This window comes from Ailuropoda melanoleuca, chromosome 7 (assembly GCF_002007445.2).
Source record: "Ailuropoda melanoleuca isolate Jingjing chromosome 7, ASM200744v2, whole genome shotgun sequence".
NCBI classification, from domain to species: Eukaryota; Metazoa; Chordata; class Mammalia; order Carnivora; family Ursidae; genus Ailuropoda; species Ailuropoda melanoleuca.
Genome location: NC_048224.1, coordinates 47497545 through 47641723, shown reverse-complemented (window position 1 = coordinate 47641723; position 144179 = coordinate 47497545). Strand labels below are relative to the sequence as shown.

Here is a 144179-nt window from a genome sequence, read left to right as displayed (position 1 = left end):
GATTTTCACCTTAAACATCTTCATCTTGTGGCGTTGGTGCAAACTTCAAGGAGAAGACTTCAGCACACAATGGGATGTCTGGGTCTTAAATTCCTGGGAGAAGTCTAGCTGCACATACAAATCTGAAGCCACAGGAAAAGGCCTGCATGCATGTCAACTGATCAAATAGAAAGCCTAGGAGAAACCAAGGATCCTGAGCAGATAGGATATTTAAGGCCAGGAAGTCAGGTTGTATTTCCATTGCAATAAAAGGGGGGGGGGAAATCAGTGCTCAAGGTAAATTTGGAGGCAAGGTGGCAGAAGATTGAGGGAGCTTTCATGTGATAATGGCTATTTCTCTATCAATGAGAAGAAGGAGAATGCACACTGTGGAAACACATAAAGGTTTCTGGGCAACCCAGAGACTCAAGTTGAGGTAAGAAATCATGATATTCCATGCCACTCCCATCAAAGTTCATCATTGCTTTTTTTACTGTTTCACGCTTATCTTGCATTTTATATCATATTATAACATAGCCCATGATTTGGCAGACACTCAATTACCTCAAACTGAAATAGATACAGTGTGATTCTTTGCATTATTCCTCCTGATAGGTCTATGGATATTCAATCAAAAGAATTAAAGCTATCAGACTGGTTTTCTCCCAGGTAAGACGTACAAATCAAACACATGCGAGATTGACCCATAGACTGCTCAGTAGAAGTTAACAGGTGGTAACAACACTACAAATGGCATTCCAACTGTTGAATGGCAGATGGATCTTTGATTACATTTTTAAAAAAAAGCAGTGGCCAAGACAAATTGGGAATGGACATTAGGGCCCACATCCTCCACAAATGACACTGAAGAATGACAGAAACCCAAAGGCCCTAAAATTATGGCAGGTCAGCCTGTGAAGGGTGTATCTAAGATCTTTTGGTTGATTCTCCTCATTCCACCAATGAGGGAACCAAAGCCCAAATGGGATAGGTGGGCCATCTGTGCACTTCTCACTTTAATACGGTGGCTTTCCTTTGGCCTCTCTGCCCCCTCTTCTTACTATACCCACCTATCTTTCTCCCTGGTGCTGCAGAGTTTCAAGCCTTGTTCTAATCTAAACTTTCTAAGGAGATGTCCAATTAAGATCATGATTGGATAACAGCCTGTGACTCATCCTCCCATGATAGCATAACTTTTATCAGACCTAATCAGGACACAGAAAGCACAGTGGATTATTTTAACACAGAATTTAATACAAAGAATTGTTAATTAGTGTAAAGTTGTTAACTAGGTAACTTGAGCTTAAACTCTGATGCACTCCACTGGTGCTGGTATCTCTGAGCTCTTGAAAGGCTTCTTGGGACAGGGAACCAGCCCTCTAGGGAAGGGCACCATGAGGCTGGGTTTGCAAGTGTTGGAAAAGCTGAAATCTGGATTCAACTGCTGGTCCAGGAAGGAACTGCTAATATGGTGATGTGGGATTTGCAGGAACAAGAGGCAGGCGAGGAGCCCACTGGAAATAGGAAAGAGCAAGGCCCTTCTTCCTCCAGGCTTGTAATTTTGCTCCAGTGCCCTCTATTAGCAAAGCCTCAAAGGGTGCCCACTAGCAAAGGGGAAATGTGGCTTGCCGAGTCCCTGTTCAGCACAATAAAGCCGAATATAGTGTGGTGGGTTTAGTTGTGAAAGACACTAGCTTAATTACTGGCACACGATCTCACTAACAAGACAAGTGAGGCATATCCTTGTAACTCAGGGTGATCATCCTGACAACTGAACAAAGGAGAAAACCATGTAATCATTGACACAGATTCCAAATAAGCTACCGATAAAATTCAACTCCCACTGCATTTCTTTTTTCTTGTACTGGGCTCCTTGCTTAGTGGGGAGCCTGCTTCTCCCTCTACCTGCTTCTCCCTCTGTCTGCCACGCCCCCTGCTTGTGTGCTCTCTCTCTCTGACAAATAAATAAAATCTTAAAAAAAAGATTTGTCAATTTTGTTGATATCTTCAAAGAACCAACTTTTGGCTTCATTAATTCTATCATTGTTTTCTCTTTCTCTATGTCAGTTGTCTCTGCTCCAGTCTTTATTATTTCTTCCTTCTGCTTGCTTTGGGTTTAGTTTGCTATTTTTTTCTAGTTCCTTAAGGAGGAAGGTTAGGTTATTATATGATATCTTTCTTCTTTTTTAATATAGATGTTTACAGCTATACGTTTCCTTCTGACTATTGCTTTTCACTGCATCCCATAAGTTTTGGTACGTTGTATTTTCATTTTTATTCATCTCAATGTATTTTCTAACTCCCTTTGTGATTTTTTTCTTTGACCCACTGGTTGTTTAAGAGTGTGTTGTTCAGGGGCGCCTGGGTGGCACAGCGGTTGAGCGTCTGCCTTCGGCTCAGGGCGTGATCCCGGCGTTATGGGATCGAGCCCCCACATCAGGCTCTTGGACTATGAGCCTGCTTCTTCCTCTCCCACTCCCCCTGCTTGTGTTCCCTTTCTCGCTGGCTGTCTCTATCTCTGTCGAATAAATAAATAAATCCTTTAAAAAAAAAAAAAGAGTGTGTTGTTCAATTTCCACATATTTGTGAACTTTCCAAGTTTTCTTGTTATTGATTTTATACCACTGTCAATGAAAAAGATAGTTTGCATGTTTCCAGCCATCTTAAGTTTGAGATTTGCTTTATGGCTTAACATATGATCATCCTGGAAAGTGTCCCATGTGTATTTGAGAAGAATATGTATTCTGTTGTTGGTTAAAATGTTCTATGTGTATCTTATTCTTTCTTCTGCCTGTCAAATATGCTGTTGAAATCCTATGGCAAGGTGGGTTTTTTTGTTTGGTTTGGTTTGGTTTTAATTTCAGCTATTATACTTCTCAGCTCCAGAATATCTATTTGGCTCCTTTTTATAATTTCTATCTCTTTAATCACATTCTCTATTTGTTAAGCTGTTGTTCTCCTGGTTTCCTTTAGTTCTTTGTCCTTAGTTTACTTTGGCTCTTTCAGCACATTTAAAATAGTTGGTTTAAAGTCTTGTTCTAGTAAGCCCAATGTCTGGGCTTCCCTAGGGACAGTTTTTGTTCATTTTTTCCCCTATGAATGCACCATACATTCTTGTTTCTTTGCATACCTCATAATTTTTAGTTTAAAAGTAGGCATTTTGTATATTATAATGTGATCACTTTGGAAGTCTGATTCTTTTACCTCCTAGAGTTGTTCTTGCTTGCTGTGGACTATAGTTGTTTGTCCGTTTAGTGACTTTTCCAAACTATTTTTAAAGAGTGTATTCTTTGTCTTGTTTGGTCTGCAAGGTCTCTGTCCCTTTAGCTTGTGGTCAGCTAGTGGTTTGACAGAGATATCCTTAAATGACTAGAGCCAGAGTGGTGGTGATGGTGGTGGTTGGAGGGTTATTATAGAAGAAGAAGATGAAGAGAAGGAGGAGGAGGAGAAGGGGGAAGAAGAGGGAAAGGAAAGGAAAGGAAAGGAGAGGAGAGGAGAGGAGAGGAGAGGAGAGGAGAGGAGAGGAGAGGAGAGGAAAGGAAAGGAAAGGAAAGGAAAGGAAAGGAAAGGAAAGGAAAGGAAAGGAAAGGAAAGGAAAAGGAAGAAAAGAGGGAAGAAAAGAGGAAAGAAAAGGAAAGAAAAAGAAGAAGAAAAAGGAAAGAACCCTTTTACAGTCTTTGAAGATTAGCTGTGTATTTGGACCCTCCTTCAACACAGCCCAGCTATTTACAACTCTCCCTAGCCTTCACTTCCTGCTTGCACGGAGTCTAAATATCATCCAGAGGTGAAAGCTTAGGATCTTCAGGGATCTTTTCTGAACATGTAACCTGCCCTGAACATGTGCATGGATTTCCTAATTCCTCGTTATACATGGGATCTTGCCAAAGGTTTTACTTTCCAAAGAACTCTCTTCCAAACTTTTCTTCCCAGGCTTTCAGCACATCTAGTGTTTATTCCAACTGTAATTTCTTGCCTCAGGTGGCAGGGGCTTGTTCCTTTTTAAAATGTTTTCAAGGATTGCCCTTCATGTACCCACTTTTCCATTTTGAGAGTTCTGAGTTAAGTGAAACAAAGGAAAGCACTAGGAGTCCAGTCCTTTGGGGAGTCCTCAGGTCAAAATGGACAAACACAATTCCTTCGGAATTAGATCCACTCTTCTCCTCCAGAACCATGAGAACATGGTTTGCTATTTTCCATATCACTGCCATACTGGCAGGGAGTTGGTGTAAGGCTAAGTTAAAATACCACAAAGCTTTCCTTCTCCTATTGTGTTGTCATCCTTTTCTTGATTTAACTTTTGCGTGATTGCTCCAAAACTCTGGAAGGTAGTCCAACTTTGGCTTTGGCTTGACTACCCTCCAGAGTTTTGACAAAGTTGTTTCTGACAATATGCAGTAATATTATCCTGAAAGCATTTTAGAATATGAAACTGGAAGGTCATTTTTCAAAATATGGCCTCTGAAAAGAATTAATGTCAAAAAGCCTAAGACCAGGAGATTTTTGCCCAAATACAGGAGACATTGTTACTTTAGACTTTGGGTGACATTTTAAGTGTGTCCTCAAAGATCGTGGAATTACAGTACAATGAATCTGTAATGTACTTTTGTAATGATCTGGCCATTACTGAGAAGCTGTTTCTCCAGTTTATCATAATCACCAAGGCTTTGGATTAGGAGTAAGGAAATGCTGCAACCAGACACAGGCTTTATATATTAGTAACGTCTACTGCAGTTTTATTAAAAGGTATCTTGTTCATAATTCTTATGTCTGTCCTACAGTGAATCCATGAACCTGACTACCACCAGCTGGTCAGCTCCGGTTGTGTGGGATGGCACTTTTGATGAAAAAGTATTGGAAAAGTATTATGAAAAAAATAAAATTACTGTGGGATTGACTGTGTTTGCTGTAGGAAGGTAGGTAATGCCAAATGTCCTTTATAGTCAATCTTTTTATTGTAGAAAACGGTAGATTATCAATAATCCCACCTCAAGAATCTAGGAAAAGTGGGACAAAATAAAGCCAAAATAAACAGAAGTGAGGAAATAGTAAAGATGAGAACAGAAATCCATGAAACTGAAATCAGAGAAGCAATAGAAAAAAATCAAAGAATTAAAAAGTCTTTTCTTTGAAAAAAAATCAATAAAATTCACAATCATCCAGGAAGTCTGGCAAAGAAAAAATTTGACACAAATTACCAATATTAGGAAAGAAACAGGGTATATCACCTCAGACCTGACAGACATCAAAAGGATAATCACAGACTACTACACTACACATACATACTTTTGAAAACTGAGGTGAAATGGACCTTGAAAACACTATCACAACCCACTCAACATGAAGTCGACCATCTCAACAGCCCTATATCTGTTGAGGAAATAGAATCGATAATTTTCAAAACTCCCAAAGTCTCCAGGCCCAGGTGGTTTCATTGGAAAATTCTAACAAATAGTTAAAGAATTAACATTAGTTCTTCCTCTCCCACTCCTCCTGCTTGTGTTCCCTCTCTCGCTGGCTGTCTCTAGCTCTGTCAAATAAATAAATAAAATCTTTAAAAAAAAAAAAAGAAAAAAAAAAAGAACATTAGTTCTACCTAATATCCTTTGAAAAATCAAAGAGAAAGGAACACTTTCCAATTCATTTTATGAACCCAGTGCTGCCCTAATATCAAAATCATACCTAAAAAAGTACAAAAAAGTATTAAGTTGAACAATGTACATATTACCCAATAAAATTATAAATTTTTATAAATAACTTCTCGAACTCAACACCCACAAAACAAATAATCCAGTCAAGAAATGGGCAGAAGACATGAACAGACACTTCTCCAAAAAGACATACAAATGGCTAACAGACACATGAAAAAACATCACTAGCCATTAGGCTAGTCAAAACCACAGTGGGATAACACACCAGTTAGAATGGCAAAAATTAACAAGACAGGAAACAACAAATGTTGGTGAGGATGTGGAGAAAAGGGAACCCTCTTACACTGTTGGTGGGAATGCAAGCTGGTACAGCCACTCTGAAAAACAGTATGGAGCTTCCACAAGATGTTAAAAATAGAGCTATCCTATGACCCAGCAATTGCGCTACTAGGTATTTACCCCAAAGATACAGATATACTGAAAAGAAGGGGCACAAGAACCCCAATATTCATAGCAGCAATGGCGACAATAGCCAAACTATGGAAGGAGCCAAGATGTCCTTCAATAAATGAATGGATAAAGAAGATGTGGTCCATATATACAATGGAATATTACTCAGCCATAAGAAAGTATGAATACCTACCATTTGCATCCACATGGATGGAACTGGAGGGGATTATGCTAAGTGAAATAAGTCAAGCAGAGAAAGAAAATTATCATGTGGTTTCACTCATATGTGGAATATAAGGAACAGCACAGAAGACCATAGGGGAAGGGAGGGAAAACTGAATGGGAAGAAATCAGAGAGGGAGACAAACCATGAGAGACTATGGACTCTGGGAAACAAACAGGGTTACAGAAGGGAGAGGGGTGGGGGGATGGGGTAACCAGGTGATGGGTATTAAGGAGGGCATGTGTTGTGATAAGCACTGGGTATTATAAACTATTAATGAATCGTTGAACACTACATCAAAAACTAATGATGTACTATATGTTGGCTAATTGAACATAATAATAAAAAATAAATAAAAATAAATAAAAAAATAAAATTATAAATTTTATCAACTTTATAGTAACTCATTATTAAATATTGATAGTAATTTACTCTTTTTTTAAATAGACCTTTTTAAAAAGTTTTACTTATTTTTTTAGTAATCTTTACACCCAATGCGGGGCTTGAACTCACAACCCCAAGATCAAAAGTCCCATGCTCTTCTGACTAAGCCAGCCGGGCACCCCCGATAGTAATTTATATTTAAAAAGAAAATGACACAGGGGTGTCCGGGTGGCTCAGTCAGTTAAGTGTCTGCCTTTGGCTCAGGTCATGATCCTGGTCCCAAGATTGAGCCCTGCATCAGCTCCCTGCTCAGTGAGGAGTCTGCTTCTCCCTCTCCCTCTGCTCATCCCCCGACTCATGCTCTCTCTCTCACTCACTCTCTCTCTCTCAAACAAATAAATAAAATCTTTTAAAAAAAGAAAAGAAAAAAACACAGAAGGAAAGAGGGAGGGAGGGAAAGGGAAAGGAGGGGAGAGGACAGGAGGGGAAGGAAGGGGAGAGGAGGGGAGGGAAGGGGAGGGAGAGAGGATGGGAGGGAGGTAGGAATCCTTCCAGAAGAAGCTCCTGGATTCCCAGATCCATTCTGATCCCTCTCTGTCGCTGCCCCAGGATCTGTAAGAAGGCATGGTGAGGGACCCTGTGCCCGGTCAATGCCCCTACTTTCAGGCACAGAGCTCTGCTTCCTTCCCACCCTCCTTCAGTAGAACTCAGAGTCTTAGAAGAATACTATGTAAGTGAAGGGGCACTGAAACCAAAGCCTCATTAACTTTATCATAACCCCCCCTTCATGTGCCCCTGAAAATCAATCTAATTAATGGCATCAAGTGCCTCTGCAATTAGGAGTGTAGGTGGGACTGAAAACAGAAAGATAGATTGAAGGTATCTATATGGAGCATTTAGACATGAATATTTGCTGCAGGGATGAACAAGTAAGCCCATATAATAAAACAAATGCCTACGCAAATGTGAAAGACTATGGCTGTGGCTATGACACTGTGGATCTGTAGGGAAAGACTTCCATAAATGATGCTGGAGAAAGGTGATGTCAGCATGGGAACACCGCAATTGTTCCTCTATGGCACATATGTATGGCAAGCATATACAAACATAATTCCCAGGGAGCTTGAAGACCAAAATTTAAAGGGAAAACCATAGTGTATCTTCATGAAATCAAGACAAGAAAGGAGTTCTTAATCAAGATACAGAAAATACTAATCATAAAGGAAAAGGTTGATAAATGTGACTGCATTAAAATTAACTTTACCTAAGAAAACATCAGAAAAACCCAAACTGGAGAGAAACTGAGACAGACTGGAGGAGCCTAAGGAGACATCAAGACAAAATGCAATGTGTGTTCTGGATTGGAGCTTGGAAACTAAAAAGGCCATTAGGGGAAAAACTGGTGAAATCAAAATAAAATCTGTGGTTTAGTTATAGTATTTAATCACTGATAATTTCCTAGTTTTGACAAATGTACCGTGGTTATATAAGATAGTAACATTCGGTAAAGGTGGGTAGAGCATGTATGGGAACTCTCTATAATATGTTTGCACCTGTTCTGTAAATCTAATATCATCCCAAAATAGAAAGTTTTTTTAAAAATTAAAAAAAGAAGTTTGTCGTTATAGTGAGAATGCCTGACGATAACCTTGTTTTCCTTGTAAATGCCTGCCATTAAGCTTTTGATCACTGAGGCTTCCTCATCAAGGCATCCAACTCAAATAAACACATTGCCAGTCTTGACATGGTCACTAGCTAAACAAGTAGGTAAAGAGCCAGGCCACCCCTCCTATGAAATTTCCCTTTTAGAAAGTCCTGGGTAACCAACATAACCAACCACTTGAGTGACCCTGCATTTTCCTTCCTGTGCTTTCATTCTTGCTTTTAGGTTTTAAATTGTGAAACCCTAGGTACCCCTACCCCCTACCCCAGTAAGGACCCCCAAGGTCCCCCCTTCTTTCTCCCTACCTAGGACCTCGTTCTGTGACCCTGGGCTTACCTTGTACCCTCTAGGACTTGTGAGTAATAAATCTTACTTTTTCAAAGTTCTCTGGTGGTTGTGCTGAGATGCAGCTTGCAAATGTAATGAGAACCACCAGAGCTGGTCCAGCCAACATTGGCTCTGGTAGGGGAAATGTCTTTGGGGGTCTCACCACAAGTAGCAGGGCTCAGGTGAGTCCCAGGTATTCCCGGCCAACAGGATTACCATCAAAGGCTGAGAACAACAAAAACAGCCCTATATTATACCATATGCAAAAATTAATTCAAATGGATAACCAACTTAATGTGAAAGTTAAAACAATAAAGCAACTAGAAGAAAACATAGGAGCATATTTTCCCTACTTTGAGGAGGCAACGATTTCTGAAACATTAATACAAAAGCACGAACCATAAAAAATGTGCATAAATTATATTTCTTCAGATTTGAGTTGCTAGTTTCCAACTCGGTAGAACATTTTAAGTGATATTTTTCAAAATTAATCTTGCTTTAATTATTAAATTACCATAATTTTAGATATTCCAAACTAGAAAGTTTTCTCCTGACTCCATCTGCTATGTTTCTTAAAACTTAGGTCAACATTCAGAACTTATTTTTAATGATTCTATAAACATTAATTGAAACGGGAAGCATGTATGATTACCCTCCCTTTTTTGAATTTACCCAAGGCCATTTATTATTCTGAGAATTTTCACTGGTTGGAGAGGCCAGAAGTGAGAGTTTTGTTTTCTAATCCCACCATCTTAGCACTATCCTGAAGGCCATGAGGCAAAATAAGAGAAACACTGCAGATAGTGGTAGTTGACCATGCTACCTCTAACTTTTTTCTGCATAACTGACCCCTTACAAAGCAAGCCACAGACATCAATCACTGCTCTTGCAATGACCCAAGACCTTCTTGCCTACAACCTGCAAAGCAAATTCCCTCTTCTCTGATAACTCTGAAGACTCTAGCTCTTATCTTGCACTGGGCCCCATGTTGTATCCCCCTCGTGAGGAAGTCCTCTTCTCTCCTGTAATTCACAGAGTCCCGTCAGGGAGAGGAAAGGCAGATGATTTCACTTGCTTCTATACAGCTTAAATACAACTCAAGAAGTATATCTAATACTTGGTCTGCTTACCAGCATGTTTGGACAAACTACAGCCAGGATAATTAAAGTAGCATGTGTTCCACGACAATGTAAGACAATGAACTTAGTCATTTCTTATTTGCTTCACAGATACATTGACCACTATTTGAAGAAATTTATATCCTCTGCAGATAGGTTTTTTATGGTTGGCCATAAAGTCATAATTTATGTCCTGATAGATGACTTCTCCAGGATGCCCTGGATACAGCTGAGTCCCCTCTGTTTGATCAAAGTGTTCGAAATCAAGCGAGAGAAGAGATGGCAAGATATCAGCACGATGTGCATGAAGGCTATTAGTGACCATGTTGTGGCTCATATCCAGTACGAAGTTGACTTTCTCTTCTGCATGGACGTGGATCAAATCTTCGTAAGGAAATACGGATTGGAGACTCTGGGGGAGTCAGTAGCTCAGTTACATGCTTACTGGTACATGGAAGATCCTATAGGGTTGCCATATGAAAGAAGTGAGTTATCAGAAGCATATATACCTTTTGGTATGGGAGATTTTTATTACCATGCTGCTGTATTTGGTGGCACTCCCATTCAAGTTCTCGATATTGCCAGGGAGTGCTTCAAAGGAATCATGAATGACAAGAAAAACAGCATCGAAGCAGTGTGGCATGATGAAAGTCATTTAAACAAGTATTTCTTTCTCCATAAGCCCACTAAACTCTTATCACCGGAATATTGCTGGGCTTTTCCTAAAATGGATGTTCCTTTTATTCACAGTATCAAACTCTGTTGGGCTAAAAAGGATTATGAAAATCTTAGGGTGACAATGTAATTAGATAGCACTTCCTTCACGTTGCTGAAGTTAAGAGCATCATTTTGTCTTATTCCTTAGGAAATTAGCACTTGATACATTTTAGCACTAAAAAAAAAATCAGTAACAAAATGGTAAGGCCACCAACATGGCATACTCATACTTTTCCTCATATTCATTTTGAATTGTATAAGATGGGATATAGCAGTTGCAGAATGAATGCATTAACATCAGATGGAGATACAGTGATTTCATATCCTAGGTGAGTGTTGAGGAAATATTATTTGTTGGATCACATTGAACAAAATAGACTCTCTCACAAGAAAATGAGACCTGAAATATTTTTATTTATCCATGCGGATACACATTTCTCATATTGCTTAAGAAAGGGAATTGAAGGGAGGTGTGGATAAGAAGTCACTGCAAGTATAGTAATATTTTCTCTATGTAAAACGTTAAAGATATTAAAGTTGCCACAAGATGGACAGATAATTACTTAAGAAACTTTGAGTCATTCAAAACTTTTTTTGAATTTGTAGTTTTAAAACTACAAAGTTGTTTGTTGTAAAAACTAATTGAAAAGAAAATAAACAAGATAGAAAATTGAAAGCCGCCACTTACTCTCCCTTTAAAAACCTATCCTTCAATACTCCTTTTATATGCATTTACATACCCACCACATGAATACACACACACACACACACACACACACACACACACTTATTTAATATTTTATACAAACTGATTTATGCCACACACATGCACACACACAGATTTTATCACTAGTCAGGGTCCAGTTAGGAAAACAAATACTACTATTCTCAGTATTTTAAACAGTGGGGATTTAACTCAAGGAACTGGACGTATAAAAGAGGTAACAACAGAGCTGAGGAGTTCACAAGAGACAGTGGAGCAATCCACAATTTTTTTTAAATGAAGGCAATAACAGTCCTAAGTCTGAAGGAAAAATTGCAGAATGTCCAGAAAGAGCTAGAACCTAGTATGAGTTGCCAGGCACGAGTGGAGACAACAAAGAGAGGAGTCCCAGTCACTGCTAAAGATGTCACCCAAAGGAGACAAAGACAGAGACAAGAGAGAAACATACAGACTTTCTCCTTCTCCTATCCTGTCTGCCTGTTTTCCACTGTCTAGTGCTATCCACGAGTCAGATGCAAGGGAGTCTGGGAGACATAGGTCCCTGTCATATGGAGCAGAGCGCGGGAAAAATGAGAGAGGAATCTGACAGTGAACAGACAAATGGCTATCACAGTTCACCAATTTTGCCACAAAGCACCCATACTCCTCCTTCCACCCATGCCTAACTCCCATAAAATTATTTCATGTTTCCACCTTGCAGAATTCAACCAACTTTTGTATAAACAATCACTTTCTTCCCCAAAGGGTGAAACACAAAGTTCCCCTCATCATGTCCAAGAACCCAAGATGATATGAGGTCCTCTCCCTCAGGACTGTATGTGACTTTTCAGTTTGGCCAACTCTGATCTAAATTGTTAAGGAAAAGAATAACTAACACTTCTCCTTAAAAAAAAAAAAAGTAGGAAGAGAAGGAAAAAGGGAAAATAATTGGTTAACATATAAAAAGGTACATATATATATATAAATATATATATTATGTTTGTAATATAAATATACATGCCTGCTATAGTCCTCATTTCTTATAGCCGGTTCTAAGGTCAAGTTCATATTGATCACTCCTTTCTTCCACCACCAATTTTATTCCTTATCCTCTGCTAGAAGCTCAGCTGAATAGGGTTCTTTACTAGTGAGATGACATAAACATTTTCCCTGTGGGATCTGAGTCTTTAGTGGGTGCTTATTCATTGGATTGTCACGGTTTTCCCCTAACATGGATTGTTGGATAAAGTAGTTTAAGAGGCTCCCGGGGAACACCCTGAATTCTAAAATACAGCCCTCATTCCACTATTGTGTAATAGCAACCTCCTTTCATCTTGATAATTGTGATCAGTTCCCTGATCCAGTATACAGACCCCTTCTCTGGCTATTGATTCAGCATGAAGAGAAGGCAAAAAATGGCCAGGAGAAGTCTCAGATCCCAGTTCAACAGGACCATCACTGTTTCATTGTGCACTAGGATCTCCAAACTCACTGAGCCCAAGGTTGCAGAGAAGGAAGTGAAAATTTCTCCAGTAGATTATTTGGTGTAATTGCAAAAGAAAGCCTCACATCTCTACTTCCCAGTTCCAGATCCATGCATTCTGGCTTTGAGGAAGACAATATGATATAGTGACCACTATTTTAAGATATATCCCATACCTTTAGGATGGCACCCCAACCTCACCAAACGTTGTCTTATATCTGATACTGTAACTGAGTCTTCTTTAGGCCATTTCATAAAGTTAGCTGCTTCTGGGTCATGAGCAACATGGTAAGACCAGTGACTTGCATGGATAGGAGCCTATTGTTGCACTTACTTGACAATAAAATCTATCTCCTTGTAAGGGGCAATGAATAAAACATTCTGTAAGTCCACAAGTGGTGGTGCTGGGAAAAGAAGGTATATCTGTACCCAGAATATATTTGTTTGGGGACAAATTTCTTCTCCTTCCCTGATGGAAAAGATCCAAGGTAACCAATATGCCACCAGTGGCCAGACAGTCCCTCAGAAGAAAGGAGTCACATGATGTACTCAGGGTGGCCTCTGCTGTTGGGTGGTTGCAAGTTTAGCAGCAGAGAAAGCCAGATCATCATTGATGAGAGGAAAGACTATCTTACTGAGCCACTGGACAGCCTCCATCTCTGCCACCAAGGCCACTCGGTACATGTCATCAAGAAAGCACTGTGGTGGCTGCAAAAGGAGGCTGAGTGACATCATGGAAGTTTTTCTCTGCTCAGTTACTGAGAGCCTCCTCTACTAAGATGGCTCTTTGGTGAGTATTTTCATGGGACACTCACATCCTTACACTCTGTACCTATTTCAGAAGCCCATAAAGGACCTCAGACTTTCTTGTCACCAGTGTTTCAATCTGCCTGAGTCCAATTTCATAGAAATGACTTTCACAGATAGTAGATTATAGCTGCATGTATCCAAGCTTTTAGTTTGTTGGATCAGAAAGCATTAAGTTCATGGTGGGTAGGAGAGGTCATAGTTCAAGTAAATTTAGAATCCCATGTGTCCAGTATTCATTCTCTGCCTGGCTATGCAAAATGCTCTGTTTAGTATCTGTATCTGCCACTTTAACCTGCTAAGGGGCACAGATCCTTGTTCTGCAGACTGTCTTACATAGAGCCTTCTCTTGCCCTGGGTCTCTCTCAAAATGGGCAGGGTATTGGTTTCTCAGTACATAGGTCAGAGTGGCACTGAAGTACAATATACGTTGCCTCCTATATCCAAAAATCCCTCTGAGCTTTATGCATACTCTGATTTGCTAGTGACTTGTGCAAGGGCAGGAACTTGCCTAGAGCCAATAACCCTACATGCTCTGCAGAAATATCACCGATGTGTCAGGCCCCTGAATGTTTCTTCCAGTTCCTGCCATACATTTGTATTAGCATGACATCTGGGATTCTTGCTCCTTTCTGCGCAAAATGCTCAGCATGGTGTTAACAAAGGTAGCCTGTAAGATGTCCAGATGGTCAAGGACTCTGGATTATATTACGACAACACAGGAGAGTTTGTGTAACTCTGAGGTTTACTGATGTCTCTGCCAGGTAAAAGCAAACTGCTTTGGATGATCCATACTAACTGGAATAAGGAAAAACATCTGTTACCTGCAGACCAAATATCAGGGACTGTGTTAATTTGCTCTAGCAAAGATACAATGCCAAGAGAAGTAGCTGTAGTTGGAGTCACCTCTTGATGAACTTTATGATTGCCGGCCATTCTGCAAATGTCGCTGTCTTTTATGCTGGCCAAACAAGCAAGGATATTAACAAATCTCAGGAAAGTGTACCTGTTTCAATAACTTCAGAACCTCAGCTCAATCCAATATTATATTCCATTCATCTTAATCTAATATCGTTAGATATTAAACAAAGGTGTGATAGGAATCGACAACCTGCCGTGTTCAAGTTTTTAATGGTAGCACTAATCTTTACAATTGCCATGGGGAGATGTTATTATTATATAACTTTTGATTTGGTAGGAGAGCCTTTTCTTTTGGCTTCAATTTGACCCTTCTTACCACGTTAGCCCCTACACCATGAGTCAAAGACTAATGTAAATACTCTACTAGTTGCTGACTATATATATTTCAACCATGAATTCAGGAATTCAGAAACCACACAGTGGCTCTTTTACATGATGGGACCACTGTGAGATAAACTCAGGGTAGAATTTAATTTATCTGCCATTCTCCACAAGCCTCTGTTTAGTAGATCATGATGCTATTTCTAGCCTCTAGAAATTGCCAACACAGAGCTAGTGTCCATTCTGCGTTTTCCTCCAAGGACACAGTCATCCTACTAAATAACCACAGGTCTTCCCTTGAGGTGACATAGACTCCTCTTGTCAAGAGACTCCAGGTCTATAAACTGGCTTAGGTACAGAAACACGATGAGATACCATAACTTGTTACCGGGACAATTCAAGTCGGGTTTCTGCTCACCAGGGCTGGGGTTTCCCCAGTAATGTAAATCCCATAATTCTCATTGAAATCTGAGAGTCCATTTCAATATCAGTATCTCCCCACACTGATTCATTTCTCAATGACTTAGTGAAAGAGAGAGTCCTCTGAGTCCCCCCCCACCCCCTGGAACACAGCTGGGGGGAAGGCGAATGGTGTGAACGTGATAAATTCACTTCAGCGTTTCTGCCTCCCTAAACATTTGGGTTTTTTCTACATCATGCCAGAAAAGCTATAACATCTTAACCTCTTTGACTGTAGGCTACCACTGAATTCCAATTTTAGATAGCATCCAAGAAAACTCTTAGAACCACTTACAGCTGACTAGGACAACATATTAAATCCAGAATGTCAGGTAAATGTACCTGTTTCAACAACTTCAGAACTTCAGCACAATCCAATATTATATTCCATTCATCTCAATCTAATATCATTAGAATCCATTCTCACATGTGTTTCCCTGCTAATACAAATTTGCCTTGAAATTTGCAAGAGCTTGAAATTCTTTTAATGGACCTATCTCTTACTGGAGCAGACCTTGATTTCCCTCTCTGAGGCATGCTGTTTCTGACTCTAGGTATTAGGTCTTCAGGCAATGAGAACAGACATCACCTTATAAATCAACTATCTTGGGTGAGATCTTTATGGAATCTTTTAGCAAGAAAAGACTTGTTTCCTCAGAGAGATGAAGAGGAGGAGTTGCTTCCACTGACAAGGGAAGCTCAGAAGGATTAGAACACAAGTTCTCAGATTCATCTGAATCCACCCAAATGTTCTCATTCCAAGTATAGCGGTGCCAGTCTTTCCAAATTCTCTAATTTTAACATGAGACTTTTTCCCCAAGGTTTTATTTAAATTCCAGTTAGTTAACACACAGTGTAACATTAGTTTTAGTTGTAGAACCGAGTGATTCATCACTTACATATAACACCCAGTGTTCATCACAAGTGCCCTCCTTAATCCCCATCACCCATTTAACCCATCCGCCCACCCACCTCCCTCCAGTCACCCTGTTTGTTCCCTGTTGTCAGGAGTCTGTTTTCTGGTGCACCTCTCTCTCTCTCTCTCTCTCTCCTCTCTTTTTATCCCCTATGTTCATCTGTTTTGTTTCTTAAATTTCACATATGAGTGAAATCGTATGGTATTTGTCTTTCTCTGACTGACTTATTTTGTTTAGCATTATACTCTGTAGCTCCATCCGCATCATGGCAAGATTTCATTCTTTCCAATGGCTGAATAATATCCCATTGTATACATAGACCACATCTTCCTTATCCATTCTTTAGTTGATGGACATTTGGGCCCTTTCCATAATTTGGCTGTTGTTAGTAATGCTGCTATCAACATGCGGGTGCCTGTATCCCTTTGAATCAGTATTGTTGTATCCTTTGGGTAAATACCTAGTAGTGCAATTGCTGGGTCATAGGGTAGCTCTATTTTTAACTTTTTGAGGAACCTCCATACTGTTTTCCAGAGAGGCTGTATCAGTTTGCATTCCCACCAATACAAGAGACTTTTAGAAGTTATATATAAAATTACATTCTAATTATGTATATCACACAATTCGATTTGGGGCCTTATCCTCAGGCATGTGTGTCTGTGACTACAAGTACACATGCACATGCATGCACACACACGTACCCACACACACATACCCATGCACAGATACACACACACGCTCCAAAGGAACCATCTTGGTCTGTGTCTGTGTCTTGAGCTGATATTTCCAATTTTTAGACTTAGCATTTTATTTCTGAAAGCTCTCTAGAACAGTCAGAAGCAGCAATTCCATCTCAAAGACCTTGTACTTGTTATGGCCACAATGGCGAGTATCGCACCTGTGTAGTGTCCTGAAGTCTTCCCTTCAATGTACTCTTCCTATCAAGCAATAATAGTGATAAAGTAATTTAAATAATTGTGATGTCACTACATGCCACAGATTTCTAGTAATCCACAGTAGGATAGGATTCCACATGGTAGTCAAATAGGTGAACAACCCAAAACCAGAATCCCACTTTGACAGACTGCTTCTTAGGGCCTTTGGTGGATAGTTGGCAAAAGTGAATATTAGTATACCCTCTCTGTATCCATGCCCATTTTACATTGCCCCAGTTGATGTTCTCCAACAGCCAGATATGTGAATAGACCAGGGTTATGCATATTTAAGAATTTTATATAAACAGAATCACACAGTGTGTGCCCTTTTTTTGCAGTATCTTTCTTTCACAGTCTCATTATTTTAAGGTTCATTTATGTTGTGGCACATATCAGTGCTAAGTACTATTCCATTGCAAGGACACACCACAGTTTGTGGGTGAATATCAGAGATCATGACCTGAGCCGAAGGTAGACGCTTAACCACCGACTGACCCACCCAGGTGCCCCGAGACCCATTTTTTTAAAGATTATCCTTTCACTAACGAATTGCCTTCTCTTATTTGTTAAAAATGAATTGTCCATAGAGGTATAGATCTATTTCTGGACTCCCGATTCTGTCCCAATGATCTGTTTGTCTATCTTAAAACCATATGGTCTTAATAACCGTACCTTTAAATCTAAAATTATGCCAAAAATAAAAAGCTTATTAAAAAATGCAAAAAGATAGAGACCTAATAGAAAATGAACAAAAGCTATGGACAGTTTGCAGAGAAGGAATGACAATGGCTCTTAAACATTCAAGAACAAGCTCAACATAAGCCATAATGAAACAAATGTAAATTAAAGCCACACTAAGACACAATTCAGACACTCAGATTTTCAACTACCAAACATTTTAACAACACACTTTATATTGATAAGTATGTAAGAAAATGGGTACTTTTACCCATTGATGGTACGAGTTAAACTGGAATAACCTGCATGGAAAACAATTTGGCAACATTTACTTAAACATGAAAGGGGTATAACCTTTGACCCAACAATTCTGTTTCTAGAAATTTACCCAGCACTTAAGTTCAACATATGCTCATAGAGCACGATCACACGTCCAAGTAGAAATGGAAGTGGAAACACTGTGGCATTTCTTATAATGGCAAAGACAATAAACAACCAAAATGTCTAGCAATAGAGAACTGGTTACACAAATTATGATACATGTAATATAATAAACTAAGGTTCACTAGCAAAAGAATGAGTTAGGTCTCTTTTGGAATCTCAGAACCGAATGATCTTCAAAATATACTGATAAATGTGAGATATTCAAAGTACTGAAGAATGTTTTTAGTATGCTGCCATGTGTGTGAAAAGAAGACCTATAGATACACTTAAAAATAGATAAATGCCCTTATAGGTGCAAGATAGTTATGGAATAAAACCCAAGAAACTGTGACAGTGGCTGTCGCTGGGGATAAAATAATGGAAAAGAGTTGGTGCTGAGGGGGAAGATAAGCATTATACAACCTTTCCTCTGTTCTAATTTTTTACTCTGTGTGTGTCTTACTTTTTCAATAAGAAAAACTATTTTAAAAGAAGGATATAATAAAGGTACATGCTATCTTAAATTGAGAGTGATTATCTCAGGAGAGGGTAATTACATTTGATTATCATTTTCTTGTTTGTGCTTTTTTGCACTTGACAAATTTTATAACATGAAAATGTGTTACTTCTATAATCAGAAAAATAAGTACTTGTAAAACATTCTTAAAAACGGTGAGAAGGGATTAGCTTTACCTGGGATAACTGGACAATGCCTGAAAGAGGTTAAAGAAAAAGATGGTGCACGTTTTGTGTCATTCATCTACACATATGTACACACACAGCACACCTCTCAAAATATACCTCGGTAAGAAAAAATCAGTCATCAAGAAAGGTAAGGAAGTACAACAAAGGAAACGAAAAGCAAACCATTTTTTAAAATCCTTTTCCAAATGGGACAAAGTTCCACCATCTGGTAGCAAGGAGATCTTAGGACCACATGTATCATTATGACAGTATCATTATGACTTTTGAATTCTTTCATCATCAAAAGAGTCTGGTGACATCACCACAAGCAAAAGATTCAAATACCAGGGGCGCCTGGGTGGCACAGCGGTTAAGCGTCTGCCTTCGGCTCAGGGCGTGATCCCGGCATTATGGGATCGAGCCCCACATCAGGCTCCTCCGCTATGAGCCTGCTTCTTCCTCTCCCACTCCTCCTGCTTGTGTTCCCTCTCTCGCTGGCTGTCTCTATATCTGTCGAATAAAAAAAAAATCTTTAATAAAAAAAAAAGATTCAAACACCAGCAGAATATTTTACAATATCTGATTTTTTAAAGTACAGACCCAAAAATATAATGATTGGGAAACATCCTAGGACTTCTTTTTACATCACCAAAACTAAAGGTAAGGCTCTAGGAAGAAACCGTATGAAAGGTTGGATGATCTGGCTCATCCCCAAACCTTGGCCTTAAAAGTATATTGTACAAAATAGATGGCACTTCAACATATTACTGGCCTTTAAGAATAATGTCATTGAAGGCACACTGTCAGAAAATCATCTGATTAGATGAACTCTTACCTCATACATAGGGTATTTCTAATGTTTTTTTTTTTTTAAGATTTATTTATTTATTTAAGAGAATGAGAGCGAGAGACAGCATGCACGTGTGCGGAGGGAGGGGCAGAAGAAGAGGAAGAGAGAGAATTCCCCGAGGAGACTTCCCATGGAGCACAGAGCCCTGACACCAGGCTCCATCCCAGGAACCTGAGACCATGACCTGAGCCGAAATCAAAAGTCAGAGGCTTAACTGACTGAGCCACCCAGGAGCCTCTCTAATGTTTTTGAATTTAAAAGGTGGTCATTCCACATTGCTGGAACACTAAAATTGTGTCAAATTCAAGCCTTCCCAGGCTGGTAGTATCTATAGAAAAACGGTCCAATAGAAATACAATGCAAACCACATTGTAACTTTAAATATTCTAGGAGCCATACTGGAAAAGGTTAAAAAGAAACAGATAACATTCATCTCAATGATATATTTTATCTAACCCACCATATCCAAAATTTCATTTCAACGTCTCAAAAATATATGCAATCATTAATGAGATATCTTCCATTGTTTTTTCCATAATGAGTCCTCAAACTCCACTGTTTGGACTAGCAACATTTCAAGTACTCACTAGTCACTTGTTGCTAATGGCCACCACACCGGAAGGTACAGATCTAAACATCTTGCTCATTAAATAAATGTTCAAAAAGTAAGTATCGGGGGAAAAAAAGTTAGTATCGGAAACCTCCATTTTACTCAACACATAACCCAAAAGCAGGACCTGTTCTTGGATAATGCCCTGAAAACCAATTTAATGCTGGTCAATAGAAATCATTTTTCCCCCACATTTGAGCCAATGTGGGGCTCAAACTGATGACCCCAAGATCAAGAGTCACATGCTGCACTGACTGAGCCAGCCAGGCACCCCATGGGTAAACAGAAATACTATCTAACACTTTCAACACAAGCTCAGTGCATTGGCTGGAGCCAAATATTCCATTTTAGAGTGTAATGACTTTAATTTAGAGTTTTATTTATTTTTTTAAAGATTTTTTTAATTTTTATTTATTTGAAGAGATAGAGACAGTCAGCGAGAGAGGGAACACAAGCAGGGGGAGTGGGAGAGGAAGAAGCAGGCTCATAGCGGAGGAGCCTGATGTGGGGCTCGATCCTATAACGCCGAATCACGCCCTGAGCCGAAGGCAGACGCTTAACGACTGTGCCACCCAGGCGCCCCTAATTTAGATTTTTAATCACTGTTTACAAGACTATATCTTTGAGAGAGCACATATGATTCAAGGTTACTAGACCTATAGTGTTTGAATAAATTATTAGTCTTAATACCTTCGTGAGAAAAAAATATATAAAAATCAACTTTGGGGGAAGAATATATTCCAGTGCATAAAAACATCGTCATAAGGACCATATTTTCTTTTCTCAGAAGCACAAGTGAAAAAGAATGAGAGTTTTACTGAATTTCCTTTAGGCATTCAGGGTGCACTTTGATAAAGGAATACAAAAGGAATCTCACAGACACTCTGCACCTGATCTAAAGAGTATCAGTTGGTATCCCAAGATTTTTGCAGGCACTTCAAACAAAATAGGTGGTTTCCCTAAGTCTGCCTTCTTCCTAAGGCCAAGCATTCTAGAATCAGAAATCAGACACTTTGGTAGCCAAATTTCCAGAAATCGATTCCATAATTAATTAGTTATTAGAAGATGGCAAGGAAGTTGTTTCTTACTTTTCTGCTTTTCTCCCTCCCCGCCCTTTTTTTTCTAGAGAAGAATGAATTCTAAATGGAAAATGCTGTTATTAACTTCATTTGCTTTATTGCTGATGTTGATTAAGCATCATTCCCGGTCAATGTAAAAGACTGATGAATCACCATCTTTAATGATTGGCAGAGTAGATCTAAAATGCTGAGTTCTGTCCAAAAAACGTTAATAAACACCCCCTAAGTTAATCAGAGATTATCTCCTCTTTGAAGGACTAATTAAATTATAAATACATTCTTTTACTTTCACCATTCAACAAATATTTACTGAGCACTTTTTTGGTGCCAGGTCCTGTTCTAGGAGCTGGGAAAACAGTAATAACCCAAACAAAGTGACTGCTGTCATGCAGTGGAGAAGATGGACGATAAGCAAGGAAATATATAATATAATGCCAGGAGCTTTGTATTTTATATAATAGTGCTATGAAGAAAGAAGTAAGGCAAGATAAGAGAATAGAGAATGCTGGGGGCTATTTTAGGTACATTTTAGCTTAAAACTACATCAATGTTCCACCTGATAGGAACAAGACTCAAAGTAACGTGCTATAGAAACATAGCTGTACTGGGAATCTGTTAACCCGCTAGTATTCTCTCATAGAAAAATTCGAACTCTTCCCTCATCCCTGCCTTCCTCTTTATGGTCTCTCTCTTTTTTTTTATGATTTTTTATTATATTATGTTAGTCACCATACAGTACATCCCCGGATTCCGATGTAAAGTTCGATGCTCCATTAGTTGCGTATCTTTATGGTCTCTTTAAATAAGCAATGCAATGTTACTGAATGCTATTGGAAAATCCGCTATATTGTGGGAGCTAATGTCTTTTTAAATTAACCCTATTGCTTTGGTATCATGTTCTACATGTTACTTGCCCTCTTAGGGGGTTGTACCTTAATAGAAAGGCCTCATTGTCACTTGTAATAGTATTATTATAATCTTTTTGAAGATAATGGGCTTAGTCAAAAGGGAAATAATAGACCATAAGCTCATTGCAGGCCTGCATCCCAGAACTGGATGCCATGTATTCCAGAACTGTAGCATTATGCCTGGCATATAGCAGGTATTTAGGAATTGTTTGGCTAACAATTCAAATGAATGGATTTGAACTTGAGATTTTTTGTTATTCCAATTGCGTCTGTTCAAATTTAACATGAAATATCTTTTTTCATTTATATAAAGAATAAAGAACCACTTACAGAAGATAAATCTCTGCTGGTAAGAATCTTTGTTCTATAAATATTCTGAATTGTATTGAGGGTGAACTGGTTAGAGTCAAGTGAGTTCTAATGGTGATGACAGAAAGAAGGATCAGAAAACTGGACTGAATTCTCTAGAGACAATCACTGACAAATTTCTTGGGTATCAGTTCAGAAATACTTGATGCACACGCATATGTACCCATCTATGAGTCTGTACGGACACGTGTATGTGAGCATCTCCAAATTTTGCTCCCTCGCCACACTCACTTGCTTACACCAAATTTTTCATATTTGCTATAGTTTAAGTATCTCTGTCTAGGATGCTATTTTTCTGTAGATTGATAGCCTTCTGTAGCCTACCATGTTTTCTATGAATGACCATGTGTAGGACCTGAGAAATTAGTGAAACCAACCCTCAAAAAAATCAACTTTTTAAAAAAGTTCTCCATTTGTCACTATACATTTTTAACGAAGTTAGGCATGGACAAATTGGATTTTGAAAAAGCACAAGTCTTGAGCAGTCCTATATTAAATATTTTTGGCTAAAAACACCTCTGAAATGTCAAAACGGGATGCACTTTCAAAGTTATTATTTGATATTTGATTTTGAAATAATGACAGATTCATAGGAAGTTGCAAAAATAGTAAAGAGGTCACATGTACCCTTCACTCAATTTCCCCCAGTGTTACAGCTTACATAATTGTCATGCGATATCAAAATAGGAAATTGATGCTGGGACAAGGTATGTATATAATTACATAACATTTTCTCACACGTGTAAATTTGTAGACGGCCAAGGCAATCAATATACAAAACTGTTCTATCACCTCCTCTGAGCTACCGTTTATACTCACCCCCAACCTCCTCTCCTCAACTCTTTCTAACCCCTAGTACCACGAATCTATTTTTATCTTTATTATTTTGTCACTTTGAGAATGTTTTATAAATGGAATCATACAGTATATGATTTATTGAAATGAGCTTTTTTTCACTCAGGATAATGCTCTTGAGATCCAGCCACCTTGTTGTGTATCTCAATAGATCACTCCTTTTTTTGTTGCTGTGTAGTATTCCATGAAGGGATGTACTGAAGTTTTTTAACCGTTTACCTACTGGGGGACTTAAAAAAAAGATTTATTCATTTGAGAGAGAGAGAGCATGAGTGGGAGCAGTGGAGGGAGAGGGGGAGAGATTTCCAAGCAGACTATTCCCCGCTGAGTGCAGAGCCTGATGTGGGGCTCAATCTCACAACCCTGAGAACACCACCCAAGACTAAACCAAGAGTTGGGTGCTTAACCAACTGCTCCATCCAGGTGCCCCTACTGGGGGACATTTTGGATGACAGTTCTTTTCTTACAGCACCTGAAAAATACTGTTCTACTTCCTTTTGTATCCATAGTTTCTAATAAAAAATCCGTTTTCATTCAAATTATTTTTCCCCTATAGGTGAATCATTTCCTTCTGTCTGTTTTCAAGATTCTTTTCACATTTAGCTTTCTTTTCACCTTTAGCTTTCAGAAATTTGGCTATCATGTGCCTTAGCATGGATTCTTTTTTCCTTAGGATTATCCTCTTTAGGTGTCACTCAGCTTCTTGAATTTGTATGTTTATCTTTTGCCAAATTTTGGGGGCATGTTCAGTCATATTTTTAATACTTTTCAGCCCCATCATTTTTATTTCCTTTTGGGATTCCAGCTACATGAATGTTAGATCTTTTGTTTTGGTCCCACATGTCTCTGAAGCTTTTCCTTTTTCTTCCCCCCCCCCCCAGTTTTTTCTCTCTGTTGTTCAGGTTAAGTGATTTGTTATTGTCTTCAAGTTCACTGATTCTTTCTTCCATCATCTCCATTTTGCTGTTAAGCCTATTTCTTGCGTTTTTATTTCAGTTTTATATTTTTAAGTTTTAAAATTTCCATTTGGTTCTTCTTTATATCTTCCATATCCTTAACAAGACTTTTTATTTCTTTGCTGTGACTTCCTATTTTTTCATGTTTCAATGGTTTGTAATTGCTCATTGAAGCACTTTTACAACGGCTGCTTTAAAGTCCTTGTCAGATAGTTCTAATATCTTGTTATCATGGCATCTACAGAGTATCCTTTCTCATTCAAGTTGAGATCTTCCTGATTCTTGGTATGATGAGTGATTTTTTTTATTGAAACTCGAACAACTTGGGGTATTATGAGACTCTGGATCTTATTTAAATCTTATGCTTGCATTGGCATCCCACTGTTCCAGCTAGGAAATAGGGTGGCACCACCTCATTACTGTCAGTTGAGGGGTGAAATTTTGGGTTCTTGACTCTGCCTCCCTTAAAACCCAGTGGGAAGGGGCTCCTTATTACTCATCAGCAAGGGTGGGAGTTTGGGGTACCCATGTGGTCTCCACTGACACAACCACAGGAGGGTTGCCACAATTGCTGAGCAGTGGTGACAGTTTTAACCCCCATTAACCTCCTCTAGCTCCACACAAGTGAGGGAGGGAGGAGATCCTCATTATGGTCTGGTAAGGGTAGAAGTCTAGGCTCTCTACTTAGTTATTGGTGGAGGGATGGATATGGGGCTATGGTTTTTCTGTGGTATTGGGCTGCAGAACGGTGAGTAGTGTCTACAAGTTCTCTGATTTGTGGCCTTTTCCTGGCCCTTTAACTATCAAGAGCAGCGTTTTTTCAGGCCTCTTTTTTTTTCTCTGTCTGTGCCCATTGGCATCTCTGGGTTGCTGGCTTCTCTGGCACCCAATCTGGGCTATACATGGCAGAAAACCCAGGGAACTCACGGCCACATCGATCCTTGAGTCCCAGTGCACCTACTGATCAGCCTTCTTCTCTTCACCTTTCAGAGCCTTCTTTTGTTTGTTTTAAATACTATGTCCTGGGTTTTTAGCTATACTTAGGGTTAGGAATAGGGAAAATTAGTACTTATTACATCTTTCTGGAAGTACTAGTCACTTAAGGTTATTCTTATTTTACAAAATATCCCCAGTTTATGAAAGAGAAGTTCCTTCAAGCCTTGTTAATTAAATAATTAACTTAAAAGTAAAACAAAACTTTGGGTGGATCCTATCTTTAAATGAAAATCAAAAACAAACATCTAGATCCCTGCTGTAACCCCTTTATTTTAACATGTCATTAGCTATCACAGAGTAAGCTACTAATACTTGATAAGTGAATTAAATAAATCTGTATTTTTGTCTGAAGATGCATTATTTTTTCTGCTCTGTTAATTTAAAAAATATATCCCCCATTCAAGAACCATACTGTTCCTTGCCTTCTCACCTCTGGTCATGACCTCTTCACCCTACACTTCTTTCCTGAACTAGCCTTTATCCTTCCAGACCCAGTTTACATATTTCATCTCCAAATAGTTTCCCTTAACCCCACATTTAGGTTGGATGCCCCATTTATATGCTCCCATGGAGATCTGTTTTTCCCTATTAGTAGTTAACACTCTGTACTGTAATTGTTTATTTACTGTTGTCTTTCCAGCTAGTCTATTGGCTTCTGGAGAGGAGGAGCTGATCTAAATGTTCATAGTTATAGAACCAGCACCAAACAGTGTCTGCCACATTACAGGGACACAATAATTACTTGCTGAATAAGTGGATTACTCTTAACTTGACTTTTTCTTTCTATCAGGGATCAAGAAGCAGAAGAACCTCAGCTCTCAGACTGGTTTAATCCTAAGTAAGAAAAAATATTCTGCACACAGATAATAATAATAATAATAATAATAATAATAATAATAAACTACTCAATTTAAATGGGGGAGATTTTTCCCCCTATCATCAAATTGTACCTATCCTGGCAGGTTTCTAGGCCTTGGAGTTTTTATTTTCTTTTAATTTTTTAAAAAATATATTTTTTATTTATTTGAGAGAGAAAGCATGAGCGGGGAGGAGAGGAAGCAGGGAGTCTGACATGGGGCTCTATCCCAGGACCTGGGATCATGACCTGAGCTGAAGGCAGATGCTTAACTAACTGAGCCACCCAGGTGTCCCCTTGGAGTTTTTATTTTTAAGGCTTTTATATATACCTAGTGTCTCTTTATCAAGAATCGGGCAATTAAGGGTCATAATGAGAAAACTGTTATCTAGTTTAACATTCCTGGTTTTATTAGGGGAAAGAAAAAAAAAATCTTTTTAGTAGCAGCCCAAAAATGCCATTAAGGACTTCTCTTGATTTTGGCATTAACACTCGGGGGAGAATCTCATTCTTTATAATGGCAACCGAGTATTCTATTTTATGGCTGTATACCATAATTTATATAACCAGTTCCCTCTTGGTTTTGAATCGTTTGCAATTTGAGGGCTGTTGTAACTCATGCTTTGATGAACATCCTTGTATATATATTTTTGTACCCTCTTGTGTGAATTTATCCATATGACAAATGCCTATTGTAGCATCATTAGTTTAAGAGATGTAAATATTTTACATTTTCATTCAGGTTGCTAAATTGCCTTTTAATAATTATTCCACTTGTTTTCTAATCCACAGTGGATAAATGTGAATAATATTTTGTTTTATAAATTTACATTTTATTCTAGTAGTATCAAACATTTTATTACTGGCAAAAACTGCTAGTTAAAATATCTCAATTCAGTTCGCACTTCTGTATTTATTATTGAATTTGGGCATCTTTTATATGTGTGTTTTTTATTTGTATTTCCTGTTCTGTGAATTCTTTTTTCATATTTACGTTTTTAAAATAACCTCAAGTGCACAGAATTAGATAATAATCTTTGCTTCATGACTCACTCTGATCATTAGGTTATGCAAGATCCACTCATATTATTTGCGTGTTTTCTTGCTCGCTTATTTTTAATGAAACAAGAACTTCAACATTCAATAAAATTCAACATCCAGCTCTGCCTTTCCCAGTACCCGCATTCTGTCTCTTCACCCTCTGCCTTGAAACAACCTCCATCCTGAATCATGCTTCATCATCCCCTTGCTTTCTCTTTTTAAAATATAAGTTAGATCTTCCCTATGTGTTCTGGGAAAAGTGTATTTTTTAAATTTAAGTTTTGGTAATTTTATAAAGAGGATATAATGCTATGTATGTAATCTCCAGGGACTTATTTCGGCCCTTAATATTAGAATGCAAAGATTCATCCAAATTGCATATTACTACCATTCATTTTGATGGCTGTGTTAATAGTTGACTATAGAAATATACCACAGTTTGTCCATCCATTGCCTTAGTAATGGGCACTTGAACTGTTTCTAGGTTTTTGTTATTTTGAACATTAAGAAGTAACACTCTTGTAAGGGGCCTTTCCAAAGACTTCAAAGTGTTTATAATACATATATATTAGAAAAATTATAGATAAAACAGCTGCCCAACATCTATCTCTGACCTCCTCTTCAACTGTTGTTTCCCTCACTCCACTCCAATCATGTTAGGTCCCTTTTGTTCTCTGGATCCACCCAGCATGCTCTCACCTGGGGATCTTTGCACCTGCTGTTCTTTCTCCATAGACCATTCATCCTTCAAACAGCCAAATGCCTCATTCTTTCACTTCCCTCAGGACTCCACTCAAATGTTATCAGTGAAGCCTGCTCTAATCACTCCATATAAACCAGCACACCCATGCCCTTTCTCCCTTATCCAGATTTATTTTTTCCATTGCTCTCCTTAACATTTAACACACTGTATATTTGCTTGCTTATTCATTTATTATCTGCCTCTCCCACAAGAATGTGCCTAGAAAAAAAAAGCCTAGATATAGTACAGATTCAATATTTGTAGAATAAACAAATACATGAGACCTTTTGTCTAAGTGAAACGATAGCACCTTCATAAAAATATAATAGTAACGGTAGAAGGCATTGTGCTTTATTATGAAGCATCATATTGGCTTTTAGTTTAGAATGAAATGACCCCTTCAATATTGTGATATCAGGCAGGAAGTTCATTTTGGGTTCTTATTAAGTAGAAAAAACTATAAGCTTAAAGCAAATATAAAAGAATAAATGTCTCAGAACATCCAAGGAAAGTGTGAAAAATAAGAAAGTTAAGAGGATTTTGCCTTAAATATCCAAACATATTCTAATATCATTATGATCAAATCAACATGGAATGGGTCAGAGGAGTAGTAAATCCAGAATTAGATCACAGTATGTATCAAAGTTGATATATAACAAAAGCAGTATTTTAAAAATCAGTGAGGAAAGGACTGATTATTTCATAAATTATACTGACACTACTCACATTCTAAGTACGGGGAAAAATGGGGTCTTACCCCTATGGCATAAAGATAAATTCCTGACAGATTACAGACTTGGCTGTAAAAAATAAAGCAGTAAAACATTTTGTTAGAACATCAGTATGATAACATGCAAAGCCTAGGTAAGAAGGAAATCTTAATTCATGCTGGAAACCTACTAGCTATGTAAAAAGACATATTTCACTATATAAAAAATTAGCTTTTTATTTGGTTTAAAACCAAAAATTTGGGGCACCTGGGTGGCTCAGCCATTAAGGGTCTGCCTTTGGCTCAGGTCATGATCCCAGGGTCCTGGGATCGAGCCCCGCATCAGGCTCCCTGCTCCGTGGGAAGCCTGCTTCTCCCTCTCACACTCCCCTTGCTTGTGTTCCCTCTCTCATTGTGTCTCTCTGTCAAAAAAATAAATAAAATCTTTTAAAAAAATTTTTTTGGTAGACAAAAAATCTGGGAAAAAATTATCTGTAATACAGATAATAATTATCGAACTATAAGGAACATTCATAAACTGCTGAGAATAAATTAACAATTCAATAGAAAAATATGAAACTCGGGGCGTCTGGGTGGCTTAGTCAATTAAGCATCCAACTCTTAATTTCGGCTCAGGTCATGATCTCAGGGTCATGAGATTGAGCCCCACTTTGGGCTCTGTGCTGGGAGACTGCTTGAGATTCTTTGTCTTCCTCTCCCTCTGCACTTCCCCCACTGCACACACTAATATATATATATATATATACATATATATATATAAAATATATTTTATATATAATTTGCTCACATTAGAACAAGTTGAGATAGCCAGTAAGTATATGAAAAGATACTCGAATTCACTAGAAATCAGAGAAATGTAAAATAATGTAATAATGAGCTATTATTTATACCCATCAAACTGGGATCTTTTTAAAGCTACAATCTAATAGTATAGGAGAAATTCTGGTGGGAAGGTGAAATATTGCAGCCGTTTAAAAAGTAATTGGGTAAGAACCCAAATTTTCTTTAAAATTATTTATTTATTTATTTATTTATTTATTTATTTATTTATTTATTTATTTACTTGAGAGAGAGTGTGAGCAAGTGGGGGAAAGGGCAGAGGGAGAGAATCTTTAAGCAGACTCCCCACAGAGCACAGAGCCCCATGCAGGGCTCTCTCTCATGATCCATGAGATCACGACCTGAGCTGAAACCAAGAGTCAGCTCCTTAACCAACTGTGCCACCCAGGTGCCCCAGGTCACAACTATTAAAAATGAACACAGGTATACAGCAAACGTACTCCTGGGATTAGCCAGTAAAAAAAAAAAAAGCAATAAAACCTAAGGACATAAGATTAAGGTTTGTTATATCACTTTTTATAACGACAGACGTCCCAGAAATAAAATGAAAACCCATTCATAAGGAAATGGCTAAACAAACTGTCCACACCTTGGAATATTATGCAGCCATTACAGAGAGTGAACGAGAACTAGTCCAGAAAACACGAAATGATTTCCACAAAGTTGTATTGAGTAGAAAGGCGAGCTGCAGAGAAGGATGCATTATCTCATTATTATAAAATAAACAAGATTTTAAAAGCCTGGATATATACGTGTATTTAATGTATATGTGCATATTGTACACACATTTTCTATAGAATTCTATGAATATGGTGGGGGGAAGAAAAGGGTACCAACTAGGCTGCTAATATGGCAGTTTGGCTAGGAAGAAGGGAGGTGGAATATTGTATACTGTGGAGCTGGAGTAGATGTGGGAAACATACACCCTGGCAATTCTCTAGTACTATCATGATTCTGTTTGCTCATGGTATATTTATTTCTGTGACATCGCATCTGCTTCCTACACTTTTTAGACTCCTGTTCAGTTTCCTGTATCTAGACATACATCAATATAGCCTGGACTTACAGGAAGAGTCCCCGCCCTCTCTCTCCAGAACTACTTTTTGAACAAATTATACCCTCCCATATTATTGTCATGATCACATCTCATCAAATCTTAGTAATACCTTCTAGCATTGAAATCATTTGTAATTCATTTTAGCACCTATTCTCTCTTCATTAGGAATGTGGGTATCTTAGGTCATATATATGATGTCCCCCCTTCATTATCGTGCTTCTTTCTATGTCCCACCTATGACAGTCTATAGCACTATGACACTGTAGCATTCTCCCCTGTGTACCTCCTTCTGCAAATGTTCATTGTTAGCAATATACTTCGTGAGTAGGTCACTTTGTATCCTGCTGAATACCATCTGCTCAGGCCTCCTGAGGTATTTTCTAAGCTCCTCAGATACTGAATCTATCAGGGTGTAAGAGAAAGAATGCAACTGAGATGAAGTAACTCTGGTGAAGGGATGGTTGGCAGAGATGTGAACAAGGTGAAGAGACCCCGCAAAGGATATGGAGGCATCGAGAGGCTTGCAACAGCAAAAAGTTGTGACCACCCTCCGCCTAAAGGGACAAGGGAAGGGATGGTGTTCCTGGAGACCAGGGATTTCTGGAACCAGAAAAGGGCTACCCAACAGAAGCTGTAGTTGTATATGGACACAGCCACTGTTAAGATCTCAACAAAGCTGGGAGAGAGGGGAAGAAAATAGACAACCTCCTTTCCTGTCCTCTGCTCTCATGCTGGTGCCTCCCACTAGCAGAACTCGCTGCAAGCCATAGGGCAGGGAACTTTGGGTGATCAGTCTGCTCCCAAGGCAGGCCAAGGAGAGAAGGGCTGAGGAAGGACAGTGGAACAGTAAATGGAGAATAACTAACGCCATGCACCCTTTTGTCACTAAGCCTCATTTCTCGAGTTTGACTTAGATGGAGAAGCTCATGTTCTCCAAACAGGAGAAACAAAAAGTCATATCAGCTAGGGGGTATCATCAAGATGATGGCAATCCAGCCCCATTCCCAACCTAAACTGTAACCTAAATTGTAACATTTGCCATCTCTAGCACTCTTCATATAAGGTGGTGAAGGGGAGAGAATAATTAACAGCAAATCATGGCTACAATCCCACTTCTGTAGCTGTACAGGTGGTTGGGAATAAAAGGAGGCAGCTAACAATCACTACCCCATGGTCTCTTTACCCTCTGCTAACCCCTTTGATGGCCAGAGTTTCTATCTGATAGGGTGACTCAAACCTCCATTCCTGAAGAGTCTGATTCTCTTGGTGGTCTCACCTTACGGAGTTGCCACAATTTCCCATTGACCATTATTGCTGGAAATGGGAGTAGCAGGGGCAACCCCCAAGAATCTTGCATTCTATGTGAAGCCCTCCTTGCCGTCATTGTATAACCTCATCTCAGTATCTTCCTGGTGAGGAAGATCAGTCATGCCGGCCAGTATAGTAATGCCATTTTCTGCCTGTTAGCTCAGCAACATGAGGAACCACAAGTGATCAGCTATCAGGTTCATAGAACCATGACTTATTTCCTAGAGGAAAGACTCCTCCCTTGGGAACTGAGAACACTACACACACTGAACACAAGGTCACAGCAATGGTGACTAAACATTCTATAAGTGAATTATTAGATGTGATTGTAAGCAGGAATAGCCCCACATCCACCTTGTTTTATGAACGGTGCATGTTAGCTTGGGAAGAAACAGTATTTCACAGTGCTCGCTGATTCAAAGCATGAATGGCGTAATACTACAGAACAGTTCCTCAACCTTTTCAGGGACTTAATCTCGGAACTAGCTCTGAAACTGAGACTTTCCCTGGCTCTTCCACTTTCTATCAGGCCAGCTGCCTCTAGATGGTGAGGCACATAGTCAGACCAGAGAACTTTATGGAAATGGGCCAGCTGTTACACTACTTTCACCATGGAACGAGTACCCTGGATGGGGGCAATGTTAGGTGTGATACAATGGCAACTAATAAGATATTCTGCAAGTCAACAAAGCTGACAAATTTGTAGGCAGGAAAAGCAAATCCCTCCCCAGAACATAAAACATTCCCCTGAAGGAAAAGTGTTGCTCCTTTCTTCATGGAGTCTAACATAATCAACCAGCCATCATCTGGCTGGCCGGTCACCCTGGGAAGTGGCTTCATACTGTGGGCTCCCATTGTCCCTTGTTGTTGACAAGTTGGGTGCTCAGCACTGGAGATAGCTCAGTCTTAGCAAGGGGATGTCCATGTCATTGAGCCTGTGCATAAACTCCACTGGACTCCAAGTAGCTAGGGCCATGTTATACAGAGACACTAAGCCAGCCACACAGGAGACTGGGCAAGGTGTCTAGCTGCCACCCAGAGGGTCGATCATCTTGTCTGCCTAATGCTGAGCACCTCTTTGGCAGAGAATGCCCTCTGGCCAGCACTTACCTTCCAGGTAAGGAGCTTCATACCTGTAATAGAAATCTAATGACTCTAAGTCTCTCCTACTCCTTCCTCTTCTGTTTTATCAATTTCCAAACACCAGTTTTTACCTGCCTTCTTCTTTCAGAGACTGCTTTTGTTCTGTCACCAAATCTTTAATCTGATCTAATGAAGAAAGAGGGATAATCTTCAAACCCTTTCATCTTCTCAAATAGATACTGATTTGCATCTGGGATGTGCCTAGGTGATAAGCATCATCACCCCGATAAGGGTACAGGTGGCCAATATCAAGGCGGAGTTTGAGACTTGTGAGTCAAATAGAAGTGCCTGACTATAAACTCTAAGAAGTGTTTAAAAATAAATGCATAATAAATAAATAAATGTGTAAGGTCAGAAAATCCCTAAAATAGTAAGAGTAAGGGTGCTTTTGAAGAATTTTTTTTTTATTATTAATGTACTATTAAGGGTTGCCAAATCTTACTCTTTTCTGGGTCTGGATTTGTAAACAAAACCTGTAAATCACCAAAAGCAAAATGGCTTCTCACTTTGTATTCGATTCCTTCCAAAGCGAAGGTGTTAATTTGTTTTAATAGTTTAATGCCCTGCCTCCAGCCGAACTGCTATTACTTTTTGTCTGCTTGTTTGCTTTGTTTTTTGTTTGTTTATTAGTACTAATGCTGCTTCTGCTGTTATTTTGTTACTATTAGAAGAAAACCTAATATTAATCTTCTCCTTCGGACTAATCTTATTTTCTTCTGGTTTGCACTGGTGGGCCTAGAACAGTAGGAAGCGTGGGAAGAAGGTGCTCTAGAGCTCCTAGAAAAGAGGGAAGAAGAGAAAGACACAAAGGGGGTAAAGAGAAAGGAAGACAAATGCACACGGTGGTGCTGTCTGCTTTAGGCAATAAGCAGAGAAGTGTTCAGACACTGGGCAGCTAGTTTAAGCTGCAGTCAGAGCTCAAGGGAAGGGGCGCCCGGGCAGCTCAGTCGTTAAGCATCTGCCTTTGGCCCAGGTCACCATCTCAGGGTCCCCGTATTGGGTTCCGTGCTCAGCGGGGAGTCTGCTTCTCCCTCTGCCTCTGCCGCACCCTCCTCACTCCTGTTGTCTTTCACTCACTCACTCTCTCTCAAGTAAATAAATAAAATCTTTTAAAAAAAGGTTTTTTAAAAAAGGGAAAAAAATCTCTGGGCTCAAAAGGCAGTTTGGAATACTGACTGAAGCACAGATTAGGAAAGCCAACTGGTTAATCTTGAATCCTGACTCTGCCATTTGTTAACTGTAGGATACTAAGTAATTGACTCAACCAATCTCTGCTCACGTTTCCTCATATGAAAAATAGAGATAATGATGGTAGGACAATGTAGGACATTGCAAGGATTAAATGAATACTGTAAAGCACTTAATCATGGTGCCTGGCACATAGTAAGTACTTTGTAATCATTAACTATTATCACTTGGACCACAACTTACGTTGTCATGATAAGGTGGTAGCTTAATTTGTTTTGTTTGTTCAACAGAAAGCGTCCTGATGTAAAAACAACAACCGATTGGTTTGCACCAATTATATGGGAAGGAACTTACAACAGACAAGTCCTGGAAAAGTATTACAAAAGGCGGAACATTACCATAGGCTTGGCTGTGTTTGCTACTGGAAAGTAGGTGCTACTAACATTCATCCTTTTTTATTTTGGAAAAAGGTGGATAGGTACCCATGAACTCTCTACATCCAAAGAGTTACTCATACTTAACCCTAATCATGATTTCTCGCTGACCTGCATAATTACAGTGGTTATTTTCTGCAGCCATGGCTGAATTCTTTACACGACTTGGGAATCTTCTTATTAATATCCACTTAGCTCTCTTTTCCTTTTTTCTCAATCAACTTTATGGCTCTTCTCCGGCCTCCAAGCTCACTACCTCCTCTTTTATTAATCAACACAGGTAAGCTCTATACCCAACTTCTCTGCCCCTACCCATTGGCAATTCTGTAGCAACAATGACACATGGTGTTCAACAGCATGCCTAAGTGACATGTTTTCTCCTGATGAGTTTTCAAAATAAGTGTTTTGTTTTTTGTGTCTCACGGTTTGTAGATCAGTGCCTGAACAGCTCATCCAGTCTGCTAATAAACACTTCATGAGTGGTTACAATGTTATCTTTTATATCTTGATGGATGACTTCTCCAAACTACGTCCCATAGAGTTAGGTGCCCTTCGAACATTTAAACTATGTGTTGTATTCAGACAACATGTGTGGAAAGACCTGAATTACATATACGTGAGGAACTTGCATATGTACATCCTAGAACACATCCAGCACGAAGTTGACTTTCTCTTCAGTATGACCCTAAACCAGATCTTCAGGAATGAAGTCTGTAGCTCAACTCCATGGATGGTGGTATTTTGGACATGCTAAAAATTTCCCTTATGAGAGAAGCCCTAAATCAGCAGCTTTCTTCCCTTTTGGAGAGGGAGATTTCTATTACCATGGTGCAATTTTTGGTGGCACACCCTATGAGGTTTTAGCCTTCATTGAAAAATATAAAAAAGGAGTTCAAAATGATGCCCGAAGAGGATTTAAGAATACATATGAACATTACCTAAACAAATATTTATTTATCAATAAACCCACTAAGTTGTTATCACCAGAATACAATTGGGATCCAAATTTTAGACGCCCCCCCAAATTATATGTGTGAAGATAGAATGCCAGTCAAAAAGTATTTGAGGTTATATCATTAGATTTATGAATTAATAAGTGAATCATCACAATAATTCCTCAAATATAAAACTTATTAAAAGTTTCAGTGTTTTAGAAATTTGCAAAAATGTGCAATCTTCCAAAATAAATTGTTTTTCTCCTTGCAAATTTGAACCATCTAAATCTGCCTAAACTGGATTAAGAATAAATGGATGTTAATTTAATGTTAATACATAGTGATGTTATTATCTACATATAATAAATAATGTAGAAATACTTTTGGAGGCATAAAATGAAGAAACACACCCAGACTCTAGTTCAGAAAATAAAGATGGTAGAGAGATGATGGATAGATAGATAGATAGATAGATAGATAGATAGATAGATAGATAGATACACATACACATATACACAATGTCAAAGGGATATATGTAAGGGAAAAAATAAATATTCACCAACTCACTCATCAAATACTCTTTTTTAGTGTTGGGAGATATATACTGCCTGTAATTAATCTCAGTTAGTATTTAATCTATTATCTGATTGAACCTAGGTGAACCAGAGACATTCTACCAAAAACATATCTTACCTCTATTGTTACAAAGATGTTGGATTCATTCTTTTTTCTTTTTGGGGGGGTTGGGCAGAGGGAGAGGGAAATCTTGGAAATAATTACAGACAACCATAAGAGGACTCTGAAAGATAGAACGAGGAAAGCAGATGGGCTAGGGACCTTAGGACTTGAGGAACAATATGGCAGGGAGTTCCCTGGGATTTCTTTTGTCTCCTGTATATCCCAGACCGGGCACTGGAGAGGCACACAGCTCAGAACTACCAAAAGGCAAAGCCAAAAAAACCCTAAACCAACCAACCAACCAAACAAACAAACAAAAGAAAATCTCTAGGACCAGCTAGGAAAAGGCCCAGGAAAGAGGCAGCTCATCAGAGACCTAACGGGGAACCCCATCTCCATGCAATACCTGGCTGACCTGCTCTGCCTACACCAGCAGCACCTGCAAAGAGGAGGCAGAGAATTCCACCCAGAAGCTCAGTGTCTCCTGGCCACAACCCCCCCACTCAGCAGTAGAGGGAGACTCATTCTAGCATCTCCTGGGCTCTACACAGCGGTAAAGACAACGGCCACCACTACCACCAGAGGCAGAAGGAGGCCCAGGTGCATGCTTCTTTCCCTCAAGGGCACTGGCAGAGATGGAGGAAGAAGCGCCAGCACCAGATGACCTAGAAAGATGGCCCCCGAAAACCCTCCAATCCACATGCCCGTCATCCTCCACCCACCACCTAGGGGCACTGGCGAGCCCAGGAAGCACCTTCCACTCCCTCAGACAATACCAGCAGTGATTAGATAGGCACAGGGTGGCCCAGACAACAGGCTCAGGGAAGCACTCACTGTCCCATAGCTTGGCATCTCCCATACTCCCCCTAGGAGCACCTGCCTGGGAAAGTGTACACCACCCCTGCGGGCAGCATCAGCACAGGCAAGCAGGAGCCCTGATGGTGCCAGGTGAGTGCAATGGACCAGAATGACACTATGCAGGCTCCGAATCCTATACTATTATTGGAACCACAGCCCAGAAAAGAAAGCCAGGGACGATGTAATAAACATAAACAGGGTGACTGTCTGCTGAAATAAAAAACTTAAATAGGATCCAAGGTCTCAACACTTAGTATTCAAAATTTACAGGATACAATAAAAAAAATCATTCATACCAAGGACAAGAAAAGTCACAACCCAAATAAGAAAAGGCAATCAACGGATGCCAATATAGAGATAAATCAGGTGCTAGAATTATCTGACAAAGATTAGAACAGCCATCATAAAAAATGCTTCAGTGGGCACCTGGTTGGCTCAGTTGGTGGAGCATCGTCTCGATCACAGGATTGTGAGTTTGAGCCTCACAATGGCACAGAGGTGGCTTAAACAAAACAAAACAAAACAAACAAAACAAAAAAAAGCTTCAACAAGCAATTCCAAATTATCTCAAAACAAAAATAGAAAACGTCAGGGGAAAATGTTTATTAAATGAACGAATAATGTTTAGTAAAAACTGTGGAAGAACACATACCATGTATTACTATTTATATTTTACTTTACAGAATGCAAAGCAACAGCACATACTGCTTAGGAATGTAAACGTACAGGTAAAAATACAAAGATATAAATTGCGGGGATAATCACCAAATTTGTGATTGTGGTTACCTCTGTGATAGAAAGGAAATGCGATCAGAAAGGGATACACAATGTATTTCATCTGTATGTGAAATGTTTTATTTCCTAACCTTGGTTACTGTTACTAAGGTGTTCATTATAACAGTCTTTACACTTTGATGTCTGAAATATAACAAAAAATGACTTTATTGAACAACTGTACTGGGTGATCTCTGTCTCTTATAGTTCAAAAATTTTCACTCAATACCATAAACAAAGCTTTTGAGCTTAACTTGCTAATTTTTGCTTTAACCTTTAAGTTTTTAGGTTACAAAGACTATTGCCCCTACCAAAGACTACAAAATGCATATATTTCAAAGGAGAACAAAATATATATATGTGAAATAACTTTATCTACGATAAATCTAGACTATCACCATACCTAAGAGGAAAGATTGTCAATGTTCTAGTTCTTAAATGAGGTAGCAGTTTCTAAGTAAAAAGAGTAATAAAATTGACAAACTACTCACAGAATCCAACAAGAAAAAAAAGAGAGAAAACACAGATAACCAATATCATAAATAAAAGGAGAGACATTATTACCAATAGCACAGATACTTCAAATATAATAAAAGGATACTTTGAAACAAAAATTTCCAATAAATTTGAATATATGGAAGAAACAAATTTTTAAAGAAAAATATAAAATCGCAAATGACACAGGTAGAAATAAAAAAATAAAATATCTTAAAGAAACTGACTCGGGGGGGGCGGAAACAAGTCTTCCCTCAAAAATAAGTAGGCCCTGGGTGAAATAGGTGAAGGGGATTAAGAGCACACTTACCATGATGAACACTGAGTAGTGTATACAATTGTTGAGTCACTATATTGTATACCTGAAACTAATACAACACTGTAGGTTAATTATGCTGGAATTAACATTTGAAAAATACGGAAAATAAAAAATAGATCCTTACCTCATACTATTAACAAAAATTAACTTAAAATGGTTCAAAAATCTAAATATAAGAGCTAAAACTATGAAATTCTTAGAAGAAAACATAGGGACAAACCATGCCCATGGATTTGGCAATGGTTTCTTAGATATGACACCAACAACATGAGCAAAAGGAAAAATAAACTGAAAGTACAAAACTTTTATTTTTATTATATTTTTTTTATTTGATAGAGAGCGCGCACACAAGTGGGAGGGAGGAGGGGCAGAGGGAGAGGGAAAAGCAGACTCCCCGTTGAGCAGGGAGCCAGACGCAGGGCTCAATCCCAGGACCCAGGGATCATGACCTGAGTTGAAGGCAGACACTCAACGGACTGAGCCACCCAGGCCCCCCAAAACTTTTATGCATCAAATGATATGATTAAGAAAGTGAAAAGACAAACACAGAATGGGGAAAAAAAACCCGCAGATCATTTATCTGATAAGTCTAGTATCTAGACTTACCTATATAAAAAGTTCTTACAACTCGACAAAAAAAGAACAAGCCACCTTAAAAATGGAATGGCCATTTTTCTGAAACTATATATGCAAATGGCCACCAAGCATATGAAAAGATGCTTAAAATCATTAGCCACTGGAGAAATGAAAATCAAAACATTGAGATACAACTTCACACCCACTAGGATGGCTATAATTTATTTTAAAGATTTTATTTATTTTTTTGACAGATTGAGAGTGGGTGCACACAAGCAGCGGGAGTGGCAGAGGGAGAGGGAGAAGCAGGCTCCAGGATGAGCAGGGAGCCTGATGGGGGGGCTCAATCCCAGGACCCTGGGATCATGACCTGAGCTGAAGGCAGACGCTTAACTGACTGAGCCACCCAGATGCCCCAGGAGGGCTATAATTTTAAAAGATGGAAAATAATAATTGTCAGAGTGTGGAGAAGTTAGAACCTGTGTACGTTGCCTTGAGAATGTAAAATAGTGTGGCGGCAGTGGAAAACATGTTAGCAATTCCTCAAAAAGTTAAATATAGAATTACCATATGACCCAGGAATTCTACTCCTAGGTACAGGTCCAAAAGAACTGAAAAGGTTTTCTTTTTTTTTTAAGATTTTTTATTATTTATTCGACAGAGATAGAGACAGCCAGCGAGAGAGGGAACACAAGCAGGGGAAGTGGGAGAGGAAGAAGCAGGCTCCCAGCAGAGGAGCCCGACGCGGGGCTCGATCCCACAATGCCGGGATCACGCCCTGAGCCGAAGGCAGACGCCTAACCGCTGTGCCACCCAGGCGCCCCTGAAAAGGTTTTCAAACAAAAACTTGAACGTGAATGTTCATAGCAGCACTATTCAGAAGAGCCAAGAAGTGAAAACAATCCAAATGTCCATCAGCGGGTAGATAAGCAGAATGTGGTTTCCACACACCTGGAGAATATTATTCAGCCATAAAGAGGAATGAAGGACTGGTACGGGCTATCACAGGATGAACTTGAAAACATTATGGTAAGTGAAAGAAGCCAGTTATGAAAGACTACCTATGATCTGGGTCCATTTACATGAGATGTCCAGAATAGGCAACTCGTAAGACAGGAAGTAGGTCAGCGGTAGCTTAGGGCTGGGGTTTTACAGAAGGGGACAGTTAACAGCTAAAGGGTACATCATCTCTCTTTGCCGTGACAAAAATGTTCTAGAGTTGGCTGTGGTGATGGTTGCATATATTCGTGACTATACTAGAAAACCACAGACCTGGATGCTTGAAATGGGTAAACTCTCTGATATGTGAACTCTATCTTAGCAAAATTAAGATAAATCATTAATTTTAAAAATAATTCCAAGCTCTGATGTATTCTCCAGTAAATCCAAAGAAGAAATAATGCCAAAATTACACGAACTCTAGGATGATAGGAAAAGAGAGATTCATCAACTCACTTTCGGGGGCTGGCAAACTCTGATACCAAAACCTGATGATAGCAAAACCTGACTGACTGTGTTCTCAGGCACCCTTTAACTAACAAAGACAAGGAAAATTATAGGCCAATCTCATTCATGGACATAAATATAAAAAATATTAAAGAATACGTTAGGAATCCAAATTGAGAAATCTATTAAAAAGGTAATCAATCCATGATCAAGGTGGATTTATCTTAGGAATGTAAGGTCAGTTTAACATTAGGAAATCAAACAGTGAGATCTACCACATTAAAAAATCAAAGCAGGGAAAAAAATCATAGCATTTCTAGACAGATGTAAATTTTTAAAAAAAAATTTTTATAACTTTCAACATCCATTCACGATTTTATTTAAAACTTTCCCAAAAAATAGCTTGGAATTTTCTTAATGCGATCAAGAATATCTACAGAAAACCAAAGTAAACTTAACCATTTGCTCAATATCAAATATTAGAAGGCTTTCCTCTGAAAAGAGCAATTAAAGGTTTGCTGATATCACTACTTTTGTTTTATGTTGTGCTAGAGATTCCAGCCAGTACGTGAAGGTCAGGAAAAATAAATAAAAAGCATAATTATCTACAGATGATATACTATGTACGTAGACTCCCCCCCAAAAGCTAAGCCATTAGAATTAATAAGAGCATTTAGCAAAATTGCTAGATGAATCAGTATACCCAAATCAACTGCATTTCCAAATACTATCTATAAACTGTTAGCAAATATATTGTTTCAAGATGTCTTTTTACAATAGCATAAAAATTAAGTATCTAGAAATAAACCTATCAAAAGATATGCAAGACCTCCTACTGAAAGTCACTAAAGACTAAAATAAATGGTGAACTGGAAGATTTAATAGGGCTAAACATGCCAATTCACTCAAAAACAATTTATCGATTCAATTCAATCCTAATTAAAATTCCCAACAGATGTAGTTTGTTGCTTTTGGTTTAGGGTTTTGGTTTTGTTTTTGTTTGAATTTGACAAATTAAAAAATATATATTTGAGAGACAGAGAGAGAGCGCATGCACGCATGAGCAAGCCAGGGGGATAGGGGCAGAGAGAGAGGGAGAGAGAGAATCCTAAGCCGGCTCCACACTCAGTGCAGAGCCCAACGCAGGGCTGATCCCACGACCCTGAGATCAATACTGAGCGGAAATCAAGAGTCCAATGCTTGGGGCGCCTGGGTGGCTCAGTTGTTAAGCGTCTGCCTTCGGCTCAGGGCGTGATCCCGGAGTTGTGGGATTGAGCCCCACATCAGGCTCTTCCGCTGGAGCCTGCTTCCTCCTCTCCCAGTTCCCCTGCTTGTGTTCCCTCTCTCACTGGCTGTCTCTATCTCTGTCGAATAAATAAATAAAATCTTAAAAAAAAAAAAAAGAGTCCAATGCTTAACCAACTGAGCCATCCACGTGCCCCTTGACAAGCTGATTTAAAACACTATTGAAATTTTAAGGACCAAGAATATCGAGAACACTCTCTAAAAAAATAAGGTGAGAGTTCTTGTTGTATCAAATATTGACTGATTATAAAGTAAAAAAAAAAAAGTAAATAATTAAAACACTAATACTGTCACAGAAATTGACAAATCAGTGGCACATAACCAAGATATGCAATGACTCACACATAAATGAACACTACATATACAACAGTAATGGTAATGCATGGTTATTAAAAAAAAGATAATCTTTTCAGTAAATGGTGCTGGGAAAACAGAATATTCCTATGGAAAAAATGAAACTGTATTCTCTCTCACCATACACAGAAACCAAATCCAGGTGAATTAAAAACCTACAAGTGGCCCCTTCCTTCCTTTTCCTTACTCTCCCAAATAATTTAGTCCCAAAGCCTTGAGGAAGGGCAGAGCAAAGTGGGCGCTAACAATTTCTCACCAGCTTACTCCTTTATTGTCACCCATCTAGCTCAAGTTGTCATCTCTCACCTGGATTATTAAAATAGCATCTTACTGCTCTCCCTGCTTCTGACCTTGCCTTTCAGTCTTCTCAACACAGCAGCCAGGGTGATCCTATTAAATGGTACACAAGACCATGTCCTTGCTCAAAACTCTGTTAGATTTCCAATCTCAAAATAAATGTAATAGTCCTAACTGTGATTCCAAAGGCACTTATCTCCTAATACTCTCTCCCCAGTTCAGCCTATTCCTCCTCACTGTTCCTTGAACTCACCAAGCATGTTTCCACGTTGGGGCTTTTGCACTATTTCCTCTGCCTAAAATGCTCTCTCGCTATCTCTTTTTTACTAGGAGGCTTCCCTGACCACCTGATTTAAAATTATAGACCCCTCCGCAGAAAACCTTAAACCTAAGTCTTCCTTCCTTGATTTATTTTTTCTCCTTCACATTTACAACTGTATAGCATAGGATATATTTTTCCTTTGCATTATCTTTATCCCCACAAGAATGTAAGCTTCCATAAAACCAGGCTTTTTGTCACAGTTTTAATTTCAATACCTAGAAAAGTGATTTGCATATAGAAAGTGTTCCATCAGTATTTGTTGAATAAGAAAAATAACAAATGACTGATGACTTTGGAAATTGTTCTCAGATTCTTAATTCACCTGCTTTCTAGTCGTAGAGCTAGAACAAAAGAAGTACATTAAAGTTAACACTAGGTGGCATAATATCATAAGTAATCATTAACAACCCATCCTTTCCTCCTGACTGATACTGCTTCCAGAAAAGCCAATGTTGCCAAGTTTCCTCTGGCCTTCCCACTTCCCAGCCTGTTGGTGTCATGTTTGCAGTAATAACTTAAATTTCACTGCTGTATGCCCCACCTGCATGAATGTTATTCTGTCCCGCCAAGCATCTCAGTTCTTCCGTAAGCACTAGTGCACAACGTGCCAGTGTATGGTACCACGTTCCTACTCCCCATCCCTTGCAATACCCCCCAACCCACCTTCAACTAAAGTCACCGCTGCACTAAAGCCCTCAAGTTTCCAGGGCGGTGGGGTGGTCTGTGGTGAGAAAGAATCTGTCTCCCCTGGGTTACACACTGCTCGATTTCCCAGATTTTACTTCCAAACTTCTCTCTCCCTAGAGCCCACACCGGAGCCATGCGGTCCATAGGTTAGGAATCGATCCAAATGGCAGCTACCATGGAGGACTAAGACTCACTACTTCCCTGCACCACTAATGATGACTGGACTCAGTGCTCCTGCCAAGGACCTGCTGTCACCAATCTGCCCCACCATTTCCCTACTAGGGCAGGGTGACCAACTTGTCCCAGGTTGCCAGGGACTTTTCCAATTTTAGCATAGGAAGTCTCAGGTTCCAGGAAATCCCTCCATCCGGGGCAAACTAGGACAGCTGATAACACTACATTAAACCCAGATCTGTCTGCACTCCACTCAAACTCAGCCCAGAACTGTCACATGGGTGCTACAAATATTACACCATTCTCTCATTCCACATGTGGTCATTACCAAGCACGTCAATTCTCTCTCCTTTGTGTCACCTATATTCATTTCCTCCACCACATGCCCACTGTAAAAGTTAGGGGAAAACGACAGTAACCAAGAAAAGACACGACCACTGAAGATGCAGAGACTTTGGGAGTGAAGCACTGGATCACATCACCTGGGGTAGGCACTGGCTCAGAGCAAAGGGAAGATGGAATGAGTAGGGGAAGAAGGAAGTTAGAAACATCAGCCACAGGCTCATACCCAGACAGAAAAAAGGACTAATATCTAGACATTATTTTCTTCTTCTCTTAATGTATGTGCACATATGTGTGTGTTTATGTATTTTTGTATATATTAAGTAATTTTCTTCTTCTCCCTTCCCATTGTAATTTTAAGAATTAATGGCAGTGGTTAACTTTACAATTTCATCTTTAGGTTACAGAATATTCAAGAAGGACTCCAACTGAACTTGAGTAATTGACATCATCCAGATATGAATGTAATGACATTTGGAACCTTTCCTTTTTGGGGAAAAGGTGAGAGTGCTTATTTCTACCAAGGGTCGTTGTATCTTATTAAAGAAATGGCTGGAATCTGGTATTGCTGCACAGGAAGTTGAAATATATGGAGAAAGTTGTGTATGGACATGGAGTAGGCAACGGGATGAGCTGTCCCTGTCATTACACCACTGCCTCTCAGTCCAAACCTACTTTCATGCTCTGCTTTGTGATGCCAGGCCTGGGACTACGGGAGCTCTATGTCTGCATTGCCAGTCGACTTCTTTTGAATTCTGCAAGGCAGAAGATGGGAGAAGGGAAGCACTCCTTTCCTGACAAGTAGTTAGCAATTATAACATTCAACTTTGGGGGGGCACTTCTAGAACTAAGCTCATCATGCCTAATCAAAGACATTGGCAATAGTTAGGCCATGGCACCCGCTCTGCAGTCTGAGGTCCCCTCCTTTGAGCTTCCTATTGTCTCCCCAGGCTAGAGTAGAGCTCCTGGAGTTCCTCTCCCTGGGTTAGCTTGGTATCCTCTTTTTTGCCTTTTCAGTTCTCCGAAACTACTTAGCCAATTCCCTATATTAAATTCTCTCTGTTGAAGTTCCAAGGTGTGTTCTATTGTTCTGAATGTATCCTGACTGATCCAGTCACCCCGCTAAGTAAAGAACCCTAACCACCTGCAATGCTGGCTAAAAACAATAGAAATACGAAGTGAGTGGTAGAAGAGGGAAGTGATCAATATGGACTATGACTTTTTACAGTGACGATGACTGTATAGCCAATGTGTATTTTTGTTATGTACATATTAACCAATGATTTATACTTTTTCCCCTTCCCTGTTACAGTTTTATATGGAGTGTGGGTGGAACTTAATTTACAATTTTGTTCATAGGTCACCAGGCCGCAAGTCACCTCTAGACCTACCGGAGAGGAATGAGGATCACCAGAAGGTCCTGAACTTGAAAAGGCTACAGTGACCAACGGGACTTTGAGTCTCTCTTCTTGTTTGGGGAGAAGGAGTGTCTTTGTATGACAGGCAGGAGTAGGAAAGTATTAAATGTGAGTAGATGAGTGAACTTAGATGCTAAGTGGTAAAAGGGGTGGGCTATATAAATGTTGAACCCATTTGTCCCCAAATTCATGTTTGCCCTTCCACTGCTGTGCAACCTATGAGAGGGCGCACTGGCTTTTCTTAACTGTGGTGCCCAGGCTCACTATCAGGTGGTTTCTGAAAGACTGGAGGACGGGGGTAGGAAGGACGAAGCCAGGATATTTCTCTCCGTCTCTCTTCTATCTCAGGCACTTCTCAGGCAATGACTGCAACTCCATAGGGCCCCAGTGCTCACCAGACAGGTCCTTAGAGGTTCGAGGCTCCAACAGATGAGCCCCAGCTTGGGGACTCAGCAACACGGCTTTCTTATCTTTGTCTCTCCAGGTTGCAGGCAGAGGTTCTCCCACTGTCACTAATCTCTGGGTTGCTTCACTTTCTCAGTAATGCAGTCAGTTCTCTCATCTGGCAGTCACTTCCCTGCATTATATTTTCTCTGTTGTAAATACTAAAGACGGTTGCTACTTTCCTCATTGTCCCTGATTATTTAAAACAGATGACAGCTGATCCCACTCTGGGTACACTATAATGCTAAGTCAATATTCTGCCACTTTCCCACTTCTGGGAATTTTTATCAAAATATATCTACACACCTACAAAATGAGATTTGTATGAGTTTATTCTATGTGCAAAGCCAACAATATATTGAGAAAAAAACACAAGTCACTTTCTGTAAGGGAACTGGTTAAATAAATATTGGGACATCAACAGAGCTGTGAAAAAGAACAAGGAAAACCCCTATGAACTAATACAAATTATTCAGTGAAGAGAGCACAGGATGGTAAAAATAGTGTGTTATCTTTTGTGTAAGAAGAAAAAGAAGACTATGTGTTTGTACATGTATAAAGAAACACCAAAAGACACACAAAAAACTAATAAAAGTGGTTACTTACAGTGGGTAGGGCAAAGGAGAACAAGGTAGACAGAGACAAGAGAGAGTATTCTCAATATATAGTCTGTGTTGTTTGGGTTTTTGAGCTGTATAGTCCCGTTACCAATAGAAAAAGTCACAAAAACTATAAAAATGCACAGGAAAAAAATGCAACAACCTAGTCACGAAACAATAAACAAAACCAATATCAAAACACTTTACATAAAATTGTAGGAAAATAAAAGAGGAAAAAAGACTACATACTGTCTGATTCCAACCCTAGGACATTCTGGAAAAGGCAAAGCGACAGAGACAACAAAAAGATCAGTGGTCATCAGGGGGTTGGAGGAAGGACGAACAGGCAGAGTGCAGAGGAGTTTTAAAGCAGTGGAAATACTCTGTATAATATTATAATGACAGACATATGTCATCATACATTTGTCCAAACCCATACAAAGTACAGCCCCAAGAGTGGACCCTGAGGTAAACTATAGACTTTGGGTGATTATGATATGTCAATATAGATCCATCCTTGGTAATTAATTATTTATTAAAATAAAAATGTACCATTTCTGGTGAGTGGAAGAGGCTATGCCTGTGTAGGGGCAGGGAGTATGGGGGAACTCTCTGTACCTTCCTCTCCATTGTCCTGTAAAGCTAACACTACTCTGGAAACATAAAGATGAGAGACAAAGGAGAGGAAAAGAAAGGCAGCAAATTTTCAGACGGCTCCAGTCCTCATTTATGCAACTGGTCCAGAAGCCAATGTGGAAATTGTAACTCCCTTCCTTGACCCATTCAAGTTTCGGTTGCCTTTGGCTAGCATAAGCCGGGTGAAGCTCTTTGCCTGGTTGACTAACCCAAACTTAGATTCCTGAGGTATCCAAGTCTGCCTTGTTTTCTGTTAGACTTAATAACTGGGCATGTAAAAAGCAGCTTCCATGCTCAGCATAAACCTGGCTTTATAGCAGTAACCCTAATTTACCTTTGATAATTAGGGCCAATCACACCAGCCAACATTAGAAGCCTTACTTCTCTAGCTGTGAACTGAGTTTCTTGACTGATCACAGTGTTTTATGAAATACAACAATGATGCCCAAAAAAAGCATTCAGAGATTCCATGCATTATATTAATGGTAGAATTATAACAAACAGAAATGGCAAATCCAAACAGATTAAACATCAATTTTGATGATTAAAAAACGTTTCCCCCAAGGCTTCCAGATAAAGATGGCAGATTGAACATAATAATTCAATTTCACTTCCTCTGAAATCCCACTAAAACTACCATAAAGGGATCTTTTAAAGCCCAGAAAACTATAAATATAAAGACAAGGGAGATAATAGAAACAAAATTTTGCTAGCTGGAATGCAGAAAAGTACTTGGGATACAGCGGGGAAAGGCAAGAACTGAACTGATGCATATCACAGAATCTTCCAAGGGCTCAGGAACTGAGTGAACTTTTAGAAGTGGGGGATAAAAAGTGATATTAAATAACCATTGATAGAATGCAGCTTTAAAATACATTCCCCACCCCTCGAGTGTGGGCTGGATTTGGCGACTCTCTTCTTTTTTTTTTTTTTTTTTTAAAGATTTTATTTATTTATTTGACAGAGATAGAGACAGCCAGCGATAGAGGGAACACAAGCAGGGGGAGTGGGAGAGGAAGAAGCAGGCTCACAGCAGAGGAGCCTGACGTGGGGCGATCCCATAACGCCAGGATCACGCCCTGAGCCGAAGGCAGACGCTTAACCGCTGTGCCACCCAGGCGCCCCTGGCGACTCTCTTCTAAAGAAGAGTGTACAGAAAGAGAAACAGTAAGGAGAGGAACCTGAGACACCACCCTAGCCAAATGCTCAAGATTATCACCACCAGTCCTAAGTCATGTTGACACCGTCCACCCCTGATAGGATGCAGCATATCCCTGTGGTATTCCTCCCCCAAATCCATATTCCCAACGTAATCACGGCAAACCAAAACATCCGGCAAACCCAAATGGAGGGACAGCCTACAAAACACCTGTCAAGGTCATGAGAGACAAGGAAAGACCAATCAACAGTCACCACTTGGAGACTAAGGAAACATGATGACTGAATGCAATCTGATATTCTGCAACAGAAAAAGGACTTCATGGAAAACCTGGTGAAATCCAAACAAAGTCTGTCGTTTAGTTAACATGATCATCCTCGTGTTGATTTCTCAGTTCTGGTACGTGCAGCTTGATCCTAAGAGATGTTACCATGAGGAGAAGCTTGGGGGAGAATATACAGCAACTGTCTTTGCAACTTTTTCTGGTAAATCTAAAATCATTTCAAGATAAAAGGATTTTTGAAATACAAAAATGGCATGGCATTGAGTAAACTACTCCTGCAGAAGACCGGAACTGGTGAATGGGGAATGACAGACAGAGCAGCTATGGGAGCAAGAACCCTATTGGAAAATAGGAGCATGACCTAAGTGCGTGCATACCGAATGCTAAGACCCCAATACCAGCCTTAGAACTGGGCACCCCGCACGGTAGAGTCCCTACAGATCAAAGAGAGAGGGAGAATACATTGATGAAAGAACCCATGGGTACCATTATCACCCAAGACCTAGCACTCAGTGCCAGGGCAGTGCAATCTAGAACCTTAGATATTTCATTCTGTGACGCTAACTTCATTTAGGCTCCAGGGAGATGCTTCTCTACTTCTCCTGCTCTTGCCCTCCTTTCTCCTCAAAGTAAAAGGCGATTGTCCCTGAATGCTGTGTGTGTGGGGGGGGGGAGGGGGTTGTGCTTCCATTGTCAGAGACAGACTTTGCTGCTGAGAGAATGTGCGCAGTAGAAACACTTTGGTAAAAGAAAATACAAATTAACTAGTGTGACAAATCCTTCCTCTCTGAGAGCATGAATGAAATAGATACTTGCATTTTAAAGTCTCAGAGTATTGAAAATTCATTTTTTAACTCATTTCAGATTCCGCTTGGAGAATTCACTGATGTTCACTAATTAGCATACTGTTCAACACTGTTACACATGGCAGCTGAGAAACATTTTGTAGTATTAAATAATTCACATTATTCTTAAATCTGTGTGTATGTCTAGAAGTAATATGCGTGCAGCAAGCTATTTGTATTTTATACTGACAGATGGATACTAATTCTAGAATCCTAATTAGATTTACTTTTATAAAACATTTGATACGATTTAATTAAATTTTCAAAATATGAAGTTAAAAATTCCAGCTTTAAATATTTTACTTTAAATTTTTATATTTGTTGACTATAATCAGTATCTTACCTTTTGGTTTTAATAGATTATCTTGAATGTTTTAAAAGAAAAATACGTAAAGTCTACAATGACTCAAGAAAGGTCTTAATGTGATATTACTGTCAATAAATCAAACTTTACGTGAAGTTTCAGGGTATTATTTTGCTGAAATTAAGAAAAACAAAATTCATAGCAAAGAATATAATCATTTATTAGTTTGGCAAGTCTTTACTAATCATCTAAACATCACTTTTGCATTTGCAATAAAAGTTAAAATTCAGTTGTCTAATAAGTCATAGGCCTTCAGTCATATAAAAACTACAGCTTGAGATAATTTTCAGTTTTGTTGTGAAGGTATACATATCAAGTCAAGAGAAGAAAAGAGAGTTTACTCAGTAGTTTGAGTTATAACTTTTAAATATTTAGACATGTGGTATGTGGGCCTCCATTAGTATTTATCCTGGGACACATAAAATTATACTGAAAAGCAACTTAATTCAGTAACTGGTATAAAGAAAAATAAGAAAAAATTTAAACAATTTTTAACCTCAGAAAAAAGCACAAAATAAGAAAAGAAATATGGTCGTAATATTTTATGATATTTGACTGTGCATAATATTGGCACAGGTATAGTGTAAATATTACACATTCACTCAACCAAAAATTATGTTGAGAGGATAGAGAAGGGGAGCAGAGAGGATGGCAGGATGAGAGATAAAGCCTCAGCTATCATAAGGGAAGTCATTACATAGGATCTAAAATTGCTACTCCCCATTCCCCACAATGGAAGAGATCCACTGTAATGTATCTGTCAACAGAGAACCGGCGAGGTGCCTACAGGTGTAATGCTAAGTCCAGAACCCAGAACTGGCTGCTGTTGGTAGCAAACTGAGCCCTCAGCAACGGCATGGACCAGGGCAGCCTTGGAGACGAGAAGTCCATGTTGTTGAAGCCCATGCATAGCCTCTACCACTGACACCATGGCCACTCCATTCAGCAAGCATCAGGCTGGCTGGAGACAAAAGAGAGCTGGCATTTATAGAGTGAGCCCCCTTGAACATCCTAGTACCAAGAAGCTCTTCTGCAGTGGAAGATTTCTGCTGAGCATTTCATGAAAGCAAGAGGGATCAGAGGAAAGAAATCTAGGGAGTGTTTGCCTTTTATCTTTTTTTTTTTTTTTAAGATTCATTTATTTATTTGTCACAGAGGGAGACAAGCAAGGGGAGCAACAGGCAGAAGGAGAAGCAAGCTCCCCACTGAGCAAGGAGCCTGATGTAAGACTTGATCACAGGACCCTGGGATCATAACCTGGGCCGAAGGCAGATGCTTAACCGGCTGAGCCACCCAGGCCTCCCATTTTTTATCTATTTTTTTAATTCTTATTTTATTTATTCTTATTTTAAAATTCATTTTATCAATTTTTTTAAATTTTTAGCAATAAGAAATAGTTACATATTACTTCCTACAATCAAAACTAAATTTTCATAAATTAACTATGGTAAAACCTCCCTGAGATTGAATCATCACATTCACCGTGTTATGTGATGACCATGCCTACTACTTGTTCGTTTCTGTCATAGGACTCTGCCACCCCCACTGAGATCAGGTCCCTCGTTCCAAGTTCCAAATGTGGCCCGCCTACCCATCAGCATTCTCAGCCTAGAAAGGGCAGCCAAAGGAAAGTGCTTTTTAAAGATTCCCATACTTCCTTCACTAATTCATTCCTTGTACCCAAACTAAACTGAAAGTCTTCTGGAATATACCAGGGGATCTAAGAGGGGCCCACGGGCAGATTACATGACAGATGGAATCCTGCATTCCTATACCCTAAAATTTTTTATCCCTTCTTTTAGACCAAATTCTTTCTGGCTTTTCAATGCTATTTGGGGTTTGCCAGCTCAGTACATCGTTAGAACTACAGTGGGCTGCCCAAGCAACCACAGAGACTGCAAGTGCAATCTTATCAGTTAACGTGGCTTAAACTAAAAACTCCACTTCCATTTTCCTGGTCAAGAACCCTCAAATACATTCCTGCAAATATTCTGCATATTTTCATGACATAAATGAACAAATTCCTATCATTCTTGTGGGTGTTAACACTCAACTATGATGTGCCACAATTGAGAACTCGGTTTCAGATAAATCTAGGAGTTCGGGGTTCTCTAAGCCTTCGTTTCTGTCATAGATCACTATCCAATTTGTCAAGACCCTTCTCTTCCCTAATCTAGCTTAACCTACCACTCATGTAAAATATTTGGCCCAGTATTTGAATTCATGTACTAATATAATTTACCAAACCACAGAATCAATCTTTTTTTTTTAAGATTTTATTTATTTATTTGACACAGAGAGAGACTGCCAGCGAGAGAGGGAACACAAGTAGGGGGAGTGGGAGAGGAAGAAGCAGGCTCCCAGCAGAGGAGCCTGATGCGGGGCTTGATCCCAGGGCTCTGGGATCACGCCCTGAGCCGAAGGCAGACGCTTAATGACTGAGCCACCCAGGCGCCCCCAAAGAATCAATCTTTGAATTGGTTTTGAGATACCTCAGCCCTACAACTATAAGCTATAAGAGATTTTTTTCAAGACCATCCCATACAGACTTGAGTGTCATTCTACTAGGGCAATATTTTTACAATTTGAACATGTCATCTGCTTGCTTTAAATCATCCCATGCCATTAAAGGCATCCATCATGGTTCAATCACTCTTCCCCTTTAAACTGGTCTAGGCAGTAGTTATCTGGTTTCCCAGAACTTCCTCTTCAGTGAGCACACAGTCCAATACGACCATACAAGATAACTTGATTAGCTATTTTGCCATTTCATAGTACGGAATGCCACCTTACCATCATGGAATACAAAAGGAAGTCTCCGCCTTTTGCCTGATCTCTATGTAATTACCGTTTCCCTGAAGCCGTGTTACCTGCAATCCACTGTCTGAAACCACTAGACGGTAAGCCCCACGGAGGGACCATGTCTGTCCTATTAGTCACAGTATCCCCAGCACCTAGACTGCACTTGACACATAGTAGGCACCTAGTTAACATTTACTGAACAAATTAATAAACCCAAATGTCAATTCCTCTAAGAAACTTTATTATAGTGCTTATTACATGTTTTTCCTTCTGGACTGGGTCTCTCGAGAGAGGAACCTATCTTGATCTTGGGACTGTAGGTTCAAGACCTGTGTTGGGTGTAGAGATTACTTTAAAAAAAGACAGAAACAGAGGCACCTGGGTGGCTCAGTCGGTTAAGTGTCCACCTCTTGATTTCAGCTCAGGTCATGATCTCAGGGTCATGGGATCAAGCCCCAAGTAGGGCTCTGAGTTAGCATGGAGCCTCCTTGGGATTCCCTGTCTATGTCTCTCTCTCCCTCTGCTGCTATCCCTTATTCTCTTTCTCTCTCTCTTTCTCAAATGAATAAATAAATCTTAAAAAAAAAAAAAAAGACAGAAACCTAACAACAAAGACACCTAGTGACCCTGCAACCAAGGTACAAGAAAGAACTCAAACAATGCATACAATAAAACCAACATCCCCACTACCATCATCAAGGGAGATATTGTGAAGTAACTGAGAGTTTAAAAACTTACAGGTTCATCTACATAGGAATGTGAAAAGGCTGGAATAGCTTAGGTTGCTAACACCTGCAGAACTGGTCTCCTAGGAGATAAACAAACTTCTTACATTCCTGCTCCCCCCCACCAAAAAAAAGCCCTTTTTGGAAACTGTCTGTATTTCTTTTTATGCCATTATAATAAAAGGAATTCCTTCCAATTTAAACTCATTAGGTGTGAATGGGTATTCTTCATAAAAATAAGTTACATCTGAAAATGTTAAGAGGCTGGCTATTAATAGTTGTTAGGGCAAATCAATTCAATGAAGTTTCTGTTTTTCTAATAGCAGAGAATTTTGGTGCAAAGAGAGCTTTGATGGGAAAAAATCATGCTTGGCTGGGTTGCGGCAATGTGATAATTAGGGTAAGTTAGCACTGCACACTAGAAGTAGAGGAAAAGCAGGCAAGAACAGGGCAAGGGGCTAAGGACAAAATACCCCAATTTACAAACTGCCACAGGTTGCTTCAAGACTTAGAACAAAGTATCTTTTCATCTTGTTTCTTTTTTTTTTTTTTAAGATTTTATTTATTTATTTGACACAGAGAGACAGCCAGCGAGAGAGGGAACACAAGCAGGGGGAGTGGGAGAGGAAGAAGCAGGCTCATAGCAGAGGAGCCTGATGCGGGGCTGGATCTCAGGACCCTGGGATCACGCCCTGAGCTGAAGGCAGACACTTAACGACTGAGCCACTCAGGCGCCCCTGGGTAGCTTCTTCTGAACACATGCACTCCACTAAATACAGCTAGTGTGCTGCTCACTTTCCTTGCAGTCAGAAAACTATGCATACCCAATGCTCCAACTGGTACTACTGAGGCAACAACGAACTTCCTGTCACTTTGGAAGGCCTAGAATTCTCAGAAAAGCCTTGAGATGATTTCAACCCCTGAATAAATTACCTGACAGAGAGCTAAGAATGATTCAGTGAGTACATATGGAACATAAAACCAATCAGCCTCGCTCAAGGGGAAAAAAATCACTGATACCACCAAACACTTCTGTTAACTATTGTATTGCCAATCTATAAAAATATGATAGCTTTTACATTAAAAAAAATGAAAGTTCCACCACACTGAATTAGAATCACTTTGTGGAATTCTAAGAATAATTTAATTTCATCACCTTTTGAGGAAATTTGTATAAAATTACCCCTTCATTTTATGACAGGCAGATTATAACACAGACTGTTTGCCATGATTTAGTGCACAGCCTGTCTTTTCATTTTCTTTTCAGTCTATGGACATTTGGTTAATAAATGATAAAAACAGAACTCAACCCAGAAATCATTCTCAACTTCTTCCCTTCCGGTAGAAAAAGTTTCCATTTCTCTGTCAAGAAAGCAATGTTTAGAGGAAATGTGGGGTAGCAAAAAAGTCACTTCGTTCTTATATTTTTAAAAAAGCTAAAAGTGAAAAGAAAACGGCAATCATTATTTCCTTAATTCCTCTATATGGTTTGACTAACTTTTAGTAACCACAACTCCTATGTTCAGCACAGATTAAAGGAAACCCTATATGTAGATCATTTTAACTTTAAAATGTGGATTTAATCTTTATTTGAGTCTCCGTGTTTACCATAAAAAAATCACCAGGCACTGCGTAGAATACTTGAGGATATGGAGAGATACACCATGTATCATATTTGTGATGAGGAAACTGGGCTCGCAACCATAGTAGTTTTCTGGGTTTCCTCAAAGAGCCAACTAGTATCTTTGAATTTCTCTAAAAACCTGAGCCACCTGCCATTATCTCTATACATCACTTTCAAACTCTAGACATCACTTTCTCTGTTGAGTTTCCTTTGCCTGAGAAAGACACTTTCTTGGCTGTTTTCTGTTCTTGTAAGATACAGCACTTTTTCTCAGATCACACCAGCTCAAGGGGAAGGTCAGATCACAAAGTCTTCCCACTCTATAGGTCTCTGACACAAAGATCCTGCCTCCACGGGCAGCCGAAGAGCTCCAGTTTCTCTGCTGAACGGCTCCGGGTGCCCCAACGGCTGCTCTGCAGAAAAATCCGCTTGGTTACCCATTGGCTGGCACCATTTTACTCCTCTGCTAATGATTTTCCCTGGTGCTGCTAATGAACAAAACAGGGGCCAGGCTGCCATGCCCACTGATGGCACTACAGCTATTGGGATGAAACTGCCAATGTCTATGCCATGGGTCCTGTCCTTTGATCATTCCAAAGTCTTGCCACTAATGCTCCTGACACTTCCGTTGTCAGTGATACAGCCGCTATAATTTCTACACCATTTTCCTCTGTAGCTACCACGTTTTATCATTCTGAGTCTGACATCTGGGCTGTAGAACTGTATGCATAAGCCTCTGCTATACTCAAACCATCTGTCTGCTACTATGCTAGCCGACCATTCTTAAATATAGGCTCCTGAAAAATCTTCTTTATTTTAAAGAATTACACATTTACTCTGCCTTTTTAGGAAAAACTTAATTCCTCTCCAGTTGATTAAAAAAAAAAAAGCCCTTCTTTATTGAAGAGTGTTAGACAATGATAATAAACATCGTAGGAATAATAAAATCAGAAAATCACTCTTTGGCAACCCCTGCCCCTCAATAAAATAATTGATTCAGGCAACAATTACCAGCAGATGTCAAAAAATTGGCAAATAAAACAAATATAGCAAAATGCTAGCAGTTATTGAATTAAGTTGTGGGTCAATTCTTTCAACGTTCCATATGACTGAAATTTTTTCAGTAAAAAGTTGGGGCAGGGGTAAAAGTCTTCCTTGATTTACAGGGAGGTGGGTCTCTTTCATGCAGATTGGTCTTCCCTTATGTACAAAACCCTGGAGTCACCTAGGCAACCCCGAGATACACTGACCTCTGCGGCAAACACAGGTTAAGCCTGAGCTAAGAACCTGCTAGGCAGACTCACAATTTTTGTTCTGATGCCTTCCTCTTTCCCACACTTTTAGTTCTGTTTCAGAGCTCTTTTCACTTCCCATCTGTTTTACAAGCAACCCCTGAAAACAAATATGAGTTTACAACTGCACAGTCACAACAGAGGGCAAGCCAGAACCATCTGGGAAGCTTTATCAAAACACACACATCCAGAGCCTGACCCTTTGATATTTCAATTCACTAGCTCTTGGGTGAGGCCTGGGCATATGGTTTTGAAAAAGTCTCCAGATAACTCTGATATGCCTCTTTGAAACAGAGAGGTGTTTCTTTGAAACTACACATAAACTTTTACCTGAAGAATCTGTATACGTAAGAAGGGACGGGGGCAGATTTAGAAATGGAAAAGATAAATACCAAATTAGGAAGCTCAAAAGTTCAAATTATTGGTATGGTAGTCATTAATGCTGCTCACCGATGTCTAATTCTCCTCTTTCCTGAACCCCCCAAAACTGCACTTTCCCCTTCTTGTTTAAAGTTGGACTCGGCCATTTACAGGCTTTGGTCAATGAAATATGAGCAGCAGTGGCATGTGTCACTTCTAAGCGGAAGTCTTCAAGACACAGTACACAAGTCACCACATCCCTTTCTTCCTGCCTCGGTGATGGTGGAAGCATGTGTTGAGATGGTGCCTCCATCTGCTGAGATCCTTGGGGGACTGTGATGAAAAACCCCCTGTCATCCCATGTAGGCCATGAAATGGGAGTAAGAAACAAACACCTTTGTGATAAATCATTAAATTATGAAAACTGTTCAGGGCACCTGGCTGGCTCAGTTGGTAGGGTGTGAGTCTCTTGATCTCAGGGTCCTGAGTTTAAGCCCAGGTTAGGCATAGAATGTATATAAAAATGAATGAATGAATGAATGAACAAATAAAATGTGGGGCTATTTAGAAAACATATGAAAGTTGTTCATTAATGCAACATAATCTACTCTATCCTGACTGATAAACTGGCAAAACTTTTTTTTCACAGAATCTAAGCAACTTACAGAGAATGAGTTCTATCTCCATCAATGACTAAACATTTATAGAGACGGTGTTAAATAAAGGGAAATGAGGGAGTTTTAGGGTCAGAGAGCCCTAAGTTTAAACCTGTGGCATCACTTGTTTGTTCTAATAAAATTAGTATATAATGTCTGTATAACATACAATTACCTTTAGTGACTGCTAATGTTTTTGACATTCTTACGATATACCAGGCACAGGGCTGAGAACACTACATGGATTATTTCACTTACTTTTCCATTTTGCAGATAAGAAAATGAAGTTTAAAGAAGTTAAATAACTTGCCCAAGATCACGGAGCTAGGAAATGGCAGAACAAGATATCTAACGTGGGCAATAGGGCCCACAAAGCCGGTGCTCTTAACCACTGCTCCTTCTGCTTCCCTATGTGACTTTGACCAAGTTACCTGACTTCTTGGAAGCTCAGTTTCCTCTATAATGCGGTTGAGAGCTACCAGGCAGGGTTTTTCTTATAAGGGCTAAAGAAGATAATTGGGTAAAGCAATTAATACGATTCCTGGCAATTAGCAGGTATTTAAGACATGGTAGTTATTATGTTTTAGTAGCTAATACATCACATCTTGGCGTCTCCTATACATGGAGACTAATCAATACGGGAAAGATAACAAGAATAAATACTTGTCGTAACCTATCTGAATTCAGTACTATAAAAAGATAGGTAACACACACACAATAATCAATCCTACATTACTCTGCTTACATTACTTAATGGGCAATGTTGACTTCTTAAAACGGGGTTTTGAAATAAAGATACAGTGTATCAGCAAATGCCACCTATAAAATTCCCAAGGATGTAATAACTGTATCCAGTAGCTCCAAGGCCATTATGTCTCAAGGTCCAAGAAAAAAAAGACTTCAAGGGTAGTGAAAGGTATTTTCTGCTCAACTATTCACAAATGATACAGTGGGATTGATAGAGTTTAATAACCTTATATTCATTGATAAACTACATAAGACAATACCATATTTAATGTGAAACTACTTGCTCTGGGTTTTCTATTTGTTTATTTAACTTCCCTTTTTCTATTGCTTCCTAATGTAATAACATAAGAGGGCAAGTACAGATTTTCTACATAGACAATATTCTGCAAACAGAGTTTTATTTTCTCCCTTCCCAAATCTGCTTGCATACACTTTACTTCCTTTTCTTATCTTACTGCATGAGCTAGGACTTCCAGTATGATGTTGAAAAGGAGGGGTCTTGCCTTGTTCCTGGTCTTAACAGGAAAGCATTATGCTTTTCTCTATTAAGCATGCTGTTCATAGGGGAAAATCCAAGGTTTTTGTGCATGTTTTTTACCATGTTGAGGAAGTTCTCCTCAGTTCCTAGTTTACTGAGAGTTTTTATGATGAATGAATATTGGGTTTTGTCAAATCCTTTTTCTGCATCTATTGATGTAATCATGTGATTTTTCTTCTTAAATCCGTTGATCTAGGACATTACATTAACTGACTTCCAAATGTTGAACCATTTTATATATAGCTGTATATAATTTTTTTTTTTTTTTGAGAGAAAGAGAGCACTAGTGGTGGGTAGTGGGCAGTTGGAGAAGGAGAGAGAATCTTAAGTAGGCTCCACATTCAGCATGGAGCCCAATGCAGAGCTCAGTCCCACACCCTGAGATCATGACCTGAGCCGAAATCAGGAGTTGGATGCTTAACTGACTAAGCCACCCAGGCACCCCGTATTTAATTCTTTTTATACCTTGTTGGGTTTGATTTTGCTAATATTTCGTTGAAAGCTTTTACACTTTAAAACTTTATGCTCATGAGAGATATTGTTCTTAGTTTTCTGATAAAGTCTTTGTCTGCTTTTGGTGTTAGGAATGGTGGCCTCATAGAATAAGTTAGGGAGTATTCCCTCTGCTTCTATCTTCTAGAAGAGATTGTAGAGAATTGGTGTGATTTCTTTCTTAAATGTTTGGTAGAATTCACCAGTGAACCCATCTAGGCCTGGGGCCTTCTCTGTTAGGTCATTAATTATCAATTCAATTTCTTTAATAGACATAGTCTATTCAGGTCGTCTATTACATGACCTCTTGATAGGAAGAGTTCATTCCATCTCTTTTGTTAAGATCTTTCAGGGGCTTCATATCTACCTTCTAAGTTTGGCATGTACCTTTTAGTCCACTGCCATTTTTTAATGCTCCAACTTCTTGCATATCTTACTACTTGGATTTTCCCCAAAATATCAAGCTCTGTCATATGCCTATGTATGCATAAGGGCTTTTTCCTGTGTTCCTAAAGTATCCTTTTCTAATTTGTATTTATCCTACTAAATTCAGCACTCCACAGAAGCCTTTCCTGATGTCTCCAGGTAATTTACCAGTCCCGTTCATCTTATACAATAGAAAAACAAAATTATTCTTTAAAATTATAAGAAAAAAAGCCAAATTTTTAAACAGTTCTTTTAAATTTTCAGTGTAATTCAAGATGTACAATGAAATAAACTATAAAATACTGACCCGGTTGTAGATAGTGTCCTTTATAAATTCAGTATCAAAGACAGACAGACAAGACACATTTTGACACAGCGTATCAACAATGATACAAACACTGAACAATAAAATATCATTTCAAAATAAAGGTTAAGTATATATCAAGACTGAAGGCAAACTTGAGTACTCATTTAGGTGTAATTAGATACTTAGAGACATCACTTTCTCAGAAGTGTTTGTATATGAAACATTTGAGTCTTTTTTTTTCTTTTTCTTTTTCTGAATGGTTAAAGGCTTAAACTCTAGAGTCATACAGACTTGGGGTAGACATTTGTTATAATCTGTGAGACCCTGGGCAAGTGATTAAACCATCTCAATTTCCTCATGGGATAAAAATAAATAGTAACTAGTTGTGATGGTAAAATGGTAATGATATTACTCGAATTATTAAAAAATGTTATTATATAGACTTCTCTTTCCCTTCATGTACAGTGTTTGAAAAAATGGGGTTCTTTGTTGTTTGTTTGTTTTTTTTTTACCATGGATCCTAGTACCCTGCAAATAATAACCTGTCGAACTCCTTCTCCAACATCATTCTTCCTTATTTTTTTTTATAACTTTGCCAAAACAGTAGACTATGGGCTGAACGGAGCAACATTTCAAGGAGAGTAATCCTTCTGAACCAGAAACTTTCCTTTTAGTAGTTATTAAAAATAAATTATGTCTAGAAAAATAATTGCTCATAATTATAGGTCTCCTAGACACACTTTGCAGGAAACATAAATGGTTTTGAGTACCTCAGAGATGTGGATATGAGAAAACAGGCAAGACAAAGATTTGGATCACCATAGTCATATGTGATATTATGGGCTACAATGTGTTCCTCTAAAATTCATATGTTGAAGTCCTAACCCCCAGGACCTCAGAATGTGACTGTATTTGGAGACAGGGTCTTTTTTTTNAAGGGGTTTTTTTTTTTTTTTTTTTTTTTTAGACAGTGTCTTTAAGGAGGTAATTAAGGTAGTGTGAGGTGGTTACGGTGGGTCCTAATTCAACATAACTGGTGCCCTTGTAAGAAGAGGAAATCTGGACACAGATGTATACAGACAGAAGACAATGTAAAAACATAGGAAGAAGATGGCACCTCCAATCAAGGAGAGAGGCCGGGACAGATTCTTCCCTGAGGCTCCTTAGAGGAAATCCCCTCTGCTGACTCTTGATCTTGGACTTCTTGCCTCCAGAACTGTAAGAAAAATAAACTTCTGTTATTTAAGCCATCCAGCCTGTGGTACCTTAGTGTGTAAGCCCTAGCAAGCTAATACATGTAGAAAGGAATACTAAGAATGTAAGCTCCACAAGGGGAGGAATTTTTGTCTTTTTTTGTTCATTGATGTATCCCAAGTACCCAGAGCAATGCCTGGCACATAATAGGTGCTCAGCAAATATTTGCTAAGTGAACTTAATAAATAAGCAGATTAATAAAATTCTTCCCACAGATGCTCTATTAAATACCATCAATGTTTCAGGAATGCTGTTTATTCTCATAAGACCTGAGAACCTGGACTCTCAGTGCTCTTACCAATTCTGTGTTTAATTGGTCTGCTGCCACAGCCCAAATATATAAAACCCTCTGGTGAAACTCCTGGTATGATTCAATTCCAGGAGTAATTTCTTAAAGACAAGAGCTAATAAGATAAAAATGCTGCCGAAATACAATAAATGTGAATTAGTCCACATAGAGAAACAGATAAACTTGTTAGTCCCATCCTGGGGAAAATACCACAAACAGATGTAACTTGTTGGTATTTGCTGTTCCCTGAAAAGTGTCTGACTAGCTGATTTCACTAAAGGCATTGAGAACAGCCTGGATTCACAATTTAAAGGAAAAAAAAAAAAAAGGATCCTCCTGTTGTTTTTTTAAAGCATGTCTTGCGTGGACACAGGAAAAAGACAGATTAAATTTCCTCTGACTTATTCAATTATATGCTTCGTGGTGCATGTATGTCTTTAAAACAAATCCATGTCTTAATATCATCACTATCACCATCAATCAATACTTAATTTAGTTCCATGAATATGCTAGGGAAATAACAGCAAAATAAAACATAAAAGGAATATGGGATCTATATTCTAATTCTAACTTATGTGCAAATAACCTTTAATAACAGCTAGAACAAAAAAATTCACCAAAATTCTAATAGTTCTTGATGTGGGGAACAAAGACAAAAGAAAAAAATTAAATTTCCTTACAACTTATAGCTCACTGACAAGTCCTCTAGAAACTCAACTGTTTTGATGTTAAAACTCTGCTAAGGGCAAAAGACAACTTTTGCTTAACATTATCCTGACCTCCAGGATCCTATAAGTCTACTTTAACATATAAAAATTCCTTTGGAAACTTCCTTTATCTTAACTCCCCCAAGATACATGTTGGCAATCATCCTCCAAACATATGGCCCACCGATATACATCTGAAGGGTCTCGTGACTAAGGTTTTACTAGATAGTAATAAATGACCTTTTCCTAACAATAGCTAGCCCCCTCAAGGTCCTAGAAACCTTGCTTCCAAAATTCCCTAGAGACTTACATATGCTAGAGAGACTTACGTTATCCCTAACCCCCTCCCAACTTGAAAGTATATAATCAGTCACCCATCATAACCCCAATGCAGTTCTTTCTGTCCACGGGTCCTGTCCCTGTCCTATAATAACACCACCTTTTTGCACCAAAGATGTCTGAAGAATTCTTTCTCCGCTGTCAACTTCAAACCCTAACATCTTTCCTATATCACATTTATACAGAATATGCATGAGAAAGCCAGAATACAGTAGTTTCATGGGCAGGCAAAATTCAGCATTTTAAAATCAAAATGTGGAAACATCCAACCTGCAGGTAATTTAAAAATCAAGTCAAAAGTTGTTCTTAGTTCTCAGTCAGCACTTGGGCCTGGAATTAGCTCTCCAACTGATGCAATCTGAAACCAGAGCCAACAAGTGTTTACCAAAGTCTTTGTCCCAAAGGGAAAGAAGCCTCTTCTCTAAATCTCCAGGAGTGATGCTGCTGGGATTGCTTTGAGACTTGAGCAAAGGGAGCAAGTAGAAGTACAAACATCAAAATCACTTTGAAACATTTTCTTTTCCAGCAAAGTGAAAGCCAAATAGTTTTTCATGATATGCAATTTGTAATCAAGCCCTCCTCTATTGAAGGATTTAATTAGCTGCTGGTGCATTTGCTCCTTTTTCCTGGGAACCACAGCATAAACAGGAAGTACATGCCTCTGGGGCTTATTCGTTGCGGAATGGAAAAAATGAAGATGTGGATTTTCTCAAGGATGATTTAGAGAGGAAGGATCATTAAATTACTGTACTCCCCTTCTTATCTTCTCCAGGAGGCTTATAAGCCAAACGACTACACAAGCTGTACTCCACAGGCAGGAAAATGCAAAGAGTTCTTTGCCCATATGTGCCTGGAAGTCAACTTTACAGCTGTCAGGCTTTTAGCACACACTCGAGTCTGCATCCCAAAGCAAAGATGATCTGTCACAGTCTTAACACCTGTTAGACCCGTGTGCGCTCCAGTTTCCATCCTGACAGTCACAAGGCTCTGGAGCTAAAATCAGAAAGCCTACCATTTCACATTAACCAAACACCACAGTGTTGGGTATTAAACAACCCAACAATGAGCCTATTAAGAAGAAGAAAAATGTACTCCCCACAAGGGAGATCTTTGTGGTGATGGAACAGCTCCGTAGCTTGATTGCAGTGGTGGTTACACCCATCTATGCATGCGATATAACGGCACAGAACTACACACACACACCTTGTGCTGCTGTCGATGTCCAGGCTTTGGTAACTTATTAGTTAAGTAAGGTGTAACTATTGGGAAAGTGGGTAGAGGGTACACATAATCTCTCTGCACCCTCTGCAACTTCTTGTGATATCTGCACTTATTTCAAAATAAAATGTTTTTTAAAAGTGGACCTTCTTGGGTACATCAACATACTTCAAACGTTTTGCATCTGGACAAGTCGTGGAGAATAAAACAGAGCCTGGTTTTCAAGGGTAAGGTTTCCCCCGCCACCCAACGGAGAGCTTGAGGCTGGGAATGCCCTTGCAGATGCTTTGCCTGGGATTCCGTTTCTGACCTCCGGCACTGCCTGTATCCCCCCCCCCCCGCCCCCGCCTCAAATTTAGGTCACACCTCAAGGCCACCTCCTTACGGAGGCCTTCTCTGCGCCCCCTAACTAAAGTAGACGCCCTCTGCGATTCTGAGTACCTCGGTCCCTTCACCTCGTTCTACGTACGTGGAAAGGTCTGGTTAGTTTGTCTCCTGTCTCCCTCATAAACTCCATGAGGGCCGGCACCGTGTCTGCCCCGCGCGCGCCATTGGGCGGGTGGCAGGTGCACGGAGAGGAGTTTGTTGAATAAACGCACCTCACTGGGATTCACTCCCTCCTGCTCGACGGCGTCGCGCCGCTTCCTCCCCCTCGCACCCACTGACCCTCTCAGGGGCGGCCCTCGGCCACACACAGGTGCCCCTCCACCTCCTCGCCTCCACTCGGACCCCACCCCCCCCAGGGAGGGCGCCATTTTCCTCTTACTCGTCTGCCCAGAAGCCTACTCTCCCTCGCGTGCATCTTTTCCTCAGGCCACCCCTTCAGCCCCCTCCCCAATATCTTCAGCCAGCGCCCCGCACTCCCCGGCGCCTACCCCTCCCTTCCGGTGCCGCTCCTGGGCCTGGACCCTGGCTTGGGGCCGCCCCGCCCCCCGGGCCACGCCCCTCAGCCCTACCGGGCCTCTCCGGAGGGGCGGGCGGACGGGCGGAGCGTGGGGGGGCGTGTCCCCCTCCGTCCTGAGCGTCGATTGGCCGGGCAGCGGGGAGGGGGCGAGACTGCAGCCTGGGTCTCGGCCCCGCGTCTCTGCAGAGCATTCTTCGCGGAAGCTGTTCCAGCATCGTTGACGAGGACGTGAGAGCGGCGCCTCCGGCTCGGGCAGCATGGCTGAGAAGCGGCAAACAGGAGACGCCGAAGCCCGGCGGCTCCCCGACTCCTTCAGGGGTGAGCTCCCCGCCGTCGCCCACCGCCCCCAACCCTCCCCTCGGGAACGAGCCACAGCCTGGGTGTCTCAGGCTCGTCTTCGTCGCGTTTAAGCCATGCGACCGCTGCTTTAAGCTTCGGTGACGCTGAGAATAGTGAACCCTGCTCTGTGGGCTGGGGGATCAGATTTAGGGATGTTAGGGTGCAGAGTGCACAGCGGCTTGCGGGGCATCCGGGGGACGCACCCACTGCAGGGCACGTTTCCAACACTGAAGCCAAGCGGGGGCTCGCGTGCTCCAGCGGTTGCCAGATGCTGGGGCCCTGGGCCAGCGCTTCGTGTTTATTATCTCGTGGCATGCATGCGGGCAAGGAGATGCTTAAGTGACTCGCGGCCAGCGAGCGGTGGAGCCGGGGCGCAAACCTGCACCCCACACCCAGGACCCTGCGTCTTCCTGTCGCGCGACCCCCCTTTCCTTCCCACCCCGTCCCCTCCAGCCAGCCTTCGCCTACTCCCAGCGTGAGCCCCCCTTCCCCGGAACTGAAAAGAACTCCTGCTCCCCCCGCCCTACCTCTGGCCGATTTCATCTTAAGAAGCAAGACTGACCTGTGAGGTTTTGCCCCCGCCCCTCACATATAATAGCCTATATTTGTGGAAGAAAAGAAGAAAGTCTCTTTCTCCTCTCTTCCCAGCTTTACTTTCTGCCCTATCCTGCCCCCTCTTTACTCCCTTTGTCCTGGGGACCTCGCCTTCGGGGCTTTTGTTTCTCACCAGGAATTCTTTAAGTACTCCCACCCTACCAGGGCCTTCTCTGTCTTGAAGGAAAAAACCTTGAGTGGCTCCATTTTGTTTCCCTGTGAAGGAACTAGTACCCTTGAGAGGGCTATCACTTTGAACCTTTATTGGCTAACTCCTTGGGGTAGGGGTGGGGTTGCAATAGAGAGGTGACAATCCTCCCCGGGGGGTGCTGGGTCCCTCCCAGGGGCTCTTAGTGATCCAAAGGAATTATTTCTAAGGATGGAATTTCAGACAGGCTGACATAGAGAGCGACATTTTAGGGGGGCTGGGTGGGCTTTTCCAGCATCCCACAAAGAACATGATATTGGACTTAACTATTCTGGATAGTTGTAAAGCAAGCTTTGTCCACCCATCTAATATAACTCCCATTTCCTTTACCCAGCCACCCTTCCCAGGAGCATCAAAAGAATTATCCCTCACTTTTCTCTGCTAAGCACATTGGAGAGTTACTTTCCCAAATCAGTAGTGTAACAGGAAGGATGTATTTGAAGAAACGAATACTGAAAGAGGTTGAATTACTTCAGAGTCACTCCGTTTATAATTAATGGAGCCATATTTTAAATCGGGTTTTGACCGACTCTCAAACTTGCAGTCCACCTCTTTCATAGTTGGTTGTCTTATCCTAGATGGGAAGGTGGGTAGGACACTTTCCTCTGTGCCCTGACCTTTTCTGGTGGGAGACAGAGGGACTGTGAGGACAGTATTAGCGGTTTGGTGAAAGCAGTGGGAAATCTGTTTGTAGACGTTCTTTGGGAATACACAAGATCTATATTTATACTTAATATCCCTTTGTTTTTTCATGGTCGCAGACCAGTTTTCACTTCTAAGTTCTTTTTCTTGGTTCTACGATTACTTTTTTTTTTTTTTTAGACAGAATGTTTTTTCAGACTCTAATGAAAACTGTGTGTTCCTCAGAAAATATACATACAAACAAAATTTTGCTTAGTCTAGCGAAGTCTAGCATCTTTTTTTTTTTTTTTAATATAAACCTTTGAGATCCAACACTGGTAGGAAAGCCATTACTAGAATTTATTAAATAGAATTTATTGAGTGCTTGCCATGGGTCAAACAGAGCCTAAGTGCTTTACAAACATGATCTAATTGCAGTCTTCTAACAGCTCCACAAGGAAAACATTATCCACCATTTTACAGCAAGGAAGCCAGGGCTCAGAGTAGAAAAATCACACGTGTGTGTTTCAGAGCTAGGTTTCAAAGCTGGGCTATGTGATTTTCCATTTTCCCTATCCTAGAGCTACCTCCAAAATGTGTACCCCAGAGAGGACCTTCTCAGACGTCAGTACTTCACTGAAGGTGAGAGACAACAAAGAAAGCCCAAAGGAACCTGGCTTCAATCCAGACCTCCTGAATAAGACATCTCCAGAAAGCTGCCTATGAGGGAGGCAGTGGAATATAAAAGCCCATACTCTGTCCTTTTATAAGATTTTGCTGACAGTCTTAGGAATATGAATATGACCTAACCTAGTAGGGCAAGAGCCAGTGCCTTCACTTTGTAATGAAATAATGCAGGTGGATTGCAAAGAAATGTATTATTATAATTAAGAGGCATGTCAACAGAATATATCCCTTTGGGAGAATGCCTGAAAATAAGCAGAATCAAGGGACTGATTTGTTTATTTCAGTTGTTACAGCTGATCAGATTGGGGAGAACTTTGTAACTTCTTTAATAATTAATCTGAGTTAAACCATCAATGGTCATAAATTAACTCAAACCAATGACCATGTCTAGTAAAGCTGGCATATGCATATGTGTGTGTGTGTGTGTGTGTGTATTAAGAAGTTTCCTTATTATATGTTCTTATTACAGATAGACTATTTGTCTGGGTTTATATTATCTTGGTAAAGGAATTACAATTGTCATGGTAATACATTGTGACATGTGGAAGGAAAAAGGTTAGATTACAGTCAGTGGGAAAAAGGAAGTATGTATCAATTCTCCTTTCTCCATTCTTTTTTTTTTTTTTTAAAGATTTTATTTATTCGACAGAGGTAGAGACAGCCAGCGAGAGAGGGAACACAAGCAGGGGGAGTGGGAGAGGAAGAAGCAGGCTCATAGCGGAGGAGCCTGATGTGGGGCTCGATCCCACAACGCCGGGATCACGCCCTGAGCCGAAGGCAGACGCTTAACCGCTGTGCCACCCAGGCGCCCCTCCATTCTTTTTGAATCTTTGTCTATACTCTGGGATTGGTAAAGAAACTTAAACCCCAGGCATTTAGCCTGACATTTCAGTAGATTAGCCTCTGATGATGTCTGTCATAAAGTATCAGACAGTAAAAATTATACCAACTTTGTCCAGTTGTGAACATACTTACGGTAAGATGGTATAGTGTAGTGAAACAAGAGTGGAATTTAGAATTCAAAGATCTGAATTGAGATCTCAATACCATCACTTACTACGTGGGTCACCTTGGGTAAGTCTCAGCCTCCCTAGCCAATTCTTTATCTCTGTCCTGGACATAATCTTACCCATAGTAACTGCCTCCCAAGGTTTCAAGAATCAAATGAGAAAATTTATGTGAATGTACTTTTGAAACATTGAAATGTCAACTATTGAGATAATTCATTAATGGGGAAAACAAAGAATGAAGTTAACAATGACTATTCAGAAAACCTAGTAATTATTGCAGGGAATTTAACTTTATGGGCAAAAAGTTGTATGAAAGACGGTGCAAGATGATTTAGAGCTTTATTGTCCTGCTCAGATGTAGTCTGTTTCTCCTTTAGAGATAAGAGTCCCCAGGCAGATTGTTAGTCCTGATATTTTCTCAGCAGTGCTTAGGTCCCAGAAGGCAATTCACTTACTGAAAAGTTTATGCCTATAAACTGTATCAATATGATCTTTAAGTTGTAATAAAAATAACAGCTGCTATTTATTGAATACTTCCTGAGTGTCGAGTACTTTTCGTTGGTTTTTATATGAGATAAGTATTGTTCTTTTCCCTCATTTTACTACTGAGAAAAGTTAGTGGTAGAATTGGAATCTGATCCCAGAACCCTGAGCTCTTAGCCACTGACTGCTCAGCTTCTTGACCTCAGTTGAAGAACTGTGCTTCTGTCTGCCCCCCCACTTTTTTTTTTTTTTAAGCAAGCTCAGTGCCCACTGTGGAGCTTGAACTCATGACCCTGAGATTGAGAGTTGCATCTTCTACCAACCGAGCCAGCCAGCGCCCCCCCCCCATTTTTATATAAAATGTTGTTGCCCTCCAAAGACTTATGAGAAAAATTTCATTGTAGACACTTTTAAGATGTGCAAATAAAGGAGCTGGGGGGAAGAAAAAAACAATGGAAGAAGGAGGAGGGCTTTTGTTCCCTTAATATATTTCAGCTCTAGTCTAAATTTAATTAACTTCATAACATTATGAAATTGTTTTTCTCCAATTTTTCTGAATATAACTGTTTCTATCTTTCCAGCTATGGGCAATATTCAGCCCATACATGTTCATTCAGACAACTGCTTTGGGACAGAGAATGATTCTGAACTGTATTCAACAATCATTTACTTGGGAGATGTTTTTTGGGTACCTGTTATGCTCTAGATGTCTACCGTGTTAGCTCGTCTATCTTCACATTTAACCCTCTCAGGAGGTACTCCTATTGGCCCTATTTTTAAATGAGTAGATTGAAGCACAGAGAATTAAGAAACTTTCACAAGATCATACAAATAATAAATGGCAGAGCCAGCTTTGAAGCCATCGTGCTATGTTGTTTTAAGATCAAAATCTATGAGGAAGATAGACCTTGAATAGGATAATGACAAGTATGATAAATGTGTTTTAGAGGGGGTAAAATGCTTTAGGCAATTTGGAGAGGGGGGCCTATTTAAGACTCAGGGGGTTCTAATTTAAAATTACTCATGACACCCTCACCTCTTTTTCCTCCTGCTTTAGGGCTAGAACAGTCGAATGGAGGAAAGCTACAGAAAACCCCCAAGATGCTTGGGAAAGAAAATATTTACACTTAATTTCCTTACTCTTTTCAAGCTATGCAAAGGACTCCTTTATTTCAACTTGTATTGGAAATCTTTCTTAAAAGGGTTTGTCCATTCCCTTTTTCTAATATCTCATGGTATTCTAATAACACATTTTATCAATCAGATCCCATAATGCTTCACCAGTATCGGATCTTTTGGTGCGGTATTGTAGCCATAGATGGTTTATAATAGGGAGGAAGAGGTACTGTCTCCCGCCATGGTTCTTAACTTGATACCGTCTGGCCTGAAGCCACTCCACCCCAGAGAATAATTTCTTCCCTAGAGGTTTAAGGATAAGGGCGTTCGAAGAACTATAAACCACGCTTAATTAAAATAATCATTTGAAAGATGGGTTATAGTGTGTGCTTGTTTGCTTTGAAAGCCTCTGCCCAAACAAATGCAAGTTGTGATCTCCAACTAAATACTGACATTTTTCAACATACATTTATTGAGTCCCTACTGTGTGCTAAGCTCTGCCCCTCTCTCGCTCCACCTGGTGTCATTTTTCTCTCTGTAGTGTGCTGCCTTGTTTTTGTTTCTCTCTTCACTTTTTTTCTCCATTTCTCTTCTTTTCCTTTTCTTCTGTTTTTTCCCTACCCTTCCTGTCTTTCTCTTTTTTTAATTTATTTTTATTTTTTAAAAAGATTTTATTTATTTGATTGAGAAAGAGAGCGAGCACGAGCAGGGCATGAAAGGGCAGAAGGAGAGGGAGGATATAATCAGAAATATTATATCCTGAATATTTCTACCTTTCAGAAAAATTCAGAAATTGCCAAGACCTTTCATTTCGACCTACTGTTGCTCCTTAAAAAATGCTGTCAGGACCATGCTGTTAGCGTGTTTGTGATACCAAATTCCTAGCCCTCTTATCTCTCCCCACCCAAACAGCACTGTTCTTGGCAATGCACGAAGCAGTGAACTGCCTCACTTGCCTTCCAGGAAAGGGGAAGGAAAAGATGGACCTTAAATGTTGCTGTGCAGGCCTTGCAACAATCCTTGGGCTCATCTTTTTCATTTTGTGTGTATTAATGCAAACGAATCCCGAGTTAGATTTTCAGATATTGTGTAAGACCTTTCTGGCCTTTCCCTGAAGAGGAAATCTAATCTTTTGAACTTTAGAACAAAATCTCAATGATAAATGGAATTTATTATTGCACATGAGTTCCAGTAGTGCCAAGTTCTGTAGACCTTTTAGAAAATCAGCTGATACCGTATCATGAACAACATGCAGCGTTCTGAAATTATGCCTGTGTTATCAACTTGAAAAGATTATTTTACTGCTTTTTTTTGGATGCTAACCCAACAAAAATTACCATACAACTTGTTTTGTTTTGTTTTCATTTGTTTCGTGGTTTCGTTTGTTTTCTTCTGTCTCAGCTCAGAAAGTCTATTGCTTTATTACCCTGGAACTCCAGGAGGAATATTTCATACCTACTTTACAGACTTTTGTGAATATTAGAAAGATGGTATATAAGGAATCCACTTGTGGGTGGCAATGTGATAGGCATTCAATAAATGGCTATTATTAGTAATAATTAAAGATACCTCCAGAATGAGAGAAATTTAAGAATTATGCAGTTTCATCTTTTCAGCAAAATTAGTTTGCGCAATAGAAACGCATGGAAATTTTACTAAGTGTATATGCGAGCAGCAGAGTTTCTGTTTGGGAAAATTGGACATAACCTAAATGTTCATTAGGCTCATGGAACAATGGGCTATTATTCAACCTTTAATAATGAAGAGTATGTGCTGACATGAAAAGGTTTCACAATATAGGGGGGAAGCAGATTCAAAATTACTATGTATACCATTATGTCATTAAAAAAAAAAAAAGCAGGGTAGGAAAGGTTTAGAGGACACATAGCAAGGCAGAAAAATCATCGCCTTCTAGAGATAATGAAAGTATAGATTCTTTTTCTTTCTTTAATTTCCTTAGCTACAATTTCAAATTTTTATAGGGACAATATTTTACTTTTAAAATAAGAGAAAAAAACAGTGTTTTTTAAAAATTTATGTCAGTTCCCTGGAGATAAGCCCAATTTGAATATTGAGTTAAACAGTGTTGATGTATCCGCTTCTATCCATTGTCAAAACCTTGCTTTGGTCAGCTAAAAATTTAATGCAGTTTTCAGAAGAGTTGGTAGTCAAAGAAAAAAATCAACCGTGGCCAAGTAGCATTTATGACCAAGTGTCATGGGATCACTAATCTTTAGGAGTGTTCCCACCCAGCAATAGCAACCAGAGTATCTCAGGAATGCTGTTTGCTCAGTACTTGTCTTTGACTTCATACAGCTGGTAGGGAGGATCCAATCTTCAAGGTAATGAATGAGAAACTTGAAGGGAATGAATTTCATGAAATCTGGGGGAGTAACTGAGAATTTCTTTTCTTTGGCCCAGAAATGGTGGAGGATGAAGGGTTCACTGATAACCTGGTAAAGTCGAAGCCTCACCCGTCCGAGGCATGTGATTTGTATACCTTTTAGGAGCTCATACCAGATGCGGACAAATTTCAAGGGTTGAGAATGGGATAGTTTAGACACTAGCATAATACGAAACAGTGCCATCCCCGGGGTATACACCGATTCTTTCTAGGGGAGCATTCGAGATGTGAAAGACCAACCCAGTTTTTAGGATACCCACTTCATTTCTTGTTCCTCTTCATTTGTAATCCCATGTATTCATGTGGGGCTTTCGAAAACACGTCACAGTGGAAATGAGCGCGTGTACACGTATGCACACACACACACACACACACGAGAAAAGACTGGGCAGGAGCAAGAGAAGAATAAGAAACATCGCTGCCCTCAGAGAGTTTATAGTCCAATATGTTCAGGACACAGAGCTATGAGCTTTGCCTGGAAACAGGAGGCTTGGGCAGTATTTTAGAAGGAACCAAATGCTGTCAGAAAAGTATTTGTGGCCAGTCTGTTCCTTGTTTGGAACCCAGTTCACTTTGGAAGCCTAGACCTGAGCCTGGCCACCAGCCTCGAGACTGTCGTGCTATAAATAGGCCCAGCTGGAATTAAGAGGCCTTCCTCCGTAGGAATATCAGATTCCATTCTCAGAACTCCTACCATGCTTTCCCAGTTGGATACTGTCTTGAGAAAGTGCTCCAAACACGAAAACTCCTTTCGTGAGGATTTTTTAATTCAGATGCAAAGGACCGAAGGAGTGAATTACTTAGAACATGAGCTCTGGGGTAGGATGACCTGTGTTTGAATCCCAGGTCCTCCTCCATCAGTGTGGTCTTGGGAAGGCTTTGTTGCTTCAGTTACCTCATTTGTAAAATGGAATTAAAAATACTTAGGGTGCCTGGGTGGCTCAGTCGGTTAAGTGTCTGCCTTTCGCTCAGGGCGTGATCCCGGGGTCCTGGGATCGAGCCCCACATCAGGCTCCCTGCTCAGCTGGGAGTCTGCTTCTCCCTCTCCCCCTGCTTGTGTTCTCTCTCTCTCCCTCTCTCAAATAAATAAAATCTTTAAAAGAAATACTTAACTTCACAGGGCTTTGTAAAGAGTAAATGAGATACACATCTCGAGTAACTGAACACAGTGCTTGTGACACATCATCTATAAGTGACAGTTGTGGTTATCGTCAGTCGTAATAATGCCTAATGGAACTTTCCGCACAAGCAGCATTGTGTCCTCGCTTGGAATATCCTCTCAGTAAATTGTCAACGACCTCACAAACTATAACTCGGAAACCTCCGGGAGACTAACTTAGGGCACTTTTATTCAGGTGTGCGTAGGACGTTTACCTCACACTGGGACACAGGACCAGAAAACCACAAAGTCATCTGTAGTATTTCTGGGCTTGCATCCTGTGTTTCAGAGCACTTGACCTGGATGCCACCTTGTGTCCCTCTTCTCCCATGTTGTCAGCCTCAACTCTGCTCATCTCTTGGCCTGCTGTGGCTTCAAAGGCCTGTCTCCCTGCCATCTTTGCCCTTCCAAGCCATAACCACTGCCCGGCCTGCCTCTTCCCCTCTTGCCAGTCTCCCTCGTTATTAAGACAGTTTCCTGGAAATATTGCAGAAGCTTTCTGTGGTTCATGAGAGAAGTGATCGTATCCCTGGGCCTTCTCTGTCCCTCCGCCCCCCACAGAAAGGAAAAAACAAACTAGGAGTGTGGAAGATGCTGGATACGGAAAGTGGAAAACACAACCCAGGAAGTGAAGGCGGTTTCCCAGGATGGGAGGGAAAGGCAGTCCCGGACCAGCTGCTCGCACCACCGAAGAGAGCAAGTCCAGACACTCCTTCAAGACACACTCTCTTAGAAGAGGAAATTGGTAGAATACCTGACCCTTGTGAGAGGAGACAGACCACTGATGAGAGCTTTGAGGTTGAATCAATACATGCATTAAAAACTAAGCAGAAAGAAAAAGCAAGACATGGAGAAAAAAACCAAAAAGTGGTATGGGACAGAAAAACGAATTAGACATCCCTACCTGGCTTAGCTTTGAATCGCATTTACATATTCATGAAATGTAAAATTTGATAAAAACCTAACCAAAATGATGATATAATTAGAAGGAGGGGTATATTTATGGGGTGGAGAGAAGCTAAATCCTCTTCCATAGTGGAAGTCATGCTCAAAGTGGAGAAAGCAACAAGTAACAAGTAACAAAATCAGCATTTTATTTAGAAACATGGAGGCATAGACCAAAATACTCAGCCAAGAGAGCAGTTGCCTTTGAGGAAAGCAAAACTGGAAGAGGTAAGCAGGGGACTGCTCTCTTTTTGTACTAATCTTGGAGAACTTTGGAACTTTTTAAACTTTATACAAGTATAACTGATAAAAAAAAATTAAAACATAAAAAGCACAGATGAAGGGCACCTGGGTGGCTCAGTCGGTTAAGCATCTGTCTTCAGCTCAGGTCATGATCTTGGGGTCCTGGGATCGAGCCCCGAGGTGGGCTTCCTACTCAGCGGGGAGTCTGCTTCTCCCTCCCTTTGGCCCTGCTTGTGTTCTCTCTCTTTCTCAAATAAATAACATATTTTTTTTTTTAAGCACAGATGCGTAGCAACAAAGGCTAAAAAAAAAGGTGAGAATAATAGAGGGGAGAAAAATAGTTCACAGATTTTAGTTTTAAAAATGTGTGTGGTTTGGAAGAATATTCATCATCTCTGGATTGAATAATTTCCCCCTTTTTATACTTTTTCTGAAATTCTTGCAGTGGAGCATGTATTACCTTCCTGGTAAGACAAGAGCTAGTTCATGTTGCAGGAAAGGAAGCAATTAGAAAAGTGAGAGGAAAGCTATGTACAAAGATGTTTATGATACATTGTTAATGATCCCAAGAAACCAGAAACAGCGTGTCTAATCATCCGGAGAAGGGTAATAAATTACGGTGCAGGTGCCCGTGAACTCCCATGCAGTTCACCTTTAGTTAAGCTGCCTGTCAGCTTAAATGCTCTTTGCCTTCCTTCCCCGCCCTTTTGGTATCTTCCTTAACTGTTATGTCCTTCAGGAAGCCCCTCTGACAACCTCCACCGTCACCTACCCACCCCACCCCACTGTCACCTCTGTCCCAGCTGTGTAAGTTACCCCTATTCTGTGGTTTCAAAATGCTCGACAGTCTATGTCTACACTTACTTCCTAATGTTATAATTATCTGTCTGTCTTGCCCCCTGAACTTGAACTTTCCTGATAGCTGGGATCGGATCTTACTCACTTTCACCACTCCAGTGCAGAGCACAAGACATAATAAATATTAGGTGCCTAATAAATGTTTTCAGGATAAAAAATAAAGTGGGAAATCCTTGTCACGTTAAGTAGATGAGAAAAAGTAGCAGCTGCACGTCAGGGTTGTTACAGGGATGAAATGGGGAAATCCATGTAAGACAGTAAATGCCAACAAGCATCCGTGTGTTCAGTGAACAGAGGAGGAAAATGGTGGGAATGTGCTAATAATAATGACAGCGTTGTATATGTTTTGTTTTCACAGATAGCCCCAGTACGGGCCTTGGACCTTGTGGCTGGATTTTGGTGGCTGTCTCGTTCTTGTTCACGGTTATAACTTTCCCCATATCGATATGGATGTGCATAAAGGTAAAGAATATGTCACTTGAGTCTGCAAAGAGGTCAACCCGTCACCACATAAGCCCACATTGTGTGTATGTGTGTGAAAAAGAGAGACCTACCAGCCTGAATTCTTTTTCCTTCATCTCTCCCTTGGAAAATTCCCTCCAGTCACCTCTTGTAATGGGATTTGGGGACTTCCTTTCAGCCATGGTCCAGGCAGTCCTTCTCATTGGTTAGAGTAAGGATCCCCATCTGAAATCTTCTGAAATCAGGAATGTGGGGTGGTCCTGTCCAGAGTCAAGACGCTGGGCTTTGCTTGCTGGCTCCATTGTTCACTGTGTGACCTTTGCCACATTTCCTCCCTGCAAAATGGGAGGAAGTAACAACACCCACTTCATAGGGCTGTTGTGAGGATTAAATGATGTATTTAAACATGCTTATCCCAATGCCTGGCATATGGTTAGGGCCGCCCCCCCATGGCTGGTTATTTTTTCCATAAAGTTACTAATACTTTGATAAATGACTATCATTTACATATTCCTAGGAAGGTAAAATATGTTCCAAGAATTTTCAGATAAGTTTATTATTATAATTTAAAGGAATCGGGAGACAAGCTATGGGAAATTCAGTTGTTTTTTGTTGTTTTTCTCTGTATTAACAATGCATGAGTAACTGAACGATGACGTTAATGGCTGAGGAGTGGAGTTACGGATTTGCTGCTATATACTACCCAAATGTCCCAAATTTTATACAATGACTATCTATTGCTTTTATAATCAGTTAAAAAAATAGTAAATACTATTTGGTATTATGCGCTTGGTAATTAAACATTGGACATGTTAGTTATAGATACTGTTTGGATTTGATTTTATTTTTTTAAGTTTTATGTGTTTAAGAAATCCCTACGCCCAGCGTGGGGCTCAAACTCATGACCCTGAGATCAAGAGTTGCATTCCCTAAAGACTGAGCCAGGCAGGCACCCTGATACTCTTTGGACTTTAGAGAAAAAACAAAATAGAGGCATCTAACCTGTTTAGAACAGAATATATATTTAAGAAGTCATCTATAAATATATAGCATATATAAATGTTTGTACTCCTCATGTTAAATTATTATTTGTGTTTTTAACCTAGATCATAAAAGAATATGAAAGAGCCATCATCTTTAGATTGGGTCGCATTTTACAAGGAGGAGCCAAAGGACCTGGTCAGTACTAGAATTCTGGGTGGTTGACCTGGAGACTGAAATTCTTCTCTTGTTGATGTGAATTCCCTCACATGGGTCCCTTCTCTGTCGACTTGGAAAACTGTAACAGACACCACATAACAATAGCAGTGGTGCTGGCCAGTCGTGCTACAATCACCTACAATCACCGTTTCCTTCCCTGGGCTTCCCTCCCCTTCCCATCCCAGCTGATAAGATTATTTTGGGCCAAGAATAGCCACAGCTGTGGAAGTTTGAGCATGAGAATTCCTACTCCTAAAGGCTTTCTAGATTTTATTCTGTATGCCTTTTTTGGGGCAAACTTCCCTTAAGCCCCTACTGTATTCCAGGCTCTAGGAATTCAAGGGAGGCTAAAATATAGTTCCTGCCCTCCAGGAGCTTGCTGTCTAGCGGGCATTAAGAGGAAGCCATTACAATCCCATGTGATAAGTCCTATGACCGAGTCATTGCAGATAGCTGTGGAAACCCAGAGACAGGTGACGGACCCCAACTAGTAGGATGAGACCAGGCTTTGGAGGTGACATCTCAGCTGAGTCTTGAGGCACGGAGAGGTGTTGGCCGGAGGGGCGGTGTTCCCAGCAGAAATGGCAACATGGCGCAGAGCGATGTAGGGGCAGTGTCGTGGGCCCAGGGGCCTGTGGGTAGCTCAGCCCAGAGGGAGCACGGAGCTTGAGGAGAGGGGAGCGGCCAAAGAGGGACCCCGTGTGGCACGTTCAGGGGTCCATAGGTCAGGAAAGATTGTTGTGCTTCGGTTGAGAAAACGGGTTAAAGGAGAGAACCTGGAAGACCTAGAAAGACATGGGAAGGATTGCGTTGGTCCAAGTGAAACCCAGATGGCCAGTGGCGGTGGAGTCAGGAGATGACGTCACGGGCCTCGGTGGCAGCAGTTGGGTGGGGGGAGAGAGCAAGAGGATACCATTCCGGGCGTCTGGCCCGTGCACTGAGACGAACCGGCTGCTTTCCGCTGGCTATGTTGGTTCTGTTAGAGGGAACGGACAAGGTGCCGGTATCGCTCAATAGTGTTCTATGTTTCTTTGTTGCAGGTTTGTTTTTTATTCTGCCCTGCACTGACAACTTCATCAAGGTGGACATGAGGACCATTTCATTTGACATTCCTCCTCAGGAGGTAAGGTGGGCTTTTGCCATCAATAACAGAGGTCATGTGTGAAAGTCACTGGCGATGAGAAAGCACAGAATATGTTGGTGGTGAGAGCATGGGCGTAGAGCCTGTCTGCTGTCACCATTTTCTAACTGTGTGGCTTTGAGCAAGTTCCTTAACCTCTCTGTGCCTTAATTTCCTCATCTGTAAAATTAGAGGTCATAATAGTAGGACCTACTCTTTTTTTTTTTTTTTTTTGAGATCGAGAGAGAGAGAGAGAGAGAGAGAGAGAGAGCGCATGAGCGAGCAGGTGGGAGGGGCAGAGGCAGGCTCTCCGCTGAGCAAGGAACCCAACGTGGGGCTTGATCCCAGGACCCTGAGATCATGACCTGAGCCGAAGGCAGACGCTTAACTGACTAAATGACTGAGCCACCCAGGCATCCCTAGGAGAACCTGCTTTAGAAGGTTCTTGTGAGGACTACCTGAGACGTGACACGTGAAGTGCCTAGAACAGTGGCTGGTAAGTAGTTCAGTGCTGCGTACGTGTGTATCATCACCAAGCGTGGCGTGATGTTAACGGAAGTGTAATGTTTGCATTACCAAGTTCGTCATCCTTCTTCCTGCCACATTTCTCTGCTATGGGTTTCTGATAGAAAATCCGGCGTAGTACAATATTCTCCTTAAAGTTCTTGATTGTATTCTAGATAAAGACTTAGGAGCTGCTCATTTGGCATTTTAGATGAAGCATATAATGCTTTATAGCAGTAACTACTCCGAGCTCTTTCAAACTCCTTCACAAGTAATATCACAGTGGAAACTCACAGCAGGATCCTGGAAAAGCGTGTAACTGCCGTGGGGCAAGGGGGTTCCACCAGACCAGAGTGGTGGAGCCGGGAGCGACGTTCAGCTCCATGCTCCATGCTAAGTGCACCCGACAATCGCTCCCTCATGGCCTGTGACGTAGTGAGGGCCATCCTGGGCCGCACGTCTGGGGAGGCATCATGACCGAGGCAGATAGAAAGCCTGGAAACAGGATGAAGGGAGGGACAGAAGAATAATGTCAAGTATTTCCTGGCCAGGGGCCAGGCGCACAGCAGGGAGGTGGAGCCTGGCCCTGTGGCCTTCTCTTATCCCCGATTCCAGGAACCAGCGTAGGAACCTCCTTGCTGGTACCCATCCAAGTAGTGGGTGAGGTCGGCCTTTATAATCCACATGCAGGTAGGGACACCAGGAATGACTGTTACCCACAAGAACAAGGCTAAGAGCTGTGCTGTCTTCTCTGCATGTGTTCCCATCTTTCAGAGAAAATTGACCCTCACAAGGAGCCCCTGGCAGGACCGCTGGGAATCCTGGCATTCTCCTCTGTAAACACTGCAGACATCTGGCAGGCTTGCTGGACGCTGCTGCCTTCCAACGGCTCTCTCCTCTCCTGCGAGCTGCTGAACGCGGAGTGGATTGGAACTTGGCAAGCAGTCCTTCTTCCGATCCCCTGGGAATTTAATATGAAGGAAGATAAAAACTCTGCCCACGATAAACAGTAGGCAGAGAGGCTGAAGCTTTAGAAAGCTCTGGCTGTGGCAGTCGCAGGGGCAAGAGACTGTTTAGAAATGGTACACATTTTCCTATCACATCATGGGAAATAATTAATTTTCACACAAAGATGGTAATATACTATTAGAAGTATTTTTAGATTATCAGAAGAAAAGATAACTGCTTTCCTGCCCGACGGGGATAAACAGCTATGGAAGACCGTTGTCTTTCCTGCCTGCCGTTTACAGAGCCCTTCCCACTTGGGAAAGAGCCTGGTTCTACCGGGTCTTCAACTTCAAAGCAATTTGCAAGCAATTTGCATAGAACTGGGCAGCCTTATTAGCGCCGTGTCACAGATGGGGACTCTCTAGGTCTAGCAGTTTCAGAGCCTCGCTAGAGATCACCAAGGGAGATACAGGAGGCACAGCTCAGGTCTCCTGACCCTCCCTCCCACGCTCTGCCTCAATCACTGTATTCCTAGGATCACGTTTCAGGTCGTTTCAGGTCATCTCTCGTTTATTCGCTACCTGCTCTGTATACAACAGTCTGCCACTGCTGGAGATAACAAAGACAAACTGCCCTCAAGAAATGCAGAGTCCCGGCGCCTGGGTAGCGCAGTTAAGCCTCTTGCCTTAGGCTCAGGGCGTGATCCCGGCATTCTGGGATGAGTCCCACATCAGGCTTCTCCGCTGGAGCCTGCTTCTTCCTCTCCCACTCCCCCTGCCTGTGTTCCCTCTCTCGCTGGCTGTCTCTATCTCCGTCAAATAAATAAATAAAATCTTTAAAAAAAAAAAAAAAAGAGGGGCGCCTGGGTGGCACAGCGGTTAAGCGTCTGCCTTCGGCTCAGGGCGTGATCCCGGCGTTATGGGATCGAGCCCCACATCAGGCTCCTCCGCTAGGACTGCTTCTTCCTCTCCCACCCCCCCTGCTTGTGTTCCCTCTCTTGCTGGCTGTCTCTATCTCTGTCAAATAAATAAATAAAATCTTTCAAAAAAAAGAAAAAAGAAAAGAAATGCATAGTCCAGTAGAGAGGCAATGAGGTCAACCAGCAACACGGTCACTGCAGTAAGGTGGTCACTGCAGTAAGGTGCAAAGGGAAAAGTATTTAACCCTGCTGAGGGAGGGGAGTTTCACAAAGGAAAAGACATTTGAGTTGTGTCTTGAATAATGAGTAATCTTGTACCCATCTGATGGTGTGAGGGAGAGGAGAGGAGAGGACATTCAAGCAGAGGGGACACCGGCACAAAGGCCTGGGATACGGAACATGGTGTTTGTGGGACCTACTGCTTGTCCTGTGTAGCGTGTGTGCAGGAGGGAGTGGGAAGGATAAGGAGCCGCCCTGAAAGGGGTAGGAAGAAGCATTGACGCATGATGTCCTGGAAAGCATTTTTATGTAGCATGCTATAAAATATATTTTTACCCTGACCTCTCCCTATAACAACAGTCCTCATTCCCTTCGGTTCGACCTCACTGTGCTGCTGTAGAGAGTTCATGAAGCCTAGGTTCTGCCACAGCACCGTGCCATCTCGTGCATTGTGCTCCCTGCCCTGCATGCTCTCACGCCACCCTCGGGAAATTATTTCTTCCTGCAAGACGTAGTCCAGGTGTCACCCCTGCCACCTACAACTGTCCCTCCTTTGTCCCATTAAGGCTTCCTCGATTCCCCACTGTCTTTGAAAGTACGAGTGGTGTCTCCAAATGTGTTGAGTGATTGAAGGAATTCATGAATAAGTGGACGTATTTTGTTAAAATTCTAAAGGCATTGTTAGCTTTTGGATGCTTTGGTGTCTTGGTCCATTCGGGCGGCTATAACCATCGGGCGGCTATAACCAGATCCCATACACTGGGTGACTCATGAATGACTGAAATTTATTGCTCCCCATTCTGGAGGCTGGAATCCAAGGTCAGGGTAGCAGCAGACACAGTGCCTATATGAGGGGCTCCTTCCTTGTTCTTAGATGACCGTGAGGGTTCAACCCTCAAGACCTAATCACATCCAAAGGCCCCACCTCCTGCCATCACATGGGGGGTTGGGTGTCAGCATCTGAATTTGGAGGGCACACAACATTCAGTTGGTAGCACTTACTAAAGAAAATCAGCCGGTGTCTTCAGATGTTCTTTAGAGTAACACTGCCTATAGTCCTGTTAAAGAAGGAGTTGGTTGGCAGGTGTAAAATGGCTTTCTTTCTGTTACAGATCCTCACCAAGGACTCGGTGACAATCAGTGTGGATGGCGTGGTCTATTACCGCGTCCAGAATGCCACCCTGGCCGTGGCAAATATCACCAACGCCGACTCGGCAACCCGTCTTCTGGCACAAACAACTCTGAGGAACGTCCTGGGCACCAAGAACCTTTCCCAGATCCTCTCCGACAGAGAAGAAATTGCACACAACATGCAGGTGAGGCTGCGAGTCGGCGGAAATTCCAAGTTGAAGCCAGAGGGTTAGCAGTTGGCTAATCCAATCGGGGGGAATCACTGACCGACCTTTCTCATCATAGGAGGGTTTTCTCAAACTCAATGGAAGGGAATATTTTTCACACAAATAGCTCATAATCAACAGCTCAGATGCATGCATTATTTTTGTTTATTCCCTTCAGCGTAGGGTTTTTTGTTCCAGAATTAGCAGTAACCTTTTTTCTTTAGCGTAAGAGTTCTGAGGCCGTTCTAGAAGACAGTGTGGGTGTCACGAAAGCTATATTCTCTGCGCGAGTCCCATGACTTCCCTTGTGACTCATATGCATTCTGAACTTCCTGGAGTTCTAGATTATGGGTTACACCTGACTTGTTCAAAAAAGATGAAGTACTAGAGTCCGAGATCTTGTCATTTGTATAAAGGTCACATGTGTCAAATCTGTGACCTTACCTGATGCCCACAGCCACCACAGGAAACAGAACGGAAGGTTTCATTCCTCCCATTGTGAAGGGACAAAGCTGAAGCACAAAGAAGTACAATGGCTTACCCGGAGTGACATTAGGTCCAGAGCTAGCCAGCCACCTGTCTTAATAGTAAAGCGCGATTGGGAGACCGTACCCACTGGTTTATGTATTATCCACGGCCGCTTTTGACCTACAACGGCACGGTTAAATAGTTGCAAGAGAGACTGAAGATAAACAATCACTATCTGGCCCTTTGAGGACAAGTTTGCCAACCCCTGCTTAGTAACAGACCCAGGATCAGCTCCCCGGGACCCGGCCCGGCAGAGAGGAACTAACGTCTCTCCCGGCTCTCCCCCAGCGCCCTGTCCACTCCCCAGCCCACCGAGCTGCCCTCGGCCTCTGGGCTGGGCTGAGCATTCTTCACTGGCCTCCTCTCTTCCGAACAGTGTACCCTGGATGACGCCACTGATGACTGGGGAATAAAGGTGGAGCGTGTGGAAATTAAGGACGTGAAGCTCCCCGTGCAGCTCCAGAGAGCGATGGCTGCAGAGGCAGAAGCTTCCCGGGAGGCCCGCGCCAAGGTAGCCTTGCCTTGCTTTGCTTTGCTTTTTTCTTTTCTTTTTTCTCTTCTCTTCTCTTCTCTTCTCTTCTCTTCTCTTCTCTTCTCTTCTCTTCTCTTCTCTTCTCCTTTCTTCTTCTCTTCTCTCTTCTCCTTTCCTTTCCTTTATTTTCTTTCTTTTCTCTAATCTCTTCTTTATTTCTTCATTTCTTTCTTTCTGTAGTTTGTTTTTCCTATTGAGTTTTCCTCTTAATTACAAAACAGTAAAACATTGATATAAAAATGGAAATAATCCTCAAGTGTTTAGTCAAGATGAAAGCCTCCCTGTCGCTTCGAGCCACATCCCCCCAGGGGCCACTGCTCGGGACAGCTTAGTGTCTATACTGGGGCTTTACCTGACGCGGATGTTAGACTGCGGGCTTGTTTGTTTTACGAAAGTAGGGTCATACCATACCTATTGTTCTCTACCTTGCTCGTTTCGCTGAACAACATCCTGTGAGCACAGCAGTGCGTGTAAAGCTACCTTCTTCTGGACTGCGTGTCCCATACTGTGTGTTCCCGGTCCCCCACTAAGCACAAATTTACAGTTCTGACTTCAGAGCAACTGGGCAGTCCTGTCAGTGTGCTTACCATTCGTTCCCTCCCTATTTTGTTTCATTCAAAGATTTTATTTTTTTCTAAGTATTCTCTACTCCCAGACATCTCTGATGTCTGCTTTCCGCCCCTCTTCCTTGTCATCCCCATCCCTGCCTACCTCTGGAGCCCGCATGGGTGTGTGCCCCCTATGAGAGGTATCGAGGAAATATCTATTCATCTAACCTAGGAAACAGGATTCTGGAGCTAATACATAAGCACACTGGGATATCTCGCCAAACCCACGGTAGGGAAGCAGACTCAAGTCTCCAGAATTGGAGCCAGACACCGCAGAATTGGAGTCAAGACTGAAGGGAGCTTATCATTCCATCTCCTGGGCCCCACCTCACTGCTGACAGCTGGAGGGCAGAGTGTCTGACTCCCCAGGTGAACACTAAAGGGGACAGACCAGCCTTGATTCTAAATTCACAGCAAGGAGATTTTCTTTGGTCAAAGTTTAGTCAAAAGGGCAAAGTCAGATATTAATAAGGTCCCACAGGCCCTTGCCTGTGTATGAATGGGAGGAGGAAGAGGGTCAGTTCTCATAGGAGGGGTTGCTATGAACTTGACTGATCTCCCAAGACACAAGGAGCAAACCAATCTGTTGTTTTTGTTGGAAAACAGTAGTAGCTGGAGATAATCGGCTAAGCACAAAACCTTCTAGTAGGAAGCCCTTTAAGCCACAAATCGGGCACTGTAATTTCTTAGCCAGCACCAGATAGAACAGTAAATCCTTTGACACTCTATGCCCAGAATTTTCTACTAACCAGAATGGTTAGGTTTTCCTAACGTGATAATTAATGCTTATGAGGACAACTTGGTAATCCCGCAGAACCCGCAGGTGCTCTCTCTCTCAAAGTCATCACATTTAGAAGACTAAGTGACATTTCTGGTAACATTAAATATGCCCTACGATAATCTAATTCGTATTTTGAAAATTAGGAATTGCTTTTACCTAGAATGTGTCATTAACCAACAGCCCCATTTCCAAGCCATTTGAATGGAACTTCTCATACACAGACGACTTAGAATATTAGAGCCCGAAAGGTCCTTAGAGATTACCCTCTGAAGGTGACAAATAACCTGGCCCAGATCCTGCCCCTCCACGCTCCTATTCCCCTGCCAGTAATTAACCACAGCACAGTTTTCCGCTGAGCTTAGACTTGACCTCAGAACCCTCCTATTGCCCTCCAGGTAACAAGCCTCAACTGCTTGAAATTGGCTCCAGAAATTCGTATTTGCCATCCCACTATTCAGATGAAAAAATTGAAGCCCAGGAAATTTATGTGATTTTCCTCAAGGTCACACTGTTATGAGTGGCCGTAGAAATTAGAATTCTCCTCTGCTCCTCACTGCTACCTCTGGACTTACCGTGATGGACAGAGCCTCTGTGCAAGTGTTTTTACCAGCCAGGAGAGAGAATTCCTGAGAACAATGGGAGGAGATGGAGGAAGCCGATTAGAATGCTGAATTATTGTGCTCCCACTTGATGAGACCGTAGGGACCATCTAGAATATTCTCGTGGACCTGGGCAGTGACTGCCTTTAAGATGAGCGTGAACACAGAGAATCACAAGGAGTCTCTCCCTTCCATAAAATACAGTACCCGTGCAACCACCATAAGGCCAAAAACTCAAAAAATCATATACTCAGGTTCTCATGGAAAAGAGGGAGTCTGTTTCTTCACTGGGTAAATTGTGAAAGAAAAGGGTAGGAGAGTCTCTAGACTAAGACATCAGAGAGAAATTCCTCAAGTTAATTAGCCATCAGGGAAATTCAGATCACACGCAGATGCCACACTGGATAGCCACCAGAATGGTTTAAAAAAAAAAAAGAAAGAAAGAAAAAGAAAAGACCCGCGTGTGGGTGAGGGAGGACCTGGTGCTCTTAATTTTGTTAGTGAGACTGTAAATTTGATGCCTCCACTTTGGAAAACCGTCTGGCAGTGTGTATCCAACAGAAGTGCCCTCGTGTGTTTACCGAATGGCACGTACGAGAGTGTCGACCGCAGCGTTTTGTGTTACCCCAAACTGCAAACTGCCCGCGTGTCCCTTGCCGTCGAATGGCTAAAGTGTGCTTTCTTCACACGGAGGAGCACCATGCAATGAAGAGAATTACCGTCCAAGTGCCCCCGAGCGCGGTTTGAGAGAAAGGAGCCAGGCACAAAAGAGGACAGATTCTCCCACAAGCCTGACAGTACGTTAGCCGAACCTCTTTCTCAAGAGTTTAGACCAGCTCTTAACGACTTGAAATGTAATACCTTTTCCGCTTGCACCCTTCCTGATTTCCTTTCTCATAACTTTCGAAAGAATGCCTGGCACGTGCTTTCAGGCTCATCTTCCCGGGTCTAGTCATCTGTTAATTGAGTGGCTGGAGGGGTAATACATTCTGATAAATTAAGGTTTTTGTCCTCTAAACTGAGTGCCTTCTCTCGGTAATACCATATCCAATTTCCCCCATCTCACCTAATGGGACCATCCAGGCATCCGAAACCTAGAAACGGGGGCTCCACCTCTGTTCCTCTCCCTCCCTGTACCCAGTCAGCCCCATACTCTGCTCTCCTGACAGCCCTTCAGCCTGTTCCTCCCTCCATCCCCACTACTGGCAAATGGCCCCGGTCTCTCTGGGGCTGTCCCACCAGCAGCTCTCCGTGTCTCCTCATCTGTCCTCAGACATCTGTCAGCATGTTTTCTCCAGTGAGATCTGATGAGGTTCCCGCTGGAAACTGTTCAGCACCTTCCCACCGGCTACAGGCTGCAGACCAAACACCACAGGCTCCCCTCTTCCTCACACCACATTCAGCCGCTTACATTTTTCTAGAACGCACCCGCTTTTTTTAACCTCGGTACCTTTCCATGCGTGCTGCCGGGAGTATTCTTCATCATCTTTGTCCAAACGGCAGAGCTTTCGTCCCGTCCTGTTCAACTTCTCTATCTCACCACCTCGCCTTCTGCAAAAACTGCTTTCCTCTGAGGGCTAGCACTGTGCCTTGTACCCGTCTCTGTCGATGCTTGTCACGCTGGGACGAAGCTGGCTGTGTTCATGCCTGTGTCCCCTCCTTGACCAGTTGCTGAAGGAGGCAAGGGGGTCTACTCTCTCTCCCTAGCTCCTGCACAGGGCTTGACCCCTAGCTCCCCAACATTTACTGTATAAGTAAGTGTAACTCCATGGGTCCTAAGACCCTTGTTTCTGATTCTGATTCTCACGGGAGTATTCTGAACCATGAGTATTTTGAAATCCATGTGAAAATAACCTAGTGGAACAGTACAGTTAAGTTTGAGGATCCTGGTATCTTCTCGCCTCTTCTCTGAGGATTTTGAAATAAAAGGAACTGCCTTGATTTGGCTTCCAAATCTTTTATGCTTCAAGGTATAGGTGGATCCAAAAATCAGGTCTTGACTTCCCACTTGCCATTCCTATACAGCAGCCTCCATTTATACGTACCACACGTAGTACAGCTTTCTGTCTTCTGCCCCGTGGCCCAAGAAGGCAGGTGCTCTCCTACTTTAAGAAGAAGAAACCGGAGCTCAGAATGTTAAAGAACCCCCTTGAGGACACTCAGCTGGTTAAGGGTTGAGATTTGAGCTCCAGCCTGTCTCACTCCAGAGCCTCCCCACCATCCCAGTGATGTTCAAACTTTTATGTTCATATAACCTCTCAAAGAATTTAGAAAAACTTATGTCCCCATCACACATTTTAGATAGACCTGTAAAAGTTTTCATTTGAATTGATATACTTGGCTGAGCATTTAATCTCTGGCATGTTTTAAATATTGACGTTTTACACTAAAACTGTGAACCTCATTCTTTTAAATGTATCCAGCGAAATTCAAATAACATAATGACTCCGTCGTCTATTTAAAATATGAAGATAAGCTCTTCATAGTCGGGCATGTTTCACTGTCCCTTTTTCTCCTTAAACTTGTATTTTCACTCTACCGCCTCCACGAGTTCTTTTCCTAATACAATATATTTTGTCATGAATTATTTTATTACTCTACCGCAACACATTTAGTATTGAAGTTAAAATTAATTTTTTAAAAAAATTCATGTGACTACAAGCAAGGCATTTAAATGTTTCAGAATTTCTCCTTAATAATTTTTTATACTAGAAATGCTTCTCTTAACAAGATGAAGAACTCATGTCTTTGTAGCTGGCTATTACGTATTGCCAAAAGATTAAACTCAATTCTGGTCTTAACTTTTCATTTTTATAGATCTAAGGACTAAGAACCTTTGTTTACATAAATAAGTGGGTGGAAACAGAAGTTTTGTTTAAAGTCACACCATGCAATTCTTGCACTGCCTCTGAATTTATGTGCTAAAAAAATTATACAGCTATCTTCATCAAAAAATATATATTTTAAAGATTTTATTGATTTATTTGAGAGAGAGAGAGAGCACAAGCAGAGGGAGTGGTAGAGGGAGAGGGAGAAGCTGACTGCCCGCTGAGCAGGGAGCCTGATGCGGGGTTCGATCCCAGGACCCTGAGATCATGACCTGAGCCAAAGGCAGACACTCAACCGACTGAGCCACACAGCCGCTCCTCAGAAAGTATTTTTAATGGTCATCAACTTTCAGTTCTGTGAGGTTCTTTTTCCTTTCTTAAAAATCAAAGAACTGGAAATCCATTTGACTTGCAAAAGGATTTGTATCCAGTCATTAGTCACTCTCCACCCCTACACAGTATTTCGAATTGTCCCTTTCTCCGGTCCCCTGAAGCGTGCACCAAAGATCACAGTAAAAGAGGGCGTCTTGATCTCAGGCACATATGCAGGCAAATCAGATATGAGAAAAAGGACATAGGGAAGCTGGGTAACTGGAAATCGCTTTCTTAAAATGTTTTGGCTCGGCCCTGGAAGGTTTAATGTACATACCCAGGTTTGAAGACTGCTGGTGGACAGCTGCCTTTTTCTCCGTTTTGACTGCTCCCTCCTCCTGTGCCATAGGTCATTGCAGCCGAGGGAGAAATGAACGCATCCAGGGCCCTGAAAGAGGCCTCCATGGTCATCACTGAGTCTCCTGCAGCCCTTCAGCTGCGGTACCTTCAGACGCTGACCACCATCGCTGCCGAGAAGAACTCCACGATCGTCTTCCCCCTGCCCATAGACATGTTGCAAGGCATTGTGGGGGCAAAACACTGAGCCGCTGAGGCCAACACAGAGATGTGCCCTTCCTTTCCAGGGTAGAGTGGGGACCAAATCAGCCCGTAACCTGTAAGGAGAGAGGAGGGTGGGACCTCGACTATCCTTCCTCTCTTTCCTTTTCCGTATGTTGACTGCAAGGTTCTTAGAATGTGTAGTGATCCTAGCAGCAGATGAAGATTTTTAGCTTGTAAATACTGAGAAAGAGAAGGGGTGCGGGGAAGGGACTGGTGGTTTATAGAAGATAATTTCTTACTCTTTACAATATTTAAAAGTTCATATATTTAGATCATTATGGAATAGGTTCAATCCCGCTTGTTTTGACTTTTCACTGGGTCATTCTGCAGGCAGGCCAAAGGCAAGAAAATAGTTATGACCTCCACTTGACACCCTGGCTGGACAAATGCTTTGCAGAAAGCAAAGACCTTAGGCAATGACCAGCTTCTCTGGGCCACACGTGCCTTACTTCCGGGGAATCTTAAGGAAACATTCCTGCCATCCGCTTAGTTTCTAATCCCAGGCCATGTTTCAAAATGATCCTCTCTCGAGAGGAGGCGTTTTCTTGCCTGTACCTGTCAACATTGGAGGAAATGGTCAAGATCAGTGAGAAAGATAATGTTAACCCTTGAAATACTTTAAAATCCACTGTCACAAAAATCCTTTAAGAGTAATATGTTTCTTTTCTTTTTTTTTTTGCTCGAAACTTCTCTGGGCCTCTCTACGACCAAATGATTCCCTTGTGGTCTTTCAAACCAGCTAAGTACTTGTCACAAAAGTGCTTTTTTCTCACTTTTGCCTATTTTCATATATCAGGTTCTCGATAGTTTGATTTTTTAAATGACACTTTCTCTAAATTCTATAAACAATTGTTTATATACCCATTTGAATAGCTTAAGGACTAATACTTTTTTTAAAAAAATGTCTTCAGAAAGCCATTCTGCTTTACTGTCTGCATGCTATTAACTACTGTACACTGTGAAATATTTTGGTTCCCAGTCCTGTTCATTGAATACTATAAGGAATTCACAATATATTGGGCACATTGTAGCCAATGAGCTTGGGGAGACACTGTCAAGCTTAGGATATATATACGAATCTAGGTCTTTTTTCTACTTGCGGAATCCTCTTTTTCTGTCACCTGTGTCAAAGCCGGAAGAGGAAGTGCTCAGCCCCTCTCAACCACAGCTGCTTATTCTGCAGTAATAGAAAGCACCTTCAGTTTTCCAAATGCCTGTGAATCTGAGCAACCTGGCATTCTTCCTGCTGGTCCAAACACCTGAATGGCGACATTCCTTCTTGAGGCTCTGAATTCACCTCGACAGGTCTTCCCTACCCAGAGCCACCCTGCGTCTCTGTCCTTAGCGAGATCACTCTTTCAGTCCCAGACTATAAGTGTCCTCTCCCCGATCCCCCATTTCCAAGCTTATTTTAGGAAACCTTGAGTCATGTATCCAGGTTTCCAGCTGAGTTTATTAGGTATATATATGGAGCATTTTGGCTTGGAACCCAAGGTACTCATTTTAAATAATGATCTTATCTCTTTGGTGAGGCGGTGACCCATGAGGACCAGGAAACAACCCCACATCCTGGCTGAAAATCTCTTCTCAGGCTTCGAGTAACCGTTCTTTCTGCTCCTGGAGTTTCCCTATTTGCAGATACCGGTCTTCGCCTCTCTGCCTCGTGGATTCATAGCCCAGTAGGTTGGGATTACATTGCTTGAGAGGGAGGAAGCATAAAAGGGGTCTAGGGTGAGTGTTGCTGCAAGAGGTTTTCCACGTGGCCTCCCTTTCCAATGCTGTACATAATAAAGTGTGCACTTTTACTCATTTTCTTTGGGTGAGAGTCTGTTTCTGCCTGCATTTAGTGTCTGTGGATTTCATTTTTCAGAAGTGGCATGTGAGATCCTCCCGTCAGTCCTGGGCTGGCTACATTGGCTTCTTCGTGTGTTCTTTGTGGGCCAAAAAAAGGAGAGCTTACAACTGTCCATCTGTCATCTTTCTTGTCTATACTCCCTCTGGTGCACCTGCCCACTTATTTTCCCTGGGGAGTTGGAGATCCTCAGACACCCTGAACCCGTCGCGAGTTTAATTTCTCTTTGCTTTAATCCAAACAGGACAGGAACTCCCTTCTGTCACCCATTGGTCTATCATATCCACAATGCCTTGCACACTGCCCGGCCCCAAGTACACGACCAGGACCTACTGACCAGCCCAAGGTCGGACACAGGATCCAAGCCCAGGCCAGCCTCTTCGGCGCCTGTCATGGCACATCACGATGACATCCACATTGTAGATGACAAAACACAAGGTCACTTTTTTGAGGGCAAAAATTGTTAGGAAGAGAAACTATGTGGTTGATGTGATACTGTTCTCAATTCACTATTTTGCCTTCGAGAGAGAAACACGAAGTCTGAGCGACTCCGTTGCCTCCACAACTTCCGTTTTCTGAGCACTGTGGAGCTCTTTCAAAGACCACAGCCACCAATAAACTGAAATTGGCCAATAAACCACCTTGAACGGCAGTAGAGGAAATGAATTCGGGGGCAGGTCTACTTGCAAATTGTCCTCCCACAAGTTTCCAGGATGTGAGCTGGCTTGCCTAGACAGGCCTCCACCTGCCTCTTAGGGAAGGTTCTCGAAGCTCCAGGTGAAAATGCTGCTTTTGTTCCAGAACTCTGCATTTGTCAAGTTGATTACTGTCACTGTGAAAGTAACCCTTTGGGGTGAGGCAGGAGTTACAAGATCGGGTCCGAACCCCTGAGCATGACAGTTGAGGTTCCCCTGGATCCCACCCACCTCTCAGATGTGAGGCCTAGCACCCTCCCCCCACCCCGCCCCGGCCTTACAGGCCTTTGTCTGTCCCTGAGCATGACATTCTCCCTCATCACTCCCTCTGTACTTTCTGCACAGTCTGCCTGAGAGGACTTGACCCTCCCCACCCCCCATGTCTCACCTGGAAATTTCCTTCTCCACTCCCCTTGTCACCTCTGAGATGAATAAGAATCTCCAGAGGTAGGGCCCCTGGGGCATCTATGCTTTTAAAAAGCTCCCTGGGCAATCTGAGTGAGCAGCAGCTCTGAAACTGAAGTGTAAACACACACACACCCCCTTCCTACCATATAAACCTTCATGCTGGCCTTGGTGCCACAGTCCCAGGAATGGGAGTCTCACTCTGTAACAGGTGGGGATTGGAAGGAGCAGGGGGCACAGAAGAAAATGGGGGAGAATGTGGGGAGAAAAGACCACAAGGAGAGAGGGAGGAAAAGGGATCTGTTCCACAGCAGTTCCGTGCCCTGGTCTGGAACATCCATGGAGAAAACGTCAGAAGAAACTCATGGAAAAGTCTGAGAAGGACTCTGTGACACCCTGAGCAGGAGCAGAGATTCAGGGCTGGAGGGACAAAGCAGGGCATGGAGGAAGTCCCTCTCCCACAGCTCGGGGAGCCTTCAGGGCACCTTCTGTGATGGTAACTTCAGTAGCAGAGATTTCTCCCAACAGCCCTGGGGCAGCAGAATGACTCACGAAGGCAGAAGGCAGCGGAAGCCAGGAAGGTGTAGGCAGATCAGTCACAGGGTAAGAAGGCTGTGGGAATGCACCTTGCCCAGACTTACAGGCAGCAAATGCAAATGGCTACGCGTCCTGCTGCTGGCTTGGAGCTCCATCCCCAAAGGTGCCCCAAAGCCACGCCTCCCGAGGGCTGAATGCAGTGGGGAGGTAAGACGCCACAGCCGCTCCTGGGGGGAGTGCAGCCACAGCCACTCCTGGGGGTAGTGCAGCTCCTTCGCTGGCTGATGGGTCCGGGGCTCAGGAACACTTTGAGTCAAATAGATATTTGCACCCCTGTGTCCACAGTGGGCTCATTCACAGTGGCCATAACATGGACATGACCGGAGTGCCCACCGACGGATGAATGGATAAACCAAATGTGGTGCATACACACAAGGGAATAGTATTCAGCCACAAAAAGGGATTAAATTGTGATATTTGCTACAAAATATATGAATCTTGGAAACATTGTGCTAAGTGAAACAAGCCAGGCACAGAGGACGAATTTTGTATAGGAAAAGGCAAATTCATGGAGACAGAAAGTCGACTAAAGGTTACCAGGAGCAGAGAGGAGAGAGGAACGGGAGTTACTGTGTAATGGGCATACCATGTATATTAGGGATATGAAAAAGGTTTGGGTATAGATCGTAGTGATGACCTCATTATACTGTAAACGTATTTAATGCCACCGAATGCCACTTAACGGATGGTCAAAATGAATATTATATGTAGTTTACCACAATAAAAAAACAGCAAAAATGGGACCATACAATTAAAAAAAGTTTTTCTTTTTTTAGGGGGGGTTGTTTTGGGTCGTTTGGTTTTTTGGTTTTGTTTTTTTCCTTTCGCTCAAGCATTCCCTGACCAGCTCTGCCAGACTTTCCTGGACCGCGTGGCCATCTGGGATGGCTCCCCTCCTGATTCCTTTCCACCCAGTCAATTCCCCCGGAGACATCTCTATGCTCCTTCCACCTCAGCCTGGCATCAGCTTCTCGAAGGTCCGGGATTCACACCCAGCATGAATGATCGCATCCACCCACCGGCAAGGCCCCTCCCTGGGACTCCCAGAAGAATCACCAAGACATATGGAGCCACGGCAGGCTCACGCACTTCCAAAAGCTTTTATTAAATTCAATTTTCCAAAAGCTCAGATACTTGAAACAATTTCGCAAGGACCCTGAATTTTCGCGTGGCTGTTTTTGGCTACGGTAAAAACACACTCACACACCAGAGTGGCCCTGCTCGCTCTAAGATCTCTGACGATGGGTGGACTGTTAGAAAAGGCACTGACCAGGGAGGGGTGGGGCCTGTCTGTCCTCAGGCCGCCAGTTCAGCCATGGCCCTGTCCAAGGGGTCCACAGACCAGTAATTGTCATCCCAGCCGAGGAACCAGCCCACGAAGGAGGGAGGCTCAAAGCCTTGCTTCACGACGGTGATGGGGGTCCGCCTGTCGCGATTAGCTGGGTCCGTCTCGATGTAACGCTTAGCTGTAGATAGACACGTTCAGGAAAAGGAAACCCCAGAAATCCTTAGTGCCTCCTTCACCAGGGAGAGGTGCTTCAGGGCAGGGACTGCCTACAATGGCTTCTGGTCTTACCGTCTCCAATGCCCAGTCCCTGCACTAGACACCCCCATCCCTTAAGGGCAATGACCCCACATGGCTCCTCCACCACCCTGCCCGAGAGCACTGGAAGGGACGGGGTCACAGTTCAACTTCCTACTTCCCGAAGTTTATATCATTTCTCATTCTTGCTCTCCCCTATTGGGAGATAGTAAAGGACCAGCTTGAGGGTTCCACCTCCCAAATCAGATCCGGTCAGCTACCAGGGATCCGGTCAGGAACCCCCAGCCCCACGCGGGAGGCTGTTTCCACCACACCACAGGACACAGACCCACAGGTACACTTGGTCCTCACCAGAGCTCAACGCTTCCGTCTTCTCCTCTTCTTGAGAATCCTTTCCAACCCAGACAAAGACCTGGAGCGAGATGTGAAACCAGATGGGTGTGAGGGTCCCGGCCACAGGGGGAGGGTCCAGGGGCTGGACGCAGGAAAAGCCCGCAGCTGACAGAACCCACAGACCAGAACTAGAAGGATGTGGAACCGTGTCTGCACACGGGTGACCTCCCAGCATGCTTTGTGGGCCTACCCACCCTTACATGTTGGTCTGCAACGTCTTTTTAGGCAAGGTGAATTACCAGCTTACATTAGCATCTGGAGTTCCCAGTTCTCTTGAGAACTTGGGCAATCTGGCAACCACAGGCCATCACCTCCGTGTGAATAAAGCTGAGAGGCAGCCCCCTCACTTCAGGCACTCGCTTGGTCCCTGTTTGCCTCACGCTGCAGCAGCCTGTGCCCCGACCCATCCCAGCCCCTCACTCACATGCACTGCTAACCAGATGCACCGGGCACTGAGTTTGAGACCCCTCCCTGAAGCACATGAATGACGCTCCGTAGGCATGGATTTGCTCGGCAAGTGAGTGGACAAACACACGCTCACAGCCAATATGCCCCACGTCTGCTACGGGCCATTTCTGTGTGTCAGGGCCGCATAGGTCTAAGGCTTGGAAAAATATAAGTTTCGGGTTTGAAGACAAGTTTTGTCATACACACATTTTTATGCTTATCTAACATCTTTTAAAGAGCGCCTGTCATTGATACGCTGCTATTAGATGATAAAACACCAGACTTGACTTCTCTCACTTATCTGCAGACGCGCTCCCTGCTAAACGGGAAGCCCCTCACGGCAGGTTTTAGGGCTACCCTGCTCATCACAGGGTTCCAGCACCGCTCCTGGAAGACAGCGGAGGGTGGGACGTGCTGGCTGAGCGAGTGAATAAGCAGAAGAATGAGCAGATCACGTAGCCAGGGCAGCAACTGCTGACGGGAGCTGGATGGCTCAAGCTCTGAACATTCTGGCACTGATCTTCCAACTGGGCATCCCGAGAAGCAGACGTAGTGGGGAGACGTACGCCTTTGGGGCTGCCATCTGTTTAACTCTGACAACTCGGACAGGCAGGGTTACGGAATGCCATCTCCCAGGAGAATGCAAGGCCCATGAGCGCGGCAGAATGCCTGCTGCAGGCACTGCTCTACCCCCCGCCTGGCACGAAGCAGGTGCTCAGTTAATGTTGGTCGACTGAACAAACGGCTCCATCCCCTGCCGGTCCTACACAAGAGTCTTCCCTAGGATGAAGCAGAGAGCTCAGGAGCCCTCTAAAACAGAAGGAGATGCACTTCGAAACTTCCAGGGGACACTCTGTGGACAGTTTACGCCTGCATGCTAGGTGCTAAGTTCAAGTTTCTTTATAAGTAGATTTAAAGTCAGAGTTCACAATCCACTCAGGCCTGGGAGAGAGTGCCGGTCACCTGATTTGCATTTATAGGGTACCATGCAGTTTGTAGATCTCGTCTACATCTCATCTTATTGAATTAAGCAAGATAGGTACTATTGCTCCCATTTTGCAGAGGAGGAAATGGAGGCCCAGAAGGGGGAAGGGACTCACTGCAGCACAGGGACCTTTCCAGTAACACCTGGCAACTGATCTTACAGCTGGAAGTCTAGCACCTCCCACTCCCTCAGCCCAGACAGCCGACACTTGCTGTCCTCTGCCCACCTGGTCCCAGATGTCCAGGAGCATGACGTCATCTGTGGCCAGGTCTTCCTGCATGAGCTCTCCAGGAACCTCTTCGATCTGGGAAGAAACAGAAGGGGTTAATGAAAGCGCTCCAGCCCCTAGTTGAGGCGTTCCCTGCCTTGGCGGGGTTCACTGGGTTTGCTCCAGCTGGCAGGGGGTCCTCCCTCCTCCATGAGGAGCCCTCAAGGGCTTCTCCCTGCCCTACTGCTGAGGCAGAGACCTCCACGGGGGCTCACCACAAAACGTCCGATCTTGTTGGAGCAGGCAAAGAGGCGAGGAGGGTGGGCGTCCATCTTCTTGTCCTTCAGCCGCGGGGACGTGCGGTAGGCGGCCTTCCCGCCCAGGGCCTCCCAGAAGCTGTCTGTGAGGGGAGGCCCCAGCAGTTGGCCACCTGACACCACCTCCCCCCAGCACCACTCATCAGACCCCATGGTAACCCTGCCCTGGAACAACCCACTGCTCTCAATCCCCCTCCACCTTAAAATCCCAGGGAATCAGAGAGGGACGGGCCTGAGGGAATCTGAAGGTGATGAAACAGAGACCAGAGAGCTGACTTGGCAGTAAACACACAGCCAGGACTACCTCTGGCTTCTGAATGACGACAGCACTGCAGGATGGGGATAATTATCCCTGCTCAACAAATGGGGTGACAGGGGCTCAGAGAGGGTAAGCAACTCACCCAACATCACACAGCTAGTAAGTGGTCAAGCCAGGGTACAAATCCTATCTGACTCCAACCCCACCCCCCTGATTCTTTCCACTACACCTGCTCTATCCACGTGCGGCTACTTAAGTTAATTAAAATTAAATACAATTAAACATTCAGTTCCTCGTTCTCATTAATTCCCAGCAGCCATATTTCAAGTGCTCAGTAGCCACATGTGACTAGTGGCTACCATATTGGACCTGGGCAGGTATGAACATGTCCAGCCTCTCAGAAAGTTCCACGGGACAGCTATAGACTGAGCTGCTCCTCCCCATTTCTACTGAGCATCAGGCAGGGAGGAATGGGCTCACAACAAGAGCAGAGAGACTGAGGGCTGGCATAAAGAAGACGTTCCCACCTATGTTCTGGAAACACAGCAGGCTTGTGACAATTCTGTCCGTGGAGCTTCTGAAGATTAGGCGGGACTGCCGCCCCCCCGTGAGGCTACCACTCCTGCCTGTCTTTCAAGGCTTCCTAGCAAGCACGAGCTCCTCCAGCAGCCTTCTCTGAATGCCCCAGTCCACACTGAGCTCTCCTTTCTCTTAGCTCTTGAAGCCCTCCCTCTCACTGACCACGGCCCTCATTTGAATCCAGCCTGCTTTTCTTGAACACACGTTTGGGGACAGGCACTAGAAGGCACGAGGACCTGGAGCCCCTCACGCAGAAAGAAGGAAGGGAACCTAAGAGCCGCAGTCCACCAAGGAGCAGCGGGCCCGTCTGCCCCCAGCGCCTACCTGGCTCGCTGCCTTCTGCCACCTGCACAGGTTGGGCCTGCAGCACCCTGAGCAGCTCCTGGGCGCCCGTCTTCTCTGCCTCGCTGGCCCCTGTGCCCACCCACAGGTAGGCAGCCGAGGGAGTTTTCAGGACAAAGGCATCATTGGAGTTCAGCGCACCAGCCTTAGGAATTATCTGGGAAAACAGCGCTCGATTAATCAGAAACCAGACAAAAAGTCCTCAGCCCCCTCCTTACCACTCAGGAGATCCTGCAGCAGGACCAGCTCTTAGGTAGAGACTTGGAAGAGCACCCCCATCACAGCTGAGGGCACAGATTTCGGACAATGAGGGGTTTCGTTGATTCCCATGATTCACTAGTGGGCTGTGGCTCAACATGGTCATTCTAGAATTCTGGGCTACATTAACAGAAGTTGAGTGCCCAAAACGAAGGAGATGATAGTCCCATTCTCCCCTAGGCTGCTCTGACCATCCTGCAGGATTATGTTCAGGTCTGCACCTTCCACCATGAAAGGGATAGTAGCCATGTGGAATATAATCAGGAAGTGTCCAGATGGTGAAGAATGGACTACCTGTTAGGTAATGAACTTCCCATCATGGAAGGTATGCAAGGGGCACCAGGCATCCTTGAGACAAGAGGAAGTCTAAGACATACAATTCTGCTTGCAGGGCCAGGGAAGTTACAAAAAGCTGCTTCGTAACTCCTGACCCAGCTGCCCCCTCCCCTAACCAGTCTGGTGCCCAGACATCCGCCCACCGAGCGTGAGAGGTTTCAAGCAGGCCAACCCCTCCTGGGGTCCGGGGCCTGGGCCTTACCTCAACGGCTCTGGTGGCCCCCGAGCTGCTAGCCCGGACCTGGAAGAGGCGGGTACTGGCAGGGGCCGTCTGCCCGCCCTCACGGGAAGTGCCGCCCTTGTAGACGATCATCGGTTTCCCGCCGAACAGGCTCATGAGGTGCGCGGGCTCCTTGCCTTGGACCACACGGCTCTGGCAAGTGACAGCAGAGCGAGTCAGGAGAGCGGGGCTGGTGGCAGCAGGCTCAGCCCCACCCCAGCCAGCACGGCCTAGGCCCGCCCTCCAAACCAGGCCAGCACGCCAGTGTCTGCACGAGCTGTGGAGCGTGACCCCACGGCACACGGGAGCTGGCGGGGAAACGGGGCGTTCCCGAAAAGCTGGAGACAGCGCCACTGCCTCACATCCCCCGGGCACTGCCTCGGCAGCTCTCCCCTCCCATGAGGACCTGCCTTGCTGACCCTGAGTCTAGTCCAAGAACCAAGAGAACCCATGTTTGCAAATATTCCCTTAAATAGAAACACACGGATTGTTTGGGGACATTCTTCCAGAACAGTGACGTCAGCCCAGGGCATGAAAGACGGCAGAGTGGCGAGAATAGGGCTTTCTAGATATGAAGAGACTCCCTCTTGCACAGCAGAGGAACCTCTTAAACCCATAAATCCCTTCACATCACATTTACCATTGAGCGGTATCCCCTTGTTCTCAGGGTTAAGGTCAACATCCTCACCAAGGCTTCTGGGTGGTCTGGCCCCTCTGAGCACCCCTTTAGACTTCTCTCTTGGCACTTGGTCCCTTGTTCTAGTGCTCAATGACCCCTCCCACCTCAGGGCCTTTGCATATACTCTTCCTTCTGCCTGAAATGTGTCTCCCCAACTCCTACTCACCCGTTAGGTCCCAGCAGAAAAGTACCTTCGTAAGGAGGTCCTTGTCTAATCCAGGCAGATCTTACCTGGGATCTATATGTCCTTACACTTAACACGTATATAAAAGGAGACTATTATGGGCCAGGCATGGCTCTAAATGCTTTACTAATATTAACTCTCCATCTACACAGCAATCCTGGGGCACAGAGGGGATAGCTGGAGAATACACAGGCACAGAGAGGCTAAGCGACTTAACCATGGTCTCCACAGGTGAGACAGGATTCAATTCCCAGCAGGCCGGCTCTGCATCTGCCCTCTCCCTGTGCCTCTCCTGCTACTCTCTCCATGTTGCAGTGTGCGATCACCCATCTATTTGCCTGAATGTCTGCTGAACATCTTTCTCTCCCTCAGACTATAAACCACATGAGCGCAGGGGTGTGACTATGTGTTCAGAGCTGCAGACGGTGTCAGGCATGTGGGAGCCCTGCCTAAATGTTTGTGGGATGGGTGGATGGACAGTCAGATAGAGGAGTGACCCAATGGACGAGGTGCAGGGTGGGGCACAGTGGGGCACTGGGCTGGCCTCACCTGGACAGGGGACCCTCCGAGCTCCTCATCCAGCTGGGCGGTCAGGATAGCAGATGCAGCGACCTCATCCTGTGTAGACTGGGCACCCTGCCTGGAAGAGGAAGCGATACTCGGCACCGAGGTTTGCACAGAACCCAGAGCGTCTCCTTGGCCCTGGTCCTTGAGAAACCCACAGGTCTCCAGATTACAGGCAATGAAACTGAGAGGGAAAGGGATTCTCTCAAGAGTAGCCAGTGCCAGGAACCAAACCCACATGCCACATCCCCGGCTCAGCACCCAGCCTTATTCTGAGATCTGAGCAAAACCAATGGTCTCCCTTATGCTAAATGTGCCCTGCGGGGGGCCAGCTGGCTCATCCCAAGCTGGGTAGCCATGAGGGAAGGTGCCCCGAGATGCCAAGATGGAGAAAGGTGGCCAGGACATTTCTCACGGGCGAGAGGCAGGTCAGAGAACAAGTGGGACACGAGCCCCTTCGCAGGAAAAGACACCAGTGCTTAGCCTCACGTGAACCTGCCCAGAGCAGTGTGGGCAGATGTCCACCGAAAGACCCACGGTGCTTGCCCTGAGAGGGGAGATTTGGCCGGGGCTTTGCTTTCCGCCCCACATCTCCCTATACTGTCCACATTTCCCATAACAAATGCATGTTATCCGTAGAAGCAAACAAAATCTGACAAATCAAGGTGCTGATGCAGCCGCTGTTTTTAAAAAATGCCACCTTCTGTGTTTTGTACCACGTGCATGCACTACCTAGTCAGAAAAAAATTCTTTGAAGCTGCTTTTCAAAGTCTGACGTTGTCACATAGAGAGGCATTCTCCCAAATAACTGACCGGCACTCTTCCAAAGTACCAAGGTCGTCAAAGAAGACTGAGGAGCTGTCACGGATTAGGACACGGTGATTCATCACTAAGGAGGCATGGTAACTAAGCGTCATGGGGGGTCCTGGGTTAGATCCTAGGCTGGAAAGAGGACATGAGTGGGGCAACTGGTGAAATCCAAGTAAGGTCTACGGGTTGGTAAATAGTATTGCATCCAATGTTAATTTCCTGGTTTTGATCATTGTACTCTGGTTACGTAAGATACGCACAGACAGGGAGATGTGTAACAGGTACATGGAAACTGTAGCATTTTTGCAACTTTCCAGGAAGCCTCAAGTTATTTCAAAACAAAAAGTTTCAAGAGGAAGACATCTAACTGTCATCAGAAAGTTTTGAGACGACATAGTAAGAGCAGTACAAGTTAAAAATATACTGAGATACTGTCTTATAAACAATAGGGCTAACAAACATCCAAAAGTTTGACAACAGAGTCCACCAGGGAAGCTATGGGGAAACAAGACACTCGCTCTTGCTGTTGGAAACACAAAATGCTACCAAGCCCATCTAGGGAAACTGGGCACCATCTGTCAAAATGACAAGTGCATTTAGTCTTTGACCCAGCAATCCCACTTCTGGGAACTTACCCTACAGACATTTCTCTACACGTTCAAAATGATATTTGCTTAAAGGTTACTAATCATAGCAATGCTTGTAATAGCAAAAGACTGGAATCAATCCAAGTATGCATTACAGGGGATTTGTTAAACAAGCAACAGTGTAGTCACACAGAATACTGTGCAGCTATAAAAGAAAAAAAACAAGGAAGTACCCCATGTACTGACACGGGGCGATCTCCAGGAAGTACTAAGTGAAAAGAGCCAAGTGCAGGACCATATGCACGGTACGCCATCCTTCGAAGGACAGGGAAGGAAGTGAACTAGGAATATGGTCATATTTGCATGAAAAATGACGGGAAGAATATATAAAAAAAAGAATGAAAGCCGTTACTCACGGAGGGGTGGGGATTGGAGAATGGGGTGAAGGGGGATGGGGCGGGAACAAGATTTCTCAACACTTTTTTATTCTGTATTGATTTTTGAATATTGTGAATGCATTACCCATTTTAAAGGAAATAAAATAATTTTTAATTAGAAAACACGTGGGAGGAGAATGCCTGTAGGTACAGTACTCGGTGTGGAATTATGGGAGGGATTTTCTGCTTGCTTCTTGTCCCTATTTACTGCCTCTCCTACAACGGACACGTCGCATTTTTGGAAGAATGGTTTAAAAGCTGTTTCGAGGGGCACCTGGGTGGCACTGCAGTTAAGCATCTGCCTGTGGCTCAGGGCGTGATCCCGGCGTTATGGGATGGAGCCCCACATCAGGCTCCTCTGCTAGGAGCCTGCTTCTTCTTCTCCCACTCCCCCTGCTTGTGTTCCCTCTCTCGCTGGCTGTCTCTATCTCTGTCAAATAAATAAATAAAATCTTTAAAAAAAATAAAAAAATAAAAAAATAAAAGCTGTTTCGAGAAATAAGACAAGTGGCGTTGCCCCGTAGATAGGAGCCCTCCCTCACAGTGTAGCTGGCCGTTCCACTGCTGGCCTCCCAGCCCCATGCCATGCTCAGGGCCCAGGCGGAGCCCCCCACATCCCTGCAGCACAGGACCCCCAGCCTCACCAGTTGTAGATGATCTGTCCCTGACGGCTGCCGTGACGGTAGTTGTACAGAATGATGTAACTGTCCCCGCCGTAGAACTGCCCGTACGTAGAGGGGTCCACGGGCACTTTGTTGGAGCCTTCGATTCTCCAGATCTGCCAGGACAAGGCCAGGTTCAGACCCCGTGCGGGGCCCCCCCACCCCCTAAATCAGGCCAGCGGGGAAACCGCGGTGCAGTGGGTTAGGGTTACACAACAGGACGAGCTTTTTATACGTGGCTTCACTTGGGCTCAGGCTGGACCTAAAGAATTTGCCCCAATCACTGAGCCACTAGGACTCAAACCCCGGATCCTTGTGTGATACCCCCAGGCCACCCCGTAGTTCGTCCTGAGTGGTCAGCACAGGCACAGGGAGCCGCACAGAGGTATTTAGAACGTGCTTCAGCGAGGGCAACACAGTGAGCGTCTACCTCCAAGTGTCCAAGTGTCGTGAGGCTCAGGTGAATTTACTCTTGAAAATCTAGCACAGTGCCTGGCACAGGGTGACCGCCGTGTACTGGCAGCCACTCTCATTATTAGAATTATGATTGAGGCGATTACTAATGATACACTTATCTGTATCGTTAGTGAGTTATCTGGATTTTACAGATCACCTCCAGAAGCAGGAGCATCCCTAGGTGACCTCAGAATGACCCTGCCGGCAGGCCTCCTTGAAGAGCTCTGGTGAGTTTCCCCCAAGCGGTCATAAGGTCCTGCAGCGCCACCTGGTGGTGCCGCGGAGACACTGCACACTCCAATACCAAGAATCTCGGACCTTGAAAATTCTAGGTGAGGGAGTGGGATTAAACCCCATTTTACAGGTGAGAAGAGTGAGGCTCAGAGAGGTCACTCAGCCAGGTTGCCAGAGCTCTTTCCACCTGCACTACCCTGGACATTTCCCCTTAATCCTTCCCTCCCACTGAAATAGTGAATGAACGAACAAGTGATAATCATACCAACGACAAAAGCAAGAATAAATAAAAATGAACACTTCTGGCTGATCCTATCCTGCAGAATGGAAACAAACAAGCAGACTCTACTTCATAAACACCTCCGAACCCCAGCCGCCACCTCTCCATCTTCACCGTGACCTTGCTGGGGGCCAGGTTGTCTCCTGTTGCCTACGCTACTACACCAATTTCCTCATGGGGTCTTAACCTTCGTTTTCCTGCCTCTAATCCATTTTCACAGCAAGTTTCAAAAGCACAGAACTGAACTTGTTGCATGTCTGCTTTTAAAGCAAGAAAAAGAAAAAACCCTCACTTGCACCCACCAGTTACAGGATCAAGGCCACAGCCTCGGACATGGCATTCAAGGTCCTTCCTTGAGGATGCGGTCAGCCCCAGGCTCTTGGGACAGTTCCCTGCCTGGAATACCCACCATTCTTCCTCCCTGGCAGCAAACTTTGACTCATCCTCTGAGGCCCAACTGAAGGGTCCCCACCTCTGTGAAGACTGCCCCAACCACTCTGTCCCTTTTGTCCTTTCTCGGTTCCCATCATCTGTGTGCTCGCCTCCAATCTTCCACTAACCGCACGGTCTCAGCAATCAGCTGTGGTGGTGTTTAGACCAGGGACTCCTTGCTGGCAGGGTGAGGTCTGAGACACCTGGCCCACGCCTGGCAAACAGTAGGTGCTTGGGGTATGTTCGCTGTAAAACTTAACTGAGGCAAAAGGATCCCATCCACCAAGACTGTGGTCAAAACCTCACAGAGGAAGGGCCTCAGGGAAGCGGGAGGCGATGCGTGAGCTAGAGGTACCCGGGGAGGAGCATGGGAAGGGCCTGACACACCCACCCAACCCCCCACGCACCTGCTTCTGGCCTGTGCCATCGTCATCCATGCTGTGCTGGGCCGCCATGGCAGTGGACGTGTGCAGGGTGGCAGCATCGAAGGGCACGCGCTCCACATTGGCGATGTGGCTGGAGAGGTAGGTCAAGCCTGGGCCATCTGTCTGGTCTGGGTCCCTCCAGTTCTTGAAGAATTGCTTGAACAGCGGGGTCTCGCCACCCTCGGGAAGGACGGAGACCTGGACAGGAGAGGGAAGAGCAGGATGGGGCTGGGCTCAGGTCCCCCTGAAGACAGGGGCCGCCCCGCAGAGGACTGGGGAGACTCAGACACCCAGTCCACACAGAGGGGGGGACACCCACCCCATCCCAACCCCGCCCCACTCCAACTGGACCCGTCCTCAGTGTGCTGCGTGACTCCAAGACTCACCTGGGTCTGCCTGGGGTAGTCCATCTTGGAGATGAAGTCGGAGGCCGTTTTGAGGGCAGCCTTCCTCTCCTCTGTGTTGGCCTGCTTGCCTGTCAGCAGATGGGGGATGAGGCACCCGGGGTCAGTGCTATGTCCTAACATCCAGTGGTCCAGGGGAAGCAGCAGCCGAGCCTCCCTCCCTTTTCTTCTGAGGCTACGGACAGCCAAGACCAGAGATGCCCGCTCCTAGAGCCCCTGCGGGTCCAGCTGGGGGTCCTAACTGACGCCGGTACCCACAGCCGCCGTTGTGGTCCACTTACTGAGCAAGTACTCTGTGCTCAGAACTGTACATAGCTGATTTCACTTAATCCACACAGTGACCCTTTGTGAGAAAGATCGTTAACTTGCATTGACATATAAGAAAACCAGGGTCTTAGAGAGGTGAAGTGACTTGACCAAGGCCATACAGCAAGGGGGAAAGCTGTGACTCAGACTCTGAAGCCCACACACCACACCCTCAGGCCCCCTTCTCGCCCCTAGGCCACCTATCTGCAGTGGGGGCCTTCTCCCACTCCCCAGTCTGAAGTTCGCCCCAACCCTGAGAGCTTCCCCATGTCTGCACAGCTCCTGGCCAGCAGCTGCCAGACTGCAGTCCCCAGCCTTCTCACTGCCGAGGCTGAGGGGCCCAGATGATAACAACAATAATGGCCACAAGTGCTCTATTTCTCTCTCCCTCTCTGTCCTTCTCTCTTCATCTACTGCCTCTCTCCCCTTTCTGCCCTCCTCCCCTGGACTAATGGTAGAACATCCAAGCAGGATGCCAATGGGCCCTCTCAGAAGCATCTGGGCCAACGTTTTCCAAGAGCCTCTCATAATCAATCCCACAGGACATTCCCCACAGATCCCAGGGACCCCTAGCACAGCGGTTCCCTAATAGAAACCAGATCACTTTCATGAAAAGCCCCAACATACATTAGCAAGTTAAAGGCTCTTAAAAGTCCTGCAGTGAACAAGCCTGTTAACAGTGTTGCCCATAAGCTTACTTGACCACAGAAGTATACACTTTCTTTTTTTTTTTTTTTTAACATGATGCCAATTAGCCTCTGAGAGAACTGGTGTTATAACACGCTTGGGAAATACTGGTTTTAGCCAAATGGGAAATCTGAGGCCCCGAGAGGGTAAGTCAAGTACCCAAGATCACCAGGCGAGTCAATTGCAAAGCCAGGGCTTCAGAACGAGACTCAATTTCTATTCAGGAGCCTGCCATGCCCCAGGCACCTGCAACACACACTCTACCCTCCCAGGGCCACAGGAGCTCCCACCAAGGGCCTGCGTCCTGGTTAGAAACCCTTCCCCTGTCCCCAGTACCTTTCCAGACAAAGATTTTCCCATCTCTGCCATGGTCCAGGATGAAGCAGTCCTCGGACCTCAAGGCCCCCTGGGCGAAGGGGTTCTCATCAGCAACGAGGGAGACCGACATGGTGCCCGCGCCATTGGAGACCTGAGGGGATGAAGGACAGGAGGCCCAGAATGTGAGTGACCTCTATCTACCACTTCGGCCTGCCCAGGCAGCACCCCCAAGGTGACACGTGGGTTGGCCCACATCCCAGCTGCCACCCAAACAACACGGGACAGTAACACCCGGACCCACATTCCCAAGCTCTGAGGCACGCTCAGGTTTTCTTTCCCCTTCTCTGTTTTGTCGAAACCACATCTGTGATCCACACACACGTGTCACGTGGAGACTGCACACAGAGAGGGAGGGGGGATGAGACGCAGGTGGCATAGGAGAAAATTGGCCAAGGAGACAGTCAATCTCAGTTAAAAAAAAAAAAAAAAGTAGAAAAATATAAATGCAGATGCAGTGTGGTACCCTGGATTGGAATCAGGAATGAGAAACTGGGGAAAGCAGAAACAAACCACTGTCAATTTCTTAGTGTGGACAAATGTCTCTGGTTATGGTAAGATAATAAGGAAAAGCTGGATGAAGGGTATTTGGGAGCTCTCTGTCCTATCTTTGCAATTTTTCTGCAAACCTTAAAATTATTCCAAAACAAAAAGCCTTCATGAAATTAAAATGAAAGTAGACCATGCTAGTTGAAATTCAAAATACTGATAATCCCCAGTGTTGACAAGGTTCGGGGTAATCTGGGAGCACTTCCAGAATGCAGTTTAATAACGTATCAGAACTTGAAGTAACAAACATTCTACGCTTACTGAGAACTTGCTACGCACCGGGCACTTTTCTGAGCAATTCTTATAACTTAATGACTTATGTCATTACAGAACCCCTTTAATCCTTGCAGCAACCCTAGGATAGTTCTACTGGTATCCCCATTTTATTCACAAGGAAACCAGGGCACAGAGAGGTTTATGTAACTGCACAGCTAGAAAGCCAGACTTGGGATTCAAAGCCAGGCAACCTGACTCCAGAACCGGTATTTTCAATCGCTGACTTCTTATTCAGGCTTTGACCCAAAAATCCACGTCTGGGAACTTGCTCTAAGGCCAGACTCAGCATAAGCGCACAGAGAGGGAGTGTTTGCAATCAGAAAAGGTGGAAACATCCTAAAGCCCATCAATGTCTGCTGAGATTCTTACATTCATAAAATAGAATACAACAGAGCTACTACAAAGGGCCTCTAGTCCTCTGTTGTAGAAGGGTATTCCTGGCCACGCTGAGAGGGAAAAAGGAGGTCACAGAAAAGCATGAATAATTTGGATCCATTTATATCAAACAGAGATGGAAAAGTGTGTAATTAGATACAGAAAGATGTAATCTGGGCCTTCTTTCACTAACATGATAGCCGTGTAGCCATGGTAACCCTTAAAAAGGATGCGGGAGAGGCTGATTTTTTACAAATTGAGTCGTTACTCTTGTAATTAAAACATTTTAAAAATAGTACTTGCTAATCTTAAACTAGTGAAATTACATTGACTCTAATTTTCTTTTTACGTTCTGGACTATTGCTTACTATTTTCTTCAATGAATATACATTTCTTTATAATCAGAATGAAAATCAATGTGGTTTTTCTTTGGAGGTGATGGAAATCTGCACCCCATTTTGTTGTAATTGTACCACAAATAGGCCAAGGGCTTGATGCGAGTATCATGGTCTAGGCCAGACTTTCACCCAGAGCTCGGCCATGAGGCCAGAGTTCCTCAGCTCAAGCTCAGCCTGAGTTTTAAAAATCACAAGACATAAATTATAAAGTAACTACACACACACACACACACACACACACACGCGTCCATTTCTGTAGTATTTCCCCAAGTATTTTCCTAAACTATTTTCCCATCAGTTTTCTCTGTGGACTCCTAGAAATCCTGCAAAGTTGGTCTCACTGTCCTACTCTCCACTTTCCAGATGAGGAAACTGAGACCTAGAGAAAGACTGTGCCACCCAAGACCGCACAGATAAGCGTGACATGCATGTGTCTACAGTTGATCGATTTCTCTTACCCCTGGTGCAGGAAGGCTAAGGAAGTAGATGGATGTCCACTGGAGACACATGGAAGCCGAGCCCCCTGCCCAAGGGTGCTCTGCTCCGGGTCCCATGGCAGTGGGAGCCCGGGAAGACCAAGCCCCCCGCTTCCCTGTCCCGACCCCACACCCCGGGAACAGAATAGCCGAGGCTCACCTTGTAGAGCTTGGCCAGCTTGCGGTTGGCCGCGTCCTCCTTGGCTGTGTCCTCCGTGCCTTCAGGCAGAGCCGGCTTAGAGCCCAGCACCTGCAGGAGACGACAGGGGGAAGAAAGCGTGGCTATGACTGCAGGGAGGGGCCTGGGCTCTTCAGAGATCTCCCACCCCAGGCAGGGAAGGACCCCCAGGGGCATCCACCACGACCCTCCACTAAGGGCAGGACCCCCTCCAGAGACGTCCTGCATCTCTTCACATGCCTCCTGCGTGTGGATCTCAACAAGAGCCGCCTGTAAGTCCTTCCCTCCCTGCTGCCCTGTCCCCGGGAGCTCTGTGACAACACCCCACTCCTTCACCTCCAGGCCAGTCCTTCAGATAGTCATGCTCCCATTTCCTTCTAGGCTTTCTCAGAATGATAAACACCTTCCACCACACGCCCTTAAGTGATCCCACTTAACGCTCACACCCACAAGGTGCCGAGGATCACTCTCATTTTACAGAGGAGGAACCTGAAGTCCAGAGAGCTCAAGTAACTTGTACACATGGCTCTGAGGTAGCTAAGTCAGAATGTGAACCCAGATCCCTGCGATTTCACAGCCGATTTTCACTCCTCCGTTCTGGGCTACTCCTGACTCAACAGCCCCAGCTACTGCCCCCTCCAAGCTATGGTTGGCATCCAGGTTCTCCCCACAATAACCTTCTGCTCTTCCTAAAAACTGGAACTCAACGTCTCCAGACAAGTAGGAGCCAAAGGGCATAGAGCAGAGCTGTCTCCTCCTTTTCCTGGTGAAATCTGCCTCTATGGATATGTCCTCAAAGCACAATGCCTGGCAGTGCCATCCTGCAGTTGCCTAAATGGGCCGTAAATCACTAGGAATGATCAGAAGAGGAAAGAAGGGACTGGGTCAGTTGTCTCTTCCTGATCTGGCTCCGGTACCAGGATTGCTCTCAGAAGATGCCACAACCCTCCTCCTCAGCTCCTTGGGGTGGATCTGGCCCTCCTGGCTGGAGGGTGTGGCTCACAACCCCAGTGGGCACCAGGCCCTGGGATTCCAACCCCACCTCCCAGGGGAGTCTGGGAATTGATCGGGAAGTTGCTCTTCCCCACTCGCTGAGGAGTTCCAGTTTAGTGGAAAAACAACTTCGCTTCACGATTGCCTAACCGATGTAGGGACAAAGTGAGCATCCCAGACCTGCGCTCGGCCCCACCCTGCACCCCCGGGACGTGGCCCTGGGTACCTGGAGCATCGCCTCAGTCTCGGCGCCCTCCTCCAACACGTGCACTCGGGCCCGGCCACTCCGCTCATTGTCGCGGATGCCCTTGGACACCTGTGTGGCCTTCAGCCTCTCAAATCGGTTGCTGTTGGAGCCACACCACTGGTAGATGTCCTGTAAGACAAGGACCCTGTGTCAGGCAGTGCCCCAGCCTTTGAATCAGCCCCACCCAATGACACAGTGAGGAGGGGACTCCGGGGCACGTGCAAGTCCACCTTGTTCTCAGCCTGCCCACATGAGGCTGACGGGGCACGCACAACGGGCTGATCCTTGTGTGCCATGGTGTGAGTGCATGGCTGGGAATGCGTCTTCTCACAGGTACCACCACACATATAATGTGCATAAAAACATCTGCTCGCTGCTGCGAGTGGAAACTGGCACAACCATTTTGGAAAACCATTTGGCTGTAGCTACTAGAGCTCCGTGTACTGCTGTCCTGTGAGCCAGCAGCACCTCTCTCAGAGGCACGCTCCACAGAAGTGCATTTGCATGTGCCCGGAAGACCTATGCGAGAACATTCAGCGGAGCGCGCCTGGAATCGCCTCGTACCAGAAACTCTTCCAAGTGCCCATAAGCAATAAAAGCATAAATAAATAGGGGCACATCAGCCTGGTTCAGTGAGACATAGCAAGGAGAATGAACAATCAATAACTAAATGCTATGTGGATAGAACCCAGAAACAGATCAAAAGTCATCAGACAGAAGAAAGAACGATTCCATGTGCCTAAAGTTCAGAAACGGGTGGAACCCTGCTATGCTGCTCAGAGTTCAGGATGATGGTTACCCAAGGGCTTGCCGTCAAGCCCTGGATGAGGGCTGGACGAGGACAGGAGAGGACTTCTGTGAGCTCATGACGTTCTGTTTCTTAATCCGGGTGTTGGTTACACCAGTGTGTTCACGCTGAGAAATCCACTGAGCTGCACACTCAGGATTCACACACTCTTTTGTGTACCTATTATACTTTAATAAAAAGCTGACGCTAAGTATATTTGTCTATGTTTGCATGGACATTATGCCATGTACCTAGATGAGGTGGCGGTGGAATGTCTGGCCATGTCCATTTGCAGGAATGAGTACACCTGGATGTCAGGAATATGTACAAAGCATTACACATCTGTAAGCTGGGCTGGGGTCAGTGCATCCCCCCCCCCACATTGCCACGTATAAGTGTGGATGTCCTTGAGCAGCACGCCCAGGTCTACGTGTGTACGCATTCATCATGCTATGCATGTCCGTGTCACGGTGTTTGCATATGCCTGCATTTGTGAGTAGGTATATGTAAAAACGTACATGAGATGTGCATACAAACACAAGATGTTGGGGAATCGATACATCAGCTGAAGTCCGAGAGCACTGTGCACAAGGTCTGGGCACCTGAGTGTGACAGGCTTGAGTTTGCACACATGGGAGTCTATGCATGCTGGGCACCTCTGTCCCCCAGTCTCTGCAGGTGTTTCCGACTCGTGCACAGAACACGTGCGGTCCCTGGGGCTTGCCTGCCCACGTCTTTGCGTGTGTTCACACAGGTGTGTCCACCTCCCCCAGAGGCAGGACCAGCCAGGCCAGAAGCATCTCAGGGACCCCTGGGAAAGGGCAGGGCAGGAACTCACGTTGCCCAGGTCCAAGATGAAGCAGTCACCATTGTTGAAGCTCTCCCAGGACACGGGCACCTCAGTGGCACGGACCACACGCCGCCCTTTGACCTGGAAGAGTCTCTGCACCACCACTTCATTGGGTACCACGTGCTTGAATCCTGATGCCACGCCTCCTTTCTGTTGGGTCAAGGAGACAGTGTGAGTCCAGGACAAAGGGTCCAGGGAAGCAGATATGGGAGGACGGGAGAGGGGCGAATTGAAGGAAATTCTGGCCTGTGGACCAGCGGCCTTCCAGCAGATCCCCTGGTCAGATTCTACCTGCTGCCACCCCTTTGAATCTCATACTCCACTAACAAAGACCCCTGGGGCCACTTGCCTGAATCGAAAAGCTAGACATTCCTTTCTCAAAACCCACTAAGCCCAGAAATGTGGCCTCCCCATCTAAGCCCCTCTCTGCCACCTGACTTTGCAGAGCAAAGCCAAGTCTGATTTGAGGCACAGACTCCATGAGGGCAAGGGGACCAAGGGAAAGAGTTTAAATTGGGCTCTTATTATGCCTACACACAGTAAGCAACACAAAATTGTTGGGGAAATGACAATGCCCACTGTGCTGGGCATTTTGCATGCATCATCTGTGAGGGAGGTATCCTTATCCCCATCTTACAGATGAGGAAAGGGGAGTCCAGAAATGAAGGGACTTACCCAAGAGCTCACAGCTAGTCAATGGTGGAGCTAGGATTCAAACCCAGGTGTGACTGAATCTATAAGGCCACATTCTTCCCCCAACATCAGGTTTTCTTAGAGCAAAGGGAACTAGGGTCACCCAGGATGAAAGGCAGAAACAAGCCACTGCTCAGAGCAAAGTCGTTCAAGTAGAATGGTTTCTCCTGTTGCGAGTGAAGCGCCCCCTGGTGTCCCTTCTTGGTACCAGCATGAGGCCCTTCAAGAGCATCCCCTTGGGCTGAGCAGGGCTGCCCAAGGTGTTCAAAGAGCATGTCCTTCCACCCTGCTTCAAGGACCCTCTCTCACTGGGGGGCAGGTGAGGAAGGGCAACTGAGGGAGAAGATGCAAAGCCCTGTGCTCACCTGGTAATGACCGCAGAAGCTGCCACTTTGTGAGCCCATGCCTGGGAGCTGGGGCACCTGGTTTACAGACATACAACTGGGTCCTCACAACAAGCCCCGAAGGGAGGGACTTTCATTACCCCACTTCACAGACTACAAAACTGAGGTACAAAGAGGTTACACCCTGATCCCAGGGTCCCAGCTAGTCGGTGGCAGTGCTAGGTTTTACTCCCAAGTTTGCCCTTCCAGGGACACAGCCTTGCCTGTCTACCAGCCCAGGAACTCCTGAGCATCCATAGACAGCCCTGACCCAAGCACTTCGTTCTAAAAAGACAGTGGATCTGAAAACTTTCTCTAAAAGGTGCTGGAACAACACACCAACCATTTCCACAGATTCCTCAGAGACGAGAAAATGGGGACATGGAGGAAGAGGAAAGCCCTTTTTTATATGTTTCTGAACAATTTCACTTATTTAAGCATGACTTTTGTTATTTAAAAATAGAAACATTTTTTTAAAAAGGAAAAGGGTTGTTTTATGCCATTAATCTCGGTTTTGATAAATTCTCCGTATGTGAATTTATAAAGTAAAAAGATGCCTGATATTTCATGACTGTGGACATGAATCTCCTGATTTATTAACTTACCAATCTAGGAAATTAGAGTTGGAAACACGGACAGAAAGATAAAAGCAAGCTCTTGGAAGACATTAGTGGATCTGCAAGTACAGGGGGTGGAAATTTTCACTGTCATCTTTAGAAGAGGTTGTTGCTTTCTATGGTCTAATCATTAGGTGGGCAGAAATTGGCATCACATTATATGAACAAAATTCAATAAGATGGTCTTAAAAGTCACTTTCCAAAATAAAGTGATGAGATATATATATATATATATATATATATATATATATATAATATAGATAGTTCCCCTATCTACACATGAATATACATAGCTATATGTTCATAGAGAAACATTATCCATTTGGGGGGGGGTGTGTGTATATATGTGTTATATATATATTGATATATATATAATTTATATATATATGTATTTGTAACGTTGAATTTGGTGTATATCTCTAGAAGTAGAACCATGGAGAACTTTTACTTTCTAAAACCTTTATTTCTATAATGTTTGACACTTTACAAAAAGCTTGTATTGTAGTCAGAGAAAGAAAAAAAAGCTATAAAGATTTACATTTTTTAAAATGTTAAACTGTTTATAAAACAAAGAAAAATGTATTGACTGGGGCTGGTCCACTCCACCCCCTGAACTCTGGGTTCTTTATCTAAGAAATGGGAGGGGGCTGGAAAGGGCTCAGTGGGGCTAGGGGCTTCTCTGACTCAGCCCAGCCCAGATTCTATTTGAACAAAGGGTTTCAAATAACCCAGCCACAAGGGGTCTCTAGGGTTCTGTCTGAGAGGTGGGGGAAGAAGGGGAAGAGGAGGAGGAGAGATTGAGATTGACAGAGTCTGGAAAGTGCAGTACTTTTCAGGATTGGGGGGTTGCAGAACAAGAGGGGCCAGGCCCTACAACAGCCCCTTTCTAGTGGCTCCTGTCCCCTCGCTGCCCCTTCTCCCACCCCGAGGACAGAATCGGTTCCGAGGAACAGGCTTTCACAGGAACCAGTCTTGCGTAACAAGCTCTGCTCCTTGGGGATCTATAATTGATGAGGGCACCAGGCCAAGAACTTTAGGCCTGCCAAGTGCGGGGGCAGCTGGAGGACTTGCAGAAGGTGGAAAACAGGACCAGCTTTGGACCTCCCATTTCCACCAGGAGGAGCCTAGGCCTTTCAAGGACTGAAGTCCCAAATCCAGTCCCAAATGCTCCCTGGAGCATTCCTCAGAGTATGGTCCAAGAACATCCCGGAAAAAGCACCAGAGACTAGAGGAGGCTTGCTGCCCATGCAGATTCCTAGGCCCCATCTGCACTAAGATCAGAGACCAGGGAGGCTTGAAACATCCACTGTGAGCCAGCTCTGTGCGAGGCCCTTCACACTGAATCCCAGCTCCATCATTTACCAGCTGTGTCAGCTGCTAACCTTGTCCAGAAATGAAGTTGCTGTGTCTACACAGCAGCAACAATCAACAGGCACTGTTGTTCCGGGGGCTCAAAAAATATGTGAGAGCACACAGCCAGAGGCACCTGACTGGTCCAAGGCCTCACAGCAGTTAGCGGGGGTAGCCTTGGGTCCTGAACCTCGATCTCCCTGACTCCTCACCATGTGCTCTTTCCACTTCCTGCTCTAAGAACTGCAAAAAGGCCCGGTCCTTCTCCAGCTCTGAGGCCTGGGTCCCAACCTTCTCACCTCTCCTCCTTAGTACACCGAGGCTTCAAAAAGGAAGAAGATGGAGCTGGACAGCTCAGCAGGAGAAGCTGTGGGCATGGATAAAGTGGCAGACGGGAGGCACTAGGTAGGCTCCAGGGCATCCAGCCCAGCTCCACCCTGCCCAGGCCTCAGTCCCCGATCCCAGAACACACCCTACCCTTTGCTATCTCAGTCTCAGAGCGCTTTCCCATGATCCAATCCCCTTTGTGTCACCTGAGCAGACCCCTGTTCAGACCCCCAAATACCACCCTGTTGGCACAGAGGACCCTAAGGCCCAGAGAGGGACAATGACTTCTCTAAGGTCACACAGCACATCAACAACACAGATGGGGGTTCTTCACCCCTATACGAGAACCCTGCTCATGAGAGGCAGGTTGGTGTAGTGGAAAGAACGCCGGGAGTCAGGAGATCTTGGTTCTAGTCCCGGCTCTGGGACTCACTTGCTGTGTGACCCTGTGCCAATTGCTTAACCTCTCTCTGCCTCAGTTTCCCTCCCTAACATCAAATTAGATTTTTGGACTCTGACATTAAGGTCCATCTGGCTATCAAAGCTTGTGATCCCCTCCCTATCCTGACCAAAAAGAACCAAAGCTTTGTAAACCTACAGCTTTCTCTGAGCCCTTCCAGGGTGCCAAGCCCTGGGCAAGGCATTTCCCAGCTACCCTTCATCAAATCCTCTCTCCAGTCCTGAAGGGCAGGTACAACAGGCTCTCATGTAACCAGAGAGGAAAGGGAGGCTCTCAGAGAGGCCAAGTGGCTGGCTTGTCCCACAGCATATTAGGGCAGAGCCTCTCAGGGCTCCTCGCTTGGCTTTGCTCAGCCCCACCTGGCTTAGGGTTGCAGGGGAAGGGCTCAGAAGGTGTTGGCTCAGATTCCTCAGAGTTCACGTTCAAGGGGGATTCTAAGGAACCTAATGAGGAATGTGGTCAAGGGTGCCCTTTCAAATACTTAACATAGGGCCTTCTGTTGGCAGGCCCTAAGCACTAACGGGTGCAGGAACAGGACTGCTGGGGAAGTGACGGGGTGGGTTCCCACCCCTCGCTGCTGGGGCTAGGAAGACAATCCTGTGAAGCCATGAATTTTCTTCTCTCCTTTTTAAGATAAGAAATCAGAAGCTCAGAGAGGGAGTGTGATTTATCCAAGGTCACACAGTTAGGAAGGGCCAGGATTCAAACCCAGGGCTAGCCAGCTCCAAAAGCCGAGCTGTGACCCATCTGCCCCATCACCCCACAAGGCTGAGAGATGGGTGGGCCTGAGCGAGCTCTGCCATTGGTGCATCTGTCCCTGACGCCTGGGACCCACCTTGTACTTGAGGCCAGACTTGAAGTAGCCCAGGAAGGTGGCCGACTCGAAGCCCTGGACCTCACGGTGCTGCACGGCCCGGCCGTTCAGGTAGTCATCCAGCTGCACGGTGAAGATGGCCGCTGCCCCGCTCTCGTCCTGGCTGCACTCATTGCCTAGGGAGCATCAGAGCAGCGTGAGCCTGGCTTCCCGAAAGTGGTCCCAGCCTCCCATGGAAGAGGAGCCCAGAACCCCCAGGGCTGCCCTGGTCTGGCTATAGAAGCTGGGCAAGCCCTGCCTTCTGTGGGCCTCAGTTGATCATCTGTATAATGGGGCAATGGGAGCTAGACTTCATGGTCTCTAAGAGTCCTCTCAGCCCTGACCCGTCCCCCCACACTCACCTCTCACTCATTGCCCCGCACTCACTCTCAGACCTCTAGACATGAAGTCAGGCCTAGGAGCAGTGGCTCAATTCACAGATTCGGAAAAGGAAGGTGCAGAGAGGGGGCAGAATTTACGAAGTCACACAGCACAGCAGGGACTCCGGGCTCCCGACTCTGAAGGGCAAGCTGGGGTGTGACTGGAACTGAGCCAGGAAGTGTGGAGGGGGCTCAGGGGCCCCATGTCAGCCCAGCTCTGAGATGGTAACCTGTCTCACCCTCAAACACTCCTGTGGGGTCATGTGGCGTCATCACGATGTCCCCTTTACAGAGGCACTGAGTGGCCTACCAGAGGGCAGAGCCGGGGTCTGAACTGGGACAGGCTGGCTCTAGAGTCTTGGGACACCATCAGCCAAGGGGCTGGCACATATCTGACACTCAACAGTCACTTAGTTCCCTGGGCGCTTCCTGGGGACCATGCCTCCAGGGGCCGTGCTTTACAGGGGAGGGGGCGGCCTCACCGAGCCAGTAGTGGAGGTCATACTGCAGGTTCCCATTCCTCAACTGCACTGTCTTCAGGATGACGTAGGCATCGCCCGTGAAGAAGTCTCCATAGAGGTTGGGGGGCACAGGCACCAGGTCAAACTTCTCCACGCGCCAGATCTGCAGGCCGGGCTCCTTCCCCGCCTTGAGGAACTCGGGGTGTTCCACCACCATACTGCTGGGCTGGAAGAGACGGGCGGAGCCTGAGTGGGGGCAGGAGCCTTGGTGAGGAGAGACCCCAGGGCATGAGGGAGGGTGGTTTCCAGCCCCAAGAGCATCTCACTTGAGCCTCTGACTCTCCCTGCCCCTGAGGCGAGTCTACCCCTGTCTCTGTGAGTGAGCAAACAGGGCAGAGTTTAGGCTCCAAACCCTGTCCTTGACCAGAGTCTGTCTCACCTACTCAGCTCAACGGTGATGAAGGGACAGAAGGTCCTACCTTCCTTCTCTCTCCCCTTCTTAGTGCCAATTGGATGGGGCAGCTGAGGCACGGAGAGGTGAAGTGATTCTGCCAAGGAGCCCCAGCTAGGAAGCGGGATAGCAGGAATTGCTCGCAAGCTCCAAGAGCAGAAGCTCTGGAGCCATAGGGAGACCCCCTCAGATGGCAAAGGTAAAAGTGGGGGTCCCCAGGGGTTCAGCATGTTCCCTCCCAGCATCCTCAGCAGCTCTTAGAACTAGAAGGGTCCTCAGAGAGCTCATTATCCAACCCCATTCTGCAGATAGGGAAATTGAGGCCCAAATAGGGGAGGAGACTGGCCTAAGGTCACACAGCCTGTTTGCTTTTGCTCTTTGGAAGATTTCCCATGTTCCATCCGTGTCCCCATCACACTCCCAAGAAGGGCCTAGATGACTGAGCCCAAGTGGCCTCCTGTGCTGTCTGCCTCCTCCCTCCTGCCCCCCCACCAACATCCACCCCCAATTCCATTTCTCGGAAAAGGTGGAGAGGACGCAGCCAGGGTCTGTAGGAGCCTGTTGGAGATGAGGTGGTCAAGGGTGGGGGAAAGGCCGTCAGACATGCACAGGGGCTGGAGATGGGGCAGAGCAGGATGGTCAGCCTGGAGCCGGAGGGAAGAAGTCAGCAGGCACAGGTCACCTCAGGCCGGAGGACGATCTAAGGGAAACCAGATGGGGAGAACTCAGGCAGAAGGGTGGAGAAACACAAAAGGAAAACAGGAGAGAGAACGAGAAACCAGACAGGGCAGACATATCAGGGAAGGGAGAATAAATAACAGTAATGAGGATAAGCAGACAGAGGTGAGATCATACAAGAAAGACGGGGAAATACTGGAAAGGTAAAAGAGAAATCAGACAAGACAGAAGAATCTGAAATGAAAGAAAAAAAATCAGAAGAGGGGTCGGAGGACAGGACACATTCCTGTAACTAAGACTCTCAGTTGACTGGAGCGGGAGAGCTCTGGTTGGCCTGAGAAGGCACGATAAGTGACCACCGAGCATGCTTCCATGGGGGAGGACCCCCGTCCGTGGGCCTGACGAATTTATAATTGTAAACTGTGCAGTGGTCCCTGACTCTGCTATTCCTAATCTCCTGCTCCCCACCTCAGCCCACCCATGACTGACCCCAGCGCTGGGCCAACGCTGAGGTGGGAATCTGAGACCCGAGGCTTTATAAATACCAAAGACCTAGCTGAGGCCCTTATCTCCGCTACTGGCCACTGCATGTAGTTTTGTCCGTTTCTATGGGAAGGCAACTCAGTACATTCTCTGCTAGTTATTCACAGAATGTCAGAGCCGGGAGGAATCTTAGAGAGAGACTCTCGTGTCCCACACTGGTGGGGAAGGGAGGCGACTCATCCGTGGTCACTCTGCCATCCGTCCGGTAGCAGAGCAGGGACCCTGGCTTCTCATTCCACACTGTATGCCGCCTCCCTCACGCAGCACCCTCAGAATCAGCAGTCACCGTCAAAGGCTCAACCCTCAGGCCCTTCAAGATCCTAAAGTGTCTTCTGAAACATCAGAGATTAAATGTTGTTCAAGACCATAAAAAAAAGAAGAAGGAGAATCAGAATCAGAAGAGGGGAAAGAAATCAGGCAGAGGGAAAAGGAGAAATCAGGAGGTGGAGATGGGTAAGAAATCAAAAGGCAGAGGCTAGGGAACAAGAAATCCGGCCAAGGTGAGGTTAGCCTCTAGGGAGGGAAACAGCCAGGCGCCCTGAGGCCCCACCCCCAATCCACGGGAGCCCCGGAAGCAGCAAGAGATACTTACAAAGCAACAGAACAGTTTTTCCATTCTAGACCTGAATTACTCCCCTTTTCCTAGCGCTGTATCTGCAAGAACTTACAATAGAGAGTTACTCCGGGAGCCCCCGGGCCCCCCGGGCACTCACCCGCGCCTGGGGCACCCGCCCCTGGGCCGCTCGTGCCCGGGCCGCCCCCCGCGAGGCGGTGGCCGCGAGAGCCGGCGGCGACAGCGCGCACAGCGCCAGGACCAGCGCGCAGCGCAGCGCGGGCGCAGAGCGGTGCGGAGCCATGGCAGCGACGGCGGCAGAAGACCCCAGTCCGCAGCCTCGATCTCCGGGTCACCGACCCTATATAGCCGCCGGCCCTTCCCACTCAAGGTGGGGACCGCCCCTAAGGGAGGGCGCGGGCCGGGGAGGGGCGGGGATCTGGCCTGGAGGTTGGAGACGTCGGGGATCCAAGCCGGACCGACCCGACTGGGCGTGGCTGCCCCTTCACCCCTGCTCCGGGGGCGAGACCGAGCAAAGGGCCTGACATAAAGCAGGCGTCAACGCAATGCACACTAGAGGGATGCGTGCAGGTAGGAAAGGCAGAAAGCCCCGCTCAGCCTCCTCGGTGCCCCACGCGAGCCCCCTCCCCTCTCTGCACCTAACAACTCCAGCAAAAACATAAAAAACAGTTTTCGAAGGCTTTCCACACATCACATGAAGCCTGGCAGCTCCTAACATCTTTTACAGAGTAGGTACCGTGGACAGGCCCATTTTACAAAGGGAAAAACTGAGTGCAGAACAGTCAAGCAACTTGCACACACCTGGGAAATGGTGCAGCCAAGATGTGAACTCAGGCAGTCTGGGTGGAAGGCCCCCTAGGCAGCGTGCAGCTGTCCCCAGCTAGGGGCAGGAGGACAGGGGGCTTGCCTTCACTGCTCCAGTGAGCAAGCAAGACTCCAGAGGGACAGGCAGACCACTCAACTCCTGAGACTAAAGATACTACTTCACTTGAGACCACCCTTCTTTCCTTCTTTTTAGGGTTTGTTTCTATTTTTTTAAGACTTTATTTATTTATTTATTTATTTATTTATTTATTTATTTGAGAAAGAGAGAGGGAGTGCACATGAGCAGGGGGAGGGGCAGAGGCACAAACTGAGCCTGGAGCCCAACGCAGGCAGGACTCCAAGATCGAGACTTCAGTCGAAGTCAGACGCTCAACCGACGGAGCCACCCAGGTGCCCCAACAGTTTTTATTCTTAAAAAGTTATTTATTTATTTATTTAGAGCGACAGCCAGCAAGAGAGGGAACACAAGCGGGGGAGTGGGAGAGGAAGAAGCAGGCTCCTAGCGGAGGAGCCTGATGTGGGGCTCGATCCCATAACGCTGGGATCACGCCCTGAGCCGAAGGCAGACGCTTAATGACTGAGCCACCCAGTCGCCCCTAAAAAGTTTATTTTTATCACAACTTGAAGTCACCTATTTGTACAAAGTTGTTCCCTTTCAACTCCACTCAGTTCTCCCCAGGAGCAACCTATTCTACCTGCCTCCTTTAGCTGATGCTTCTGGGCTTACCCTCATATCTTAAATACCAAGCCCTTGTTGGTTCTTGTAGTCGGTGGTGGGGGTTCTGCGGGTTTGTTTATGGGTTTTTTTTTTTCCAGGGGAGAGGGTCTTTTTTCAGTTCCAGATCTTATCTATTGGCTCCCCCTGGGGAAGACAAGGATTTAAGTCTCTTCCCCACTCCAAGGCTCCCTTCCCACCTCTCCACTGTCCCACTAGAGGCACCCAGTCATCGTGTTAGAACAAATACTAATCCGAGTCCAGAAGGCCTGCTTCCCATCTCCACCAACCCCTTTCACCTCCCTCCCACCACTCTGCTGGACCCACTTCTCTGTTTCCAAGTTCTCTTCCCATCCTCTCTCCCAACAGCTTAGTGCAATGAGAGAAAGAGAACAGGGGAGGTGGAAATCTGGTCTGACCCCTGCCTCTACTGTATGTAAAGTACTTTATGCCTCAGTCTCCTCATTTGCTAAATGGGTAGAGTAGTTGCTAAGGATTAAATCAGTCTGTGTGTATGAGAATGGCCTGGCCTGCAACTAGATAAATGGGAGTTCCGGGGCGCCTGGGTGGCGCAGTCCTTAAGCGTCTGCCTTCGGCTCAGGGCGTGATCCCAGCGTTCTGGGATCGAGCCCCACATCAGGCTCCTCCGCTAGGAGCCTGCTTCTTCCTCTCCCACTCCCCCTGCTTGTGTTCCCTCTCTCACTGGCTGTCTCTGTCAAATTAATAAATAAAATCTTTAAAAAAAAAAAAAGGGAGTTCCTGTCCTGATTCCCCCCAAGCTATAGTCACCTATCCCAGCCTCTCCTGGAACCCAGCCTCTATCATATCAGGCTGAAGTTTTCCCGCACCACCCACAACTTCCTCCCACTTAAAGGGTCTGTGGGTCAGATAAAGAGCTAAGGGAACACACAGAGAGAAGGCAATTCAGACCGTAGAGATTACAAGAAGGCTTTGTGATAGAACGGACTTGTGACCTAGGCCTCAAACGATAAGGAGGAGGAAGACTGAGAATAAAAGACATTCTAGGAAAGGGCACAGCATGGGCAAAGGGCAAGCAAACACAGGCCACATCTAGTGAGTGAGGGGGTCCAGCCTAAAACACAGGGAGCAAAAAGAGATGAGAGGGTGGCAGGAGTCACAGAGGCCCATGTGCCCTGCTGGAGTCTGAACTTTATCCCGGTGTCTGTGGGGAGTCCCAGGGAGGTGCCCGAGGTCTTGGGGCTGCGTGCCTAGGCATGGGTCTGTACAGCCTGCATTTGGAGCTCTGCCCTCTCCCTGGGGATTTGGAGGATTATAAAAACCCCACAGTTCCCATATGCTTTTGCTGTAAGCATAAACCGGTTTCAACTCCCTGGACAGCAATTTAGCTCTCCGAATTCGAGAAAGACACAATGCAACAAAAGTTGCACTTCCTTCAGTATTACCTAGAGAGAAACACCAAAATATATGTGCAAGGATGTTCACTGAAGCATTGTTTGACGAAAACTGGAGAGGACCCAAATGTCCCGGTTCAATAAATTACGGAGCCACCATACAATGGACTACTTTGCAGCTGTGAAGAAAGAATGAGCTAGAGCTGATTGTGCCTGGCACATAGTAGGGAAGCAGGAAGCAAAGAGAAACCTCTAAGTGCAAAAGCAAATTGTACAAGGGTATGGCTCCTCTCCTCTTTTTTAATAGGGGTTCCATTTTTGCACACATCCTTAAAAAGTCAAGGAGGGTGAACTCCAAACCGTCCAGGCAGTTTGCTTGAAAGGAACGAAGAGGGAGTGCCTGAGGCTGGAGTGAGCACTCAGATCACTGTCATCGGCCCGGCCCGCAAGAACACCCAAGGGTGATGAAAACATTCTCGCACTGGAAAATGGTGATGATGACACGCCCGAAAAATCTACCAAAAATCAGTTACTCAACGCTTACAATGGGCGAATTGTTATGGTATATAACTTACACCTTGCCTGGAAATAAAACGAGCTGTAGGGTTTGAAACTGTTTACAAGTATATATCCATCCATTGTCATTGGGTTTTTTTCTTTTTAAAAATATACTTCAAGTGATGCCTGCTCATTAGACAGTTCAGAAAATACAAAGTATTTTCCTCCTCATCCCAGCCCCCAGAGTGAAAGCGAGTTGGCAGCTAGCCCAGCTGAGCAGTCCCTTCTGGAGCAGTGTGGCCCCGACCTGGCCGGTTGGTGATTCACAGAGGGCTCCTGTGGCTTGGCCTTGGCCCCAAGGGTCACTGACCACCAGCCCAGGGTCCCTGGCCCCCAGGTTACTGATTACAAAGGCCCTGCAGCTTTGCCTGTCACAAAGCTCTCAGCCCTTGAGACCTGGTGAAGACAGCCCAGCCCCTTCCCCCCAGGGAGCCCACAGCCTGGAAACTCTTGTCAAGGGGCAGTGACATGTGTGCACTATGATGGGGCAACATGGCCTTGCACTGCTCCCTGCCTAGAAGAGGATGTATGAGTTCAAGACAGCAGGGGGATTTGGGTGCAAAAGAAAGACTCCTACGTAAAAAGGAAGAGGCTCAAGTGCTAGGCCTGCCTCTGCCACTGACTTCTTGGGTGACTTTGGACAAGTCCCTGTCCCCGCCAGGGCCTCAAGTCTCCATATGCCCCATGTAGTGCGGCAGCAGGCTCTGACTCTAAGATCCATTCCCAGTGCCAGCATTCCCAGAAACTGGCTGTGCAACCACAACCAGAACCAATAAATCTGTGAGTCTCAGGGCTCCCATCTGTAAAATGGGGGCACTGGAGTGGGTCACCTGTACAGGACCCTCTGATTCAGACAGTCCAAGGCCCCTGACCTGCAGAAGGAGACACTACCATCACCAATGCCCCCTCATCTCCGGGTCCAGACATCTCTGGGAGAAGAAAGGGAGGGAAGTTGGGGGTGGGGTGGGGTCCAAGACCAAGTCTCCTCAGAGCTACCAGGGGAAACAGGCATTAAAGTTCTCAAGTTACAGATAGGGAAACAGACTCAGGGAGCTTCAGTCACTGGCTCAGGGCCACTCAGCTGGAAAGCGACATTGCTGAGATTCAAACCCAAGCCTGGCCGGCTCTAGTCCCCAAGCACTGTCGGAGGGGATCAGGCAGGACCTCCTGACACCGTCTGGCCTGGGCAGAGAGAAACAGTGACGTTTCGGCTACAGTCCCTAAACCAGTCAAGCCCAGGCCAAGCCTGGCAGCCAGCAGTCTCTGAGGCAGCCAACCCCCGACACCTCCCAGGCTGGGGCAGGAGGTCACAGGAAGGCCCTCTGGGCCTCCACATACCTGTTGAGTACCCAGGACAAAGGCATGGGAAGACCCCCAGGCTGTGGCCACTGAGCAGAAGAGAGACCGAGACACCTACACTCTGGGCCACTCACGGGCATTCAGGTCAGGCATGGTTTCTTTGACTTGAGGGGCAGGCTGGCTCTGCCACCACCTGCCATGTGAGCACATGTCCTAGTCCCCGTCCTCCTCTGGAACTCAGACATCCCCTTGACCCTTGATCCTGGCTGCTCCTGGCTCCTGCCCACTGCCCTGCACCCGCTAGGCAGCTTTCAGGGTCTGCCACAGGAAGGGGCCCGTGTCGTTCCCCTACAGTTAGACCCCCTCAACCAGCTCTGGCCCTGCGCCCTCTCCCTCACTGAACTTAGGCTTGTCTTCATGTCTCTCTGGGTGTCCCAGGGCAGCTACCAGAGACTGGAGAAGGTAGCCTCACCCTCTGCCCCTGGCCACTATGTACAAAAGGCCCTTGGCTGGGTCTGGAAGACACCGCCCTGTTCTCTTCTCTTCACCCCAAACACTGCTGTTCTTGATTTCTCAGGCAGTTGGCCACTCATGGGAAGCCCTCTCCCTCGGAGCTTGTTTGCTTTCTGGCTCACTGCTGTTCTCTGGGTCCTCCTGGGAACACCCGCCCCTCTAGCCCGGGATTTTGCTAATTGGGACAATAGTCAGCAAACAGAGAAGCCAGTTATGAAACCCAACAAAACTGGACAGGGCCTCGGTGCGGTGTGGGGAGCCCATGGATTTGAAAGCACACATGTTTCAGAACCTGGGAAACTCCACTCCTGGCATCAGGGCCTCAGTCTCCTTATCTGTAAAATGGGGGACTGATACCTAGCTCACAGAGAAGGGACAAGCCCCAAAGGCCTGACACACAGGAGGAGCTCCGCAAAAGTCAGCATCCTTCTTCTTGAACTGCCTGGTTTCCTTGCACAGAGGCCTTTGCTCAGCACATACACAGCACACGAGAGAAATGTGGCAGGGCAGGAGAAAGGTTATAGATTCCACAGTGAGATCCTTGAGTTGAGGTCGGAGCTGCATGACCTGGAGCAAGTTACCCCCCCTCTGAGCCTCAGGTCAGCCATCTGTAAATAGGGATGGTGAGGCCCAGTGAAAGGATGGTTGGGAGCTCTGGACTGTCGGTGGGAGTTACCCAGAAGAGGACTCATTAGCTACAACGTTAATTAGTCCATCCTCTCTGTAGACAATGACACCAAGAACAAGAGGTCATTTCTTGGAGTCACATAGCGAGTATCTGGCAGGGCACCCCTAGAACCCACGCCTCGCCTCCTAGATCAGAGCTGAGGTCTGAGCCCGTGACAGGACAGGGCTCCCTGGAAGAGTCAGCTGGACCTCTGCCTTGGCCCTGTCTACCCTGGGCGTGGACAGCTGTTGGGGAGATGGTCAGTAGAGCTTGGATGACGCCACATCCAAGAGGCCAACTATCCCAGGGACTGAAGCCACTGGCGCTTCCCCAGTTTCCGGAGGTAACCCCACCTAGTGCTGAGAGCCAGGACAGGACATTGAGAGGGGGCCTGGCCCCACCACTTCCTGACCCCATGCCCTGGATGCAGCCAGATTTGGCCATGGCTGCAAGCCCAGCACCCTTCCTGCCAGGGTCTGCTTTATAGTCTGTCTCCCCTTCCCTGGGGGAGGAGCTGGCCCTCAGATGCTTGGCAGGCCAGCAGCTGGGGCTGTAAACAGTGGCAAAAGCTGTGTCTTACCCCTCCAACACCCTGCAGCCCACCAATAGGGAACACAGGGCACAAACACAAATCAGCAGCAGGACAAAGAGGCCCAGCTACAGGCATTGTAGCTGTGGGACCAGTAGAAGATGGGGACACAGTCTCCATCTGCAAACATATGGGAAGGGAGGCAGGGCCTATGATGCCCAAACCAGAGCCAGAATGAGCAGAAGCCATGGGAGGCAGCTCTCTGCTCCACAGAGGAAAGGCTTTCCAAGGAGGAGAAAAACAACAGGCATGATTGTGGAAAGAAACTCCTGCCAGGAAAATCTGTATGTAAATCCCTGACCTAGCACTTCCTAGCTGTGTGGCTTTGAGCGAGTCGCTTCTGCTCTCTGGGCCTCAGTCTCCTCGTCTGTAAAATGGGGATTATAATACCATCTTCTCAGGGTTGCTGTGAGAATTCAGTAAGGTAAAATACATGTGGGGCTTAGCAAAGTGTTTGGCATACAGTATGCAACTGTAAAGAAAGTTTTGGTATTGTTTGCTGGGGGTTGGGTAAATATCTCTCTGAGTATAAAACTGGGGTCAAAATACCTTTCTCAAAGTCAAGTGGAGGAGACTGAATGAGACCGTAAATGTGGAAGATCCTAGGACTACGGCTTGCATAAAATAAATGTTCAAAAATGCCACTTTCTTTCCCCCTCTTCTGGAGAGGTAATGAGCTGCCCAGTGGTGACCCAGCCAAGAGGACTCAGGTGACGAGTGAACCAGCTAATCTCTAAGGACCCTTTGGGCCCTTGGGCTCTAAAATTCTGAAAGAAACAGGAAAGGCAAATAATGTTTGTGCATTTGGCCAAGATCCCTCCTGCCTGTCTGGGGATCAAGTTAATCCTTCACCAGGATCCACCAGGCATGTTAGAGGCTCCCCAGGCCAACAATCATCATGCTGGGAACTATGACAAGAGGACATCAGAAGATAGTGACATATCCCTCCTGCTGCAGGCTCCAAATGAAGCCCTTCTCTGTCCCTGAGCCTTGCACAGCCAACTGTGGCCAAGACCCCTGTGCTGGGCTCTGGCAAGAAGCTTGAGCCCATCCACCTGGGTATCAGTCTGCACCCTGCAGGCAGAACTCTTGAGAAACACAAAGGAGGTGGGTGTGGGACAGAGGAGAAATGACAGAGTCCAGGAGCAGGGGCCAAGCCCCCATGAGCTCAGGATACCAAGAATGACCAACAGGGTGAAGGATGTACAACATGCCATCAAAGGGAGCACAAGGCTATGTCCAGTGTGAGTTTGAACATAGCCTAAATCCCTACTGCAAGGGGACTGGGCAAGTGGCCTTTCTGCAATGCTTTAATTTCCTCCTCTGGAAAATGGGGTGATGATCCCTACCCTGTAGGGTGTCTGGGAGGATTGGAGGAGCCCTTGGTACTGTGCTTGGCATGCAGCAGGTGCTCAATAACCATAACATCCAAAGACGACTCCCAGCATATATCCAGGCCCTACACACATACAGCTCACTGGCCCCCATATCTACCCTTGACCTCTACCTCTGTGTCCTTGCATGCAGAACAGGAGAGGGCTGCGGGTCCCAGCCAAAGCCCAGAGACCCAGAATTGCTGCTGGTGTCAGGGATGGGGAGGCATCTCAGGAGAGGTCCTGCAGCCAGGACCTAAAGAGCTCGCCCTGCCTTCCAACCCCTCCACCAGTCTCTCCTTATGACACCCTGCCCTCTTCTCTGGTCTGCCCCCACCTCAAAGAACAAGGGCTCTGGAGTCACCATCTGATCCCAGTCCTATCATTCACTACCCGGTGACCCTGAGAAAGAGACTCAATCTCTCTGAGCCTGTGTCCTTGGGTACAGAGTGGCCAGGTGATCTCACAGGCTTGCCAAAACTTGATACTAGTAAAAGTCAGTTATGGAAAAACTCCAAAGCCTATGGCATGATTAGAGATTCTTTGCAATGTATCTCAAACTTTTATCCGTAATAGAATTCCCAGAGATTCAAAGATACTTTTTATTGTTACTAATCCTTTTAATTTTAATAGTTTTTTTAAAAAGTACTTTCCCTCTTAAACATAAACAGAGGTATAATAGTGGAATGCTTTTGTTCCTCTCCCGGCTCAGAAGATAATCACAACCAGCTGGAAGAATGAAACAAGATCCAGCACACAGAACTCAGGGCCTGGCCCTCGCTCGAGCTCCAAAACAGGGGCCGTCTTCTCTCCCTGGGGCTGTTCCCAGCTTCACCTCCACCCAGGCACCTGCCCCGTGACCAGCAACCTCTTGCAGGTGTCCGGCCCTCTAGGGGCTTTGGGAACCCTCTGTGACACTGTGGCCTAACCCAGAGTCATCCCACCGGGACATTTTACAGAAGGGCTGAGGCCAGAGCGGAAGTGCTCAATCCCACAGGCTCCCTGCTTCTCACACTTCCCGCCCCCACAACCCAGGGCTCTCCTAGTTCAGGGTCTCCATCTTTCCTCTGCAACCACTGCACTGGCTTCCCCACTGCCTTCGATGTTCCTGATCCACAGAGATTGCATCATGGTTTACTCAAGACCCTTCCACAGCCCCCAGTGCAGCCTGAAAGGCAGGCATTTAAGACCCACCATGCTCTTCCAGCCTCATTACGCACTGACACTCCCAACCACACTCTCTGTGCCACCTAACCTTGCCTCAATATGTCACTTTCCTGCCTCCAGAAGAGCTGGGGTCTAGCCTCAGCTCTGCCTCTGCCTCTGTGTGACCTTGGGCAAGCTCCTGCCTTTCTGAGCCTCAGTCTCCCCATCAGGCTATTGGGGCTTGCGTGCAGACCAGACGAGATAAGGCCATGTGCAGCAGGTGCCAGAGGGCTCAGGAAATGCTAGCCTGGAGCCACTGCTTCCTCCAGGCACCCACGGTCCCTCCACCCCTCCCACAGCAGCTGGTGGCTATCTGCTTCTCAACCCCAGCAGCTGTGTGTGCTCTCTCCCCTAAGCCTCCGGAATGCAGACGTGCTTGCAGCCAGCAGCGGCAGCCAGGGAGGGGAGCAGGAGAGAGGAAGGCTTAGAGGAAAATTACCCGGCTCTGGCCCAGCCAACGTTGGTGCTCACAGCCACCTCCCAGAGAAGGGATCTGGGGGCCTGGCAGGCTCTTTCTGAGCCATGGTCTTGGCCCCAAGCCTGGACCCCTGTCTGAGCTTGTAGAGTGGTAGGGGGGTACCCCGGGCCCCACTCATCCAGGACACTCCCACTCTTTGGCATCGGAAGAGACAGGGAGGAGGAGGCAAAAAACAGACAGGCCTTTGTGAGAGGAGAAAATTGGCTCCTGCTGCTTCATGCTGAAGCCCCAGGCACTGACATGGAAAGGGTCCTTCTGTGACCTGTCTCGTTGCTGCATCTCAAGCCCTATACCCTGGCTACCACGTCCCAGGGTCACATATACCATGTTCTCTATGCCCCATACCAGGCCCATGTTTCTCATGCCTTGTCCTGCATGTGCACCCTGATGCATGGTGCATGTACTGGGTCCCACGTCACTTAGACCATACATCATACTACATGTACATCTGTGTTTGATGCACTCTGTTCTACGTGCCGTCTTTTGAAAAACCAGGTCCTGTCCCTTGAAAGCGTGTGCCACAAACTTTGTGCTAGGCCCATGAACAGGGTCCCTCACTCCGTGCTGTGATTCCAGTCACTAGCGTAGGGATGAAGGAGGACAGATTCCCAGACCTTCCGACTGTTACCTATGCGACCTCTGCTCTCGGTGCCTCAGTATCTTTGGCTATGAAATAGAAATGATATTAACATTCCCCTCATAAGAGTTGTTTTGGGCATTAAAAGAGATCATGCATTTAAAATGCCCAGTGCATGGCACAGAGTCAATACGTTTGCTAACATCGTTACAAGCACACCCAGGTATCGGCACTACCTCCTGTATACTCCCTGCCAGGCTCCCACATCCCTGGCTCACACTAGGCATCAGACCTTCTACCACATTAGTGAAATTCCTCGGCAATTCCTACGGAGGAGAAATCCGAGGCCCAGAGAGGGGCAATAATCTGCATGAGGTCACACAGCCAGGAGTGAGGCTGGGAGGAGCACACAGATCTGGGCATTCAAAGGGACAGAAAGTAGATCAGTAGTGGAACAGGGGGGTGGGTGTGGAGACTGCAGGCAGAGGCATCATTTAGGGAGGATTCGGGGTGATGAAAATATTCTCAAACTGGATTGTGGCGATGGTGGTATAACTATGTAAATTTACTAAAAACCATTAAATTAATGAAAACCGTTGAATTATGTGTATGTAAATTACATGTAAATTTACTTTGACAACTTACGTACATTAGACTTCCAAAAAGCTGTTTGTTTGTTTGTTTGTTTGTTTGTTTTAAAGCCCTTGCACGTCCCATCACCATTCTGCCCAAGCATGCAGCAAGAAAAGTGACTCTCCATGAGCTAGGAGGGATGGTCAAGCAGAGGCTTAGCAACCGCTCTGAGGCCCAGCCAGGAAAAGCCTTGCACGGTGAGGTTCCCAAACACCTCTGCAGCCCAGGTGTGCAGCACAATCACCCAGGGAGCTCCAGAAAACGTGGATTCCCAGGCCCCACACCCAGCCTCTGAATCTATAGGTCAGGGTGGGGCCCAGGCACCTGGGATTCGGAGGCTCAGCTTGGACTGGGAGCCTTCATCAAAGCCCAGCATCTCCTTTCACATTTGGGGAAACGGAGGCCAGGCAGGTCAGGGGACTTGTCAGACCTGGTGGATCAGCAGTGGGAAAGCCAGGGCTGGAACTGGGGGCTCCCTTTCTTGTCCTTTCTCTTGTTTCCCTCCTCCCCCCTGGCCCTCTGCCTCCTGGTGACTCAGGGCTCTGAGTCATCCTGTGGCACCACAGAGGAAACTTCTCAGGAAAAACAATCCCCAAACAAAGCCTCCCCTGATCTGGGGAACAGAATAGGCCCAGGAGGCTAAGAGAGGGAGGGGAAAAGAACATAGGCTGGAGGTGGAGGCCAGGACCCCAAGGCCTGGTCTCTTCTATTGGCCACTGACTTGTGTGGGGCCCTAGAGATGGCACTTCCCTGCTCTGAGCCTCAGTTTCCCCACCTATAAATAACACCTACTATGGCACATAGAGGCTTATTACCACTCAACATGATAAGTATTTATAAGCTTTTTCTTGTTGATAATGCTTCCCCAAAACCCATGGCTAGCATCATGCCCATTTTACAGGCAGGGAAACTAAGGTTCAGAGGGGTTTACCCAAGGTTGCATAGGAAGTGTGGGGCAGGGTCTGAAACTAGGCCTATGTAAGTCTGAGATCTTCCTCTCATGCCTACACCTTTAAAACATACCTACTGCATGCATTGGCATGTAGGCCATAGCTCACCAAACATAAGGCAGATGGACACAGCAGGTGCTCAACTACAAACGCCTTTCTCTTTTCTGCATCAGGCCCTGTCTCAGGACCTCCCGGCCCCATAGGGTGCACACATGAACTCAGGTAATCACTCAAGTGGCTCTGGGCAGCTGGAGCACAAGGCAGGGAGCATCCAGCGCCTGAAGAGCCACAGAGGAGGAAGATTTGAGCAGAGCCTGGAGAATGAAGGAAGGTTTTTCTTTGAGTAACTGGGAACTGGGCAAGTCAGGAGGTGGGAATAGCAAAGGCAAAGGCTCAGAGGTGTGACCCACATAGAGCAAGGCAAACACTCAGAGGCGTGGCTGGGGAAGAGGCTTGACTGCCAGGAGTCCTGGCCTAGTCCCAGGCAGTAGGGAGAACAGGATCAGAGCTGGTTTCTGGTCTGCAGAGGGCTTGGCTGGCAGATGACCTGGGAATCGGGAGTGGGACTTCCCCTGGGGCCCCTCCTCTGAGCAGGCTTCAGGACCAACCCAGATCCCTTGCTACTCACCGACGGGTCAGAATCTCCCCCAAGGGCCTCTTCCTCGGCCATAGCTGGGCTGGGCAGACAGCAGGCGAGCCTCTCCTTCCCACATCAACCTAATCACACAGGCCTATAAATAGGACCCTGTGGCTTAGTCTGAAATAGCTATGCCAGGCTCAACTCTGCGGCCATCACATGGGCACACACGGTTCCGGAAATGGTCCTTGACACATTGGCACGTTAAAAACCGAAACTTCCTCAGGAAACTATTGTTCGTGCTCTAATTCACTTTCTTAAACACAAGGCAGTAGGCTGGGGAGAAGAGCTTACCCAACTACTACTGGTGACTGGAGACGGGCCTTTGAGTCCTCTCTGCGTCCTATGCTCTGGGGACCCTGAGCAAGCCACAACCTCTCTATGGGCCTCAATTTCCCCAAATGTAACTAGGGTGGTTGGATGATTTTCTCAGGGCTTGTCGAGCCAGGATATTCCCTGGAAATGTCTGGGAGAGCCCCTACCCCCAAAATGCCCATTCCATTGTTACCCCTCTCCCTGCCAACTTGGGAATTGTTGTTATTTTTTTTTTAATTATCAGCATTTAAAAAGTGAGGATTGCAAGAGGGAGAAATGAACAGGTCTGAGCCCTACCACTGAAGGGCTGGGTGACCTTAGATGAGTCACTATCTCTCTCTGGGCCCCAGATTCCTCAGCCATAAGATAAAGGTGCCGGTGGGATGATCACAGATCTGCCACCACAGAGGACTCCCCAAGGGGCAAGTTACAGCATGGACGGCACTGTTACCAACCGAAAGGGAAATAAACATAACCGAGCTGTCAGTCTACACCAGGCCTATGCTTAGGACTTCATTTCCTCATCAGTAATCCTCAACAACCCTCTATCACCCCTATTTTCACAGCTGAGTAAACTGAGGCTGAGGGATTAAGGGATGTGACTAGCAACTCAGGGCCAGAGTGACGTTTCAGGCTCAGACTGTTGTCTCTGGTACCCAGGATGTAACCGTACTTGGTGCTACATTGAAATAGTGCTGGTGGCTCAGGAGTGCCGACCAACGGGGACATAACACAACAAGGGCAGGGGACAGAAAGAGGAAGAGTATTTTACTGTGTGTGCAGGTGGGTGGGAGTGACCAGGCTTCACCCAGTGATACTCATTCTCTCCAACCCATTTATAATGTTGACCCTCCCATGTGCCCTCCCCTTTGCCTCCTACCTGTTCTTAAATCCCATTGTGCAAATCATTCCCCAGCTCAAAGCCTGTCCATGCCTCTCTGACACCCAGAGGACTGAGCCCCAGCATTTTGGGCCACTCCCCACCTCAGCCCCACATTCCTCCTTTAGCCACACGGCTCACTAGTCCCTAAGCACAGCAGCTCCAGGTGGCCTTTGTACATGTGAACCCCTTGGCTGGAATGTCCCAGTGCCCGCTTAGCCCAGTGCTTGACGTAGAGCAGGAAAAGCCCTCCCTGGCTCCTGGAGAGCCTGGCTCTCACCCCAGTGCACTCTGGGCCTCAGTCCCCCCAAATCTGGATTTCCAAGGGTGGAGTGGGATTTGACTCACCTCCCCTCTGCAGTGCAGAAGCTCAGCAAGGGTTGGCCAGGTAAATGGAAAGATGCAAAGGGCAGAGAGAATGCTGGAAAGTGCACATTTCCCAGGACTGACCAATACCAAGCCTTAAAACCTCTACTGAGGCATAGTGTCAGGACACCACGCTGTGGAAGAGCCAAAAATTACACCCTCAGGACGGATCAGAGTGGGACCTGCGCTGGCTCTTTCAAGGGCTCCCCCTGATAAGGCAATCTGCAACAGGTCTCTCTCCTGCTTTAAAACTTCCAGTGGTGCCCCAGTGTTTTAGGATAAAAATCCAAACTCTGACCAAGCCCTCCAAGGGCCTGCACGCCTGGGGTGCTGCCCAGTCTCCAGGGCCTTCCATGGTCATGGTCACGCTCCTCTCTTCCAGTTCCTCCCGCGGTCACGCTCCTCTCTTCCCGTTTCTCAACCACTCCACACGCATCGTCCTGCCTCACAACCTGGTCCGTCCTGTTCCCTCTGTCTGGGGGCTCCCTTCCCTGCTCACCCAGCCACCTGTCGTCCCTTCTCCAGGTCTGGACTTGGAGGAAGGCCTCAGTCCTGTGTCAGGTCAAGATCCCACCATGCCCACCCAACTCCATGTGCTCTTATAACCCTAGTCATCTCCTTCGCAGCTGAAGAAAGGCTGAGTCTGTTATGTGTATCATGGCTGACTACTGCAAGCCCCAACACTGTATGGCCCATGACAGATGGGAAAATCTTGTTCTTTGCTGATGTTCCAACACTGGTTCCAGGCCCAGGTATCTGGTGATGAACACATGATTGAATGAATGAGCAAAGGAGCAAATTAACCTATATGTATAATTCAAGACAAGAAGGTGGTGAGAATCCTGGTGAATGTCGGAGGCAGGAAGACAGGGCCCTACGAAGATCAGAGAAGTAGGAGATTAATTGAGGGGGGCAGCCTCCCAGGAGCAACAAGAAGAGAGCACTTCCAGGAGAAAGTATCCAACGCTCCAGCAGGTGGTACATGGAGACCTGAGAGAAAGCCACCAGATTTTGACAAGTAGGAGGTCTCATGGCCCCCCCGGTTGAACCCCAGTTCAGCAGAGGTGGGCATGAGGCAGGGCGCACTGCAGGGGGACAGCAGTTGAAAGGGGTGGGACTCGTACTAGCAGGTACTCAGCTGGGCCTGAGCCAGCCTGGCCTGGCAGGGTCTGCAGAAGTGGGGAAGACAGAAGACAGGTCCCTGTGTCCTTGCTGCCAAAAGCATTGGCAGCTCGTAACGCTCTTTGGTGACAGATCACTCTGAGGCAATACAGCTCTGGGAGCTGTCAGGGCTCAGGCCCCAAGCAGGAGCATCGGAACCAAGACCAGCCCCAGATCCCTCCTTTCTGGGCACATCAGGGCTGGCCCTTTGGCTGCAGAACCCTTAGGGGGCCAAGTCTCATCTCTATGCCTAGCGAGCCTTCTAGGAATCCCTGGTTGTTTTGTAGACAAAGCATTCCGGAGACCATCAGAAGGCCCCTGCACCTAAGCTCTGGGAAAGAGGAACTGCTCCAAGAAGTGTCACCACCCGAAAGCCAGCTGGGCCACAGCAGATGAGTAAACCCTGGAGCCATCTGGCGCCTTCTCCTTTTGGCCCCCGAGGATGATGTCATGAGCTGGAGGGGTGTTTTCCAGGCTCTCCGCACAGTTGCTGTTAGAAATTCACTTCTGCTCTGGCATTGGAGGCTGGGTATTTCCCCTGGTACTGCTCCTTCCCACTTCGCAGCTCACAAAGCTCTTGAGCACCTACAAGCTCATACAGTCCTCACGACAACCTTGTTAGGGGGATGAGTAGGAGACCAATACACCCATTTTATAGATGGAGAAACTAAGGCCTAAGCTGGGTCATGAAGTGGGTCCCTTGCTTCCATCCCAGAACGCTGCCTGCCCACCCTCTGCATGTCAGCATCCTACAGTGGGTCACCTGTGAATCTGATAGTCAGGTGGGCCCCATCCTGCCAGCTGTCCCAGGTGGCTATGACTCATCCACCTGCCCTGTGACTCACACAGCTTGGGTACTCCTCCTACGGTCAACAAGCCTGGAGACTTGGCAGCCACCGCCCAGCTTTTTCTCACCTCTCCAAAGCCTCTGGGGAGAATTCCTGGACCTCCAGGGAATCCACCCTCTTACGGAAGAGATAACAGAGGCCTTGCGAGGGAAAACGACTTTCCTACAGCCACACAGTGAGAACGTAGCACAGCGGGGATAGGGACCCAGGCGCCCTGGCACCCAGGCCAGCCCTTGTGTCTTCCCCACAGGATCACCCTTGCCTGGCTTTCCTCACAAGGGAGGGCGAGGAACAAATGAGGCAATGGACAGAAATGCACTCTGGGCTTTACTAGAGAAACCTCAGGGACTCCCTTCGCATCCATAGTAGTGACCAGCAGCTGCTTCCACTGTCCCCTCCAGACTCCCCTGGGCAGCCAGAGCTGGATTTAGGAGGACTCAGGGGTGTCTGCTCTGCTCCACCTACCTTGCAGGGCTGTGAGGAGGAAGAGGGCTGCTCCGTGCAGAGGTGCTGGGACCACGGCAGAGGCAGAGTACAAGGGGGTTATCAGCACCACCTGTAAATAAAAGGCCAAGAATCTCAACATCAGATGCTCAAGGTCATCTGGTCAAATCCCCATTTGATACTTCCACCCGTCCTCAGCACCCACCACCACAGTCACACGGCCTCTACTTGCACACCTCAAGCAATGGGGCACTCACTTCCTGCCAAGGCTGTAAGACCTTCTGTTGAGTTTAGCTGGTTGAAAGAACTGTCATTAGGATGGGCTAAGATCTCTCTCCCTATGCTTTACACCCACTGGTTCTAGCTCTATCTGCTCAGATAACCCAGAATAGGTCTGTCACCCTGTTTCCCAACAGCTCCTTAGACTTGGGTCCCTCAAGTCTTCTACAAGTTGTATAACCTCTTTCCTCCAGCTTTTCCTGAGACCTCTTTCCTCCAGCTTTTCCTGAGACCTCTTTCCTCCAGCTTTTCCTGAGACCAGGTGTCTGGTTCCCTCCCTCACCCCCTTCCCTGATCAGCTTCAAATGAACCTTGTCCCTCCTGACAGCACAACACCCAAAATTTGACATTCAGGCGAGCTCTATCCAGGCCAGGGCAAGCAGAACTCTCACCTCCATCATTCTAGATATCATGTCTCTATTAATCCAGCCTAAAATCCCATTTGCAAGTAAGGCAACCCCAGTGCATGTTTGAATTCAGCTTATGGTCAACTTCAGAGCTATGGTTCAGGATTCTGGAGTTAGACAAGATGACCCCTCATTTAACTAACTGCGTGACTTGATCAGGTTACTTCGCCCTGAGTCTCAGTTTCCTTCTCTGTACAAGAAGGATTATGTCAGAACTTATTCCATAGGCTATTATAAGGATTAAACGAGATAAGATACGTCAAGCGTTTTGTACAGTGCATATGTTTACTCTGATTATTAATTAAATCCCTAAGCCTTTTTCTAGAAATTATATTTTTCTCATTCTGTGCTTGTGCAGTTTGGGGACCCAAGCTGTTTACATTCTGTATCCCCACTTCTATGCCTAAGCATTGCTCTACCACTGTAAGACCCTATTATCATTATCTGACAACAGGTCTTTTTCTCCCATCAGGCTGCGAGCTCTGCCAGTCTGCCTTGCCTCTGAAATGCTGGTCCTGGCACATGAGCTGGCAAACAGCAGGACCAGGGAATTTATATGCTAGATGAGCGAACGAAGGACCAGCCAACACTGGCCCCACAGTGGATTGTGCATCCCAGCCCTTTGGCCCCCTGCCTTTCAGGGACAACCTGGATCTTCACCCTGCCTCACTCCCCAGAACCCCAGCCACCCACATTCAGGGGACAGCTAAGCAAGCTGGCTCCTGCCTACACTGGAAAATTTCTCTGCCCAAACCAGCTTCTCCAAGCCAAGGAGAGAGTCCAAGATCCCAAATGCAGTGGGGCCCTACAGGCTACAGAGATTAAGACACCAATAAGCCCTGTCCTCAGCTGACGGTAAATGGCTCAGGCATTCCCGGTGTATTTCTGCATTGTGAGTGGCATACATAGCAAAGCAGGGGATCTGAAAAAGAGGCTGCATGCTTATCTGGCACTGGTGTCCACGCCAGCTCTGTGGGCCTTCTTCAGAGAGTTCCACCTGAAACTTCCTGGTTCCATGGGATAGATCAAAGCAGAGTTGCATTATATTGTGTTCCTGCAAGTGACTAATGACCTCTCAGTTTCTGTTAACTCTGTGTGAGGACAAGCCTTTGAAATCCAGCCCGCTTTTCCTCTACACCCCTCCAAATCACACCCTCATCCTCCTGGTGGTGCTACATTTCTTCCCGAAAGTAATCTGCTCCTCCCCTGATGTTCCCCATCTCAGCAACAGCACCACCAGCCACCAGCCACCAGCCACAGCCTGGGCCAGACCACACACCAGGGCACCACCCTCCTCAACCTCCCCTGCTCTGTCACTCATCCCTCCAACACCACCTCCCCCTGCCCTGCCCTGCCCTGCCCTGCTGGTTCTGCTCAAATACATCCTCTAGTCTCCACCCCCACTGCCAACATCCTGGTCCAGGTACAACCACCTGTCATCTGGGTGACTGCAGTGCTTGTTTTTCTAACTGGTCCCCCCACCTCCTCTCTCCCCTGTGGTGCAAGCCCAGACCACATCACTCCTCTGCTCGGACTCCACCATGGTTCCCCTAGAGCCCCAGAGATAAAGTCCAAGATCCTCAGTGAATTTGTCAACGTCCTTCAGGATCTGCTGCTGCTGGTCCCATAAGCTTCAGCTTCTTCAGTTCCTGTCTTCCACCCACACCCCTCCAAGCTCCAGCCAGGCCAAGCTGCACTCTGCCCCCTGTGTCTGCATGTACTCTTCACACAGAGTCTTCTCTGCTCCAGAACTCTCTTCCATCCCTATTCTTCATCTCTCCTTCCATTCATGATCAAGCCCAGTTTCCTCCAGGAAGTTAGCTCTAATTTCCCCTCCCCCATGAGGGTGAGCTCCTTTGAGTTCCCACAGGCCTCCAGTTTTCCCTGTCACAATGGATTATGGTCCATTTCCCAGTTAGCCGCCCGCATTAGACTAAGATCTGCTTCCATGGATCCCAGCTCCTAGCCTAGGGCTAGGGCCATCACAGCTCAAGAATCACCAAAGGAGGGGCGCCTGGGTGGCACAGCGGTTAAGCGTCTGCCTTCGGCTCAGGGCATGATCCCGGCGTTATGGGATCGAGCCCCACATCAGGCTCCTCTGATATGAGCCTGCTTCCTCTCCCACTCCCCCTGCTTGTGTTCCCTCTCTCGCTGGCTGTCTCTATCTCTGTCGAATAAATAAATCTTAAAAAAAAAATCACCAAAGGAAGACGCTAGTAAATCACATGCTTGCACACATGCATATACATATGTGTGCACACGTGAGTAAACACACTTGTGCACGTGTGTGCACATTCACAAAGACAGCTAAGAGTGCAGGTGCTGCCACCTATGGGCAAAAAGAACATTACACTCTTCCCCAGGCCCTGGATGGGAGGAGCCCCAGAGATGCAAATTTGGCTGTGTTTAGCAATAACTCCAGCTAACTCCAAGTTGGTCTGTTTTCCATTCTGGGCCTTAAGGCTGCAGCAACTTAAAAACAAGGTCCACAAACCACTAACTCTAGTCCACCGCCCACATGCTCCAGAGGGAGCCATAAAAGAGATGTTTCCTTCCAGCATTCACCATCCTGGTCTGGGGCCGGTGGGGCGCCTGTTTACTGAATTATATCTTAGAGAAGGGGAGAAGGCACAGTCCATTAGCGCTGCCCACCAGTGGAGGGGCAGGCCTTTGGGTAGAGAGCTTTGTGCAAGTGACAATGTGCAAGTCACCAGGAACCCCGTATGTCTAGACGGCTGAAGAGGAGCTTTCTCCCCTGGGGGTGGAGGGGAGGAGGCTGAAGCCAGGGGTGTTTTTCTCTGAAAAGCCTGCTCCCAGCATCATGGGAGGACTTTCAGATTTGATGGGAGAAACACGATATCTGCCTAGCAATCCCAGAAGGGTTCAAATGGCCGCCCCAAAGACAACACTGCTTTTCTGAGCACCTACCAAGGATTAAACTCTTTACATACACCACGTCTCATCCTCCTGATACTCTGCCAGGCAGCTATTGTTGTTTCTATTTTGTTTAAGGAAGGATACAAGCTCAGAGAGGTGAAAATGTGCTTTGAGTCATACAACTAAGATGTCTGCACAGTTCCCACCAAGGCAGGCTGCCTTCCCGGCTTCTTGGTCTCACTAAATTTCAGGCTTATTAAGGCTAGGTCTCTTGCATAGAGAAAAACACAAAGCTTTGGTTACTCTAGATCATTGGTTAGCAAACTCTTACTGTAAAGAGCCAGTTAGTAAATGTGTTAGGATTTGCAGGCCCCATACCTTGTCTGTTGTATATTCTTGTTTGGTTTTAGGTTTGGGTTTTTTGGCTTTTTTTTTTTTTTTTACCACCTTTTAAAACGATGTAAAAACCATTCTTAGCTCAGAGGCATACAATCACAGGCTGAGGCCTCCCCAGGGCTGTAGTTTGCAGCCTACGGACTCGAGAGAAGAATGTCTATAATCTTAAGTATAAAAACTTCTGGTGGAAATAGTTAAGACGAAAGCTGGGTCCTTCAGCTGTGTTTCTCCTGCTTCAGATGGCTTCCTGCTGAGTCTCTCTCTCCTAAAGAAGGGCTCTACCTCGCTCTGCAATTAGGCAGCAAAATATTTCAAGGGCTGTTCAGATTCTAGAAACTCAGCTGTGGACTAAAGAGACAGACTCCGCGTAGGGCACAAAAGCCGGAGGCAAATTCAATGGGTAGAAAGAACCTCTACCATAAGACAGGAAGAGATCTAAGCTCTGGTCTGGGCCCCTAACAAAGGATTTAGAATCTTACTATGCCAAGTGTGGCCCCTGGACCAGCAACTTCTGCATTACCTGGGATCTCATTAGAAATGAAGAGCCTCTGGCCCCACCCCAGACCTAGTGAACCAGAATTTGAATTTTCACAAACTCCCCAAGTGATTCATGTTCACGGTAAGTTTGAGATCCGCCTCAAACTTACTCAAAAACACGAGATAACAGCTTTTGTGTCCAGATGCAATACTGTCCCCACAACCCTTTCCCTGAGGAAAGAAAGGGTTTAAAGACATCTTTCTTTATGTCATAGTATTAAGTCTCTGACCTATCATCTGCACTAGGGACCTCAAAAAGCACCGTTTTGGATGCACAATCGATTGACCAAGATCTTCCCTTGGATCTTGAAATCAAACCTTCAAGTGGCAGAAAAGGAGAAGGAGGAGAACCAGAGAAGGTGCCACTCCCCACTTCGCAGTGCGGGGAAACCAGGAAGAGAGGGAAATGACTTTCCCAAGACCATGCTGCCAAGGAAAACGTGGGGTCTGACCATGGTCAAGTTGCTTCATCTTCCCAGACCTTGGGTTTAATAACTGAACTCGTGTTGGTCTAGATGAGAGCTTTTGAAATCTCACAAATGGTGGAGCAGCAACCAGGCGACTCGCTGTGTTTTACAAAAATCAATTGCTGTCTCTGGGCCTGAGTATCCCTGATCATGAAGTAAAGGGCGGGGCCAGGGAAATTCCCAAGGTCTACTTGTACAAGCTGGAATCTGGAAACTATTTCAAGGCAAACAGGCAGTCAGAAGGGGAGCCTTCTGCTGATGGTCACCACAGTCACACCGAAGTCTCGGGGCTGGTAACACAAAGTCAAGCCCGTCCCTCCGAAGCACGGAGGCAGAGCAGTGACCTGGCTCAAGCTCAAGGTCTTATGGCAAGTCCCAAGCAGAAATTGGAAATGAGAACAGGCTTCTCTCTGCTTCCTCAGTTTGGGACCATAATCTTTATCCTTACCGATGCTGAACTGTGCAAATGTATTTGTTAAATAAATGGAGTACGATGTTTTGGGGAAATGGTCCCTGAGCCTTCTAGTAAGACAGCTAGAACTTTGATTACCAGCTTTCAATGCTCCACCAAGAAGGCTGCCATCCTCACGAATGGCTGGTGGGAATAAGAGCTCTGTGGCTTTCTGAGCAGCAATTTGGTAAAATGTAGCAGAAATTGTAAAATGTGCCGTTTTGACCCAGTGCCTCCATTTCTTGGGCTCTCTTTTAGGAAATAATGAAAGAACACTAACGTATACACTCAGATGTTCATTGCACCATTGTTTGTAAGCAGCCTCAATGCCTGATAATAGAGGAAAGTGAACCATGGTATATTCCCACTTAGATACAACAACAGAGGGAGGAAAAAGCAGATTTGCATACATCATTTTCATAATAAAAAAAATAAAACTTTTTTTTTTACAAATAAAATGCATTATTTCATTTCTTTAATCCCCCAATGGGAATGAAAGATTTTCAATAGAAATAGACATGCCTTTATCTACTTAGGTAGAGAATACTTCTCAAACTCTTCTAAAAATTAAATTTACTGCCCTTAATAACATGAGAAAATATTTATGTCATCATGTTGAAAAAAAAATCAGAATAGAAAAATTATAAATGTGGTATGACCACATTATATAGGGGTAAAAAAAAAAAAATGTGCTGCAAATATCAGGAAGGAAATGCCCCAAATGTTAACAGTGATTATCTCACATTGGCAGAATATGGACATTCTTATTTTTTTATTTGCTAAATTTCCTTATTATAAGCATTCATTATAATTAGAAAAGGAAGGGGGGAAAGTCCTTGGAGGAAAGGAGGAAAAAGCACCCCATTTCCCATTAGTATACCACTCATACCACTTTGCCACTCCCCCAAAATTAACTAGTATTTACTGTGTCCACTGAGGGCCCAGCCTGGCCACATTGCTTACAGAAAGGAGATTAAGGGCCAGGCCCCACCCTGAAGGCTCATATATACCGTCTATCCTTTGCTTGGCAAATAAGGCAGACCCAGATGATATCCTCATGGAGGCTGGAAAGCAATAATACTATTTATTTAATCCGTTTAGCAAGATAAATGAATGCACTCCCACTGGTGTGGCTCCTTCCCTGAGACGCTATGGCTGAAACCATTTCTGGAGCCCCCTGGGGAAGAGCAGGTTTCAGGGATCCTGTTATCCCTTAGTCTAAGCATCGAATGCAAGAGGTGCAAGAGGTTCCCTCTGAGGCAGAACAAGCGAGGCCCCATCAGGGACAAGGACAGAGAGCCGGGAAGGAATCTAAAAGGTCACACGGCCCCGGGTGCTCACAGCTCCAGACTTCACCTTCCTCACGGACAAATCAGGACCGATCGCGACAACCTCAGGGCTACTGTGAGGCTCAAAGAAGGTAAATCATTTCATCTCTCCAGGGTGAGCCTCAGTTTCCTTGTCTGTGAAATGGAGTCAATATCTCCTCCCTCACTGGACTATGAAAAGACTAAACAATATGGCAAACACACACAGCATGCATGCTCCCTACAGTGGCCAGGACTTACTGCTCGTAGAACAGGGAGTAAGATACATAAATGAATACTAGGCCTCAACTTCCTTATCTGCACTATGGGGCAAACAATTCAGGTCACAAAGACCAAAGTCACGAACAGTAGCTACATCTCCAGCTGGCCCTGGTGCAGGTTAAACATAATGACTGCTAGGGGCTCACTTTGAGGTCCACGTTAATGCGCTGAGCACAAAACCCTCTGACTCAGAGACCATCAGAGCCAAGAAAGCCTGATATTATCCTGCCCACCCCTCTAGTGCAGGGTGGACCCCGGGGCCCAGAGAAAGACACACATTAGCACAAGTCACCCAGTACTTTGTCAGTGGCAAAACCAGGACCCAAGTCCAGGCCTTCTGCTGCCCAGCCTTGCCCACCACGCCTACTGCTTTTCTCTGCCCTGCCCTCAAATTGCTGATGTGGTCCCAGAGCAGGGCAGGGAAGAGCAAGTATATGGTGGGGGAGTGTGCGGGGGAGGGGGGCAGGGAGGGCGAGACCAGCGAGCAGCAGGAACCCAGTCGGCCTGTGGTCTACAAACTCACAAACCACATCAGGCTGAAATATGACACACGCTCAGTTGAAAGGGAGGAGACAGTTTTATTTAACATACCCTGGCTGCCTAAACACTGCTCTCTCCCTTTCTTTCCCTCCCCCCAAAAATGCATACCTCAGGGGATCTGCTTTCCTCTGCTTCTGCCAAAGGGCGGGGAGATGGTCCTGGCTGGGACCCCAACTCACAGAGTGACCCAGGGCAAGGGAGCTTGTGTTCTCTCAGCCTTGATTCCCTGAAACAGAGGGGAGACTGACCTACACTGTGGAGTCCTGTTGATAGTATAGAAAAGGACGAGTTTGCCAACAGTGCTGCCGGGAGGCCCTTCAAACCTCTCTGCACCAGGGCTGAGCTCTCCAAGCCGTGCACACAGCCACCGTGAAAATCCCAGCAGTTCTCATTATGTCAGGACTACAAGGAAACTTCAGGATAACATTTAGGGACTAAGAGTCATGGTTCTGCCGTCAGAACTCCAGAAATCAAGGACATAATTAATGTCCCTGTGGTTGATATACTAAAAAGTAGCTTTCTTTTATAATCATGCCAGCCAACATCACCCCCGTTCTACAGATGAGGAAACGGAGCCCCAGAGAGGTAGGCCTTGCCAAAGGTCACTCAGGAGAACTAAGGCAGAAGCTGCACTCCCAAATCAGTGCTTCTAATTCCTCTCAGTCCTGTGGTTTCTAATAAGTAAATACACACACTCAGAGGCTGTAGACTCAGACTGTAAAGTTTGCTTGAAGAAAACCAGACACCGGTGCCTCAGCAAAGGACTCCAGATCATGCAGAGATCACCTCAATGACCTACCTGGCAACTTCTTATTATTATTACTCCTTTTCTTTCTTTCTTTCTTTTTTTTTTTAACGCCTGACACGGGGCTTGAACTCACAACCCTGAGATCAAGCCCTGAGCTGGGAGCAAGAGTCAGATGCTTAACTAACTGAGGCACCCAGGCGCCCCTGCTTGGCAACTTCTCAAGAAAGACCCAAACTACCCACAGGAGTAGGGAGAAGTGACCTATGGCACTGGATGGTTGAGAAGCATAAGGCATCCAATCAACAGCTCTTGCTCATCTTGGATTGGTAAATGCACACATGGCTTCTAAGAATGGCTACTTCCGGGGACAGAAGAAGGTCTGGAGGGATGAAGTTTACACTATACTCTTCTCTCTGTTTGAATCTTTAACAATATTTTTCCCACTTTACAAATATTAAAAAAGAAAAAAAAAACAACACTGCAAAACTCAAAATAATTTAGCAGCCTTATCCAGTAGCTATCTGCCTACTGTTTGCTTTTCACTGAAATTTATAGCAGGTTCTAAGACCTTTGGCTGGGCTTCCAGAGCCTGCAGCTCTGATCCATCCCCGGGGTCACTGCTCTGGTTCAGACCTGCACTCTCTTTA

The 144179-nt window shown here is 44.9% G+C and overlaps 4 protein-coding genes and 1 long non-coding RNA gene across 8 annotated transcripts in view; 3 read left to right on the top strand and 2 right to left on the bottom strand.

The window, feature by feature from the left end:
• Positions 1–10597, top strand: part of LOC100463976 (N-acetyllactosaminide alpha-1,3-galactosyltransferase-like) — a 14179-nt gene extending 3582 nt beyond the window's left edge. The window contains exons 3-5 of the mRNA XM_019796098.1: positions 595–648; positions 4758–4892; positions 9904–10597. Of these exons, the coding sequence (XP_019651657.1) occupies positions 595–648; positions 4758–4892; positions 9904–10597 (883 nt within the window). The remainder of the gene's footprint in view (positions 1–594; positions 649–4757; positions 4893–9903) is intronic.
• A 14586-nt stretch (positions 10598–25183) lies between these two features.
• Positions 25184–35839, top strand: LOC100464228 (glycosyltransferase 6 domain-containing protein 1-like). Its single transcript, XM_011220680.1, is given in 5 exon segments — positions 25184–25215; positions 26254–26301; positions 34659–34796; positions 35235–35513; positions 35515–35839. Coding segments are annotated over 5 exon segments (822 nt in total).
• A 25183-nt stretch (positions 35840–61022) lies between these two features.
• LOC117803020 lies at positions 61023–64828 on the bottom strand. The gene is made up of 2 exons (XR_004626569.1): positions 64764–64828; positions 61023–61297 (listed from the first exon to the last, which is right to left on the bottom strand). It is a non-coding gene; the product is annotated as an uncharacterized LOC117803020 (long non-coding RNA).
• Positions 64829–64959: 131 nt separating this feature from the next.
• STOM (stomatin) lies at positions 64960–90788 on the top strand. 2 transcript variants are annotated; one of them, XM_034664442.1, is made up of 8 exons: positions 64987–65110; positions 74886–74914; positions 75818–75921; positions 77028–77100; positions 78162–78244; positions 81944–82147; positions 83073–83207; positions 88766–90788. In XM_034664442.1, exons 3-8 carry the CDS (start codon positions 75910–75912, stop codon positions 88958–88960), a joined length of 702 nt encoding a protein of 233 aa, XP_034520333.1. In that variant the 5' UTR covers positions 64987–65110; positions 74886–74914; positions 75818–75909; the 3' UTR covers positions 88961–90788. The 2 variants fall into 2 exon arrangements, with proteins under 2 accessions (XP_034520332.1, XP_034520333.1); XM_034664441.1 differs by lacking the exon at positions 74886–74914 and having other exon boundaries at positions 64960–65110.
• Positions 90789–93591: 2803 nt separating this feature from the next.
• GSN (gelsolin) lies at positions 93592–135353 on the bottom strand. Of its 3 annotated transcripts, XM_034664440.1 has the most exons (18): positions 135263–135353; positions 118853–118923; positions 116610–116814; positions 115730–115884; positions 111053–111214; positions 109407–109556; positions 108170–108259; positions 105897–106029; positions 104550–104638; positions 104146–104361; positions 102319–102452; positions 99826–99916; positions 98396–98566; positions 97582–97756; positions 96378–96502; positions 96121–96198; positions 94421–94481; positions 93592–93992 (listed from the first exon to the last, which is right to left on the bottom strand). In XM_034664440.1, the coding sequence occupies exons 2-18, from the start codon at positions 118874–118876 to the stop codon at positions 93823–93825; spliced, it is 2229 nt and encodes a 742-aa protein (XP_034520331.1). In that variant the 5' UTR covers positions 118877–118923; positions 135263–135353; the 3' UTR covers positions 93592–93822. The 3 variants fall into 3 exon arrangements, with proteins under 3 accessions (XP_034520331.1, XP_011218971.1, XP_034520330.1); XM_011220669.3 differs by lacking the exon at positions 118853–118923; XM_034664439.1 differs by lacking the exons at positions 118853–118923; positions 135263–135353 and adding an exon at positions 118974–119190.
• Between the last annotated feature and the right edge of the window lie 8826 nt (positions 135354–144179).

Excerpts from the sequence above, each read along its gene's own strand:
- STOM (XM_034664441.1), top strand. The coding sequence starts at position 65,050 with ATGGCTGAGAAGCGGCAAACAGGAGACGCCGAAGCCCGGCGGCTCCCC. Across the intron at positions 65,111-75,817 it reads GCTCCCCGACTCCTTCAGGG|ATAGCCCCAGTACGGGCCTT; the intron begins GTGAGCTCCCCG and ends TTGTTTTCACAG. Across the intron at positions 75,922-77,027 it reads CGATATGGATGTGCATAAAG|ATCATAAAAGAATATGAAAG; the intron begins GTAAAGAATATG and ends TTTTTAACCTAG.
- GSN (XM_034664439.1), bottom strand. The coding sequence starts at position 119,117 with ATGGCTCCGCACCGCTCTGCGCCCGCGCTGCGCTGCGCGCTGGTCCTG. Across the intron at positions 109,557-111,052 it reads TCATCTTGGACCTGGGCAAC|GACATCTACCAGTGGTGTGG; the intron begins GTGAGTTCCTGC and ends CTTGTCTTACAG. Across the intron at positions 104,362-104,549 it reads ACTACCCCAGGCAGACCCAG|GTCTCCGTCCTTCCCGAGGG; the intron begins GTGAGTCTTGGA and ends TCTCCTGTCCAG.